Source organism: Oryctolagus cuniculus, chromosome 4, assembly GCF_051225735.1.
Source record: "Oryctolagus cuniculus isolate XC-2025 breed Fujian yellow rabbit chromosome 4, ASM5122573v1, whole genome shotgun sequence".
Classification (NCBI taxonomy): Eukaryota; Metazoa; Chordata; class Mammalia; order Lagomorpha; family Leporidae; genus Oryctolagus; species Oryctolagus cuniculus.
The window spans coordinates 8,990,029-9,134,207 of record NC_142870.1 but is presented as its reverse complement, the minus strand read 5'-3'; the positions used below and the strand labels follow the sequence as shown (position 1 = coordinate 9,134,207).

At 46.6% G+C, this 144,179-nt stretch overlaps 3 protein-coding genes and 1 long non-coding RNA gene across 15 annotated transcripts; 2 read left to right on the top strand and 2 right to left on the bottom strand.

Moving 5' to 3' along the window:
• Positions 1-43,294: 43,294 nt before the first annotated feature.
• SETD4 (SET domain containing 4) lies at positions 43,295-137,328 on the bottom strand. 12 transcript variants are annotated; one of them, XM_089331469.1, is made up of 14 exons: positions 137,075-137,324; positions 135,284-135,379; positions 122,841-122,985; positions 72,456-72,560; positions 63,725-63,820; positions 58,539-58,576; positions 57,359-57,447; positions 54,804-55,233; positions 53,263-53,437; positions 50,587-50,668; positions 49,652-49,732; positions 46,462-46,585; positions 44,416-44,615; positions 43,295-44,268 (listed from the first exon to the last, which is right to left on the bottom strand). In XM_089331469.1, exons 4-13 carry the CDS (start codon positions 72,526-72,528, stop codon positions 44,481-44,483), a joined length of 1,323 nt encoding a protein of 440 aa, XP_089187595.1. In that variant the 5' UTR covers positions 72,529-72,560; positions 122,841-122,985; positions 135,284-135,379; positions 137,075-137,324; the 3' UTR covers positions 43,295-44,268; positions 44,416-44,480. The 12 variants fall into 12 exon arrangements, with proteins under 12 accessions (XP_089187595.1, XP_089187591.1, XP_089187594.1 ...); XM_089331465.1 differs by lacking the exon at positions 122,841-122,985 and having other exon boundaries at positions 136,994-137,328; XM_089331468.1 differs by lacking the exon at positions 122,841-122,985 and having other exon boundaries at positions 137,075-137,316.
• On the top strand, positions 86,254-89,611 carry CBR1 (carbonyl reductase 1). Its single transcript, NM_001082749.1, is given in 3 exon segments — positions 86,254-86,663; positions 87,514-87,621; positions 88,850-89,611. Coding segments are annotated over 3 exon segments (834 nt in total). The 5' UTR covers positions 86,254-86,374; the 3' UTR covers positions 89,287-89,611.
• On the top strand, positions 112,874-117,906 carry LOC100344189 (carbonyl reductase [NADPH] 1). The gene is made up of 3 exons (XM_008274851.5): positions 112,874-113,268; positions 114,096-114,212; positions 116,184-117,906. The coding sequence occupies exons 1-3, from the start codon at positions 112,980-112,982 to the stop codon at positions 116,618-116,620; spliced, it is 843 nt and encodes a 280-aa protein (XP_008273073.3). The 5' UTR covers positions 112,874-112,979; the 3' UTR covers positions 116,621-117,906.
• Positions 124,606-126,530, bottom strand: LOC149126895 (uncharacterized). Its single transcript, XR_016233017.1, has 3 exons — positions 126,384-126,530; positions 126,146-126,262; positions 124,606-125,895 (listed from the first exon to the last, which is right to left on the bottom strand). It is a non-coding gene; the product is annotated as an uncharacterized LOC149126895 (long non-coding RNA).
• Positions 137,329-144,179: the final 6,851 nt, after the last annotated feature.

Sequence of the window (144,179 nt, the reverse complement as noted above, 5' to 3'; positions counted from 1 at the left end):
AGCCCCAGTGGCTGTAGCCATTCGAGCCAGTAGATGGCAGATCTCTTTCTTTCTCTCTCTCTGTCTCTCCCTCTCTGTCACTCTGACTTTCAAATAAATAAGACACATCTTTTGAAGAAATAAAATATAGGGCATCTACAGAAACAATTACCAGCAGAAAATACTAGCATGCTTCAAAAAGTTCATGGAAATAGGCAGGCACGGCAGCTCACTAGGCTAATCCTCCGCCTGCGGCACCAGCACACCGGGTTCTAGTCCCAGTCGGGGCGTCAGGTTCTGTCCCAGTTGCCCCTCTTCCAGGCCAGCTCTCTGCCGTGGCCCGGGAGTGCAGTGGAGGATGGCCCAAGTGCTTAGGCCCTGCACCCTCATGGGAGACCAGGAGGAAGCACCTGGCTCCTGGCTTTGGATCAGTGCAGTGCACTGGCTGTGGCGGCCATTTGGGCGGTGAACCAGTGGAAGGAGGATCTTTCTCTCTGTCTCTCTCTCTCTCTCACTGGCTAACTCTGCCTGTCAAAAAAAAAAAAAGTTCATGGAAATGGAATAAATAGATGTATATTTTAACATAAAATGTTTGACATGTATGCATAGGTTTTTCATGATATTCATTTTTCCATGAAATTTTTGAACTATGCTTGTTCACTACTGAACACTTCAAGAGACTACTTCACAGCATCCAGGTCCCAGGGGCGTCTGTCATCAGGGCCCGTGGAGGGAAGAAAGGCGGATCCACACTGAGGTTTTTGTGGTGAGCTGTGAGGGAGTCTCCCTAGGGTTTGCTGGTCCTATCTCACCAGCTACCTTATCCCAACATGGCTGTGGTTTAGTCTTCAAACAAGTTGAAAGATAAGCAAATACCCTTCCATCCAGGTTACATTTGCCTAGCCTCAGTGTCAAGTGTGTTCTGTGGATACCAGAGTGTAGTCAAAAGCCACAACTGACCCACACTCGACCGCAGAGCCCCTACGCCAAACACACCAGAACTGGGGCAGAGTTCCACGTTCAGAGGACAAAATCGAATTTCACTAAATGGTGATAAAGCCAGCCACTCAACCACTAGTCTTTTTTGAAGTGGGAAATGAGAGAATTAGGGAAATCAGATGGTAATTCAAACCATTTTATTAAGGTTTTATAACATCATAAGTGAGATGCTAACATCACCAAGGACGAATATCATACAGTGTCTTGAAAGATTAAATTTACACTGCCACCAGCCATGCATAGTTATTTAGATTTTTAACTTTAACTCATTAAAATGCCTCAGGAGACAGCAGAAGATGGCCCAGGCACTTGTGCCCCTGCCACACATGTGGGAGACCAGGTAGTGGCTAGCATACTGGACAGCACACATACAGAACATTTCTGTAACACAGAATGTCCTATTTTCTACCTCAATACTGAATACTAAGAAAGAGAGAAAGAAAGGGAACAAAAGGATTTTTTTGTAAAAAAGCTCAGAAACCTAAGGTTCTGTATGTTTTTTCCTTGGAACCTCTTGCAGGCTGAACTCAAGGTAATGAACACTTAGGTGACTTGTTATAAGCCTTTGGGGACATGGGCCAATGCGGCTACATGGAAGAGTACCAACAGTTCATGTGCCATGAGTAATTCTGTAATTGTCACAGATTTTTAAATAAACCAAGAGCAACTCTTTCAATAAAAGTGTGGTTGATGGTCTCACATTCATTGCTCCTGATTTCTGGTGGGATGGGTTATTTCATTTCATTTCATTTCATTTCATTTCATTTGAGAGAGAGAGAGAGAGATCTTCCATTCTTTGGTTCACCCCCCAGATGCCTACAACTACCAAGACTAAATCATGTGCAAGTCAGGAGGCAGAAACTCAATCTCCTATGTGGGTGGCAAGGATTCAAGTACTTGGGCCATCACCTGCTGCTCTCCAGGGTGCACATTAACAAGAAACTGGAATTGAAAGCAGGAGCAGGACTTGAACCCAGGGACTCCAATATGGGATACAGGTGTCCCAAGAAGCATCTTGACCACTGCATCACACTCCTATGCCTGCAGGATGGTTTCAGATCAGGAATACATCCCGCTTCCCACTCTAAGCAATTTTAGGGATAGGTTTATTTATTGGCCCTCCCCTCTCCATAAATGTTGATCAGAGGTTAAACAATTTTTGGAGGGGGGATTTTTTTTTTTGACAGGTAGAGTTAGACAGTGAGAGAGAGAGAAAGAAAGGTCTTCCTTCTGTTGGTTCATCCCCGAAATGGCTGCTACAGCTGGCGTGTTGTGCCAATCCAAAGCCAGGAGCCAGGTGCTTCCTCCTGGTCTCCCATGAGAGTGAAGGGTCCAAGCACTTGGGCCATCCTCCACTGCCCTCCCAGGCCACAGCAGAGAGCTGGACTGGAAGAGAAGCAACCAGGACAGAACCGGCACCCCAACCGGCACTAGAACCCAGGATGCTGGCACCGCAGGCAGAGGATTACCCTAGTGAGCCGCAGCGCCAGCCAAGAGGGGGGATTTTCTTAGCACAGATAACGGTCCCAGGATCACCCACTCTGGATGCTGGCTATGGAACAGAAAAGTTCGTCTTAGTCAAGATCCTTTGCCTAACAAGGAAGAGAAATCAGCCTGGGTGACCTTAAGCAGAAGAGGAAACTTACACAAAGGATGCTGGGGCCGTCGTGGAGCCCAGGACGAGCAGACTCCACGAGGGACAGAGACCTGCAAATGCCTGCCTCTCATCTCTGCTTCTCTTTGCCCAGCTGCTTAATTCCTTGAGCGTCTTTAGAACCTGATTCTGATTCACCTCCCACAGGGCCACCCCACAGCTCAGGGGAACGCACGTGGCCACTCCATGACTTCCGGATTTTCACATGCTCCTTAGTACTCAGAACTGCTGAGACCCAATTCCACGTGCCCAGCTTGTCTCCCAATGGCTCCAACAACCGTGGAGGAAGGGTGGGACCATGCTAGTGCAGGACTCCCAAAATCAAGCCCCTCTCCACCTACATGTATCCAGCTCCAGCTCCAGCTCCAAACCAATCGGGAGCACAGAACACCCATACCCTAATATTAAAGACCCCTCTACGGCCTGTGCACTTGCCCGGAGTAGCCCAATGCCACTGACACCTGACCATCCCAGGGTGGTAGTATTGAGTGCCACTGTCATTTTGGGCCTGTCTTGTACAAGAGAATCAACAATGCCTGTGAGAACACCAGGCTGGGTAGAAATTGAAATGTTACATGCCGAGGGGGATAAACCAGCACACAGGGCCAGGTGCAGATCAACATGCCTGGGGTTGACCCGAGGGGCCACCAAGTCGATTTAGCCTGCTCGTCTGTGTCTCAAGAGTCCCAGCCGCCACGGCCGGTCTCCTGCAGGAGACCCAGCAGCTGCTGCAGGCTGAGACCTCAGAGGTGCTGGCTCTCAGGCGAAGGAGCCAGGGGCTGAAGCAGGCTAAAGCAGCTCCGGCTGAACCTGGACGGAAGCGCCTGCGGAGGGAGGAGCAGTTCCAGGCCATAGGTTGCAGCAGCAAAGTGCAGAAGGAGGTCTAGGAGGAAACGGCCACCCCCAGACCTACTTCCAGCAGAACAAGGCTGACATCCTGCAAAACCCCTTGGCCTTTGTCTGTGACCTCCAGCCAGAAATCCATGGAAACTCCCACCTGCACGGGTAGAAGAGCGCTCCACCGATGGGCGCTTTCCCTGCTCCTGTGGCGCATGAAGCTGCCGCGAGGCTCACACTCTGCTCTCATGACAAGGCATTAACTTAGTTCTGTGTGTTACACGGGAGGACCCTTCCTCGTTAGCGTCTTTGTACAGACGTAGAACTTATCCAGGGGCGGGGTCGGCGCCGTGGCTCACTTGGCTAATCTCATATGGGCGCCGGGTTCTAGTCCCGGTTGCCCCTCTTCCAGTCCAGCTCTCTGCTGTGGCCCAGGAAGGCAATGGAGGATGGCCCAAGTGCTTGGGCTCCTGAACCCACATGGGAGACCAGGAAGAAGCACCTAGCTCCTGGCTTCGGGTTGGCGCAGTGCCTGCCATAGTGGCCATTGCGGGGTGAACCAATGGAAGCAAGACCTTTCTGTCTCTCTCTCTCACTGTCTATAACTCTACCTGTCAAATTAAAAAAAAGAACTTATCCAGGGGCTGGCACTGTGGCATAGCGGGTAAAGCCACCACCTGCAGTACTGGCATCCCATATGGGCACTGGTTCAAGTTCCAGCTGCTCCACTTGCAATCCAGTTCTCTGCTATGGCCTGGGAAAGCAGTAGAGGATGGCTCAAGTCTTGAGCCCCTGCACCCACGTGGGTGGTTCCTACCCACTGTGGGAAGACCCTAAGGAAGCTCCTGGCTCCTGGCTTCTGATCGGCACAGTTCCAACTGTTGGCCATCTAGGGAGTGAACCAGCAGATAGAAGACACCTCTCTCTCTCTCTGCCTCTGCCTCTCTGTAACTCTGCCTTTTAAATGAATAAATAAATCTTTTAAAAAAGAACTTATTCAAAGAGTCCATCCTTTTACTTTGTATTTCTTATGGAAATTTAGGAAGTATATGTTGTGTGTTTTCCTCTGCCTTTAAGTCCAAGCATCATGTCAGTGTTGACTTTTTTCTGTCTTGGATCTACTAGGAAAAAAAATGCAACTCTTTGAAGAAAGAAAGTGATTAAACCGTATTTCCCCTATGTTTTTTGAAGGTCAGGGGCTCCACCTGTGGAAAAGTAGGAAGTAGTTTCTTGTAGCGCGTGTGAGGCAGCAGCCATCCTTCCCACCTATTCTAAGGACTTCGCAATTGTCAAGGCTGCTTTCAGCGTCTTAATCAAAATTACAGGATGATTAAGAACTTATTACATGTTATTACTTGGTATAAGCATTGAAAAGTAAAGATCTTTTTAAAGATTTATTTATTTATTTGAACATCAGAGTTAAACAGAGAGAGGAGAGGCAGAGAGAGAGAGAGAGAGAGAGAGAGAGATAGGTCTTCCATCCACTGGTTCACTCCTCAGTTGGCCACAATGGCCAGAACTTGCTGATCTGAAGCCAGGAGCCAGGACCTTCTTCCAGGTCTCCCATGTGGGTGCAGGGGCCCAAAGACTTGGGCCATCTTCCACTGCTTTCCCAGGCCATAGCAGAGAGCTGGATTGGAAGTGGAGCAGCCGGGTCTTGAACAGGTGCCCATATGGGATGCCGGTGCTTCAGGCCAGGGTATTAACCCACTTTGCCACAGCGCCAGCCCCGAAAAGTAAAGATTTTGTTATGTGGAAAAAAAAACTTGCCTTGGGCCAAGGGGGAGCCACAATGCCTCCCTACACATTAGAAACCCTCGCCCAGCTGCATTGGTGAGTCAGTCAGTAGAACCTCCTTCCACCACGCTAGCTCCTTCGTGCCCAAGCCTGAACCCCCAAGAAACCTTGGCTGGTTGCCTCTAGTCAACTTCCTTTGCAAGGGAGTCAAAGAATGTTGGTGGGCCTCGATGGCATGCGGCCCCAGAGAACCGGGAGGGAGCAGTTCTGAGAGAGGAAGTCACCACCCTCAGGGCAATGATGTCAATCACAGGTGTGAGAAAAAATGCAAGGAATCAAAGAGCCACCTGAGTGGTGTAGTCCACACCCCCAAAATATCATCATGCAGGTGTCTCTAAAATCCGGAAACACAGCTGATAGTATTTCCCTCCTTAACAGACGGAGGGGACCTCCACAACAGGTATTTGTTCACCTGCAGCGCATACTTGAGGGCTACACTGAACACCCCACGCTTCCTCAGGACTAACGCTCATTACTGTGTGACCCAGAGACAACACAGGCTTTATAAGCAAATCAATGTTTCAGCAGATTCTGTCCAACAGACTTGAAAATCTGACATAAATTTATGCTTAAATGTATGAATCTGGGGGCCGGCGCTGAGGCATAGTAGGCGAAGCTTCCACCTGCAGCACCAGCATTCCACATGGGCACCGGTTCCAGTCCCAGCTGCTCCACTTCTGATCCAGCTCTCTGCTATGGCCTGGGAAGCAGTGGAAGATGGCCCAAGTGCTTGGGCCCCTGCAGCTGCGTGGGAGACCTGAAAGAAGCTCCTGGCTCCTGGCTTCAGATCAGCTCAGCTCCAGCCATTGCAGCAATCTGGGAAGTGAACCAGTGGGATGGAAGACTTCTCTCTCTGTCTCTCCCTCTCTGTCTGTAGCTCTACCTCTCAAATAAATAAATAAAACTTTTTAAAAAATTCATGAATCTGTGTGTTTTCTTTAAAATAAAATAGGCTAAATCAGAGGGACTGTAATCATTTTACATAGCTGAATTTAGTGTTCTGTAATACCCCTTATTTTAGAGCTATTCTAGTTAGTTGATTTAGTTCCTAATTGCCTTCTTACCATTTCTTCCGATATTGAATACTGACGTTATTTGAAACAAATGAAAATACGACAGTGAAACCAAATTATCATCTTGAGCTTCTTCCTGTGAAAAACTAAAACAATGAATGTTTACAGGTCACTCAGCACAGCTAGTTCTTTTTTGCAAATGTTGCTATTGCCTTATACTTTTAAAATAATTACCCAAATTTTTATATACAAAAAAGCATTTCCCTTATACTGCAGAAAACTCATTTGTTTGTGTTTGGATAGCCTGACCAGGAAGTTTTTCTTTCCCAGTAATTCCCAGAATAAATCAAAGAGCAAGTAGAACCGGGTCAGTGTTACTCATCATTTGCCCCAGAATGGCCATGAACCCAGCTGAAGATCCGAGCCTTTTCTGTTTGTTTTTTGGGCTTTTCCTTTAAAAGAAAAAATAAGATTTACTTATTTGGAAGGCACAGTGACAGAATGAGAGAGGGACACACAGAGGGAAGTAAAGAGACAGATGGAGACAGATCTTCCACCTGCTGGCTCACTCCCCACATGGCTGCAATGACCAGGTCTGGGCCAGGCCAAAGCCAGCAGCCAGGAACTCCCAGGTGGGTTGCAGGGGCCCATGTACTTTAGCCGTCTATTGCCCACTGCTTTTCTCAGCCACATTAACAGGGAGCTGGATGGGAAGCAGAGATGCCAGGACTTGAACCGGCACTCTTAGGTGGGATGTTGGCATGGTAGACGGTGGCTCAAACCGCTGCACCACAACACCAGCCCCTCTTTGGCTTTTCACATCTCATGCTCAGCCTTTTGACAGCCCAGCAATCCACTGCAATGTTTCTCCATCCATGGCTCATGAGGCAAAAGGGAAGCATTGTCCTTGGGGTAGGCACTGGACCTACTGATTAAGACGCCCACATCCCACAGCAGTCTCTGGGCTGGAGTTCTGGTTCTGCTCCTAACTCCAGATCCCCATAAATGTCCACCCTGGGAGGAACCAGATGATGGCTCAAGTCCTTGGGCCCCTGCCATCCAAGTGGGAGACCTGGATTACGTTCTCAGCTCCCAGCTTCAGCCAGTCCAGCCCCAGGCACTGGGGACATTGGGGAAGTAAACCAGCATCCGGGGCTGTCTGTCACTCTCTCTCTGTCTCTCTCTATCTCAGTTTGTATTTCTCTCTTTTTCCCTCTCTGCCTCTCAAATAAATAAATAATTTTTTTAAAAAAAATAGATTTCAGGGGCTGGTATGGCAGTATAGCAGGTTAAGCTACCACCTGCACCATCAGCATCCTGTATGGGCACTGGTTCAAGTCCTGTAGCTCCACTTCCAATCCAGCTTCCTGCTAATGGCCTGGGAAAGCAGCAGAGGATGGCCCAAGTACTTGGAACACTGCCACCCAGGTGGGAAACCTGGAAAAAACCCTACTGGCTCCTGGCTGTCAGATTGGTGTAGTGCTAGCTGTTAGAGCCATTAGGGGAGTGAAATAGCAAATGGAAGATTTCTCTGTCTCTCTCTCTCTCCCTTTTTCTCTGTAACTCTGCCTTTTAAATAAAAAAACAAATCTTTAAAAATAAAAATAGGGGCCAGCACCATGGCGCAGTAGATTAATTTGCTGCCTGCGGCGCCAACATCTCATATGGGCTCTGGTTTGAGTCACGGCTATTCCACTTGCAATCCAGCTCTCTGCTGTGGTCTGGGAAAGCAGTAGAAGATGGTCCAAGTCCTTGGGCCCCTGCACCCACATGGGAGACCTGGAAGAAACTCCTGCCTTCAGATCAGCCCAGCTCTGAACGTTACAGTCATTTGAGGAGTGATCCAGCGGGTAGAAGACCTCTTTCTCTCTCTCTCTCCCTCCCTCCCTCCCTCCCTCTCCCTCTAGCTCTCTCTGTAACTCTGTATTTCAAATAAATAAAATAAATCTTAAAAAAATGATACTAGAAGAAATAGAAAAGTCGAACGTTCCTATAAACATTTTAAAATGTAACCGCTAATTTAAAATCTAGATATCTGATAAATACATGAAGTTCATTACACCATTCTCTTTACTTTTTATTATGGAAATTTCAAGTATACGTGAAAGTAAAAAGTATTAATAACCTCCCACAAAGAAACGTTTGTGTAGTTGAGTTTTAGCAAACATTCAAGGAAGAGGGAATTCCAATCCCTGATAAATTTTCAGAGGCTAGCAAAAGAGCAAATAGTACAACTCATTTTTTATGCTAAAGTGATGTGTTTTTGATGCCAAAAACAGACAAGGCTGAGAAGAGGAGGAGATTTTAAACCTGAAAAGCTGTACTGGAAATGAGGTATGTCCGTGTCCCCCCCACACACACACACGCTTGCCATTCTCCCAGGAAACTGCTGGAGGAGCTGCTGAGCCCGGGGGCAGAAAGAACAGCAAGTGTGAAGAAGCCACCATAGGGTAGGAATAGAGGAGATGATGAGTGTCCCCGGGAGAGTGTCTACGGAGTTGAATGACAGGTTGGCCAGCAGGGCTAGACTCACCATCAGGACCTACAGAATAGAGGAGAGCAGTGATTCCAAATGGATCTTGGATGCTGGATGCTAGCCCAACTCATCCACATGACAGTGTGCACACTGGCTTAGAAAAGGACTACTCATAGAATGGCAGATGTCCTAAACAGCACTCTGGCCTCAGAATCAGCCCTTAAGGCATTCGGATCTGGCTGAAGAGCCCATGAGAGTATTTTAGGCGTGGAAAGCCAAGACACTCTGGAAAAAAAAAAAACTAAATGAAAGATCTCTGTGAGTGAGATCCCAGTGGAAAGAACAGGGCCATCAAAGAAGGAGGTACCTTTCTCTGAAGGGAGGAGAGAACTTCCACTTTGACTATGACCTTGTCTAAATAAGATCGAAGTCAGCAAACTCAAAAGGCTTCCATAGCCTTGGCAACTCATGACTAGAGCCTAGGGAGATTACTGACATCATAAACAAGAGTGTCAAATTGTTAAGTCAGCAACAGGAGTCACTGTGTACTTACTCCTCATGTGGGATCCGTCCTTAATGTGTTGTCCAATGTGAAGTAATGCTATAACTAGTACTGAAATAGTATTTTACACTTTGTGTTTCTGTGTGGGAGCAAACTGATGAAATCTTTACTTGGTATATACTAAATCGATCTTCTGTATATAAAGAGAATTAAAAATGAATCTTGATGTGAATGGAATGGGAGAGGGAGCGGGAGATGGAAGGGGTGCGAGTGGGAGGTAAATTATGGGGTGGAAGCCATTATAATCCATAAACTGTACTTTGGAAATTTATATTTACTAAATAAAAGTTAAAAAAAGAAAAGAAAAGGGAACTACGACGTACAGATGAAGACTGAGTCCTTAGGGGCCAGCACTCAGCACCTCTGAGGAGGGGGCTCCCTCCAGGGAGCAAAGATTGGGAAAGACCTTTCCCTGCCAGGGAAGCCCCAGGACAGCTGAAGAACAGGAGGCAGCAGACACTGCCCTGTCCACACTCCCACTCCCACCACTATCTTCTAACCACCAAACAAGTATCAGCAGCTAAAAGGAACTCAGAGCTCCAGGAGACATGGAGTTACAGAGAAAAGCCCAAACTGTAGGGCCAGCCCTACTGGCAGCTCCAAGGTAAAATCTACAGAGAACAACAAGGACTGGCCCTGCTGCTGTTACATGACAGCTCCTGGGACCAACACCACAGTGGGAAGGATGCAGTGCTAACTGGCACAGTCCTGGCTCATGCACCCCTTAGGTTAGCCAGGCCCCCACAGCCACTCATGGCTGTGGAGAAATGACAAGTCCCCAAAAGTGAAGAGATACTCTGATTGGAAGAAGGAGTGCAAAACAGAAGACAGCTGACAGAATCTTCAAGAAACTTCCAGACTGTTGACCTAAGGTCAAAAATAAAGGGCTTCAAAAAGCTGAACTCGTTTTAGAGCAGTGAAAAAGAAGACACAGGGAATCCACGAAAGCTGTGGAAAGGGGCATTGTGGAGGTTAAGGAGCAAATAACCAAGAGGAGCCATGCAGGAAATCAAGGTAAAAAGGAGCAAACCAACACCAACAAGGACAGCAGGCAGTGGCATGCTTAGCTCTGTAGCACCACTTCACTTAATCCGCCTAAACAACCCTGCACCGTAGATCATCACCCCCTGTAGGAACTGAGAAATCTGAGTTTCACGAGGCCAAAGGACCCACCTGAAATCACTCAGCTACTTACATGGCAGGATTGGAAATGCAACCTAGTTTTGACCTCAAGACCTCTCCTAGCCCCTCTCACATCTCTCTGATCCTCACCCCAGCCACCCTCAGCCCCCTCACCTCCCCTCCACTACTGCCCCCTCACCTGGCAGAGTTTTTATGTCAATCCCAAGGATTTGGGAACTGGTGCGAGCATTTCTGAAAACCCAGTAATAGCCGTACGAGGCCAGTGTATGAGAATCCCACCGTGCCTCCGAGTGTGACTGGAATGACGGGAGGAGAACCCGAGAATCGAGACGGTAAGAGGGGCCGGCGCTGCGGCTCAATAGGCTAATCCTCCACCTAGCGGCGCCAGCACACCGGGTTCTAGTCCCAGTCGGGGCGCCGGATTCTATCCCGGTTGCCCCTCTTCCAGGCCAGCTCTCTGCTGTGGCCAGGGAGTATAGTGGAGGATGGCCCAAGTGCTTAGGCCCTGCACCCCATGGGAGACCAGGAGAGGCACCTGGCTCCTGCCTTCGGATCAGTGCGGTGCGCTGGCTGCAGCGCACCAGCTGTGGCAGTCATTGGAGGGTGAATCAACGGCAAAAGAAAGACCTTTCTCTCTGTCTCTCTCTCTGACTATCCACTCTGCCTGTCAAAAAAAAAAAAAAAAAAAAGACAGTAAGAGGAAGGACTTCTCACATGTTAACCCAACAAGCTTCTCCGGGTGATGGGCAGACCTGTACCTTCTAGGTCCTCATCCCCAGAAATTTCAAACCTTTGGGTCTGGAGTGAGGCCCAAGTATTGCAGTTTACACAGAACAAGTTGATTCTGAGGTCACTGTTCAGAAACCCTGGTGATAGGGGGGTGTGATCAGAATGGGAGAAACATGACTTTCTCATCCAATGAGAACAGGAAAAGAGGAAGAATTAGTACGTCCAAGGCAACCACTGCCTCTGCTCCTGTGCTTTGAAAGACGAATGTAGGCTTTGTCCTAGGGAGAGAAAATTCTGGAAGAGCCGGGCAACTGGTGAAGGGAAGTGGGGAGGGGTGAGGTGCCTCCTACATCACTAAGTGGCAAAGTACCAAACCTAAGCTGAGTCTTAACATAATTATTAATTCTTGATCTAAGGTTATAAAAGAGTAAGGAATGAAAACAAGAGGAAAGAATGCACTAAGTCAATGTTATTGATTTACACTCTGAAAGAAATGCCAGAACTATTATTTAGATGTCAAAATAACTCCAAGAAGAGAACAAGGCTGTTTTGATCCTTGGAAACTAAATACCTGCTCTCCTTGTGAGCAGGCTTTCAGAGGCAGAGCCTCCATCACCCCCACCACGGTGCTCTGGGCAGCTCCGGTTTCCTCTTCAAAGGCGGCACCATGTTAAATTATACGCAATTTCAAAAAGAACAAGTCGCTGTCCTACTTTGAGTCCCCTTCTCTTAAAAGCATGTTTTGACTATGATTCATTTATAGCCCAGGGAGATTTGGGGGGCGGAGGAGGAAAAAGCCTTGAAACTAGAAATAACTTGGAATTCCGGTCGCTTCTTAGATATCAAGCAACGTTGTTTTGGGACTAGGACCAGACCTGCAGAGGCACAGGTAAAGGGACCAACCGCGAGACCCACAGGGTCCAGGGCAAAGCTTTAGCTGGAGATGGCACAGCATGGAGTGGCTTTAATGGGAGCTCAAGACAGGGCGATTGGCTAAGCCATTCATTCATTCCCCAGTTGGGGGCATGGTGGGAAGGCTGGGGACAGAGGTGGCTCCTGGGAAACGTGGTTGTGAGGTCAGAGAGTGGGCACTTGGGCAGCATCAGAGAGCACACAGCACCGTACTGAAGCCTTCTGGGAAATACGCCTTCCTCCTCCGGCTCACCAAACCCCACGCTCCCACAGCAGCGCCGACATTCTCCTCCGGCGTCCTTCCACCACACTGCCTAACTCCTTGTGTTTACTTCTTCCGATTTTCCCCCACGGTTTATTGCTTTTTAGAAAAGCATTTCTTTGTGTTTTTTTAAAGCCTTCTTCATGTAACTGAGGAATCTCTCTGTCTTTTATTTATGTAGCACTTGCTTACTAAACCAGCATAACTGTGAGGGCAATTCAAAAAACTCTTGGGGAAAAATAAATAAAATAAAATTCTTGGAACTATATTAGATAAAATGCCAAAAAAAGGAATCAAAAGATAATTTTTTATATCCATGCACAGTTTCTTCATAACATATCTTCCATGAACTTTTCTTTTTTTTTTAAGATTTTATTTATTTGAGAGGTAGAGTAACAGACAGTGAGAGGAAGAAACAGAGAGAAATGCCTTCCGTCCATTGGTTCACTCCCCAAATGGCCGCAACAGCTGGAGCTGTGCCGATCTGAAGCCAGGAGCCAGGTGCTTCTTCTGGGTCTCCCACGTGGGTATAGGGACCCAAGAACTTGAGCCATCTTCCACTGCTTCCCCAGGCCACAGCAGAGAGCTGGATTGGAAAAGGAGCAGCCGGGACTAGAACCAGTGTCCATATGGGATGGCGGCGCTGCAGGCAGAGAATTAACCTACTGCGCCACGGCGCCGTCCCCTCCATGAACTTTTCAAAGGGTCCTCATAGTTATTAAGGACAATTTCAGTGCCTACTCAGGTCAACCATGAGGGACCTGGATGCAGTTCTCAGCTCTAGGGCACTTGGGAAGTGAACTAGCAGATGGGAACTTACGCCTCTCTCTCTCTCTCTCTCTCTCTCTCTGCATATTTGTGTGTGTGTGTGTGTGTGTCTGCCTCTCAAGTAAATAAGTGGTTTAAAAAATGTTAAAGATCAAGTTGTCAGTAGATTTGGTTTCTCCTAAAGACTTTGCCCTTGGTCACCTCTCTGTGCACACGGGCCTGGCACCTCCTTTGTTTCCAGTCACATGAGTGAGGGCCCCCTTACAAACTCATGTGCCCTTAATTACTCCTTAAAGCACCCATCTCCAAACAGTCACATTGGAGATCTGGGGATTCAACATATGACTTTAGGGGAACACAATTCAGTGTAGAATAGAAGACATCCCCAAGACAACAGAATCAATTATTAAAACTTCGTGGTTTGGTGGAGGACTTTAAGGCATTACTTTTATAACTTGTCCCATAACACTATCAATAGCCAAATACCAGAGCTGGTGCTGTGGCATAGCAGGTAAAGCCACCGCCTGCAGTGCCAATATACCATATGGGTGCCAGTTCAAGTCCTGATTGCTCCACTTCCAATCCAGCTCTCTGCTATGGCCTGGGAAAGCAGTAGAAGATGGCCCAAGTCCTTGGGCTCCTGCACCCATGTGGGAGACCCAGAAGAAGCTCCTGGCTCCTGGCTTCAGATCGGCACAGCTCCAGCCGATGCGGCCATCTGGGGAGTGAACCAATGGATGGAAGACACCTCTCTCTCTCTTTCTCTCTCTCTCTCTCTCTGCCTCTTCTTCTCTTTGCAACTCTGCCTTTCAAATAAATAAATCTTTAGAAAATATATAACCAAATACCATGGGTTAAACCATTCCTCTGAAGTATATCAACTACGTATAATAAAAAGCTGTGCATTTGTGGTAATGGTTTAATTTCTAATACCTACCTTTCATGTAATTCAGAGGTACTTCCATTCAATTAGAAAGCCCTGGATTTTCCTTTTATATACAAGTGATAAAGCACGTCAAAATGCATATCTTTAAAACCACCTACATTTGGCTTCCCTTGGGGAAAAAAATGCAAATACAACATTTAATAAATAAGAGATAAGGGCTTTTTGTTCAATATCCTTATGATCTGAAAGATACCTTCTGCTAAATACAATAAAAATTATGATTTCTATAACAGGGAGACATAATCCAGTAGGTGCTTAATCCAAGATACACAAAATCTGTGCAAACCACCAGACATCACTGATTTATGGCCTCTAGCACTAAATTGTTCTTGGTCCATGGTTCTCACTGTTCTTCTGCATCAAGATGTGACTAATGTAAGGTGGCAACAGTTACTTGTAGATTGCAAAACAGCTAGAAGAGAGAATTTTGGATGTTCTCAACACAATCAAATGATAAATATTTGAGGTGATGGATATGCCAACTACCTGATCTGATCATTACACAGGGTATACATGTATTAAAATGTCACAGCATACCCCGTAACGAGGCACAATTATTATGTGTCAATTAAAAATAAAAATATATTTTAAAGTAAAGGTCCATGACTGTACAACTCCCTGAGGGCTGACAAATATCCACCCTACATCCATGATCACATAGCCTAGAGGCATCTGTGACATATGCTCATTTAAGGGAGAGGTAAGATCCTGGAAACCATTCAAAACTGTATTAAACTTTAGGCATGCATCCATCTCAGATAGATTTAAATTTAATTAATCTCAGGTAGATTAATTTAATTAATAGATTTAATTAACAATTACAGATTATTCTGAACTTCACAGTACCCAGCCTTTTGTGGAAGTTACAACATTTCAGTCAGCTACCCCACACCTGCCACCATCAAAGTGAAAATGTGCAAATGATTCCTCAGCCTAGCCAACACCACTGGCTCAGCCTTCTCATTTACCTTTTCCTTCCTTATCATCTTCTTACCGCCAGCCTTGGGTTACTGCCCTTTAATCCCTGTCTCTTTCTACGACAACACTTCATGCAATCAGTTCAACCTCCCCTTCGGAAGTTTTCTCTAAAGTTTTCTAATGCTGAAGAGTTAAGGTGAAGAAGATCTACTAATAATTCCTGACTAAGAGGGACAAAAAGAAAAGAAGAAAGTAGTGAGGGAAACCCCATAAGGAATAGCCCATAGTATAAATGTGTTTAGTAAAGATATTTGTAGATGTATGATGTATGTTACCATAGGGTGCCTGATTCGACATAAATATGGCTTCAAGAACATCAGAACCACTAACACGACTCCCGTGTGGGAACCACGACAAGTTCAAAGGCACTGAGGTGATGAAGAATTTCAGACAGGAGCTCCGCTATCCAATTTCTCTTCTGATTGCTGTTGCCGAGCGATTAACCTCCAAGCAAAATACAGGACTGTTAGCTACTGTTTCTTATTATTAGTTCCATGGCATTTCACTTTGGTAAGGAATATTTATAGCTAGTGGAATAAATCACAATATTCACATTAAATTCTCAAGCGGAAACCACTTGTGTACTTGGTTTCTTGATGAGGTTCGCCTTAATGCTTCTCCCAGCTTGTCTTAGCTTTAGACAATCTTATTTCTAACTCTTAAGAAAAGTTATCATTTTATAGGGAACTCTAATGATGTTAATCATCATCATTCATTCATTGAATAAATAGTCACTGGGTTTTGACCAGAAACCGTGCTGGACCCAGGCATGCACTGGGGGCCTACAGACAGAATCCTAGCCTGCAGAAAGATCTGGCCCCACTATAGTGTTTTAAAGGTAACAGTTAAGAGAGCATTGATGTGCTTTTTCTCTTTTGCCTTTCTTTTTGCTCCAACCTTGGAGACATTCCTCTCCCAGAGGAAGATGAGGAATACGGAAGGAATGCAAATAAATAGACAGAGGAGGTGTTCACCTTCATGAATCTAAAGGATGATTTTGCAGCAAGAACCACCCTTCTAGGTTGGGCTGTTGACCTGAGACAGGGTGCCCAAATTCCCTCCTCCTCCCCACATCATATCAAGGACCAGGCTTGGAGGACCACACCATGGGATGCTCATGAGGGAGGCCTGGACAGAACCTGCCCCTTTCTGGTCCTGAGTGAGCTGTGGTGAGAAAGGAACCCAGAGCCAGGAGGTGTAGACAAGCCAATGGATGTCCTGTTTTTCAAATGGGGACATCCATGACTGAGTTTCTGGCATTACCACCTGTGTCTTGCTCTTAAGGAGATGTCTGACTGCCTCATATATCAGACAGGGCAAAGACAGAGCACTAAATCTGGCAACACAAAAACTCTGGTCATTCCAAAGGAGGCCTTGCAGAGCCGTTGTCCTGGACCATTGAAGTTCCCACTTGGCACAGAAACTGAGCTGAGAGTCAGCAGGCCGAGTAACTTCCAGCCGCACAGGGAGAGACTAAGGCTCAGAGGTCTCCAGGGAGCAAATGCTGTCAAGGGAGAGATGGCAGAAATGTGCCAGAGATTGCCTGAGCCCAAAGAGCAGAGGACCATAGTCTCTTCCCTGCCATCTTGCTTCCCATGGCTTCAGTTATCTGCAGTCAACTGCAATCCAAAAATATTAAATGGGAAACTCCAGAAACAATTCATCAGTCTTAAATTGCACACCGTTTTAGGTAGCATGATAAAATCCTGTGACATCCTGCCCAGGACGTGAATCCTCTCTGTGCAGTGTATCCACACTGTATACCCTATCCGCCCACCAGTCACTCAGTGGCCACCTCTACTGGCAGATGGACTATCACAGTATCTGTAGTGCCTGTATGCAAATAACACTCATTTCACTGAACGGTGACCCAAAGCACAAGAGTGGTGATGATGGTATTACCAAATGAGGTAGGTCTGCTGCGCAAGGTGCACAAAAGCCTACCTGCATCACAAGTCTTTTGAGAAGAAAAAGGTTTATTTCTGGTCAGCAAAGAGGGAGGAGGTAATGACTTAGCCGGGCATCTGGGAGAAGTTCCATGGATCAGGAAGCAGAAAGCTGGTATGCGGAGACGCTAGCCAGGCAAGCTCTGGCGGGGGACCCAAGGGATCGGGCTGCCATAGGAGCATGGGCTTTTAGTTCTGGATTGCCTTGCTCTATGTTCTATGACTCGTCTGGTTGGCTCCAAAGGTTAGGCTTTCCTTCCTCTGCACACGCTGAGCTTGGATGTCTCACGCTACCCTGCCCGGTGTTCCCTCGACCCACGTGCAGCTGTGTCCTAAGCAGCTCTCCCAGGAGAGCAGGAACTCATATCCATTGTGAAAGCACAGGACGGGGAGCTTTCAGGAAAGGAATGGAGAAACGTGGCGACAGGGTTTGGGGATTCAGAGGAAGTGAAGGGGCAGCCCTGATACCACTAGGCATTCAGATATGCCCAAAGGGGGCCATAAAGCATTCTACTGAAGTAAAAGGTGAATAAGATATTTTGAGAGGGGGCCTGGCATTGGGGCATAGCAGGTTAAGCATCCACGTGCAACACCGGCATCCCATATGGACGCCCATTGGAGTCCCGGCTGCTGCACTTCCAATCCAGCTCCCTGCTATGCACCTGGGAAAGCAGCAGAAGATGGCCCAAGTGCTTGAACCCCTGAACCTGGTGGGAGACCCAGATGAAGTTCCTGGCTCCTGGCGTTGGCCTGGTCCAGCCCCAGCTGTTGCAGCAATTTGGGGAGTGAACCAGTGGATGGAAGCTCAATCTCTCTCTCTCGCTCTCTCTCTCTCTCTCTCTCTGCCTTTGAAATAAAAACTAAATCCTTAAAAAATATTTGAAAAAAGAGACAACATTCACCTAATTTTTATCACCGTCTATTGTTATAGTTGTGTTTTATTATCACTATTGATCTCTTACTGTGGCTAATTGATAAATTAAACTTTATCTCAGCTATGTATTTATAGGAAGCAAATATAACATCCTCAGGTTTCAGGCATCTGGGGTACTGAAATGTATCCCATCCATGCCATGAGGAGGGAGCACTGTACAGCTCACCAGGCAAGCACAGGGAACCAACACAGTGGGGAAGACAGGAGCACAGCCCCACACCAGATCCTGCAGCGCCCAAAACAGACAAAAGGCGAGGCTGTGTGGGCAGGCTTCTCCAGGCCATTGTCTAAAGGAGCTGTTAAAATTCAGTCGAGGCTTGGCCAGCACTGTGGCTTACTTGGCTAATCCTCTGCCTGTGGCACCGGCACCCTGGGTTCTAGTCCCAGTTGTGGCGCCGGGTACTAGTCACAGTTGCTCCTCTTTCAGTCCACCTCTCTGCTGTGGCCTGGGAAGGCAGTGGAGGATGGCCCAAGTGCTTGGGCCCTGCACCCGCATGGGAGACAGGGAGGAAGCACCTGGCTTCTGGCTTCGGATCCGTGCAGCGTCGGCTGTGGCGGCCATTAGGGGAGTGAACCAATAGGAGGAAGACCTTTCTTTCTGTCTCTCTCTCTCACCGTCTATAACTCTCTTTCTCTGTGTGTGTCTCTCTCTCTCACTGTCTAACTCTGCCTGTCAAAAAAAAAAAAAAAAATTCAATCGAGGCTCTTTGAGTTAAAGGGAATGAGATCAAGATTTAAACTAGATGGAACTACAAACTGCTTTTTTACCCAATAACCTGTAGAACGGGCCAGGGCAAGACCAGACCAGCTGCTGCCAGGATAAAGGGATGGCCTCGTCTCTGCAGTGTGGGTAAACTGAGGCGCCACTCAGCACTCAGCACGGGCTGAGCCCCCGCCGCGGCGTCCTCCCTGCAACAGCACTGTGGCGCAGGTGCACCTCCCACCCCACTCACAGGTGAGGACGTGAGGACCCAGGACGGAGGCCAGCTCTTGAAGGTCACAGAACCAGGGGAGCCCCCTCAAGAGCGCCACGTGCCTGCGGAGGACCCAGCCACGGGGAAGGCTCTGGCCGTCAGCAAGTCCACGACGTCCCGTGAAGATGGCCGGTGAGATTTTCGAACACCCAAGCACAGGTTTGCTACCAGCAGATGAAGCGTGCATTTTCTAAGCATGCTGTGCTGGCTGTGGCTGCGGGATCCCCCTCAAAACTAAAGGGGAGGGGGCGGGGAGGGCTGGGGGGAAGGGGTGCAGCAGCAGTTAAAGGCGAGATGAGAACAATGAAGAGGAAAGGAAAGTCAGGTCTGCTGAGAGCCGAGATTTTAGGAAAAGAGACGGAGAGGGTGATATTTCTCCCCGTGGTTCTGCATCCAGCTCTGAGGTTTGATTAAAGAAATGACCTTGAACAACAGCAGAGAATAATAAAAGACAATTTCCAGTAAATATGCCAGTTCAAATTAACGATTTGCCTTTTATTTTTAAACTGAATTCAGCAGAGATTTGTGCGCATTAGGTTACAATGATTAACATTTGAAATTTGACCTTGAAAAAATCTTTACATTGTAAATTCTTAATGATCAAAACAATGTTCTCAGTGATTAAAACGTATTAGTAATTAATTATTAAAAGAGAATAATTGCAAAGACACATTCCTAAAATCTCAAGGCTTTTAAACCATTTGCACAAATGACTTGACATTTTTTTAAATTTTGCAGGAAAAAAGTCCATCTGATTCTCATTTTCATTGCGACTACAACAACAAAAAGGGCAGCTCTCTCGGCCTCTTTCCTGCCGCTGTCTTGCAAGTCAGGTATGCATGCAATTCTGATCCATCCAAAGACAAAGAAAGAAAGCTGTTCTGTATAAATCTCTAACATTAAAAATAATCCCAAAGGCTTCTTAAGTGTTAAGAAAAAGTGAGCAGTTTCAAACCAGCAGATGTGTGTCTGTGTGTGTGTGTGTCCCTTTCTCTCTATAACTCTGTCTTTCAAACAAATGAAATAAATCCTTTTTCAAAAAGAAACAAGCAGGGGCTGGTGCCGTGATGTAGAAGGCTAAGTCTCCACCAGTAGTGCCAGCATCCCATATGGATGCTGGTTCAAGTCCCGGCGGCTCCTCCACTTCTAATCCAGCTCCCTGCTAAGGGCCTAGGAGAGCAGAGGAGGATGGCCCAAGTGCTCGGGCCCCTGTACCCATGTGGGAGACCCAGGAGAAGCTCCTGGCCCCTGGCTTCAGCATGGCCTAGCCCCAGCCCTTGTGGCCTTTTGGAGAGTAAATCAGAGGAGGGAAGACCTCTCTCTCTTCTAACTCTGCCTTTCAAATAAATAAATAAATAAGTGACACCAGATCTAGGTGCCTTGAACTTGAAGCAATCCTACCCTTTGCCCCTGACCTGCTGTGCTGTGGCTCTCCTTCATTTGGATGCTCTCATTAGAGCAGCTTTCTTGGCAACACAAGGGCTCCAGAGTATGTACAGGGACAACTGTGGCTTCCAGCGACCAACCTTGTCCCAGATTCAGGACGAGCCCCTTCCCTCCCGCTAATCAGCTTCCCAGAGCCAGCTGCCTGCAGGAAGATAAAAACACATCCCCTGAGCTCTCCCCGGCTTAGCCCCTCGTCCACGGTGCCGTGTCAGAAGTGACAGAGTCCAGAGGAGACATAAAAAGGCAGTTTGCAGGGGCATTTGAGCTAGTTAGCTCCAAAGTTTGTCAGATTTTCAAAATTTTCTTTTCCTTAATCATTAACACCTTGTTTTTCCACACACAGGGCTGCTATTTATGGTGCCTGTTTCAAGTTGCCACAAACCTAGCAGCTTAAAGGAACACACATTACACCATGGGTTCCAACAGGCCACTTCAGCTGGATTCTCTGCTCAGGGTCCCACAGGCCAAGCGCAACTAGTTAGCCAGAAGCAGCCTTATTCGGAGGCAGGAGCAGGGAACGTTCCACTTGCCAAGCTCCGTCAGGCTAGTGTGGCTGTGTGGCTGAGGGCCCTATTTCCTGGCCAGCTGTCAGCTGGGGCCCACTCTCAGCTCCTCACAGCCTCTGGCAAGCCCTGGACACAGATCTCTGCAACAGGCCTCCTGACATTTCAAATCTCTGTCTTCAGGGAGGGTCCAGTTACAGTCACCCACTTAGACCAGGCCCACCCTCGATCATATTTCTTTTGATTAAAACAAAGTATCGATTTGGAGCCCTAATTACACCTGCAAAACACCTCCCCCCTTATCCAATCACAGAGTATTCACAGCCCCGCCACCTTTAAGAAGACAGATTGTACAGGGCAGGAACCTGGGATAGCTCACATGTACCTTGCTCTCTTCCTCTGACAAGCCCTGAACAACACACAGTGAGACTGTGTCAGGTACAAGTCCCGGCCACCAAGTGTCGCTCAAGCCCTGGACATCCTTCACTTTAATCACCTACCCCCAAACTGAACCCCTCGAGGGTTAGTAAATTCCCAGGACAGCAGGAAGGGCCCCAGCGAGGCTGTATTCTGTATAAACTTGACGTTGTACAATCAGCCTTCCACATCCATGGCTCCTCACGCTCAACCAACTGCAGATCAAAAAATACCCAAAACAGGTGTGTCCATCCTGACCGTGTACAGGTTTGTCCTGTGAGGATTCCCTGAGCAATCCGGTCTAATAGTCACTTACATAGCATGTGCATTGTGTGGGGTATTAAAGGAACCTAAAGACGATATAAAGCATACAGGAGGATGTGTGTAGGTTACATGCAAATACTACCCCATTTTGTGTGAAACACTGAATACTTGAAGATTTACGTATCCCGAGGGGTCCTGGAACCAACCCCTACAGATGCTGCGGGACAGCTGCATTTGATTTGCTTTCCACAGACACCAGTGACTGCTGACTGTTGTACAAGCACAATTCCTGCTCTCTTAGCCTAACGACATAGTGGAGGGGGAGAAAGAAAACGCAGGGTGTTCCTGTAACAAAGGATACCGTCGATAACTACCAGCTAGGCACTTCCAGTTGCAAAGGACCAAAAACCCCAAAGAGGGGCTTAAACAATCATACGGATGTGCGTTCCTCACACAACAAGACAGAGAGGCTCCGGGGCTGACTACTCAGCAGCTCATAAAGAACAGTTCTTTCCTTCTCTCTGCTCTGCCATCCTCATACCCTTAGGATGGCTCCCCTCAGAGCCTCAAGGAGGCGGCCCCGGACCCAGGCATCCCGCAGAGGTGACAACACTCACAGCACAGAAGAGCTGCTCCTCTCATTTGTGTCTCCTGGCACTTTAGAATGGAGGTTGAGGACTGCTGAGTTGTGCTACACAATACAGCTGAAAGATACAAGGACTGCACAAGCTCTTCCAATAAAAAATAAGAGGAAACACTTCCAAACTCCTGCTATGAGGTCAGAATGACCCTGATTCCCAAACCAAACATATTACAAGAAAATAAAATGGACCAACACTCATTATGAAAAGCAGTTGGATACTTCTTACATTTAAAAAATAAAAACAATGTCATACAGTTGGACCCTTACCTCACACAAAACTCAATTCAAATGGATCAAAGTCCTAAATGTAAGAGCTAAAATTATAAAACTCTTAGAATGAAACGGGTGTAAATTGTGTGCCCTTTAATTAGGCAGTGGTTTATTTGATATGACACCAAATGCACAAGCAATAAGAAAGTAGGTGAGTTGTACTTCATCAAATGGAAAACTTTTGTATTTCGAAGGTCACTTTTAGGAATGTACAAAGACAACCCAGATAATGAGAAAAGTATTTGTAAATCATGTTCCTGTTATGGTCTAGCATTCAGAAAAATAAGGCATTCTTGCCATTCAATAATAAAAAAACAGGTAATCCAATTTTAGAATTAGCCAAGGACTTCAACAGACATTTCTCCACAGAATATACACAAATGGGTAATAGGCACCAGAAAATATGCTTAATATCACTGGCCATCAGGGAAATGAGGGGATGGTACTGCACATCCACCAGGACGGCCGTAAGAGAAAAAGACGACAATAAGCAAGTGCTGGTGGGGAGGAGAAGAGGTTGAAGGCTCACACGTTCCTGGTGAAATGCGTGGTGAAGACAGCTTGGCGATCCCTCAGAACCCCACTTCCAGTTATCTACCTAAGAGAACTGAAATATGTGTCCACACAAAAACCTGTGCAGAAATGTTCATGGCAGTACTATTCATGATAGCTATAAAGTGGAAGCAACCCAAAAGTCCCTCATTTCATAAATGAACAAGTACAATTGATACGCCCACATAATGGAACAGTGTTCCAAGCAGAAATGAATGAAGTACTGATACCAGCTGTAACCCAGATGCACTTTGAGAACATTATGTGAAGTGAACGAGTCTACTCACAAAAGGCCACATATTGTGTGATTCCATTTATGTGAAATGTCTAGAATAGGAAAATCCACAGAGACAGAAAGTAGATTAGTGGTTACCAGGGGCTGGCGGGGGAGGATGCCATGGTCATACTGCTAATGAGTAAGGTATTTGGGGGTTGGGATTAGGTCATAGCGATTGTTGTGCAACTCTGGGCATAGACTAAAACTTATGGAATTATATACTTTCAAGGAACGAATTTTAAGATACGTGGATTGTATCTCAACTTTCTTAGAATGTCCTGAGAGTACGGAACTTCCAGGAATGTTCTCAACAGAACGTGATAAGGATGAGAGACAGGAGGAGGGAGGGGGTGGGGGTCATGAGTAGCACAGGCTTCCGAGGGAAGGTTCTGTGGGCAACAACAGTCAGCTCCCGAGGGCCAGCGGGACTGGGAACACGAGGCTGCCTCAGGCACAATTTCGGTTGACGCTGCTCCATGTGACTGGGCTCCCCTCCCACCCCTCTTCTGAGATGCAGGATGCTCCAAGCTCAGAGCGCAGCAGGAGAAGAACAATGCAAGCTATTGGTGTGACTGACACGTCAGAGTGATCCTATGGAGTTCCCAGTACTTAGGGCGTATAGAAGTCTAGCGACATGGATGCATTTGTCCTGTGAGCAGGCCAGAAGTGACGGTGCTCCCCTCTGCTTCTCCAGCACAGGCGATGGAAGTTCTTTCCAACTCTCTGGTTGGTTGCTGGGACCTGAGGCTGGGTAATGGGGAGACGGCAGGAGGACTTGGCAGAGGCCAAGAAGAAGTAAGGAAAGGAGGCTCCCAGGGAACCTGGGAGGAGCAGAGAGCTTCCACAGGAATAAAGAGACCGGTAGGAAGGGAGAAGGAGGAGGCTGGGTATCCAGGGAGGAGAAGGACCCCGGGGAGAGATTGGGTGGCCCAAGAGTCCCAGGTTGGGTAGAAGTACATGTCTGAGACAGAGTCTTTCTGGGGGCAAAAGAATGAGAGAAACAAACTGTTGCTAGGCATCCCCATGAAGTACATAAGGGCACTTTGAAAAGTTCATGGAAATTAGAATTTAAAAATAAGTTTATTTTGGCAAAAAAAAAAATTAAAATCCAGGCATGTGTTGGGTCTTCAAAAATGCTCATGGAAAATGCATGGATCTTAAATGTTTTTTCCAACAACCAAATTAGATTTATCTTTTAACTCCATCTTTTCCATGAAAGTATCCTTTATTCCTTGTATATATTTCATATCCTTCAAAAGACTCATCAAGACTGAAACTCCTGCTGTGCTTCCTTAATGAAATACTGCTCTAGCGTAATTCATATTATGTCAAAGCCATGAAAACAAAACCTCTCGGGGGTATCCTATATCTAAGCTATCAGGATTGGCCTTGGTGAGTTTCAACTCAAAAGCCTTTTAGGAGAAAATTCTTTACTCACGGCTCTTCTGAAAGGTGAGCAAATTCATCTTGCTTCTTGCGCATGTCAGGTGGGCAAAATTATACAAAAACAGCTGAAATGAGTCCCAAATAGCCTTACATAGAAATGCAATCCACTACTTCTCAATCCTAAATGCATTTTGATTCCATTTGAACATTAAAATGTTGGCTATACAGAAGTCACTGTGCACTTACTCCCCATGTAGGACCCCTGACCTTAATGAGTTGTACTATGAGAATTAACTGCAAAATTTGCTCTCAAATAGTACTTTATACATTGGGGGGGGGGGTACAAAATATTGAAATCTTTACTTTTAAGATAAAGCTTGTCTTCTATATATAAAATTAATTAAAAATTAAAAATGAATCTTAATGAAGAATGAGATGGGAGAGGGAGTAGGAGGTGGGATGGAGTGGGGGTGGGAGGGTGGGTATGTGGGGAAGAACCGCTATATTCCTAAAGTTGTACCCATGAAATTTGCATTCATTAAATAAAAGCTAAAAAATAAATAAATAAAATAAAATATTGGCTATGATGCTCAGGCATCCTAAAAGTCTCAAGGTTCCCCCTCCTTTCACCCTTAACATTGATTTAAAGAGGATACAAGATATTTGGGATTTTTTTCTAGAATCAAAATATAGGGTTTATGCTGTTATAATTCTATTACATAAAAAACTGGGTGCTATAAGCATATCTCAAAAAGTTCATAGAAAACAGAATTAAAAGATAAGTTTTGGGGCAGTGTTGTGGCACAGTGGGTTAAACCACTGTTTGCAATGCCAGCATCCCATATCAGAGTGACAGCTTCAATTCCAGCTACTCCACTTCTGATCCAACTTCCTACTAATGGACCTAGGAAAGCAACAGAGGATGGCCCAAGTATTTGCACCTCTGCCACTCATGTGAGAGACCTGAATGAAGCTCCTGCCTACTGGCTTTGGCCTGGTCCAGCTTCTGCTGTTGTGGCCACTTGGGAAGTGAACCAACAGAATTTTTGGAGAACACTTCCTACATTATAATCATGGACTCAATAATAAGAATTCACAATTTCGTGTATAGGGACATCTCATATTTGACGAATGACTTCATTACTGTGTGTTGCTGATTACTTGTTTTCAAATACAAACACATTACAAATGCTGGAAACATCCATTAGTCAGTGTTTAGCAACATTTTAAGGATTGATTGAAGTGAGTGTTTGGGGAATGTAGAGGATCTGCTTGTGCTATGAACTCAACACTAAGGACATTCAATAGATTCTCTGAGAAGACAGCATTACGCCAAAGTTTTGGGTCATGTACTTTCTAGGATTTACTTTCTACAGGTTTACCAGTTAGCTCCTCACAGCTACCTAGTGGTCTCACAGAAAGAAATGGAAAGTGAAGGTGAGGAGAAGGGCACAAACTGAGGCTAGGGTTACAGTAGATCACAGTGTGCCCATACTTCGTCTTTGCTTTGGTCTCCATATTAACTTTTTAAATGGACTGTTAAATTATTCTATTTAATCACAGTGAATATTTTTAGTTTTGGAAGCCATAAAGTCTCTACTGCAATGCTCAACTCTGCTTTTGTAAAAACAAAGCAGTTAGGATTGGCATTTTGTCAAACCCAGTTCCAGCTTCTGACTCCAGCTTCCTACTAATACAGACCCTGAGCAGTAGGGTGGCTCAAGTAACTGGGTTCCTGCCATCCATGTGGGATGCCTGGATTGAGATCCCAGCTCCCAGCATTAGGCATTGAGATCCCAGCTCCCAGCCCCAAGGCATTGAGGACATTTGAGGAATGAACCAGTGCATAGGAATACTGTGTGTGCATGTGTCTGCTTGTGTGTGTGTGTGTCTAATTAATTAAAAGTTTTGAAAAGCAGCCACAGACAATTTATAAATGAATAAGTATGGCTATATTCCCCTAAAACTTGATTTACAGGAACAGGCATCAGGTCAGATTTGATCCATGAGTCATAGTTCCTTGGGTTTACACTATATCAGAATCAAAGGAGCCATGATTTATGTTGTACAACTTTTATAACTGCTGTCATGAATGATATTTCATATTTATCCTATTTCAGATGAATCATTTCTTTTGTATACTGCCAATTACAGTGCAGTGCTATGTCATAAATTAAGCAGAGTCACATGAAGGACGGATTAAGATGGCAGAGTAGGGAGGGAGCTTGCTGCTCTAGTCTAGGAGAAGAGAGTTTTTAAAAAGTGAAAAGAGTGCAGTCTCAGGGAAGAGCCAGGGAGAAAACAGCAGAGGAAACTCTACGCAAGTTGGAGGGACACAGTAGACTTACATGGAGGGCGTGGACTTGCATAACTCAGGACCCCAGCAGCCAAGAGCCAGCACTGGAGAGTGAGGTGAGACCAGACTGCAGCAGCCTAAGCCACTGGCAAAAAAGCTGCAGGAAGAGCATAGAGGGAACCTGGCTTGGAGCCCCACTGGGTATAGTGTACCTGCCAAGCTAGAGGAGAAAAAAAAAAAAAAAAAAACAAAGGAGGGGCACGTTTTCTCTCTCCCCCATCACACTGCAATAGCATCTTATAACAGGCTGATAGAGAGCATATATCATTTTGGACATATGCAACAGCTGTGCCAGCTTCTGTCTGTGCCCAGCATCGAGCCAAGTGGAGATTGCTGAATCTGATGGGGAGAACAGACAGGGGGCTGAGTGCTCTGGGCTGTGGGGGGCTTGTGTGCTGGGGCTGTGAAAACACTGAGGCTGTGTGGGAGGACTCAGGATGTGGTTGGGACTTTGGGCAGTCACTTTGGGAGGATTCATACACTCAGGGCTCCCTGGTTACCTGGTGACGGACACTGCGGGGGAATCTGAGCTTACACTAAGGACTGAACAGATCCTCTGTGTGGTCCTGGGGGGACAGTGGATGACTAATATACCCACTGGGGCTAGGACCCAGGCACTGGTCTGCTTTGAGGAGAGGATCTCAGCTGAGTCTACACCAACAGACAAGTACAAACCTCCTCTCTGATTAAAAAAATAATAAAAAAAATTAAAAACCTAGGTATGTCACCTCAGACACACCCTTCACCCTGGAGCACTGAACAGAGCTTCCTGGCCACACCCACCACACCCCTCTAGGTATTCCGTGAAAGCAGACACTCCACTAATCCACACAGACTTAGTCCAAAGATAAAGACCACCACAGCAAAAAAAAAAAAAAAAAAAAAAAAAAAAGGAGGAGGAGAAACCAACAAGTATCTCCACAAATGCCAAATAACAAACACACCAGTTCAAGAAACAAAAATAAGGAAGACAACATGACACTCCCAAAAGAACACAACACTTCAATACTAGATTGTGAAGATGACAAGACTGAAGAAATGCCAGAAATGGAATTCAAAACATTGATCATAGGATTACTTAGAAGTAATCAGAAGCAAATGCACCAACTAATGAGATACATACATGACATGAAAGAAAATTTCTCCCACAAAATTGAGATCTGAAAGAGAAATGAAAATGAAATCTTGGAAATGAAGAATTCAATAGAACAAATAAAAAATGCAGTGGAAAGCATTAACAACAGATTTGGTGAAGCAGAAGAAAGAATATCAGACTTAGAAGACAAAGCACAGGAAATTATACAGCCAGACCAATCACAAGAAGAAATTAGAAAACTGAAAACACACCCTGTTGGTAATCTGCAGGATGCTATTAAGCAACCCAACATATGGAATCTAGGAGTTGCTGAAGGTGAGAAAAGAGAGAAAGGATTAGAAGGCTTTTTTAGTGAAATAGTAACAGAAAATTTCCCTAATTTGGAGAAAGAAAGGGACATCCAAGTACAGGAAGTGCATAGAACTCCTAATAGACATGACCAGAAAAGATCTTCACCACAACATATTATAATCAGACTCTCCACAGTGAAACATAAAGAGAAGATTCTAAAATGTGTAGAAGAGAAACACCAGATTACTTTCAGAGGATCTCCAATTAGACTCACAGTGGACTTCTCATCAAAAACCCTAGGCTAGGAGAGAATGGTGAGATACATTCCAAGTCTTAAGAGAAAAGAATTGTCAACCCAGATTACTATATCCTGCAAAGCTCTCATTTATGAATGAAGGTGAAATAAAGACCTTCCATGACAAACACAATTTGAAAGAATTTGTCACCATCCGTCTAGCCCTGCAGAAGATGCTTCAGGGTGTGCTGCACACAGAAACACTGTCATCATTTCAGAAGAAGGTAAAGGAAGGAAATCTCCCAGTAAAAGTACAAAGGAAATCCAAAGTAAAAAATAGGAATATTTATGGAAAAATGGCAGAGCAAAGTCCTCAACAAAATTCTGAGCAATCAAATCCAACAACACATCAGAAAGATCATCCACCCAGACCAAGTGGGATTTATACCTGGTATGTAGGCGGATGGCTCAGCATTCACAAATCAATGTAATATATCATATTAACAAACTGAAGAACCAAAACCATATGATTATCTCAATAGAAGCAGAGAAAGCATTTGATAAAATACAACACCCGTTCGTGATGAAAATTCTGAGCAAATTGGGTATAGAAAGAACATTCCTCAATTCAATCAAGGCAATTTATGATAAACCCATGGCCAGTGTCCTATTGAATGGGGAAAAGATAGAAGCATTCCCATTGAGATCCAGACTCAGACAAGGATGCCCACTCTCACCGTTGCTATTCAAAATAGTCCTGGAAGTTTTAGCCAGAGCCATTAGGCAAGAAAAAGAAATTAAAGGGATTCAAATTGGGAAGGAGAAAGTCAAACTACCCCTGTTTGCAGATGACATGATTCTATATATAGGGGATCCAAAAGACTCCACCAAGAGACTATTGGAACTCATAGAAGAGATTTGTAAAGTAGCAGGATAGAAAATCAACACACAAAAATCAACAGCCTTTGTATACACAGATAATGTCATGGCTGAGAAAGAACTTCTAAGATCAATCTCATTCACAAAAGCTACAAAAAAAATCAAACACCTTGGAATAAATTTAATCAAGAATGTTAAAAATCTCTACAATGAAAATTACAAAACATTAAAGAAAGAAATAGAAGAAACAAAAAATGGAAAAAAGTTTCCATGTTCACGGATTGGAAGAAACAGTATCATCAAAATGTCCATTTTTCTGAAAGCAATTTACAGATTTAATGTGATATCCATCAAAATGCCAAAGACATTTATCTCAGATACAGAAAAAATGATGCTAAAATTCATATGGAAACACAGGAGACCTGGAATAGCTAAAGCAAGCTTATACAACAAAAACAAAAATGGAGGCATCACAATACTAGATTTCCAGACATACTACAAGGCAGTTGTAATCAAAACAGCCTGGTACTAGTACAAAAACAGATGGATATACCAATCAAACAGAATAGAAATGTCAGAAATCAATCCAAGCACTACAATCAACTTTTATTTGACCAAGGAGCTAAAACCAATCCCTGGAGCAAGGACACTCTCTTCAACAAATGGTGCTGGGACAACTGTATTTCCACATGCAAAAGTATGAAGCAAGAACCTTACCTTATACCTTACACAAAAATCCACTCAAAATGGATTAAAGATCTAAATCTATGACCTGACACCATCAAATTATTAGAGAACATTGGAGAAACCCTGAAAGACATTGGCACAGGCAAAGACTTCTTGGAAAAGACCCCAGAGGCACAGGCAGACAAAGCCAAAATTAACAAATGGCATTACATCAAATTGAGAAACTTTTGTACTGCAAAAGAAACATTCAGCAAAGTGAAGAGGCAACTGACACAGTGGGAGAAATTATTTGCAAACTGTGTAACTGATAAAGGATTAATAACCAGAATATATAAAGAGATCAAGAAACCACAATATCAAAACAAACAACCCACTTAAGAAATGGGCCAAGGACTTAAACAGACATTTTTCAAAAGATGAAATCCAAATGGCCAACAGACACATGAAAAAATGTTCAAGATCACTAGCTTTCAGGAAAACGCAAATCAAAACCACAATGAGGTTTCACCTCACCCCAGTTAGAATGGCTTTCATACAGAAATCAACTTAAAACAAATGCTGGTGAGGATGTGGGGGAAAAGGTACACTAATCCACTGTTGGTGGGATTGTAGACTAGTAAAACCACTATGGAAGACAGTATGGAGATACTTCAGAAATCTGAATATAGACCTACTATATGACCCAGCCATCCCACTGAAGGGAAATGTAATCAGCAAATGAAAGAGTTATCTGTACCCCCATGTTTATTGCAGTTCAATTCACAATAGCTAAGATATGGAATCAACCTAAATGCCTGTCAACTGACAACTGGATGAAGAAATTATGGGATACATACTCTGGAATACTACACAGTGATTAAAAAAAAGATCCGGTCATTTGCAAAAAAAATGGATGAATCTAGAACACATCATATTTAGTGAAATAAGCCAGACCCAAAGGGACAAATATCCTATGTTCTCCCTGATCTGTGATACCTGATAGAGCAGCTAAAAGGAAATCTGTGTAAATGAAACTGACACTTTGAGAAGCAATGACTTGAATAGCCCTTGTCTTGACTGATGAACAGGATTTTTTTTCTTCTTCAGACTATTTGTTAAGCTCTTTATTTAACATAGAGTTAAGTATATGTGTATAAAGTCCATTAAAAATAGATCTCAGTAAAAGATAAGAGCGGGAATAAGAGAGGGAGGAGGAAGTCTGTAATTATAAAGCTGTATAGTTCTGCAAACATTCCTACAGACTTACTTCTTAGGGTACAGTTTAAAAACTTGCCATGGGACCCCAAATCCCATTAAGCTGGGTGGTAAAAATACCATCTTAATTGTTAAAGTGATCACATAGATAGTATTAAATGTTAAAGGGATCATATAAATAATATCAACTGTCTGGTAATAATAATAGAATTAAAAAGGAGAGAACATTCCAACATGGAAAGCAGTCCACACAGCAGACTTATAGAATGACAATTGCTTTAAGTAATACTCTGTCCTCAGAATCAGCCCTTAAAGCATTATGGTCTGGCTGAAAAGCCTCTGAGAGAGCATTTCAGGCATGGAAAGCCAAGACACTGTGGAGAAAAAAAATGTCCAACATGAAGGATCCCTGTGAGTGAGACCTCAGCAGAAAGAAGGGGCCATCAAAGAAGGATGTACTTTTCTCTGAAGGAAGGAGAGAACTTGCACTTTGCTTATAGCCTTGTCTAAATACTGACAGAGATTGTGGATTCAAAAAGCTTCCATAGCTGTAGCAGCTCATGTCAAGAGCTTCGGGTGAGCTTCGGGTGATCACTGATGTGATACATAAGAGTGTTGTTAAATTAACAATAGGAGTCACTGTGCACTTACTCCCCATGCACGACCTCTGTCCTCAATCAGTTGTATTATGAAAATTAACTGTAAAACTTGTTCTCAGTTTTGTGTGTGTGTATGCATGTATATACAAATTGTTGAAATCTTTACTTAGTATAGAGTTGGTCTTCTGTGTACAAAGTTAATTGAAAATGAATCTTAATGGAGAATGGGACTGGGAACGGGAGAAGGAGGAAGAGGAGGGGTGGGAATGGGGGTGGGAGGGTGGGTGTGGTGGGAATAATCACTATATTCCTAAAGTTGTACTCATGAAAGTTGTACCCATTAAATAAAAGGTATCGTTGGGGAAAATAAATAAAGTGAATGTTAAAGGAGAAAAAAAAAAAAGAGTGATGCCACATTTTAATGGGAAAGATCCCCGTGACAGGGACACAAACAGGCACTCTCTTACCGCCTGCAGAGTAGAGAGCCCATGAAAATGCAGCCATTGGGAGAGAGAACAAGAGCTTCGTGGTGGGAGTTGCGACGTGGTTGTAAAACCCTCGGCTTCTCTCCCCAAGTCCTTCACTTCCTTTCTCTTTTCCTGTTTGCTGGATGGGTGCAGCAAGGTGGGTGTGCTTGTTGATGGGAAGCAAAGCTGGGCCCTGAGAGGTAGCAGGACAAGGCCCTCCATGTCCAAGGACGCCCTCTGGTGCGTCCCCACCATCCTCCCTGTGTCAATGACAGAGAGGCTACCTGCTAAGGAAGCCTTCAAAGCCCAGTGCTAGTATGTTCTCCCTCTCAGCAGACCAGTCCAGAAAACTCACCAGAGAGGACCAGTCGGGTATGGTCTGCTCTGCCTTCCTCTCAGTACCCCATCCCCACCCACACCCCAGAACACTAGAGTCTGACCTGTGACCTCACATGAATGACCCTCTCTGCTTTGTCCCTGGGGACCTCTCTTTCCAGAAAATTCAGTGGGGCTTCCAATTCCACTGCTGTGTATCACAGCCGAGCTCTGTTGGAAGAAAGCCCTAATCTTGCAACAAGAAAATAATCTCACACACTAAAATCAACCATAACTTCATCCCAGACAGCCATGTGGGGTACAGAATTTGTTGCAATAAGAATTTAACATCCCTGATAGAAAATCAAACGATTCTTCCCATACCTGAGAATGGATTGGGAGCCCCAAAATCATGTCACTTTGGATTTCCTGCCTTCCTTCCTTTCCCAGAGAAAGGGAGAGTTCCCATACGGTGGTTCACTCCTCAAATGCTGGGGCTGGGTCGGGCCAAGACCAGGAGCCAGGAACTCAATCCAAGTCTCCCATGTGGATGGCAGGGACCCAACTCATGGGCCCTCACTGCTGCCTGCCAGGTACGTTAGCAGAAAGCTGGAGTCAGGAGAGCTAGGGAGAGTCAACGCCAGGTACCCCGATGTGGGACATGGGCACCCTACCTGGTGTCTCCAGCGTCGCTGGTAAGCCTTCTGGGGCAAAAGCAGTCAGGGTAGTGTGAAGCAGAGATCTTTGACCCCCGATACGCAGGAAGCACAAGGTACACCGTTTGCGAGGTGTGCTTTAGTAGTTTCTGTTGCCTTCTTTTGAGCTTCACTCCTGCATGCAAGTTTAATATGAAAAATATCAGGGTGAACAAAGAATGTGTGGGTGCACCTGTGGGCCGGTGAATGAGAACACCACTACCCGCGCCTCTGAGCCACGCTGGCCAGTGCGGGGCATGTGCACCCCAGCTTTACGAAGCCTTTGCTTTCTCTAGCACGCGTGTATCACAGGAAGTGCACAGGCCCATGTTCTGCATCAGCAAGAATTATGCATATTTTGCCATTACAAAAACAAAAGCTTTCATTTAGAAAAAAATTGTTTTGCAAAAAGAGGGACTGGATATAATTTTCCAACCCCTGGTGCAGCATGTGCCCTAGCATTGACACACAGCTCTTGGTGTGTCTTACTCCTCTGGAATTATCCCAGCATAGGAGACACAAGGCTGGGAGGACTTCTCACGACCTCTCTACACTCGGTCATGGCACTCTGTCTCCTGCCCACGGGAACATATGTGTAGACATCGGGAACATGGAGGAAGTATGCATACAGTTACAGTGCGCGTCCAACCAGCCCCAAGCTACATCACGTACACTGTGTGCGGGACCGCAGGGGAGAAGAGGCGCTGCACGGAATGGTGTGAGGACCACTGGTGCAGAAGGCCCGGTCCCCACGACAGCACAGCCTCCATCCATGCCATTTCCACCCTCTTCCGGGCCTCACTCTTACCGAATGATTCTAGCTGGCTGGCTATAAGCCATCCTGCATCCACCGAGACTGCCTGCAGGAGAGGGCGCCGCCCTGCTGGCCACACTCTGACCCAGAAGCACAGAGGTCACGGAGGGACACGCGCACTGGGAGGCCCGAGGTCATAATTCAACGCATAACCACCCGGCAGCTGGTGCAAGTGTTTAGATAGCTCGAAAAATAAATCACACTCGTGTTTTTCAAATGACTCTTGGTGGACTGTGGTGACTTCTCGGGTGCAGGGGAAATTAGCTGTGAAGTGCTACTTCCTGCAGGATTTGCTTTTTTCCTTGCTAAATAGAAAGGGGGTAGGAGGCTAAAGAATGCAGGCGCGCGCCACCTCTGCAGAAACCATAAAAACCGAAAAGATCAAACGCAGGTCTCCTTTTGGCGTGGATGACTGCCTGGAGATTCTTCCTCGCGAGCTGCCTGCAGCGCTGGCCGGCGACTCCTGACATATGCCACTTGGGCCTGAGTGATGTTGCAAATGAAATAAAACAGGGGGAGGAAGAAACCCGGAGCATGATCAAAGGAATATTTTCTTTTTGGTCTGCTGAGAACTTACTGTAAGTTATGCATTCCCAAGGCAAGGCCCTGCTTCCTGCAGGCGGCAGCCGCCTTAGGAGCCTGAGTCCAGGGTGGCTTTTGTTTGACAGCCCTAGGAGGGAAGACACAACTCAGCTGTCACAGCCCATGAGAGGGAGTCTGCCCTCAACACACACACACACACACACACACACACAAAGAAAGCAAAAATTTATATAGACAAAGGACGGGACACCAGGCCCTGCCTGCCACCACTGGCCATAGTCTGCGCCAATGAGCGAGAACAATGCTGAGCCACTGGCTCGGCCACAGCGCTGCAGGCTGCCGCCCAGTGTGGTCCCCAGCATGTTGGAACCCAGTGGCAGGAGCAGCAGCACTGACTCGTGGAGGGCGGCCCCCCACCCCACCCCCTGCTCCAGGGACCCCACAGCTGCTCCGTCCCTGGAAATGCTCAGAACGCGCCACTGCGCCACCTGGCAGTGCGTGGCCCTGGGCCACGGGGACGCATCAGTGACTTCAGGGCCACACTCTGCACTGGGGTCCCACGCATGCGCGTGAGGCAGCCTGAGTTCCGCAGCCTGACTGCCCGCAGGCTCCGGGCAGCTCCTGTTCCACCACCTCACTTGAGAACAGCATTGCCCCAAAGTCAGAGGGTCTCATGAGTCCTCGGAGCAGGGCCCAGGACCCCCAACGAGACCCAAATCTGCGGGACTTGGGTAAAATGGGGTAGCCTTTGCCTAGAACCTAGGCGCCTTAAGCCCCCTCTGGGCTACTTCCAACGTCCAAGACCATGTGCGTGTATGCAAATAGTGGCTACACTGCCTCCCTTCGGGCAGTCAGCCCCGGCCTTCTGAATACAGAGACCGACGCATTCTTCCCTCGCTCAGTTTCTTCAACCTCGCTCAGTTTCTGCTGATGGCTGTATGCAGGTGCGCCACAGCCCTCGGCCTGAGCCACGCAGTCTGCCTGCTCACAACGGTGAATGATAGCAACAGAGTGCCTGGTTCTTCCTCTGAATACTCCAGCCGTCTCTGAATCCCACACCAGTCAGGCAACGCCCATCAAACAGCAACCTCTAGCTTTCTCTACTGACCCAAGTTGAGATCCACCTGCCAAAGACAAGACAAATTTCCAGTGCAGAGGAAGCCAGAAATATACATAAGTAGCAAGGAGGAGAGGTGGGGATTAGGAAGGGAAAGTAGCAGGAGCCTCCACTTTGCAAGGTGAATTCAGGAAAATAACAGAACAGATAACAGAGCCACTGAGAGAGTTCAGCAGACCAAAGAAATGGTTTCAGATGAGGCCACCGGTATAAACCCATAGCATGAAGTTTTGCTAGGGCAGCACCCGCCACCAGCCAGGTGGGGTCTGCAGTCTGTCGGCTGCCGGGGGACGAGGAGTGCAAGGGCACACAGAGGTTCCGTCACTTGTCTATGGCCGTACCACCTCGAACGCACCGGTCCCGTCTGATCTCGGAAGCTGAGCAGGGTCCGGCCTGGTTAACACTTGGATGGAGAGGTTTGGCCACTCTACCTTCGATAGCGCCCTGCTTATTAATCATTTCCAGTATTGTTAAGCTTGTGGGCTCTTGCCATGTATTCACAGAAGAATTCTAAATACTGGCTCAAATAGGCCAGACAACACGGTAAGTTTTTAAGGATTTTATTCAGTGAGAGAAATGTGCAGGAGAGTGAGGGCTTTATTTAGGAAGAAAGAGAAGTCTAGAAACTAAGCTGGGTCCATACCAAGCAGAGAGCAGGCCAGGAGCGAGCCACGTGGAACAAGCGTGCAGGCAGGAAAGCAGGGCGCCGGCGGCCCAAAAGCATGGGGCAACAAGGGCAATAATGGAGGGGCCCACACGTCCCAGGCCTTTATCCACTTTCAAAGGGGCGGGGTTACATAGCCTGATTGGCAGATGGGCGTACAGGTGGGGTTAGGTAGGGGCATGAGGTCACAGAGGGGCGTGGTGAAGGCGTGGTCTTCCAGCTCACAGATCTGACCGATTTTATTCTATCTGCCTGCCTTCATCACCTTGAAGCTCTGTCTTCAGATCCAACATGCATCCCTAATGGCTTCTGCCCAGCTCCCCACAAAATACACTTCCCTGTGATTCTAGAAACATCCGGCAGAAGAGGAGCCAGGGGCCTTCCCTTCCTTGTGTGGTGGTCAGTTTTAACACCTTGAGAATGACCCTTCCTCTCTCTGCCTGCCTATCAGGGTGACCGAGTCCACCTGCTACCACCCGTGCTGGGCATTGAAACCTGCCACCTGCAGGAGGAACGCTGTCCTTCTCAGAGGAAGTGCTGTTGGTTCACCGCTCCTGGGTCTTGGGCACAGGCAGGTAATTCCTGCCTCTTCTCACTTGCCCCTCCTCTGCCCAGACCTCTGAGCCCCCACCCCCACCTGGCCAGGCCCTGCCAGGGCAGCTGCTGTTTGAACTCATGTTAACCTAACTGCTTCTTGCCCAAGGAGCTCCTAGGGCCCCGAAGAGGAGATGAACGTCTGTATTTTACCCCAGGAGCAACACAGAGAGTGGCTTTGGCCAGGTTTGAATCCCAGGAATATTTGGGGAGAGACTCTTGCTGGAAGGAACCGCCATGCCCCAAGGCCTCAGCTCAGCGGTCCTCTTGCGCCATCTAGTGCACGAGGATGGAAGTGGCTCAAGCACAGCACAGACACCTGATAGCTGAACCCGAACGCTGGAGGCTGCAGGAGTGGCTTGAAAGGAGACTGGGGTTGAACTCTCTCCATCGGCCACCTGTTCTGGGCTGGGCATTCACAGTGTCTGCTGAACCAGATGACGGCGCTTTTGATCTTGGGGTTCATCTGCACTCAACACAGCTTAGTATAATTTAAAACATTATTCATTATTTATGCAAAGGATAGGAACTGACATTCTCTTCTGCCTCCCAACACTACTGTAACTGAAGGCCTTTGAAAGCAGAATGTTCTAGCTGGGAAGGGTTAAACTACTTTGCCGGGGCTGGAGTAGAAGATGGCCCAAGTCCTTGGGCCCCTGCACCCACATGGGAGACCCAGAGGAAGCTCCTGGCTCCTGGCTTCAGATCAGCACAGCTCCGGCCATTGCAGCCATCTGGGGAGTGAACCAGCAGATGGAAGACCTCTCTCTCTCTCCCTCTCTCTGTAACTCTTTCAAGTAAATAAATAAAATCTTAAAAAAAAAAAAAACTGCTTTGCCCCTACACCCCATAAGCTCAGAGAGGGAACTTTGGGGAACAGCAATTGCCCAACACCCTGGCACACCCAGGCCAATGAAACCAGACCCTCGGCAGAGAGCAGTGGGGAGAATGGGGTGGGTGTGGGGGACAGCCGACGTCGGAGTCTCTGATTTTCACGGGAGCAGTTTGGAGCCTCCCTCTGTAATCAGGACACAGACACAACCCCGGGATGATTACCAAGTATTGCAGCCTGGCCCGTGCCTTGTCGTCTCAGCCAAAGGCTGGGGAGAAAGAACTCGGGGACCCGAGCAGCTTCGGGGGCACCAGGAGAAAGCTTCCAAGCGCTAATTGTCAGAAGTGGGCAGAGCCCCACCAGGCCAACCAGGCAGCCCCTCCCTCTGGGTCCTCTGATAACACCTGCTGCCCTGCCCAGCTGCGGGTTGCCATGGTGACCGGCAGGGGGCTGCTGTTGGGGGCGTGGCCTATGCCGCCTTCTGGGCACACCCCCTTCCTCCCTGCAGCTCGGTGAGGGAGCAGAGTGCCCGGGTCCTTCACACACACAGTGAGGTCACTGAAGTTACTCTTGAGATTGCACAAACAAGAAAAATGAAATAAACTACTTCCAGGTGGTGAGCGCCATCCACCATCTACCCCAGACCGTCTGTCCTTGAAGGCAGCAACGGGGTCCCTGAGCAATCAGACTTGAAATCGGACTCCGCACATCTTGGTGTGTGACCCCAGCTACATGACGTGGAGCCGTCTTCCTCTCCAACAAAAGGTGTGTACGGCCTGCACGGTGGAAATCAGGGAGAAAGACGAACAGCAACACCCGGCACAGGGGGGCTCGGTGGCTGTGTCCCTCCCGGCCTGGGCTTGGGTTGAGGCCACCACATCCTCCCACCTCCCACGGCCCTGGTCAGCCCTGGTTCTTCCCGAGGTTGGGAGTTTCTCTGGGAGGGTGTCGGGGAGGAGAACGCGGGGGCGGGGGGACAAGTCCACAGAATGGGTGGAAAGTGTGAGTGCTGATCCTGGATCCCACGTTTACCCACCTACCTGAACTTCCGTCACCACATAGGGGGTCAAAGAACGTCATATATTTTTAGTTTCAGATTTATTTGCTTACTTGAGAGGCATCGTTACAGAAAGGGAGAGACAGAGAGAGAGGTCTTCCCATCCACTGGTTCACTCCCCAAATGGCTATGACAGCTGGAGCTGAGCCAATCCAAAGCCAAGGGCCAGGAGTTTCTTCCAAGTCTCCCACACAGGTGCAGGGTCCCAAGCACTTGGACCATCTTCTACTGCTTTCCCAGAGAGCTGGATCAGAAGTGTGCAGCCGGGACTCGAACCGGCGCCCATATGGGATGCTGGCGCCATAGGCAGATGCTTGAACGCCAGCCATGATGACATCGTCTTGAGAACCACTCTGGCCCCGGTCCTCTGATGCAGCCTCCGCGTCACACGATCTTTAACACAGAAGTCAAAAGCCAGCCCATCAACCCTGGGCATCCTCTTCTGGGACCCAGGACCCAGCATACAAACTCAGCATGGATGGAGATCACTGAGGGCTCATTTACCATCCGCATCCTGTGGCCTTTCAACCACAGATTCTGATTCTGAACACTGGTGAGCTCCGGCAACCTGGCCCATTTTGGTAACCATGATCACAACGAAGACTCCAACAGAGTGGCCCCACCCACACCCGTGGGCTCCGCACTTACCTGCGTACCCTCTGGGCACAGGACGGCCAGGCTCTGAGCTGTTGCCTTTCCAGGGGTTGTGGCTCTTCCATCAGCCCTCTCTGGGGATGGGAAGCCGGCTCTCTGGGCCCTACAACTGGCCCCTGCCCGTTGTTAACAAGCCCCCTTGCTCATAATAGTAGACTGCGGGTAAAGCCAAGAGGGAGTGCATTTCAAAGGCAGGGCTGTGTCAGCTGCCTCTCAGTGTTCCCTGGAGTCAGCCCATCCACCAGGCCTGAATGTGCCACGGTCCTGCTGGGGCAGCCTCTCACCACCGCCACCTTTGGAACAGGAACAGCAGAGCGTGGAGGGTGGCTGACGTCCAGATCCTAGCGCTGCCACCGGGCAGCCGCGGGGTCTGAGCAACGACCTGGCCTCTGTGGGCGCTTGTTTCCACCTTCACCAATCAGGAGACCGTGACCAAATCAAGGGCCACATGGATACAGGAGTGGGTGGAGGGAGTGTGCCTCACCCTTACGGCCACAGCGCCGCGAGTCTTCCCGGGAACAGTTGTCCCAGAAGCCGAGCCCTGCTGGAAGATGACCCCCACTCTGGTTAAGTCGTGCACAGACAGTGCAGGGCTCAGCCCATGTCAGTGTCAAGCAGAGGCTGCTGTAGAACAGTCCCCATTTCCACCCCAGACAGACCCCCCGCTCTGTCGCCAGCACCCTGTAATCCCCACAGCCCCACAGCCCTCAGCAACCACCACAGCCCGTCCCATCTCGACAGATGCGCCCGTTCCGGACACTGCATAGGCACGCTGCTCCCCGTGGCCTCCTGCCATGGGTTCTCACCATGCTTCCAGGTCCCGTGCACCACAGCGTCAGCACCTGGCCTTTCCTCTCCGTGGCTGGATCCCAGCCTGCTGTATGCGTGGGTTGGTCCCGTCGCCCACGGAGGGGTCCTGGGGCTCACTGGGACCAGTGCTGCGGTGAGCACACAGGAGGCAGCGGGCCACGGCGGCACACAGCTCCAGCTCGCTCGGGTGTTTGTATTCCAGGGAGCACAGTGCTGGGCGTTTATGCTTCTTTCCCCAGCAGAGGCGGCTCCGGTCTCCTCACACCCTGGGAAACACTGCTTAGCTACCCTTCGACTACAGCCACCCGGGCAGTGTGAGGCGCCACCCTCACCTTCCATTAACTTGCCTCTTGCTGTGGGCAGTTATTTTTTTTACTTAGTGAACTGTTAAAACCGTGTGGACTAGGGGGGCAGGGTATTGGCGCAGCAGGTGAAGCTGGCGATGCCAGCATCTCAAGCTGCTTGGTCCTGGCTGCTCCGCTTCTGATCCATCTCCCTGCTATCCTGCCTGGGAAGCAGAGAACGATGGCCCTGGAACTCAACTTCCTGGAGACTAAGAGGGAGTTCTGGGTTCCTGACTTCAGCCTGGCCCAGCCCTGGCTGTGGCAGACATTTGGAGAATGAGTCAGCAGACAGACGCCTCTCTGGAGCTCTCTGTATCTCTTCCTAATAAAACTACATGGGATAGACATAAGAAAATAACCTCTAGGGGCCGGCGCTGTGGCATAGCAGGTAAAGCATCGCCTGCAGTGCCAGCATCGCCAGTTCGAGTCCCGGCTGCTCCACTTCTGATTCAGCTCTCTGCTATGACCTAGGAAAGCAGAAGATGGCCCAAGTCCTTGGGCCCCTGCACCCACGTGGGAGACCCAAAGAAGCTCCTGGTTCCTGGCTTCATATCGGCTGAGCTCTGGCCATTGCGGCCTGGGGATTGAACCAGAGAATGCAAGAATCTCTCTCTCTGCCTCTGCCTCTCTAACTCTGCCTTTAAAAAAAGAAAGAAAATAAACTCTCACATCAAGGTTATAACAAAACCATGAAGATAAATGCCTATGAAGGTGAAGCAGCAAATGGCTGCGGAAACACACTGGTGACACAGGGCACACTGCTGTGAGGCCTGGGCACACTGGTGACATGGGGGACACTACTGTGAGGCCTGGGCACACTGGTGTGAAGTGTGGGCACACTGGTGACACAGGGCACACTGCTGTGAGGCCTGGGCACACTGGTGACATGGGGCACACTGCTGTGAGGCCTGGGCACACTGGTGTGAAGTGTGGGCACACTGCTGTGAGGCCTGGGCACACTGATGACATTGGGGACACTGCTGTGAGGCCTGGGCACACTGGTGACATGGGGCACACTACTGTGAGGCCTGGGCACACTGGTGTGAAGTGTGGGCACAGGTTTGTTACTGTCCTCCTCAGGGCCCAGTGACACTCTCAGGACACACCTGCCTCTGCACACCAAGGAGCAGACATCACTTCCCCACTCCCCACCTCCACGGCCGGCAAAGGGCAGTGTCAGCGTTGGGTGACAAAGCAATCGTCAGAGTCCCAGCTCCACTTCCTCAAGGTCACTGCCCACCTGCACCTCCATGCAGAAGCCTCTTCTGTTTTTAGCTGGAAAGATTAAAGAGGAACGCAGCCAATTCCCAGTGCCCGGGGCTAAGCAGGCGGTGGGAGGTTTAACACTCACAGACTCAGCAGCCAGACACAAAGCGGGGGAAGTGCTCAGGAACCTGGCTCGCCCACATCACAGCCAGAGAAAGCTAAAATGAGGAAAATCATGGCCAGGGGAGGCGGTGGCCACTGGAGACTAAGAAAACAGTGCCACTGGGTAAAGCTCACCCCACGCAGGCCCTCTCCATACAAGGAAATGCAGGTCTGCGGCCGTCATCGCAACACACCAGGGAGGCAGAGTGTGGCCACCAGCTGTGCCACCAGGAACCCCCGATTTCCTGCCGGGGAGATACAGACCCAAGAACTGTCTGCAAACAGAAAGTCTTAGACAACTAGTCACCAAATAAACACCCAGCAGTTCTAGACAATGAAATATTTTCATCTGTAAATGGTTCTGAGTAGTCACTTTATGTCACTGTGCATTTTTTGTAATCACCAGACAACTAATACACAATAATTTTTATGGGGACTCCCCTTTAGAATAAAGGAATTAATATATTTACATACATGCCCACAAACAGGGACAGGAGAAAGAAATTCTGGACTAGCACAGGCGTCAGTGCACAACCTTAGGGAACACAGTCACGAGACATGCTGCTTTGCAGGACAGTCAGGACAAAGACCATGCGGCTGGGAATGCCTACAATATTTACTAGTCGGTCCTCCCCAGAAGACGCCTGCCGCCCCTGGCAGAGCACACATATACCACACTAACAAAAACACAATAAAATCGGGGCAGGCATTTGGTGCAGCAGTCAAGACACCCATCGCGACACCTGCATCCCTTGTCACAGTGCACGGGTCCCCTCTGCTCTCCATACCAGCATCCTGCTAATGCCACCCAGGAATGCCTCAAGTCCTCAAGTCCCTGCCACCCACATGGGAGATCTAGACTGAGTTCTGGGCTCCTGGCTTGGCCTGGCCCAGTCCTGGGTGCTGTGGCATTTGGGGAGAGGATGGAAGATCTTTCTTCATCATTCGCTCTTTCAAACAAAATGAAAATAAACAATAAAATCAACACAAACCATTTATACAAACAAGGAGAGACGTTTAAGCCATGACAATGAAAACAGTTTATTTAGACTCTGTCACTAGACGCAAGGGGCCCTATTCACTGGGTTTTGTTGAGCGCCACACTGGGAAAGTTCTGGGAAGAAGGAACACTCAGCAGGGAAAACAGAAGGGCTCTGGGCAGCAGCAAGGTTTCCCCGGGGCATCCCCCACACAGGCCACCCCAACCTCTGCAAGTCTGGCTCCGTTAGCTCTGCAGGGGGCCCCCTCAGGTCACGGACAGTTATGGAGGGAGTGTCCCCTGAGTATCCACTGAGTCTACAGTGGATAAAAAACAAAATCAAGAGTAAGAACACAGGCCCCAGTCTGAGGGTAGCTTTGGGTCTGCTGACCTCCACCGAGCCCAGCCCCGCATGCAGCCAGGAAAGGCCTGTCCAGGACACCAGAAGTTAAGGTGGAAGATCTGTACGGCTGAGCCAGCCCTTCTCCCCAGTTCGTATTTCACAGGCCCTGCCTGGGGTGTGCCAAAGGCCAGGAGCAGGCTGAAGGGGGATTCCCGCCTCCTGGACCCCAGGCCCCCCAGGGCTCCTCCACGTGCAAGTCAGCATCCCACAGAGGGCAGGACTGGAAGCTGAGAGCCACACGGGCTGGGACTGGCCGCCCAAAACCACCCAGCGCCAACTTGCCCCTTCACCCAACGGGATCAGGGCACCCTGAGAGCACAGCTTCTTGCCCTCTGCCAGCTGCTAAGTCAAGTAAGAACAGTTCACGCAGTGCCAGACCACTCCACGTCCCGGTTGGCTCCTGGCTCCCTCGGTCTCCTCGCTTCCTGCAGCTCAGGACTTTCCTCGTGCATGCTCTGGGACTGCTGCTTACTCGGTAGAGTTCACAGGGCGTCCCTCAGCGGACCCAGCCGTCGTCACTCCCAGCCAGCAGCCCTGGCACCTGCTCCACCCCACAGGCATCCTCCCGTGTCCTGGGAGCGGCCACCACGCCATCCACAGAGACGCTCCTGAAGTTCAGTGTTTGAGGGAAAAGCACAAGGAAAAGGACTAAGTACCCAGGTGTTCAGTAGAAACCATTCATCACCTAAACATAATTCTATACAAATTAAATCTAATCCACCAAAGCTGTTTAAAAATGCTGAAGTCCGACCCACCACAGGAGATGACGGAGGGATCGCGTGGAGGTCAGGTAGCGGTTGTGTGCAGGAGGTGACGGAGGTCAGGTAGCGGTTGTGTGCGAAGTGCCCAGGACCTCGGCAGACACTCTGAGGATCTGGAGCTCTTCCATCCACAGCGTTTCCACCAGAGCGAGCTGGGGCAGCAAAGCCACGCTGTCATCCTTCATCTGGGAAATCTGCAAGGTTTGTGAACGTACGTGTTATTACAGTAACATACTGAAACGTCATATCTAGGTCACCCATGCATGCAGCACAGTCACATTATGAGCCACCTCCAAACCTTTCTCTTAATCACCCCAAACAGGAACTCTGTAGCCTCAATTAATACCCAGGCTGGGCAAGCTGCACTCGGCTCCGTCTCCACGACTGGCCTGTGCCAGCGAGGAAACCAGAGGTTCTGGGACCCTCTCACTGTACTGGTCCTTGTGTGTCTCACTGACTGACCTTGAGGACGTCCTCAAAGTTCATTAAAATCACCTTCTGACCACCACTCATGTGTACACACATGGACAATTTCTCCTTTACTTGGAACATTTATTAAACAAAAATAAAAGAGAAAACGTACTTGAAAATCTATTACCAAAAAGTCATGCAGTAATTTTTAATTATTAAGAGGTACAGGAACACCCATAAAACTACACAATTCTTAAGCAAAGAGCGAACACAGAGTACAGGCAAAGGTACGGAATCCACGGGCTCCATCGACAGGAGAGCGGGGAGGGATGCGTGTTATGGGGACAATGGAAGATGACTGAGCCAATGAAAGATGTGATCCTGCCGCTGGGGCCAGCGTGTCTGAACCCAGAGAACACCGTGCTTAGTGAAGAGACCCAGACATGGAAGCGCAATGCCACACTGAAACGCAAAAGCCAACCTCTGGAGCAGGACCAGATGGCAATTACTACAGGCTGCAGGGTGAGGATGCAAAATTTCAGTTGGACATAAAGAATAAAGTTGAGGTTGATTATTGCACAACATAGTGACTACAGTTAATAATAATGAATACTAGAAAATTACTAAAAGGGTGGATTTTAAGTGTTCTTACCACCAAAAAAGACAAAAAAATGGAGTGAAGTAGCCGGCGCTGCGGCTCACTAGGCTAATCCTCCGCCTAGCGGCGTCGGCACACTGGGTTCTAGTCCCGGTCAGGGCGCCGGATTCTGTCCCGGTTCCCCTCTTCCAGGCCAGCTCTCTGCTGTGGCCAGGGAGTGCAGTGGAGGATGGCCCAGGTGCTTGGGCCCTGCACCCCAAGGGAGACCAGGAAAAGCACCTGGCTCCTGGCTCCTGCCATTGGATCAGCGCGGTGCGCCGGCCGCAGCGCGCCGGCCGCGGCGGCCATTGGAGGGTGAACCAACGGCAAAAGGAAGACCTTTCTCTCTGTCTCTCTCTCTCACTGTCCACTCTGCCTGTCAAAAAATAAATAAATAAATAAATAAAAAATGGAGTGAGGTAATGCTATATTAGTTTCATTAAGCCACCCCATAATACATAGATATATATGGAACATCATGTTGTACATATATATATACACACACATAATTTTTCTTATCAAAAATGAAGAAAAGGGGGCAGGTATTTGACACAGCAATAATTCACTTCTTGGATGCCCGCATCCCACATCAGAGTGGTCTGAGAACTGGCCACTCTGCTTTCTGTCCAATTTCCTACTGATATGCAGGCTGAAAGGCAGTAGATGAGGCCTTGCAGTGCTTGGGCCCCTGCCACCCACATGGAGACCCGGATAGAGTTCCAGGCCCCTGGCTTCAGCCTGGCCCAGTCGCTGTCTCAGGCATTTGGGGAGGGCACCAGTAGATGGGAGATCTCTGTCTGTCTCTATCTCTCCCTGTCTCTCAAATAAAATGGAAAATAAATACATCATTTTAAAAAAGAAAATAGAGACTGCATCAAAAACATTCACTTTGAAACAGTACTCTTATAAATGTTCTATCACTAGTGAAAAACTAGTACCTTCTAAAGCAAAACAGGTCGTTAAAGAGAGAATATGACATTCAAGAAATTCACCTTCTGAAGCACAGAGCAGGTCTCCTCTATGAAGTCACAGCATATCTTCCGGGTTATGTCCAAACTTGTCTTCTCATTTGTATCTGAAATTACTTCCCCAAGAAGTACCTTTTTCCAGAATGTACTAGAAAAAGTTCCAGGAGAAAACCTCAGCAAGCACTCAGAAATAAAGAGAAGGTACACTTCAACAGAACACACAAACTCCTCCTGCTTCCCAGAGCACAAGGCTCATCCCACCGGACACGCCCTAAAATCACCCACAGCTCAGCTCCTGAGGGAAAGCGCACAGGAACGTAAGAAAGAAGAGGGGGCGGGAGCTGAAAACACGGGGACTGGGTGCTCTATGCGGACAGGCATAAATGTGTTCTTCTTTAAGGAAGCCACATCAACTCGCAGATTTCCTTCATTTATTTATTTGAAAGGCAAAGAGACAAAAAGGGACAGGCAGCAGAAAGGCCCCATCCAACAGTTCATTCCCCTAAATGCCTGCAGCAGCTACAGCTGGGTCAGGCTGGAGCCAGGCAGCAGGAACTCAATCCAGGTCTCCCACATGGGTGTTGGGGCCCAACTAGTTGAGCCAAGACCTGCTGCTTGCCAGGGTATGTATTAGCAGAAAGCTGGACTCTGGAGCAGAGGCAGCATCCAAAAGACAGGTCAAATACCTGCCACAGGGACTGAGTTTACCATCATCACTGCCTTGCGTCCAGCACAGACATGAGAGGAGTCAGGTCTACCAGCCCTGAAATAAAGCAGGAGAGGAAACAGCAAGGCAAGTGCACAGACAGGAGGTCAGAGGACTCAGAAGCGAAGGTGAGAAGCCTTCCTCCAGGCACGAGAGCCTTCACCAGAAACTGGCACATGGAACACTCCACACAGAGTGGTGCAATCTCTGTTTGGAAGGAAGTGTCTACAGCGAAGCCGTTCCCAGCTTTTAAGCTGCGCAGGTTTCTAGGACGTCGGGCTGGGCAGCAGGCAGGCTTAGTTTCCGTACAAAGGAGAGTGCAGGTGTGCGGGGGCAGGCAGAAGGGAGCCAAGGTAGCACGCAGGGCCACAGTGTGGCAGAGCCTCCCACTCCAGCCGCAGGAGGAAGCACCAGTCAGGGAAGAGAGGATGGACACAGAGAAGCTGGAGCAGCTAGAGAGGGAAGGAGAGACACCACTCCTACACCCAAGTGCGGAGTGCAGGAGCCGGAAGACACGCGGGGAAGGGTCTGGAAAGTCTCCTCCTTCCGAGAGGACGGCTGAGACAGGCGACAGACGGTTCTCAGGAAAGAAGAAAGTGCTCAGTGCCAGGCTCAGTGCGTAACTGGACCTTCACGAGTTCCGAGCAAGGAGAGCACTGTTTCCCCAGGAGGGGCTCAGAGAAACTGACTCAGGAAAGGTGGAGAAGGCACCCTAAGTGGCAGTTAATGAGGGGCCGAAACTGCCTGGCTCCGTTAGCTCTCCAGCGAGCACAGGTGCGGCAGAATCCCAGGCACAGGCTCGCTCTGCCGTGCTGCCCAGACAGCGGCCACGGAGGGAGGAGAGGCCCCAGGAAGACCTCTGGGAAGCAGCCACTTGCTGCCCTGCATCTGAGGCTCAAGTGCCTGAAACGACTCGGACTGTGCTGCAGGAAGAAGCTAAGGAAGCTCAAACGGGGACACACAAGGTAAAATTAAGTGTAAGGCCAACGAAGTGGGGAGGTAACACAAGGGTGCGAGGTGGACAGGAAAGACACAGCCAGGACTGAACTGGTGATGAATCGTGGGACTTCATCTCATCCATCTGGAAGGGCCATAGATTTGCCTCTGCATTTTCTGGTGACCAATGGAAGGCAATGGATCCGCTATAGAATTCACATTTCCTCTAAGATCAAAACATACCATCTGCTGACAATAAAACAATGACTTCTGGTGTTGAGGCCAGGGAGAAATCTGACTCCCAGAGGCCCTGCAGAAAAAGAGGTGAGTGACATCACAGTAACAGGCGTCACTGCATGGGCACCAAGCGCTTCCAGGCACTGTGTGCTGAGGGCCGTTTCCAGGCCCCATCTCCCCTAATGGGCATCCCCACCTTCAGGAAGTCCTCCCCAGCTCCTGTGCAGCAGTGAGATGGAGGCTGTTGTCAGAAATAAAGAAAATAAATATTGACAAGGGCTTGGCGAAGTTGGAACCTGCTAACACACACGGCTGCAGGGAGCATGACTGATGGCTTCAGGGAACATTCAGGAGTCTGACAGGCATGTGTGTCTACACTGGGAGCTCCCCTATCTGCTATCTCCATGGAAAAAACCATGGAGAATCTGTGTCTATCCTAGAGTAATGCCTGGTGGAGCTCTGCTTGTTCCCAGGAAAAGCCCACCCTTCAGAGACTCCTCTGACAGCACCAGTGCCCAAACTGTGAACAACAGGCATCAGGTCACAGGGAGGGAAGTATAAGAGACTAGAAATTTCTCTGTTTAAAAAAGATTCATTTGGTCAGCGCTGCGGCTCACTAGGCTAATCCTCCGCCTGCGGCACCGGCACCCTGGGTTCTAGTCCCGGTCGGGGTGCCAGATTCTGTCCCGGTTGCCCCTCTTCCAGGCCAGCTCTCTGCTCTGGCCAGGGAGTGCAGTGGAGGATGGCCCAAGTGCTTGGGCCCTGTACCCCATGGGAGACCAGGAGAAGCACCTGGCTTCTGCCATCGGATCAGCACGGTGCACCGGCCGCAACGGCCACTGGAGGGTGAACCAACAGAAAAGGAAGACCTTTCTCTCTGTCTCTCTCTCTCACTGTCCACTCTGCTTGTCAAAAAATAATAAAATAAAATAAAATAAAAAGATTCATTTATTTATTTGCATGGCAGAGTTAAAGTAAGAGAGGGAGAGACAGAAAGATCTTCCATCCACTGGTTCACGCACCAAATGCCAAAGCCAGGAGCCCGGAACTCCATCGTTGCTCACTGGGGGAATATATCCAAACAGACTGGAAAATTCTAACAATCATGTACTCTGATGCTGATTCTAAGTCCAGAATTCCAGGAATGGCTATAATTTAGAGGTAAAACATCCACTGTATGTGCAGGTTACATAACAAATAAGCAGTTCCAGCACACAATGGCATTCTTTTTTCTTCTCTAGTTGGTATCTGAATGTCTGAATGTCAGCTAAAAAAAACTCCAAAGTCATGTCCAGATTGTAGCCACAGCTTAAGACCAACACATGTGGAACTTACAATTTTTCAGGTTCCAGACATAACAACTTGAGAGCTGTGAGCAGCCTCCAGGATGGTCCATCCCAACCAAACGTCAGATTTCTAAAGTGGGAGAACAAATCATGACAGAGCCATCACCACAGGGCTTCCTGACTCCGCACAATGCTAGAGAGACAGACGGCCCTCTTTTTCAAATGAGCTGCTAACTATATGTAACCTGTTATCTTCATCAAAAAGGAAAAGATAAACCTGAAGATGTTTAGGAATAAATTCTAAATAACTGAAAATTCTCTATCCAGTGACTTTTTTTTTATTAAAGTAAAAAGCTATTTTCCAGTCAGTTTTACTAAGACGCTGAACACAGATGAAGGGGACACAGGAGAGGACATGCTACAGTTTATAACGTGAATGAGGAAATTCAGGAATTATCAATGGCAGCCATCCCAGCTACTTGTCCCAAACACTGTCACTGCATTATTTAAAACTTATATTTTACCCAAAAAATTTGAAAGGGAGACCCTCAAGACTTTCTTGATGTGGAATCACCGGCCACTGACCCACCCCAGGAGCCAGCACCAAGTTTACAGGAGTGGGCTCTCTGCCAGGCTGTCCCTGGCCTGCAGTAGCCCGGTGCTGTCCCTCCTGATCACACGGTAGACAGACACCCACTTGAGGACCCCACTCACTGCACAAGAGGCAGGGGCAGGGACTGTCTTTTCACAGTCATTTAATAGTTCAAGCTTGTATCGCAGGTCCGCAAACACATTTCTTTACAGAGTGTGCCATGGTCCGTGTGTGCCCCACTACACTGAGCACACTCACTGCCCGTGGCAAGTACTCAGTAAATACCCACCTCTCAGCTCATCCAGAGTCAGGAGGGGCCTCATACACACGGAAAACCAACTTTTCATGAAGATTTCTGAAGGAATGATTTTAAGAGACAGAGAAACACTTACTCTATAAAACCATGGTCCTTTAAAATGGCAACCTTTTTGTTCAGCTGTTTATCTGTTGGTGGAAGATATTTAACAAGTATTTCTACAATAAAGAAAAAAGAGTCAAATCAGACGGAGATTTAGGTGTAATTCAAAGTGTCTTCCCTTCCCTTCTCAGCACACTCTCATCCCTTTAGCAATCAAGACATAGACAGTTTTATCAATCCACACAAAGAGGTCTATTCTGCCATCCAATTCAAACGGATCATTATCCAGTCTTCAAAAAGCAGCAGCAATTCTCAGGCTAGAGGACAAAGCATCCACAACCTCCCACTCCCACTAAGCAAACCCATCAACAAAATCAGGTAACTGACACATTAGGGTAACTGCTGGGAAATCACATCAAAATTATTGGTTCTGTAAAACCATGAAGAGAGGTGAATCATATTGAGTTTTGAAGGCCAGAATTCAAAACTATTCACTGAAAGTAAATACACAAAAATTAGCAAAGCTATTTTGTTTGAATGATTTCTCTATCATTTTTAAAATGTAACTAAAATATATATTATTCAATATAATTTATTTGGCAAACTAAACTTTCACAGCCATCAGCATTAAAGTTATCAGGAATCTGAACTCTCAAAGCTATTTTTCTGAGACCCCAAAAGCTCTAGTTTTTGCCTTCTCTTTTCTTAAATTTTTAAAAATATTATTATTCTCCCTATAGGATACAGTAGTTCCTATTTCAATTCAAACTTACATTAAAACTACCTCAAATTATACACTAGTTTTTACTTTATTTAAAAAGCAGAGAGAGAGAGAGACCTTCTATCCACAATAGTTGGGGTTGGGCCAGCATGAAGGCAGGAGCCCACAACTCAAGCCAGGTCTCCCATGAGGAGCAGTGACCCAAGGACCTGAGCCATCACCTGCCGCCTTCCAGGAAGTACATCATTAGGAAGCTAGATCAGAAGTGAAACTGGGACTTGAACCTGGTACTTGATATGGGATGCAGGTATCCCAAGTAGCAGCTTTAACAGCAGTGCCACGATGCCCACCCCTCACCAATTCTTCATGGCCTAGAAAACTGACTCTCTGCTGCTTCTTCAGGAGAAAATCCAATTTTAATACTGTATTTGGAATCTTCAACTACAAAGTTAATGCGTAAATTATTTTAAAATAATATAAATAATGGCTAGTTAATCATACACACACACAAAAGGAATCAGTATCTAATGGCATTAAATTCCAAAAGCAAGAACTGCCTATTAGATGTTTCTCTGCAACTGGTAGTATCCTATACTTAGTAGGTACTTAACAATACTTTTTATTCATTACCCTCTAATTCTATTTTCTTTAGTAATAGGAAAAATATCGGGGCCAGCGCTGTGGTACAGTGGGTTAACGCCCTGGCCTGAAGCACAAACATCCCATATGGGCGCCGGTTCGAGACCCGGCTACTCCACTTCCAATCCAGCTCTCTGCTATGGCCTGGGAAAGCAGTGCAAAATGGCCCAAATACTTGGGCCCCTGCACCCATGTGGGAGACCCGGAAGAAGCTCCTGGCTTTGGATCAGCACAGCTCCAACTGTTGCAGCCAATTGGGGAGTGAACCATTGGATGAAAGACCTCTCTCTCTCTCTGCCTCTCCTCTCTCTGTGTAACTCTTTCAAATAAATAAATAAATCTTTAAAAAAAAAAAAAAAGAAAAATATCTCAGTACAAACATTTCCATTTCCTTTTATCTGTTAATATTATACTTATCTCCCTAGCAATTTTCCTTTTAGGAAATACATTAGGACCCAGTACAATAAAACTTTCCTTGGTTCTTCCAAAAAAAAAGTTTTTTTATTTGAAAGGCAGAGTGACAGAAAGGAAGAAAGAAAGATAGAAAGCTTCTACCTACTATTCACTCCCCAAATGCTTGCAACAGCAAGCTGAGAACCAGGAACTCGATCCAGGGCTCCCACATGAGGGGCAGAAACCCAATTACTTGAGTTATCATGCTGTCTCCCAGGGTCTGCATTAGCAGACAGCTGAAGTCAGGAGCCAGTCAGAGATCAAATCCAATATGGTACACGGGCATCATAACCACTAGGCAAGACACCTGTGTGCCCCAGTTCTACTCAGTATCACTCCAACTCTGTTGTTTTTACTCCAACACTGAAACTGCACAGTCGGTAAGAATAAGACTACACCTACCTACGACAAAATAATGTAACATTTTACATAAAAAAATGTAAGTTCCTAACGTTTTCCTATTTTTGTTAAAACTGAAAATAACCATATCTCCAGAGGGATAAAAAGTTACAACATCTTAACAGCAAGAACAAAGTTGAGGGGCCAGTGCTATAGCAGGTTAAAGCCCTAGCCTGAAGCGCCGGCATCCCATATAGCCACTGGTTCTAGTCCCGGCTGCTCCTCTTCTGATCCAGCTCTCTGCTATGGCCTGGAAAAGCAGTAGAAGATGGCCCAAGTCCTTGGGCCCCTGCACCCATGTGGGAGACCCAGAGGAAGCTCCTGGCTGCTGCCTTCAGATCGGCGCAGCTCCAGCAGTTGTGGCCATCTGGGGAGTGAACCAGTGGATGAAAGACCTCTCTCTCCGTCTCTACCTCTCTGTAACTCGTTCAAATAAACAAATAAAATCTTTAAAAAAAAAAAAAAAAAAAAAAAAAAAAGAACAAAGTTGATCCCAACCTCCTGAGACATAAACACAAGCATGAGGGTTACGGACGGAAACAAAGCCATACTCCAGGAGCAGCCGCTGGTTGTCATGAGGGCCGTAGCAGATGAAAACCTCTTCGTGTTTTCTAAACCTTGAAGCCGTTCTAATTTCATAACAACGAGTTTCCTCATTAAACGCTGCTTCTACCTAGGAAGGAAAATTGCTAAAGATTTTTTTTGAAGCATAAAACTAAATAATGGATTCAGTCACCATATTATGTCAGATGCAGCTAAACACTCATCTATGAATTTAACGACACGTGGGAAAAATGCCACTTCTGCCCTTGAGCCTGTCCACCCTCTGTGGTTGCCCATGCAAGTTCATTTTTTATAATCTTTCTCTTTTTTTTACATTCATTTGTTTATTTATTTATTTATTTTTATTTAGTAAATATAAATTTCAAAGTACACTTTATGGATTACAATGGCTTTCCCCCCCATAATTTACCTCCCACTCGCACCTCTCCCATCTCCCGCTCCCTCTCCCATTCCATTCACATCAAGATTCATTTTCAATTATCTTTATATACAGAAGATCAATTCAGTATATATTAAGTAAAGATTTCATCAGTTTGCCCCCACACAGAAACACAAAGTGTAAAATACTGTTTCAGTACTAGCTATAGCATTACTTCACACTGGACAACACATTAAGGACAGATCCCACATGAGAACTAAGTACACAGTGACTCCTGTTGTTGACTTAACAATTTGACACTCTTATTTATGGCGTCAGTAATCTCCCTAGGCTCTAGCCATATGAGTTCCCAAGGCTATGGAAGCCTTTTGAGTTCACCAACTTCGATCTTATTCCAACAGGGTCATAGTCAAAGTGGAAGTTCTCTCCTCCCTTCAGAGAAAGGTACCTCCTTCTTTGATGGCCCCGTAGTTTCCACTGGGATCTCACTCGCAGAGATCTTTCATTTAGGTCTTCTTCTTCTTCTTTTTTTTTTTTTTTTTTTCCAGAGTGTCTTGGCTTTCCACGCCTAAAATACTCTCATGGGCTCTTCAGCCAGATCCGAATGCCTTAAGGGCTGATTCTGAGGCCAGAGTGCTATTTAGGACATCTGCCATTCTATGGGTCTGCTGTGTATCTCACTTCCCATGATGGATCATTCTCTCCCTTTTTGATTTCTATCAGTTAGTATTAGCAGAGCAAAGACAACGTTTGACAGCTGTGCCATAAAGTTATCAATGAAACAGGATCGGACAGGAGAGTAAACAAGAGCTCAGCCCCATAGGCCAGGCAGGTGATGGGTGCTAGGAAAAGCAGCCCAGGGAAGAGAGTCCAGGACCCCACAGGCCAGGACAGTAGAGCAGAAAAATGGGAGAAAGGAAAAACCATGCCAGCAGTGACAATGGGCTGAGGTGAAAGAGAAGAACACTCCTGCCAGCAGCTTGACCTAACAGCTCACTCATCCCTTTGGCTTCTCTCACCATTCAAAGTCATGGGTTCTACATGTTGGAATCCTTCCTATCAAAACAGAGCCTGGGTCCACCTGTCAGCTTCTCACCTGGACATGTGGGCTGTGATTCAGCAGATCCAGGTACGGAGCAAGTGCGCAGGTGTCGGGCTCAGCAGACAGGCACTCCCGCGGCCTGCGCCTCAGGTACACAGCTCTGGTGTTGACAGTACACCAGGCCCACAAGAGGGCACTGTAGCTGAAGATGCTGTCAATGGGCTCCACAAACAGAGGCTGCAGGGAAGAGAAAAAGCCCCTGGAGGAAGCAAAGAACTCCCACAAACGGGCTCTCTGTTCCTCAGCCTTCATTTGTAAAGGTTTGGGCAGAAGATTCACCACTTCAGGATCCAAACAAACAGGGCAGGTGTAGGCCTTGGGCAAAATTTCCAGGTAAGGCTTCCAGGGAGACCGGTCCCCAGCATGCTTTTCTGAAACTAAAAATGTGCACAGAGCCAGCAGAGGAGACGGAGGAGGCTTCCACCTTTTAAAATTAAAAGTCAGATTCAAGGAATTACTTTTACTCAAAATACAGAATAAGCTAAGTGTTTGGTTTTGCAGCCACAGGGACTGTGTTCAAATTGTCAACACTCGATATACACTCGAGTATACTGAGGGCAGCCAAGAGAGCTCCTTCCTCCCCAAGGACTATCCCTCTCCCTAGTGCACCCTGCACACAACAGCACTGAACAAACCAAACTGATGAGCCAGCAATGCCAACTCAGAAACCCAACCTCCAGGTTTGTTTGCAAGCGATTCCTTGTTACAAAAGCCCCTTGGCTTCCAATTTAGCTTCAAGCTTTTGTCATAAGCACATCTGTTTCAGCTAGGCAAGCACAGTGGGGGGAAACTGATGCAAAGACGCTGGACCCTCACCATCCACTACAGTAACCACTGGGTACACAGGCAACTCCAGCTTCAATTTCAACGATTCAGAATTAAATATGTGCGGCCCTCAGTATCTGCAGGGAATTGGTTCCAGGACTCACATGGTTACTGAAAGCCACAGAGTGCAAGTCCCTCATAGAAAATGGCACACCTCCTATGCTCATCTCTCATGCACTCTGAATCATCTCTAGGTTATAACAACTATTACAATGTAAGTACTGTAAAACAGCTACCACACTGTACTGTTGAGGAATAATGACCAGAAAAACAAGTCTGTACATGCCGAATAGAGACAATAAGGACTTTTTTAAATCAAACATTTTCAATCTGCAGTTGGCTAAAGCCACAATATGGAACCTGTGGACACAGAGGGCTGCCTGTAACATTTAAAACTCAGTCCCTCAGTCAGACAAGGCACGTTCAAGTGCTCAACAGCCATCTGTGCAGACCACCATATTGGACAAAGTAGAGTAAAACACCTCTGTTGTTTCCCAATGTTCTAAGGGTGACACTAACCTGGATGACAAACTGAACATGCCTATTTTAGTCTTGTTAGTTACAAACGATCTACTCCCAAGCTTATCTACTCTATTATAAGTTAGATAATAGAGTACTTTAGCTTTACACAATTACCAATAGAGATCTCATACTGCATGAATGCTTTTTGAAAAAGTTTCCATCAATCTTTTGAATTCCAAATTCCCATTTTACCATATACTTAACTCAGAGTAAGTTAGAAAATGTTAATACCAAGAACACGCTTGCCTCTACTTAGGCCTATAAAGATATATTAGCTCCCTTCTGAAAATGTGGGGTGGGGGGAAGTCCAGAATTGCCAAACAGAACAATCTTTTGACAGTCCTAACTTAGAAATCCCTTCTGCCAAGGATCTCACTCGTTCTGTCCTCAGAGGTGCCCCAAAACAAAGGCCCAGAAACATGAGCCGGAACATGGGTCTCAACTCCCACATGGGCCCCCTCTCTCCTATTCCTACACAGAACTAATTCTCTCAGAATGCCAACAGCTCTTCATAATTGGAGAATTCAAACAAGCATAAGGAGGGTAAAAATAAAAGAGAGACTAGCATTTGTCAAGACCTATTATGATGCAGAACAGGCTACTATCAGCCAAGGGACTCAGCTGTGACTTACAAATACTATCCCAATAATTCTTCATTCTTAAGAAAGTGATGGATCAGATTCACACTCACACCCCACGCAGCCTATTAGGAATCTTAAAAATGCAATTTACAGAGGCACATCTTTGGCACAGTGGTTAAGAAAACACTTGGAACACCAGCATCCATCCCATATTAGAACACCTGGGTTACAGTCCTGGCTCCGCTCCCTATTCCAGCTTCCTGCTAACACACACCCTGGGAGGCAGCAGGTAGTGGCTCAAATACCTGGGTGCCTGCATCCACATGGGAGACCCAGACGGAGTTCCTAAGTCCTGGCTTCTGCGTGGCCCAGCCCTTCCCCTTCACCCTCACCCACCAACTTCTGTGGTCACATGGGGAGGGAGTCAGCAGATGGGACATCACTCTCTCTCGCTCTCGCTCTCTCTGGAGCAGAGTAAAGCCTCCAGATCATTTCAGGTATTCATCAGCTAGACAAGGAGCTGGGCCCTAATGAACTATGTGTCACATGACCCAGTTGCCAATGACAGAGACTGTCCAGGAGAATCGCTTACACCAGAGCAGCATTCAGGTGGTCACTTACTTAGTAATGTACGGCCCTAAGTAGCTTTCAATCACTGTGTCCGTGGTGAGCAGGCAACTCTCAGGCAACGAAATAATCATCTGTCCCTCCTTGCCAAGAAGAAAGTAAAGATTAGAACACGTGAGTTTTGGGAAGGACCTCAAAGTATGGGTTCATTATTATGAAAAATCTATGCATAGATTTGAAATTTTTTTGCACAAAATAAAGCATTTTTAATCCTATTTTTCCATGAACTTTTTGAAGCATTTTTGTATATATTTCACAATTTAAAAAAATTTTTAAATAAAAACAGCATAATAGAATTACAACATTAAAAGATACCATTCTTTAGGCTAAACACATGCACATAGCTGAGTTTAAATAAATTAAGGAATTAGAAATAAATAAAAATAATTTTAAAATAAAGGAAGAAATATATTTCTAGCTTGGCAGAAACTGTTCATTGGATGTCCTTTAAAATGGCACAGAGGGAACTAGTGGGGACCTTGCAGATCATCTACGTCATCGCCTCCTCATCTTCCAGGTCCGGAACAAAGGTTGAGAGGATCCTGAGTCCTGCTTCAGGTCAGAGAGAGAGCTGAAGGCAATCCTGGGACAGGGCCCATGTTCACAGCCACTCACAGGAGGGCCATGGCCCTGGCACACCTGCAGTATGATTTAATTTATAAAACTGCTGTGCAGACTGCTAGCGGTCTACCCCACGTGCCTTCTCTCCTCACCTCACCTGTTATCTTATCTGGACAGGGCAATGCCGGGGAAAGACCGTGAGGATCGCAGCCTGCTGGAGTCACTGTCCAATGAGATGGGGCTGGAATGCCCTCAGTGGGGGAAGCCTGCCTTCCTCACCCGCTTACTCCTGTCCACTGCTCAAGCTCTAACAGCCACGGCATGATGGGGTCAGGTGGAAGTGTGGGCTTAGATGGCCATGAGACCGCACCACCAGCTCAAGTCTGCTTCCTCCAGGCTAGTTTGTCTTGAGCAAAGCAAATTTCTGCACTGTTGAAGAACTGTGACTTTGGGTTTAGAGAAAACGTAATCCTTGTTGGCACTTACATTCAAACATATCCATTAGGCAAAAATGCTTATATGTCTAAAACATTTTTAATTCACTTGACCGGAACTATAAAAACAAAGCAAAATGACCTACAATGGGTTTCAGGGATAAAAGAGAAGTTCTCACCTGCAAGGACACTGTGCTCATCAGCCCTCTTCCTGTACCTAGGAAAGCAAAGGCAGATGAGGGTACATCCAATGATACCTTCAAGTCCTAGAGACCCCACTTTGAATTAAAGATGCAAATGAACTTCAGAATTACGCAACACTGAGGCTGGGCATCTCAGCCTTTGATTCCCAAGAGGAAGAAGGGATCGGGAAACTATTTTTAAAAATGGCCTGATCTCGGCCGGAGCTGCGGCTCACTAGGTTAATCCTCCGCCTGCGGCGCCTGCACACCGGGTTCTAGTCCCGGTCGGGTCGCCGGATTCTGTCCCGGTTGCCCCTCTTCCAGGCCAGCTCTCTGCTGTGGCCAGGGAATGCAGTGGAGGATGGCCCAGGTGCTTGGGCCCTGCACCCCATGGGAGACCAGGAGAAGCACCTGGCTCCTGGCTTCGGATCAGCGTGATGCGCCGGCAGCAGCGCACTGGCCGCAACAGCTATTGGAAGGTGAACCAACGGAAAAGGAAGACCTTTCTCTCTGTCTCTCTCTCTCTCTCTCTCACTGTCCACTCTGCCTGTCAAATAAATAAATAAATAATTTTTAAAAATGGCCTGACCTCCATGTGCATTTACAATCCTTGAAGGCAAAGCAAGCTTCAGAGTTGAGACCTAAAGACCACCATGGACTTCTTACTGATCTACACCTGGGCCTCCCACAGAAACCGTCCAGCTGGACTCTCTGCTCCAAGGTGTATCAATAAGGGAGGGAGCCTACTCCCAATGCCCACCCAACCTCCAAGGCTAGACCCCCCCAGGTCACTTCATCATCAGACTTGGCTTTCCCCAGTAGAGACCCTGAGACGCTTTTGACGTATAGACCAGTCAACCGCACTCAGGTTGGCAGAACCTATGAACCTTATCCTCCTTTCCCCAACCAAGTCACCCTCTAGAGGGGCTCTCCTGGACCTTGGGGAGCTGGCCTGAGTAGATCCAGAGCCAGCTGTAGCTGCAAGCCCAGGCTCTGACCAGAGCACAGTCACCATGGTGACTTCATTCTGCACTGTTAAAACTCCACCAACTTCCAGAAGCTCATCCCTCCATGCCCACGGCTCCCTTGCTGGACGACAGTCAGATGAACATTGCTCAGCTGATGGCTTTCCCAGCAGGCAAAAGTATTCTCTGACCCGAGGAGGCCTAAGGTGTTAATCTCTCCACATTCATAGTTCTTGACCTTTCTTCTCAGCTGGGAAGTACTCCATTTATATTTCTTTTTTTAAGATTCAGTAAGCAGGGCCGGCGCCGTGGCTCACTTGGTTAATCCTATGCCTGTGGTGCCAGCATCCCATATGGGTGCTGGGTTCTAGTCCTGGTTCCAGTCCAGCTCTCTGCTGTGGCCCGGGAAGGCAGTGGAGGATGGGCAAAGTGCTTGGGCCCGAGACAGAGAGAGAGAGAGAGAGAGAGAGAGAGAGAAACATGAGCGAGTGCTTCCATCCAATGGTTCACTCCCCAGATGGCCCCAATGGCCAGAGCTATGCCAATCCAAAGTCAGGAGCCAGGAGCTTCCTCTAGGTCTCCCATGGGGTTGCAGGGGCCCAAGGACTTGAGCTATCTTCTACTGCTTTCCTAGGCCACAGCAGAGACCTGGATCGGCACCCATATGGGATGCCAGCACTGCAGAGGCAGCTTTACCCACTATGCCTCAGCGCCAGCCCCTCCATTTATATTTCTATAATATATTGCTCAATATCAAAACACCTATCCCAGTAATCTGCACTTAGTGACATTTTCACAATGAATCCACTCGTCAAGGTGGAAGTGCCTGTCAGCAGTGAAGCTTAACTGCATGCCTCACTGGCTTAGAATCTCTGGATTATAAATCCAGAACGCTCAGAGCCAGCAAGTGGTGTGGTCGTCAAAGCAGACTCTGGAGCCAGTCCCCAGAATGTAAACCAGATAACAGCCCAAACAGAACACGGCTTGCAACTTAAGAGCCTCCTCATGCCCTTTCTGAAGCTAATACTAACTTCCCCACATTTTGTTACAAGATATTCCAAAAATGTTCCTTCCTATCACACACTGATTAAAATCTGAAAATGCACAAAGCACTTAGACAAAGTCTCCTGTTCCCAAAACTGTAAGCAGTGGGCTCAGATCACTGGCAAACCATCTGCCTTAGCACCTCCATGGCCAGGAGTCTGGGGCCAGGACAAACAATTCCCACTGTTAAAAATGAGAACCCTTGTCTTCAAACAAATAAAATAAATAAATAAATAAATAAATAATATTTTTTCTTAACTTTACTTCCCCAAATTACAGATAGATTATTTTCAAGGATTGTATCTAAACCACTTGCCAACTGCTTTTAAGCACATTAAACCTATCCATCTTAGGGCAGAGTGACACCCAGAAGGGAAGCAGGCCTTGGGAACCGCAAAGCCACTCCTGCCACTATTTTCTTTGATCACCTGGTGAAGACAGTATGATCTAAGGATGTGGCTTTTACTGACCATTTGACACACGGAAACACAGTTAAACACGCTGACAATTATGGTTCATGATCATACTGTAAGAGGCCTCAATAAAAAACAGTGCTGTGAAAAGTTGTCACTACCAGAATGGAGTCACTTCTGTCAAACTCTGACAAAATGGAGCCAGGGAAGGCCACGATGGGTGTGTCCTCACTCATAACCACCTAACAACAGGAGCTATCACAACAGACTTTGCCAAAGCACAACCTTGCCTAAAAATACAAGGCCTGCCCAGCAACTGTCCACTCAACTTTGGATGGACATCGACCTTGCTATGGGTCTTCATGGCTAACAATAATTATTTCAACAACTTGTGTGACCCTCTTCATACTACCTTTAAAAACCCTGTCTAGCCGGCGCCGCAGCTCACTAGACTAATCCTCCACCAGCGGCACCGGCATCCCGGGTTCTAGTCCCAGTTGGGGTGCCGGTTGTTCCTCTTCCAGTCCAGCTCTCTGCTGTGGCCCGGGAAGGCAGTGGAGGATGGCCCAAGTGCTTGGGCCCTGCACCCGCATGGGAGACCAGGAGGAAACACCTGGCTCCTGGCTTCGGATCAACACAGCACACCGGCTGTGTCTCTCTTTCTCTCTCTCTCTCTCTCTCTCTCTAACTCTGCCTGGCCAAAAAAAAAAAAACCCTGTCTCAGTGCGGGTGGGCACCGGTTCTAGTCCCGTCTGCTCCACTTCATATCCATCTCTCTGCTATGGCCTGGGAAAGCAGTTGAGTGTGGTCCACATCCTTGTGCCCCTGCACCTGCATGGGAAGACCCAAAAGAAGCTCCTGGCTCCTGGCTCCTGATCAGTGCAGCTCCGGCTGTTGCAGGCAATTGGGGAGTGAACCAGAGGATGGAAGACCTCTTTCTCTGTCTCTCCTTCTCCCTGTGTAATTCTGACATTCTGACTTTGAAATAAATAAACAAGTCTTAAAAAAAAAAAAAAAAAAAAAAAAACCTGTCTCCCTCTGCCTCCTAAACAGGCCCATAGCTCGCTACAGCACAGGAATCCCAAATCACAGTGCCTGCTATTCCTGATAAAGCTCTTTGTTTTGGGAGCCATTCTCTGTCATTGTTTGGGTTGACAGCCCAAATGCAGCTCTTGGGCCCCAAGGAAGCATGTGTGATTCATGAACTTACACATACTACCTCACTCAGCCAAGGGCAAATGAGCAGTCTTTTACCTTGGGGGACAAACAAGAAATTTTGCTCAAAGTTCAAATACCCAATGGGTGCCTGAATAACTATCCTAATGGCCAGCTGAGCAATTGGTGAAATATGCTTTAAATTTTCTGTAAGGCAACATTTCTGCAGCCTGCCCTGTGACACAGAGCATGAGGTCCCTAATCACGCAACTGTCTCTTTCCTACAGCTGGACCCCAAATATGTTTGAAGAACATTTTGTTCTACCCTGTGGGTGTCTCCAGCCCACCTAGGGGCAGAGCAGGGTGGCCCTGAACTCAGGCACATAGTCACTGCCAGCTAACCAAATCTAACCTCCAAACACAAGCTCTTTAATTTTCAGAAAAGAATGTTGGCCGGCGCCATGGCTCAATAGGCTAATCCTCCACCTGGGGTACCGGCACACCGGTTCTAGTCCCGGTCAGGGTGCCAGATTCTGTCCCGGTTGCCCCTCTTCCAGGCCAGCTCTCTGCTCTGGCCCGGGAGTGCAGTGGAGGATGGCCCAAGTGCTTGGGTCCTGCACCCCATGGGAGACCAGGAGAAGGACCTGGCTCCTGGCTTTGGATCAGCGCGCTGCGCCGGCCGCAGCACGATGGCCGCCGCAGCCATTAGAGGGTGAACCAACGGCAAAGGAAGACCTTTCTCTCTGTCTCTCTCTCTCACTGTCCACTCTGCCTGTCAAAAGAAAAAAAAAAAAAAAAGAATGTTCTCCTCATATGAGCTCAGATGACTGCAGGTGCCCGCAGCTCTGTCATGAACTGTCACAGAGAGTGTGCCTTGGCCAGTACTTGCCACAAACAAGAATAGGGACAGCACGTGCCGAGGGCTCTCTAACGTTCTCTCCTTTAGGGACACCCAGAGAACAAGCACTTCACCAGGCTGATTGCAAGTCTCCCACTCTTAGACATCTACCAACTATGGGTATTCACTGGAGCTGTGGGACAACCCCATCAGCCCACACAATGTGAAAAATCCACAAAACCGCCACCACAGAGATGTTGCTGAGTGGACGGATCACCATGTCACACCCTATCACAGATGTCTTTCCTGTGAGCATCCAACATAGCTACCTCCATCAGGTCTAGGCTCCAGGAACACCTGCCCTTCTGCTGAGGAGACAAACACTAAGAGATCTGGCCCAGCAACCACAACCAGCCTGCCAGCCGCTGGAAAGATGATCCCACTTGTGGCTCACCTCTGACAAGTGTGCAAGACTTTTAACTGTGTCTCTTACATGTCCTCCTTATTCCTGGCTTCATCTTACTTTTCTATCCTCATTCCCCTTTTTCCCTTTTTAATTTTATTTCAACATGTTGTCATTTCTATAATCCACCTGCATTTATTTTTACAAGGTGAAATACATGTATATAGGGAAGCTACAAGGTAACAAGCCCAACACACAGCAATCAATATGTTCACTGAGAAAACAAAGCCAACCTCTTAAGAATTATCTCTGCTTTTGGCACACCCTTCACATGAGGGGAAGGGGAGTTGAATCCCAGATCTTACCTGGGAAACGAGCAGGTGCTAAGTTTTTATCTTCAAACTTCTTGTCTTTCAGCCACTTCTGTAGATCTATAAATTCAGACTTGTAGCTCTCATTCACTAGTCAGGAAAGGACAGAACAAATGGGGATTAAATCACTGTACAATTAGATGCCCTTTTCAAAAGGCCACCCCTGATGAAGCCTACCTGACAGAGAAGAAAATCACCACATTTTCACAAAAAGCACAAACAGTGTGAACTAAAATAGTAAATAACAGAAGCACCTTAACAGATGCAGGGAAAACTGTTGGTAAAATCTAACAGAAAACCCTCAGCAAACCAAGGCGGAGAACTTCTTGAACCTGGTAAAGAATACCTAACAAAAGACAGGGGTGAGCCTTAGTCTAGCAGTATAGAGAGCATTCTTGGATCCAGCTCCTCACTCCAACTTCCTGCTAACTCGCACCCTGGTAGGCAGTGCTGATGGCTCAGGAAGCTGAGCTCCCACCATCCTCACGGGAGACACAGACTGAGTTCCCGATACTCAGACTCAGGCAGCGGTGTGGCCAACTTCAGCCACTGTGGACACTGGGGACAGAACTGGCAGATGGGAATGTGTGCTCCCACTCTCTCTTTGCCTCCCTGTCAGTATGTTTAACTGTGACACATCTAACTGTGGCAAACTAGTGCTTTCCCCCAGACACCTGGAACTACATAAGGATACCTGGGCCCCTGCATTTATTCAACATAGTACTCACAGTTTACCTAGTGCAATAAGGCAAAAAATAAACAAATAAAGGCATCCAGGGGCTGGTGCTGTGGTGTAGAGGGTTAAGCCAATGCCTGCATGGCCAGCATCTCATATGGGCACCAGTTTGAGTCCCAGCTGTTCCACTTCAAATGCAGCTCTCTGCTATGGCCTGGGAAAGCAATGGAAGATGGCCCGAGTGCTTGGGCCCCTGCACCAATGTAGGAGATCCGAATGAAGCTCCTGGCTTCAGTCTGGACCAGCCATGGCTATGTCAGCCATTTGGGGAGTGAACCAGTGGATGGAAGACTTCTCTCTCTCTGCCTCTGCCTCTGCCTCTCCCTCTCTGTAACTCTGCCTTTCAAATAAATAAAAAATCTTTATTTAAAAAAAAAATCATCCAAGTATCCAAGTAGAAAGAAAGTAAACCTGTCTTTGATCTCAGAAAACATACATACATATGTAGCCAAGCTGATGGAATACATAAGCAGCTAAGAAACTTGAAAAGAATTTAGCAAGGTCACAGGATACAAAATTGACACAGAAAAAAAATAGCATTTTTTTTGAACTAGCAAGAAATACAGCTTAAAATTTTTAAATATCATCATTTGTAATGTACTAATTATCTGATTTTGTTGGTGGATTTGCTTAGTAGGTATACACAACTTAAAATTTTTTAATTGTATCATGGGTAATATATTAATTACCTGATCTTGTTGGTGGATTTGTTCAGTAAGAGTATGAGTTTGTGGATGTTTTAGTTTCTAGCCTGGGAATTCTTACAGTTTTTCAGGGACTCAGCATTGATCTCACTGACTTGGACTTGCAGAACAGGCCTCTTTTGTGTCAGTTACATAAAACAGTTGTTTCATCTTCAATGTTAAAGGGGAAGGAAGTGCGTTGAGAAGCGAGGGCAAACTTTCACCTGAAATACACCCTAAATCTATGTGATTTTTTATTAAAGTAGAAACATTTGTATAGCACCTTCCGTCAACAGGTAAACAAATTAACAAAAAGGTTGGCATTTAAAAGGACCACAGCTTTAGAAACGTCTTTTTTCACTCTCAAAATCATCCCTTCATGAAAAAAAGTGACAGTAAGCATTTCCACTTCCTATCTGCATGAGACGCCTCCTGACTCTGTAGGAGCTGAAAGGTGAATATTCACTGAGCACTTGCCACACGCAATGAAACTGTGTTCAGTCTAGTGGGGCACACAGAACATGACACACTTTAAAAAATGTATTTGGGGACCAAAGAAACAAGCTTGAAATATTACTGTGCCAAAAGAGAGCTCCAGTCCCTAATGTACTGCTAGGTAGCTCCAGGTGAGCCTATCTACTGCATGGTCAAGAAAGACAACATTGAGCTACCAAAGGCCAGGGACAAGCTAGGGGAGAACCCAGTCCCCTAAGAGCCTGGTGTTGTCTCTTGGGGTGGGTAGGTGCCTTGGGTGACTCCACACCAAGGGGACCAGAGGGGTCTGGGACTCTCCTTTTCAAATTTTCTTTCATCAGCAAAATGCAGTGATAGTACATGGGACAACTAGCTGAGAGGGCTGCCATGGTTGGATCTCAAAAAAAATTATAAATTTCATTATTCCTACTATAAACTAGAGCACATCCCCTCTCCTGTGCCCTTCCATCCATATCCAGCTTTTTAATAAAATTGAATAGAAAATAGCTTTTTAACCAAAGGGATCACATAAACAAGAATAGTGTCTGCAAATACTAGCTGATAGAATCAAAAAGGGAGAGAACGATCCAACATGGGAAGTGAGATACACAGCAGACCCATAGAATGGCAGATGTCCTAAACAGCACTCTGGCCTCAGAATCAGCCCTTAAGGCACGCGGATCCAGCTGAAATGCCCATGAGAGTATTTCAGGCATGGAAAGCGAAGACACTCTGGCAAAAAAAAAAAAAAAAAAAAAAAAAAAAAAACAAACCCTAAATGAAAGATCTCTGTGAGTGAGATCCCAGTGGAAAGAATGCGTCATCAAAGAAGGAGGTACCGGCCGGCGCCGCAGCTCACTAGGCTAATCCTCCGCCTAGCGGTGCCGGCACACTGGGTTCTAGTCCCAGTCGGGGCGCCGGATTCTGTCCCAGTTGCCCCTCTTCCAGGCCAGCTCTCTTCTGTGGCCAGGGAGTGCAGTGGAGGATGGCCCAGGTGCTTGGGCCCTGTACCCCATGGGAGACCAGGAAAAGCACCTGGCTCCTGGCTCCTGCCATCGGATCAGCGCGGTGCGCCAGCCACAGCGCACCGGCCGCGGCGGCCATTGGAGGGTGAACCAACGGCAAAGGAAGACCTTTCTCTCTGTCTCTCTCTCTCTCTCACTGTCCACTCTGCCTGTCAAAAAAAAAAAAATTTTTAAAAAAATTTTAAAAAAAATAAGAAGAAAAAAAAAAAAAAAAAAAGAAGGAGGTACCTTTCTCTGAAGGGAGGAGAGAACTTCCACTTTGACCATGGCCTTGTCTAACTATGATCAGAGTTGGTGAACTCAGGGGGCTTCCATAGCCTTGGCAGCTCATGACAAGAGCCTAGGTTGATTACTGATGCCATAAACAAGAGTGTCAATTTGTTAAGTCAGCAACAGGAGTCACTGTGCACTTACTCCTCATGTAGGATCTTTGTCCTTAGTGTGCTGTACATTGAGATTTAATGCTATAACTAGTACTCAAACAGTATTTTTCACTTTATGTTTCTGTGTGGGAGCAAACTGTTGAAATCTTTACTTAATGTATGCTAAACTGATCTTCTGTATATAAAGAGAATCGAAAATGAATCATGATGTGAATGGAAGGGGAGAAGGAGTGGGAAAGGAGAGGGTTGCGGGTGGGAGGGACTTTATGGGGGGAAGCCATTGTAATCCATAAGCTGTACTTTGGAAATTTATAGTCATTAAATAAAAGTTAAAAAAAAAAAAAAAGAACATAGGGGAAAACCTATGTTTGACCGTGCTGGAAAAAAAAAAAAAAAAAAAAACAGCTTTTTACATTAAAACACACACACAAATACACTGTAAAGAGTGACTTTCTGGTTACTTAGATTTTATCCTTAAGCATCTGCGAGCTTATCTTTCTCTTTTGCCTTTCTGACCAAGATCTTTGGTTACATAATGGTTAGCAGTTCATTTTTAAAAACACAGCTGGCTCTTCGCCATTGGCGTGATGTCAAGAAGCACTGAAATGATGAATCTGTCACAATTCATTTTTGCACTTTAGTAATCTGACATTTGTTGGGATGGACTAGCCTGAGGTTGCTCACAGCTCTTAAGTTATGTCTGGAAGCAAAAAAAAAAAAAAAAAAAAAAAAAAAAACCTAAGTTCCACGTGTGTTGGTCTTAAGCTGTGGCTACAATGACTTTGCAGTTTTTTTTTTCCACTTGCAGCCAAACATCAACCAGAGAAGAAAAACACTCCCATTGTGTGTTGGAACTGCTTATTTGTTATGTAACCTGCACATGCAAGAAGTTTTACTTTTAAGTTTTAGCCACTCCTGGAATTCTGGTCTTAAAATCAGCATCAGAGTTCGTGGTTATCAGAATTCTCCAGGCTCTCCTAGGGTATTTCCCCCTGGTGACAGCATACCTGCTGTTCAGGGTAAATACGCTCTGAAGTGTGCTCACTCCTTCTGTCACTGGAGTCTCTCAGGGGTGGGCAATTCCTGGGAGCAAGTGCAGCTCCTCTCCGAGGCCACACCAGGCACTTCCTGGGACAAACACAGAAGCCTTGCTCTCTCTCTCTGTCTCTTTCTGTCTCCCCTTCTCTCTCTGTGTAACTCTTTCAAATAAATAAATCTTTTAAAAATAAATAAAAAAATAAATAAAATCTTAGTACACTAGTCCCTACCTGCCCACTGAGCCTCACTTCTTAGAAACCTGCATAGCATAAAGTGGAATTAGAAACCTGCATAGCATAAAGTGGAATTAGAAACCTGCATAGCATAAAGTGGAATGAGCTGCATCTTGGGAAATGTTTGGCTACAGAGGTTTCCTTCCATATATAAATGTACCACTTTGTGCAGTTTATCCCATGGTGCTGTTTTTTAGGAAAACCTGTCATCCTTAAAGGAAACCTCTCCCACCTTTGCTCCCCAGTCAGCTGTCCTGTATGCAGTAGACTTGCCATCCTGGTCCATCTCCTGCTCTATTTCCAGGGCTGGTGGACATGACTTTATTCATTTATGTTCCAGACACAAAACTGTGATGATAAAATTCAGTGCCTGGGGCAGGCTTCTGGCCCAGTATTTTAGCTGTTGGTTGGGGTACCTACAGCCTGTAACAGAGGGCCTGCTTTGGAATCTCACCTCCACTACTAACTCCAGACACCTGCCAATGTGCACCCTGATGGGCATCAGGCAGTGACTGGAGTAGTTGAATCCCTGTCACCCACATGGGAGAACCAGTTGAGTTCTCAGCTCCTAGCTTCTGCCTGGCTCAGCCCCAGCTATTATGGGCATCAGAGGAGTGAACCAGTGAATCAGAGATCTCTCTGTCCCTCGTCTCTCTCATCCTCCCTCTCCCCTTCTTCTTCCTCTCAAATAAATTAAAAAAAAATTACAGCGACATACTTAATGGTAAAAAACTGAGAGCTTTCCTCCTCCAATCAGGAACTAAAAACAACTATTGGGCCTCCCACTTTTAATCAACATTGTACCAGCAGTTTAGCTAGTGCAAGATGGTAAGAAAAATAAATAAAAAACATCCAATTGGAAAGGTAGCAAATCTGTCCTCATTCTCAGAAGACAAGAGCATCCATGTAGAAAATCTGGTGGAATTTATAAAACAAAAACTGAGTTTAGCAAGGTTGCAAGATACAAAATCAATATCCAAAAACAATGTATTTTTATATGCTAGCAAGAGATAATCAAAAGTTAAAATATTTTGTATAGTATCATTTATGTAACTCTAAAAATATATATTTCTTAAGTGATAAATCTAATAAAAGATGTATAAGACCTAAGAGACAAAAACTACAAAACATCACTGATAGGAATTAAAGGATATATAATACTTAAGACTGTAACTGACTGAGTGTTTATATCCCCGCAAAATTTATATGCTCAAGCCCTAACCTCAAAGTGATGGGTTCTGGAGATGGGCCTGTGGGAGATCATTATTGTTACAGGACAACATGAGGATGAGATTAGTGGTCTTGGAAGAAAGAGATTCCAACCCCCAGCACATGAGGACACAGTGAGAAGGCAAACTATCCAGAGGCCGGGAAGAGAGCCCTCACCAGGAACCAAATCAGCTGGCGCTTTGGTCTTGGACTTCCCAGCCTCTGCCTCCGTGAGAAGTAGATCTGTTCTGTTTAAGCCCCCCCACCTCTGGTATTCTGTTATGCCAGCCCAAGCTGACTAAGACCTACACTGAGGTAGATTCTGATCAACTTATACATACAGCGTAAGCTTTAGAGCTATCACTAAGGGAATAATTCGAAAAAATATGAAAAGACACTTAAGATATTAAAGCATTATATTAGAAAACATCCAATTAATGCAACAGAAAATAGTAAAGGAGAAACAGAGGAACAAAAAATTGTAAGACATATAGGAAACAAAAATACAAATGGCAGATGTAAATCCAAATTCAACTACATAAACAGTAACATTAAATGTGACTTGGTTAAGAAATCCATCAAAAAGCAGTTTTCCAGGCTGGATAAAATTTTTAAAAGAGCACACTATATCCTAGCTACAAGAGATACATTTTAGATTCAAAGATACAGAAATTGAAAGTAAAAGATGGAAAAAGATGTTTCATACAAACCACCAAAAGACAGCCAGAGCTGGCTTTAAAACTTTAAAACAAAACAAAAATGTTACTAGAGACAAAAAGAGACATTTTATGATAAAGAAGTCAATTCAGGCCGGCGCCATGGCTCACTAGGCTAATCCTCCACACCAGCACCCCGGGTTCTAGTCCTGGTCGGGGCGCCGGATTCTGTCCCAGTTGCTCCTCTTCCAGTCCAGCTCTCTGCTGTGGCCCAGGAAGGCAGTGGAGGATGGCCCAAGTGCTTCGGCCCTGCACCCGCATGGGAGAACAGGAGAAGCACTTGGCTCCTGGCTTTGGATCAGCACAGTGCGCCAACCAGCCGTGGTGGCCATTTGAGGGGTGAACCAACGGAAAAAGGAAGACCTTTCTGTCTCTCTCTCTCACTGTCTAACTCTGCCTGTCAAAAAAAAAAAAAAAAAAAAAAAAGGCAGTCAATTCATCAGGTAGATATATCAACTATAAACATATACAAACCTAACAACAGAATCCCAAAATACATGAAGCAAAACTGACAGAATTAAAGGGAGAAACAGACAATTCTACAGTAATTGGAGGCTTCAAGATCCTACTTTCAATAGTGGGCAGGACAACTGGGAAGAATATCAATAAGGAACTAGAAGACTCAAATAACAAGATCAACAACTTAGGACCAACACACATCTACAGAACATGCTACCCAACAGCAGAATGGACAAAAAGCACGTTCTAGGCAAAGGAGGATTATGAGGCATAGGAGAGGCAGAAACGTGTGCTTTGTGTCCAGGGAGCAACCGAGCTGACACACTTCTAAGTCATGCACTCGCCAAGCTAGAGCCCCCTCATAAAGAGCCCCAAATGTCAGGCAGAAGGCCTTCCAGGGTCATACAAAAGGGAATAAAGGTCCCAGACACTCCTAAAAGGGTAACCCGAAAACAGTCTCAGTTAAGTTAGACCGACAGCAACATATGGGAAAGCAAACAAAGGCAGTCAAATGGACAAAAGGGCAGCTGAAATCATCTCCACGCTCAAGTAGTAGAACTAGAGGGAAAGGGAGCCTGAGTGAGGCCAGGAGAAACTTAACAGGAAACTGGCTGTGGAGGTTAAAGGAGGTTAAGGTCAGTGATGGACAGCCATTTCAGGTTCTCGCTGCCCCTGCCTTCCAACAAGAGACCAGTTCAGTCTCACATCCTGCACTGTTCTCCACCTGACCCCCTGCATTCTTCCCCAGGTTTAGAAGCCAAACTTGAAGAACCAGAATGGAGAAGCTCATTTCCACCTACTGCCCCCCAGCCCCACCCCTATAACACCTAATATAAAAAGGCCCAGCCTGCTGGGGTCTAAGGCCCTCTGCCACATGTTGGGTCTAGGTACACACTGGCAGTTGGTCGACTTCTGCGAGTTTATTTTCTCTTAATAAATTCAGTCTGGCTGTGAGTTCGTATTCTGTCTCCTATCTCTTTTCTGTGTTCTTGGTCCTTATAGTCAGACTAGCTCAAGATGGTCCTGACGTGTTTGAGGTCCCCCAGAAGGAGTGTTACTAAGTTTTATACAAATACAAATTGCATTCACGTAGGACTTTCAGTTAGCCTAGCGCTCTCCCATGCAGTGTCTCATTCAGAGTGTGATGAATTTATACTCAAACACTGAGACTCTACCAGTAGCTTAAAGAAACAAAGACAGGGGGCCAGCACTGTGGTGCAGCAGGTTAACCCTCTGGCCTGAAGCACCAGCATCCCATATGGGCGCCGGTTCAAGACCTGGCTGCTCCACTCCAATCCAGCTCTCTGCTATAGCCTGGGAAAGCAGTAGAAGATGGCCCAAATGCTTGGGCCCCTGCACCTGCGTGGGAGACTCGAAGAAACTCCTGGCTTCAGATCAGCACAGCTCCAGCCATTGCGGCCATCTGGGGAGTAAACCATTGGATGAAAGACCTTTCATTTCTCTTTCTCTTTCTCTCTCTCTGCCTCTCCTCTCTCTGTATAACTCTGACTTGCAAATAAATAAATAAATCTTTAAAAAAAAAAAAACAAAGAAGCTTGGGAGTGATCCTCAGAAAAGACACTTGAAACAGTTAAATATATTTATACTCCTAGAGAGTTTAAAAGAATATAATGGCACCATATACAAGGAGTGTTTTTTAAGAAATATTCCCTTTGATCATTGTCCATGAATCTTTGAGAAATGCTATGACCGCATGGATACCAATCAACAAAGGCATTCTTTTTGCCATTAACACAAAAGAAACCCACCTCCTCTTGTCTGAGAACCTTTGGAGCGTTTTCGTCTTCTGATCCGACTTGTTCTCCCTCTTCCCTTCTGCATGTTCACACTGTAGCTTCTGCGTAGGCTCTGATCTAAAAAGAAAAGCGTCTTGATTTCCAGTTGTATGCTAACCACTGTTCTTATCACCTTTCAATGTTTCCATTTGGTGAGATGCCTCTAGAAGAGGTTTGTGCATAAGGGGTCCTGGCAGTAAACGGAACACCTATTATACAGGTCCCCCCCAAACAGGGGTTCTAAAAAACCCAGATTAGTCATGGAAATTCTCATCACTGACTTCAAAAATATGTGCTGGGTGACTTACATATCTCAATCCTAATCACCATTTACTAAAGTAACAAATTAACTAAGAATAAACAGTAGCCAGGAAGTCCCCATTACCTAGGAAGTCTTTGCCCAGAAATACCCTGTACGTGTGTGCGTGTATGTGTGTGTGTTCCCTTTTAATGTGAATTAAACAGTTTTCTCCTAAGATACCAGGATCCTGAAGTAAATAAATTAAACAGGTATTCACAGGTCCAGCACTGTGGCATAGTCAATAAAGCTGCCACCAACGCCACAACATCCTACATGGGTGCCATTTTGAATCCTGGCTGCTCCCCCAATCCAGCCGCCTGCTAATGTGCCTGGGAAAGCAGCAGAAGACCCCAAGTGCTTAGAGCCCTGCGCCCATGTGAGAGACCTAGAGGAAGCTCCTGGTTCCTGGCCTCCACCTGACCCAGCCCTGGTCATTGCGGCCATGTGGGAAGTGACCAGCATGGAAGCTCCCCCACCCCTTTTCTCACTCTGACTTTCAAATAAACAAATAAATCTTTAAAAAACAAAACAGACATTTGCAACAGACTAGGAAGAGACTGGGAGGTGAAAAGGCAGACAGCAGACAAACCAAAGAGATGACCTTAAAATCTAAAGCGGCAAATAAAGTTTCCACAGGCTACTTCCTGGGATGCATAAAAATGCAATCTAGTAAACACACCAGCATTTTACAAGCAATAGGGACTAACAGCAATTGATGCAGCCATTATCAAGAAGGTATAGGGGCCAGCGCTGTGGCACAGCAGGACGATAAAGCCGCCACCTGCAGTGCCAGCATGCCACATGGACACCAGTTTGAGTCCCGGCTGCTCCACTTCCCATCCAGTTCTCTGCTATGACCTGGGAAAGCAGCAGAAAATGGCCCAAGTTCTTGGGCCCCTGCATCCGCATGGGAGACCCGGAGGAAGCTCCTGCCTCCTGGCTTTGGATCAGCTCAGCTCAGCTCTAATCAGCTCAACTACTTGGGGAGTGAACCAGCAGGTGGAAGACCTTTCTCTCTGTCTCTGGCTCTACCTCTCTCTGTCACTCTGTCTTTCAAATAAGTAAGTCTTTAAAGAGAGAGAAGGTATATGCTAAGACGTGAAAATATCCAAGGTGCACTAAGTAAAAAAATTAATAAATAAAAAGTCGCAGAACATTATAAATGACCCCTTAAACACCTTGCATGTAATCATGTAACCAGACATTCTGAGCACGGATACTCAGAGCCGGGCTACGAGTCCTTGTCCTCCTCCAAGGGACGTAATGGGAACGCTGCATGCCGGGATGTGTGTTTTAACGACGTACCCGGTTTTCAATCCCAATACCTGGGAGACACGAACACGGAGCCCAGAGCCGCAGGGAAGATTACTGGGCCGCCCCTGCAGACGGGGACTCGGCCTTCCCCACGGAGAGCGGGTGACGCCCGGCGCCCACGAGGACCCCGGCCACGCGCGCGGGCTTCCCGCCAGCCCCGGACCCCAGATCGCGCCCTCGGGCGTCCTCCTCGCGACCCCCGGCCTCCCGGAAGCCCCACAGCCCCCGACTCCGGCGCACGTCAGGCGCCCGCACCCACCGCCAGCGCGCCGGGGCGGGACTCGCTAAATGCACGACTTCGAAGGGAGGCGACTGTACTGCGGCGCACAGAACACCGCCGGGACTGCCCAACCTGCCGTCTCACTCACATCTTTCTCCCACGCAAGAACTACAAACTGAGGGAACCTCGCAGCCGGCCGCACTCCCGTCACCTCGGCAACGGAAGCCCTTCCGGTTCCCCTCAGCGCGGGAAACGGCCTCAAACATGGCGTCGGCGGTGGGCGGGGCGGAGCGTCCCGCGGCGCAGGCGCAGTTCCCTCAGGCTCGCCGAGGCGGGACCGCGAGTCCTGTGGGCCTCGAGCCCTCGCTGGTACCCGGCCCCGCGTCCCGGGTTCCCTACGCCCTCCCCCGCGCCTTCCCGCCTGGCTGTTCATACAACATTCTGCAGCCCATGAAATTAAAATTGTTATGCCTCCTAATACAGCAGCCACGTTACAGTCAATGCATAAAGGGGTAATTGCAACTTATTTTTTTAATTGCAACTATTATTTTTTAATTTATTTCACAGAGTTAGGTAGTGAGAGAGACAGAGAGAATGGTCTTCCTTCCGTTGGTTCACCCCACAAATGGCTGCTACGGCCGGCGCTGCGCCGATCCGAAACCAAGAGCCAGGTGCTTCCTCCTGGGCTCCCATGTGGGTGCAGGGGCCCAGGAACTTGGGCCATCCTCCACTGCCCTCCCGGGCCACAGCAGAGAGCTGGCCTGGAAGAGGAGCGACCGGGACTAGAACCAGCGCCCATATGGGATGCCAACGCTGCAAGGTGGAGGATTGACCAAGTGAGCCACGGCACTAGCTCCCAAATTGCAACTATTATTTAAAGCATTATTATTTTAAAAACATATTTTGTGAAGTTACAGCTGCTATAGATGGTGATTCCTATGATGGGTCTGGGCAAAATAAGTTGAAATCTTCTAGAAAGATTTCCCGTTCTAGATGCCATTTAAGTGAGCTTTGGCCTGACCTGAGTCACTCTATTTTGCCTCTGATCTCTGATCACTCTGTTTGTCCTCTTTTTCTAATCAATTGCACAACTACTATGTACTCAAAAATTAGCCTTGTAAAAATGTTATTCATAAGGATTGTTTACATTAAGTACTAGGAAAATGGGTTCAGTGCCCCCTCAGAGATAAGCGTAACCTTGCTTGTTCTGGCTTCTGTAACGAATGCTTGGCTTTGGATTAACTCCCAACAGGATGTGGTTTTTGCCTTTATAAGCTTACCCTGAGCTCTGTAGGGGCTGCATGATTTGGAGAGCACATGCCCCCACCCCTCCCTCCTCCCTCCCTCCCCCCATCCCCTACTCCCCATCCAGTGCAGCCACCAGCTTTGATGACTTTGCTGACTCTCAGAAGTAGACTCCATAATTCAGCCACGAGACTTTGGCAGAATGTAACACCGTTAAAATCATTCCTGACTGATGGGAGGAAGTCAGAATATCAATATTAACAGGTATTTGGAAAAATGCTGACTTCAGCCCTCACACATAACTTTGAGGAACTGAATACTTTATTGAAGGAAGTAACAGCAGAAGTGGTAGATGGGCCAGCACTGTGGCATAGTGGGCAAACCTCTGCCTACAGTGCCGGCATCCCATATGGGCGCTGGTTCAAGTCCCAGCTGCTCCTCTTCCAATCCAGCTCTCTGCTATGGCCTGGGAAGGCAGTAGAAAATGGCTCTGCACCTGCATGGGAGACCTGGAAGAAGCTCCTGGTTCCTGGCTTCGGATTGGCCCAGGTCCAGTCATTTGGGGAGTGAACTAGCAGAGAGAAGACCTCTTTCTCTATCTCTCCCTCTCTCTGTAACTCTACCTCTCAAATAAATAAATAAAATCTTTAAAGAAGAAACTTGGAATTAAAATGGGAACCTGAAGATATGGCTGAATTGCTGCAATTCTATTGGATGAGAAGTTGCTTCTTACGGATGAACCACGAGAATGATGTCCTGACGTAGAATTACTCCTGCTGAAGATGCTGTGAACATTGCTAGAATGATTACACATGATTTAGACTATTACAGAAACTTAGTTGATAAAGCAATGGCAGAACTTGGGAAGACTGAGTCCAGTTCTAAGAGAAGTTCTGCACTGGGCGAAATGCTGTCAAGCAGCACTGGATGCTACAGGGAAATCTTATTGATGTCTTAAGAAGCTGCCACACCCACTCCAATCTTCAACAAGCACCACCTCGACCAATCAGAAGTCAACAACAAGGAGGCAGGACCCTCCACCAGCAAAACCTCATGACTGGCTGAAGGCTCAGATGAATCCTTTAGAGGTTTTGTTTTTTTTTTTATTTGTTTCATTGCCATAAAGTATTTTTATTTTTTAAGATTTATTTGTTTGAACCATAGAGTTAGAGAGACAGAGACAGAGAGAGATTTTCCATCTGCTAGTTCACTCCCCCAAATGGCCTCAGCAGCTGGGGCTGTGCTAGGCTGAAGTCAATAGCCAGGAGCTTCTTCCATGTTTCCCAAGTGGATGCAGGGGACCATGGACTTGCGCTATCTTCCGCTGCTTTCCCAGGTGCATTAGTAGGAGCTGGATCAAACGTGGAGCAGCTGGGACTTGAACTGGGGCCCATATGGGATGCTGGCATTGTAGGCCATGGTTTAATGAGCTGTGAAACAGTGCCCACCCCACAATAAAGTATTTTTTAAGTATGGTATAAACGTTGCTTTTTTTTTAGACATAATGCTATTTTACATACTTAAAAAACGATAGTGTAAATATAACTTTCATAGGCACTGGGAAAACAAAATTTCATGAGACTTGTTTTGTTGTGATAATCACTATTGTGATGGTCTGGAACTAAAATGCCTCCAATCTTAACAGATTGATAATTCAGAGAAGTCATTGAATATCAGTGCTCTTTCTTACTTTCCATATGACCATTCTTAGGGAGGTGGCTGTTCAAATCACCTTTCTGTTTTCACTTGTGGTCTTAAGATCATGGATGTAGCTCTAGGCATCCATTCTTATAAACTGTACTCAAGACAGGAATAAAGGGTGGCATCGTGGTCCAGTCCCAGCTACTCTACTTCCAATCCAGCTTCCTCCTAATGTATCCTGGGAGGCAGAAGTGGTGTACGTGCTTGGGCCCCTGCCAGCCGTTTGGGAGACCTGATGGAGTTTTGGGCTCGTGGCTTCAGCAAGAGCTGTTGTGGACATTTGGGGAGTGAACCAACAGATGGAAGATCTACTTCTCTCTATCTTTCTCTATCTTTATCTATTTATTGCTCTGCTTTTCAAGGAGATGAAAATAAATATTTTTAGAAAGGAAGAAAGGCATGATTGAAATGCGAGCATTGCTTTCAAGAAGGAGGAAAATGATGTATGTTCCGATTTTCCTCATGGGAATTGACAAAGATTCTCTTCTTGATCAAACACTAGCCAGACTCCTCCATGCCAACAGAAATGAAAAAAGAGCAGGCGTAGCCATCTTAATATCGGACAAAATAAACTTTAATACAAAAACTGTTAAGAGAGACAAATAGGGGCACTATATAATGATTAAGGGTTCAATTCAACAGGAAGATTTAACTATTATAAATGTATATGCACCTAATTACAGGGCACCGGTCTATTTAAAAGATATGTTAAGGGACTTAAAGGGAGATTTAGATTCCAATACAATAGTACTGGGGGACTTCAATACTCCATTCTCAGAAATAGACAGATCATCCGGACAGAGTTCAACAAGGAAACAGCAGATTTAATCGACACTATTGCCCAAATGGATCTAACAGATATATACAGAACTTTCAATCCTACATCTAAAGACTTCACATTCTTCTCAGCAGTGCATGGAACCTTCTCTAGGATTGATCACATACTGGGCCATAAAGCAAGTCTCAGCAAATTTAAAAGAATTAGAATCATACCATGCAGCTTCTCAGACCACAGCGGAATGAAGCTAGAAATTAGCAACTCAGGAAACCCCAGAAAGTATGCAAACACATGGAGACTGAACGACATGCTCCTGAATGAACAATGGGTCATTCAAGAAATCAAAAGAGAAATCAAAAACTTTCCGGAAGTAAATGAGGATAACAACACAACATATCAAAACTTATGTAATACAGCAAAAGCAGTATTGAGAGGCAAGTTTATAGCAATAGGTGCCTATATCAAGAAATTGGAAAGGTACCAAATAAATGAGCTTTCAGCGCATCTCAAGGACCTAGAAAAACTGCAGCAAACCAGACCCAAATCTAGTAGGAGAAGAGAAATAATTAAAATCAGAGAAGAAATCAACATTATTGAATCCAAAAAAAAAAAAATTACAAAAAATCAGCCAAACGAGGAGCTGGTTTTTTGAAAAAATAAACAAAATTGACACCCCATTGGCCCAACTAACTAAAAAAAGAAAAGACCCAAATCAATAAAATCAGAGATAAAAAGGAAACGTAACAACAGACACCACAGAAATAAAAAGAATCATCAGAAATTACTACAAGGACTTGTATGCCAGCAAACAGGAAAATCTATCAGAAATGGATAGATTCCTGGACACATGCAACTTACCTAAGTTGAACCAGGAAGACATAAAAAACCTAAATAGACCCATAACTGAAACAGAAATTGAAACAGTAATAAAGGCCCTCCCAACAAAGAAAAGCCCAGGACCAGATGGATTCACTGCTGAATTCTACCAGACATTTAAAGAAGAACTAATCCCATTTCTTCTCAAACTATTCAGAACAATCGAAAAAGAGGGAGTCCTCCCAAATTCTTTCTATGAAGCCAGCCTCACCTTAATTCCTAAGCCAGAGAAAGATGCAGCACTGAAAGAAAATTATAGACCAATATCCCTGATGAACATAGACGCAAAAATCCTCAATAAAATTCTCGCCAATAGAATACAACAACAACATCAGAAAAATCATCCACCCAGACCAAGTGGGATTTATCCCTGGTATGCAGGGATGGTTCAATGTGCACAAGACAATCAATGTGATACACCACATTAACAGACTGCAGAAGAAAAACCATATGATTATCACAATAGATGCAGAGAAGGCATTCGATAAAATTCAACACCCTTTCATGATGAAAACTCTAAGCAAATTGGGTATAGAAGGAACATTCCTCAATACAATCAAAGCAATTTATGAAAAACCCACAGCCAACATCCTATTGAATGGGGAAAAGTTGGAAGCATTTCCACTGAGATCTGGTACCAGACAGGGATGCCCACTCTCACCACTGCTATTTATTCTGGAAGTTTTAGTCAGAGCCATCAGACAAGAAAAAGAAATTAAAGGAATACAAATTGGGAAGGAAGAACTCAAACTATCCCTCTTTGCAGATGATATGATTCTTTACTTAGAGGATCCAAAGAACCCTACTAAGAGACTATTGGAACTCATAGAAGAGTTTGGCAAAGTAGCAGGGTATAAAATCAATGCACAAAAATCAACAACCTTTGTATACACAGGCAGTGCCACGGCTGAGAAAGAACTTCTAAGATCAATCCCATTCACAATAGCTACAAAAACAATCAAATACCTTGGAATAAACTTAACCAAGGACGTTAAAGATCTCTAAGATGAGAATTACAAAATCTTAAAGAAAGAAATAGAAGAGGATACCAAAAAATGGAAAAAACTTCCATGCTCATGGATTGGAAGAATCAATATCATCAAAATGTCCATTCTCCCAAAAGCAATTTATAGATTCAATGCAATTCCAATCAGGATACCAAAGACATTCTTCTCAGATCTAGAAAAAATGATGCTGAAATTCATATGGAGGCAAAAGAGACCTCGAATAGCTAAAGCAATCTTGTACAACAAAAACAAAGCCGGAGGCATCACAATACCAGATTTCAGGACATACTACAGGGCAGTTGTAATCAAAACAGCATGGTACTGGTACAGAAACAGATGGATAGACCAATGGAATAGAATAGAAACACCAGAAATCAACCCAAACATCTACAGCCAACTCATATTTGATCAAGGATCTAAAACCAATTCCTGGAGCAAGGACAGTCTATTCAATAAATGGTGCTTCTGGCCTCAGAATCAGCCCTAAAGGCACTCGGATCTGGCTGAAAAGCCCATGAGAGTATTTCAGGCATGGAAAGCCAAGGCACTCTGGCAAAAAGATCTCTGTGAGTGAGATCCCAGTGGAAAGAACAGGTCTTCAAAGAGGGAGGTGCCTTTCTCTGAAGGGAGGAGAGAACCTCCACTTTGACTATGACCTTGTCTAAACAAGATAAGAGTCGGAGAACTCAAGGGGCTTCCATAGCCTTGGAAACTCATGACTGGTGCATAGGGAGATTATTGATGCCATAAACAGGAGTGTCAATTTGTAAAGTCAACAACAGGAGTCACTGTGCACTTACTCCTCATGTAGGATCTCTGTCCTTAATGTGCTGTACACTGAGGCTTAATGCTATAACAAGTACTCAAACAGTATATTTCACTTTGTGTTTCTATGGGGGTGCAAACGATTGAAATCTTTACTTAATGTACACTAAACTGATCTTCTGTAAAAAAAAAAAAAAAGAAAGAAAGAAATTATCAATTCCCAACTTGACTCTCACTGGGATTAAACATGACAATAGGTCTGATCTGATTTCATCATCATTTAAAAAAAAATCATCTATTATTTTTCACTTTATGTTTCTGTGTGGGAACAAACTGTTGAAATCCTTACTTAAGGTATACTAAGCTGATCTTCTGTATATTAAGATAATCGAAAATGAATCTTGATGTGAATGGAAGGGGAGAGGGAGTGGGAAAGGGGAGGGTTCTGGGTGGGAGGGACGGTATGGGGGGGAAACCCATTGTAACCCATGAGTCGTACTTTGGAAATTTATATTCATTAAATAAAAGATTAAAAAAAATAAAAATAAATGGTGCTGGGAACACTGGATTTCCATGTGCAGAAGCATGAAGCAAGACCCCTACCTTACACCTTACACAAAAATCCACTCAACGTGGATTAAAGACCTCAATCTACAACCTGACACCATCAAGTTATTAGAGAACATTGGAGAAACCCTTCAAGATATTGGCACAGGCAAAGAGTTTCTGGAAAAGACCCGGGAGGCACAGGCAGTCAAAGCCAAAATCAAATATTGGGATTGCATCAAATTGAGAAGTTTCTGTACTGCAAAAGAAACAGTCAGGAAAGTGAGAGACAACCGACAGAATGGGAAAATATATTTGCAAACTATGCAACTGATAAAGTGTTAATAACCAGAATCTACAAAGAGATCAAGAAACTCCACAAAAACAAAACAAACAACCCACTTAAGAGATGGGCCAAGGACCTCAATAGACATTTTTCAAAAGAGGAAATCCAAATGGCCAACAGACACATGAAAAAATGTTCAAGATCACTAGCAATCAGGGATATGCAAATCAAAACCACAATGAGGTTTCACCTCACCCCAGTTAGAATGGCTCACATACAGAAATCTACCAACAACAGATGCTGGCGAGGATGTGGGGAAAAAGGGACACTAACCCACTGTTGGTGGGAATGCAAACTGGTCAAGCCACTATGGAAGTCAGTCTGGAGATTCCTCAGAAACCTGAATATAACCCTACCGTTCGACCCAGCCATCCCACTCCTTGGAATATACCCAAAGGAATTTAAATTGGCAAACAAAAAAGCGGTCTGCACCCTAATGTTTACTGCAGCACAATTCACAATAGCCAAGACCTGGAACCAACCTAAATGCCCATCAACGGTAGACTGGATAAAGAAATTATGGGACATGTACTCTTTAGAATACTATACAGCAGTCAAAAACAATGAAACCCGGTCATTTGCAACAAAATGGAGGAATCTGGAACACATCATGCTGAGTGAAATAAGCCAGTCCCAAAGGGACAAATACCATATGTTCTCCCTGATCGGTGACAACTGACTGAACACCAAAAAGGAAACCTGTTGAAGTGAAATGGACACTATGAGAAACAGTGACTTGATCAGCATAGCCCTGACTGTTAATGAACAACTTAATACATTATCCCTCTTAGTATATTTTTTGTCTGTTCTACTTAATATGACTGGTTTAATTCTGTAATTAATACACAGTTATTCTTAAGTGTTGAAATTTAACTGAAATGTGATCCCTGTTAACCATAATGGTAGGAATAAGAGAGGGAAGAGATGTACAATTTGGGACATGCTGAAGCTGACTTGCCCCAAATGGTAGAGTTAGAAACATAACAGGGGATTCCAATTCAATCCCATCAAGGTGGCATGTACCAATGCCATCTCACTAGTCCAAGTGATCAATTTCAGTTCACAATTGATAATAATGAAAGGACTAAGAGTCAAAGGGATCACATAAACAAGTCTAGTACCTGCTAATACTAACCGATAGAATAAATAAAGGGGAGAGTGATCCAACATGGGAAGTGAGATACACAGCAGACTCATAGAATGGCAGATGTCCTAAACAGCACTCTGGCCTCAGAATCAGCCCTAAAGCCATTTGGATCCGACTGAAAAGCCCATGAGAATATTTCAGGCATGGAAAGCCAAGACACTCTGGTAAAAAAAAAAAAAAAAAAAAAAAACAACTAAATGAAAGATCTCTGTGAGTGAGATCCCAGTGGAAAGAACAGGTCTTCAAAGAAGGAGGTACCTTTCTCTGAAGGGAGGAGAGAACCTCCACTTTGACTATGACCTTGTCTAAACAAGATAAGAGTCGGAGAACTCAAAAGGTTTCCATAGCCTTGGAAACTCATGACTGGAGCATAGAGAGATTACTGATGCCATAAACAGGAGTGTCAATTTGTAAAGTCAACAACAGGAGTCACTGTGCACTTACTCCTCATGTAGGATCTCTGTCCTTAATGCACTGTACATTCAGATTTAATGCTATAACTAGTACTCAAACAGTATATTTCACTTTGTGATTCTATGTGGGTGCAAACTGTTGAAATCTTTACTTAATGTATACTAAACTGATCTTCTGTATATATAGAAAATTGAAAATGAATCTTGATATGAATGGAAGGGGAGAGAGAGCGGGAAAGGGGAGGGTTGCGGGTGGGAGGGAAGTCATCGAGGGGCAAGGGGGATTCCAATGTAGTCCATAAGCTGTACTTTGGAAATCTATATTCATTAAATAAAAGTTTAAAAAAAAATGCAATCATCAGAAATGACAGATCCTCTTTCAGTCTTTTTAGTGGGACAGAATTTTCATTTTGCTAATTGTCAACTAACAGACATGGCCGTTAACCAGCATTTATATAAACCAGCCCTCTGTAATTTTTCTGTCCCTGATTGCTCAAGCCCCACCGTTCCCCCTTTCAGGTCTCTCATTCTCCCTTTAAAATCTACCCTCTGTCCTCTACAAATAAAAATTGAGTTCAGCTTCCACTAGGCCAGCTTATTATTGCAATAACACGTTGCTGATTAAAAGCTGTCCTGAACACTTTCACGGGTACATGGCTTGGTTCACCTTTGGCAGGACTGACTAAATTGTTTAGAATTACATAACTAGTAAGCATTTGGGCCGCGGTTTGAATCCAGGAGCCAAAGTCCATGCTGTACTGAGCACCTCAGATAAGCAAAAAGTGAAAGGAGAAAAGACAGTGTCAAGTGAAGTTCGTGAGCCAGGAAAGCCCCTGAGGCTTCACAATTCATAATTTAACAAAATCCTGTGCCAACATTTTCTATTTGAATCGACACCATGCACCAGTGCTCTTTAAGAAAAATAAAATAACTGCTCAAACCAGGTAAAGTGCATTAAAGGTGTGAAGGTTATTCCACAACAGATGTGATACGATTCTTTCTCCACACAGCTGCCAGGCTGGTCTCAGTACGCCGATGTCCACCACTAAGCAGTGTCAGGAACTCCCATCTTTACTCTTTGATTTTATTTTGATTTGCTTAGAACCCAGACAAGGTCCCAGGGATGGGGCCCCTCACAAACACACCACTAGAATTAAGATCCAAAATACAAAATCATTCACGTAGAGCTTAAGCGTGGGTTTAAATTCTCATGATTTTCAAGAACAAATTTTCAAAAAATATCTTCTAGTGAAATCTGTCAGTCACTTCCCCTATGATTCCTCCCCTATTCCCATGCTTATAAAGATCTTTACATACAGTAAAAATACAATTTTTATGGTTTCATTTGTAAATCAGCTTTCTTCTCTCACTTTACAAATTACTTGGTGTATGTTGTAATTTTTTTTCTGATCACCACTTCCTTTCTCTAGACCAATTTTAGAAAATTTATTTCTTTCCTCCACTAACTGTTAATGCCACCTATATCATATACTGAATTTTCATTAATGCCTAATATTTTTAGACTGCATTTTATGGAGCATGCTTCCCCCATTGAACGACTGTCCTAAAGTAAACACAGATCAGAGTGAAGATCCTACTTCACGTCCCTCCTAGAGTTTGTGATTTGAAATATCAGGAGGCTCCCAGGCCCAGAGTTCCCTGAACAGCCTGTTCTATCTTTGATGGCTATGAGCAAATTTAATCCATCCCACTTTCTTCTTCTAATAACTGCATACCCAGCTACAGAAGAAAGTAATTAATGGTGTGGAAAAAAGCCAGCCACGAACAGAGCAAACATTCACTGAGAGAAGGAAGCAATAATGTTCTTAATTACCCTGAATAGAAAAAAATCCATAAGGATACACGTTGTATAAGTTCATACGTGTAACATTTGAAACAACAAAATGGTAGAAAGGCTGAGCACATGCAAAGCCGTCAGAGGCGGGAACTGGGTCGGGGCTCCGGGAGAGTGCTTTAGTTCTACCAGAGCCACAGGGGCTCCTGGTGCGGGTGCCAAGGTCCGATCTGGACTGCAGTGGTGGAAACGCAAAACTGCACGGGATGAAACTGCGCTAGACCAAACACTCCTAAGACTAGGGAGCTCCGAATAGGATGGAGGATTATTTTGTTGTCAAATGGCTCACTGTGGTATTGTACTGCAGTTTTAAAAAAAAAATTGTGAACACAAAATGGAACTGGATAAAGCCTAAGAAATCCCTGGATTGTATTGTACAACTACATGTGAAGCTAAACTATCTTAATAACACTAACAGCCAGAAAGAAGAGCAAGGGCCTTTCCCAGTTTAAATTCTGCCAAGCCACTGATCAGAAACCTGCATTAAAATAGCAGCATTCGTAGAATCTGTCAGAAGCACCTTCCTCAGAACCTTCTTCAAGAATGGACACATCCTATATCTGCCCAGACCACAACAGTGGCCACGGTGGCACACGAACATTGCCCATCTAGAATGTGGCTATTGCAACGACATTTTTCATTGCATGAATGCCGCTCATTGAAGCTGACATTGAAACGGACACGTGTGCCTAGTGGCAACCAATGCGATGACACAGAAATTAAATTGACCTTCAAGTCACTTATCCCTTTGTTGGAAGCAGGGAGGACAATGCATTTCCCACCGCTGAGCCATTTATAAACCCCCGAGGATGTATCCATTTCTTCATTTTGAATGGGGATATAAAGGTGCACTCGCACACACTGAGTGTATAAAACAGGGCTGCGAGGCCCCCTCACACCTGTGCACCGCAGGACCCAGCCAGGTAAGGCGATGGCGCTCCAGGCGCGCGCAGACAGCACACTGCACGCTGCTTCCCTAAACGCGTCCCACTGCAAGAGGAAAACCTGGCCAAGCACTCTCAGGAGCTTAGCTTCCATGCGCTCAGGGAGGGACCCGACAGAAGCTGATCCCCTGTAATTTTCCTCCGAGTTTATTGCGTAACCCTACTCTCAAACATTCCCTTTCCCCCTGCAGGTTTCGCAAGGTCCACCGAGGTCGCTCCTGTTGTCCATCTCCTCGCGATGAGGAGGTATAAAAAAATCAAGCTTTTCTGAGGCTGGGCCTGCGCTGGCGCACTCGCTAAGCTCACTGCATTCAAGACTCCCGGCGCGCACCCAGCGGGCTCCAGACCTGCCTGGACTCCCGGACAACCTGCGTAGCACAGGCTCTGCTCCTGGGTTGTTCTCCACGCAGTGGTCCAGCGGTGACAGCCCAGCGATGCCGAGTGACCGCCGCGTGGCGCTGGTGACCGGCGCCAACAAGGGCGTCGGCTTCGCCATCACACGCGCCCTGTGCCGGCTCTTCTCAGGGGACGTGCTTCTCACGGCGCAGGACGAGGCGCAGGGCCAGGCCGCCGTGCAGCAGCTGCAGGCCGAGGGCCTGAGCCCGCGCTTCCACCAGCTGGACATCACGGACCTGCAGAGCATCCGCGCCCTGCGCGACTTCCTGCGCCGGGCGTACGGGGGCCTCAACGTGCTGGTCAACAACGCGGCCATCGCCTTCAAAAGTGAGGGCGGGGGCGCGCGGGGTGGGATGGCCCAGAACCTCCAGCCAGTGTGGGCCGCGCCTGTCGGAGGAGCCTGGGGTGGGCACTGGGCCTTTCAGGAGGCTGAATGGGGTGGGGGAGGCACAGAGTCCAGCCACAGAGACCTTTGTGTCCTTTGTGTTTCCTTGGCTGCAAGATTTTCTTTTTTCTTTTTTTTTTTTTTTTTTTTTTTTTTTTACAGGCAGAGTGGAGAGTAAGAGAGAGAGACAGAGAGAAAGATCTTCCTTTGCCCTTGGTTCACCCTCCAAGGGCCACCGCAGCCGGCGCACTGCGACCAGCGCACCGCGCTGATCCAAAGCCAGGAGCCAGGTGCTTCTCCTGGTCTCCTATGGGGTGCAGGGCCCAAGGACCTGGGCCATCCTCCACAGCACTCCCGGACCACAGCAGAGAGCTGGCCTGGAAGAGAGGCAACCAGGACAGAATCCGGCGCCCCGACCAGGACTAGAACCTGGGGTGCCAGCGCCGCAAGGCGGAGGATTAGCCTAGTGAGCCGTGGCGCCGGCCCTTGAAGATTTTCTTCACAGTTTCTAGGGGATTGGCGTCAGGGTGTGGGGCAGATTTTAAGCTGCTTCTGGAATAAGTAAATTGGAACTGGTTAAATCCAGAGCCCAGGCCAGCAGGCTTTGCCCAGCCTCTCCCAGTGCTGCCGTCTCATACAGAGGCCGAGGTCAAAGCAGGGATAGACGCTGGCGCGATGCTGTGACTGCACCCAGACACAACTCAGAAGTCACCCATGTCTCACGCCGTTCTACTAAATGGAGTGGTCCCCTGTGCTTGCAGTTAATTGACAGTGTTCTCTCTGCCCTAAAAGTGGAGGATACCACGCCCTTTCATATTCAAGCGGAAGTGACTATGAAGACAAACTTTGATGGTACCCGAGATGTCTGCACAGAGCTGCTGCCTCTCATGAGGCCCGGAGGTGAGCCTCCTGGGGACCCCACGCTGTGCCTTCAGGAGGGAGCTGGCCCTGCTGCCCGGGCTCTCAGCTCCATCCCTGCTGCCTGTCCTGCTCCAGCTGCACCAGCCTGCTGCCGCCCCTGCCAGGGGCTGTCCTGGGTCAGGACGTCGTCCCCGCTCCTGCACTGCCCCTGCGGTCTCTGCTCTTGGCAGACCTGGCGCCTTCTGACCCTGTAGTCCCTGGGAGACTCTTTATTTCCCCCATGCCCACTCATGTTGGAGGCCCTAAGGTGGACCCCTGTGCCCTCTCAGGCTAACAGAGGCTTCCTACAGCCATCCATCATCCCCCTAAACTCTGTCACCTGCCTAGGGTACTCCTGGAGTTCCTCCTTCCTCTCCTCCTCCTGATGCCCCTCCCCAGCTAACACATTTCCAGAGAACAGTCATCATCCTCCTGCGTCACCCTGGCCACCCACCAGGTCCTGGAGGTCACCCTGCACAGAGACCTCACAGTCACTACAGGTCCCAAGGTTGTGCCACTCACTCTCTCCCCGCCCATTGCTCCCAGCTGCAGAGCTGGCCTTCCCGTGGGCTTCTGCACAGCTGCAACCCCCCTAAGAGACGTCTCTTCTTGGGTCCTTTCCTTTCTTGGCTTCCTACACAGGCTCTGATGGCCACCCCTCTCAGAAGTCCTCCAGGAGCAAAGTACAGATCTCACCACGGTTCACAGGGATTCCATAATCTGACCCTGCCTAACTCCATGCTCATATTCCCTGCTATTCAGTGCACTCATTGTTCTTGATGTGCGCACGATCCTATTTCTTTGTTGTGAAGTGCTGCACTAATCCCAAGTAATGAGACAGGAGGTGAACTGTCACTCAGCACATCACACCAAGAAAGAATGGCAGCCACTTCTCAAAGGGTGGAAATGAGTGGTTTACAGTGAGGACGTGCACGTATAGTTTACTCTCAACTCCTATCTTGTTTTCCTGTCCTGTCCTCTTGAAAGGTTCTACTTCATCCAAGACTCTGGTTCTCTTTCCAATTCACCTGCTTCCTCTACTGATTGAATTCTTGAAGGTACAAATAGTTTCTTACGCACCGACTGCACCATCCATGCCTGCTGCTCTTAGAATGCACACTGGCCTTTGTTTCTCAAGAAGAAGTTTTCTGGTCTCAAATCCCAGCGCCTTTGGGCTCCAGCCGTCCTGTGCAAGCCTCTCCTGATAGTGATTTCTGGTGTATTTTAGGCAGAGTGGTGAACGTGTCCAGCATGACATGTCTCAGAGCCCTTAAATCCTGCAGCCCGGAGCTGCAGCAGAAGTTTCGCAGTGAGACCATCACGGAGGAGGAGCTGGTGGGGCTCATGAAGAAGTTCGTGGAAGACACGAAGAAGGGGGTGCACCAGACAGAAGGCTGGCCTGACACTGCCTATGGAGTGACCAAGATGGGCGTCACTGTCTTGTCCAGAATCCAGGCCAGGCACCTGAGTGAGCACAGGGGAGGGGACAAGATCCTCGTGAATGCTTGCTGCCCAGGGTGGGTGAGAACTGACATGGGGGGACCCAACGCCACCAAGAGCCCAGAAGAAGGAGCAGAGACCCCCGTGTACTTGGCCCTTTTGCCTCCAGATGCCGAGGGCCCTCATGGGCAGTTTGTCATGGACAAAAAAGTTGAACAGTGGTGAGCTCACCCCCAGCTCCACCCATGGCTCCTGTTTTCTAGCCTGTCCTGCTTAATATAAAGGATGTCTCACAGTCAACAGATTTTCCAACCAGGAGTGAGAAGAAAGGCAAACATCTCTATCAACTAACCTCTACTAATGTACCTGAGTTGGCTATTCCTGACTACTAATTCCATGAAGTCCTTTCCAATTTCCTGTATGATACAGGAAGAGAAAAATCGTAATTGCTGAAAAGATCCTTTCCAATTTCGTATGTGATACAGGAGAGAAAAATTGTAATTGCTGAAAAGAAACAATGAAAATCGATAGTTAAATAAATGGTTCTTTCAAAGAACACATGTAGATTGTTTATACGTTGAAACAGATCTTTCCCAAAGTAAAACCTTCAAAACATTGGGTCAGTAGAAGGATGGTAGAACTCAGGAGTCAGCTAACACAGAGAGAGTCCAGTAGTCAATGTCCTGGGATCTGTAGGTCACACACTCCGTCCCAGTTACTCAGATGGGCCATTAGCTATTGCCAAAACATGCACAACATGGAAACTGAAGCACAGCAGCGTGATTTTTTTTTTTGATAGGCAGAGTGGACAGTGAGAGAGAGACAGAAAGAAAGGTCTTCCTTTTGCCGTTGGTTCACCCTCCAATGGGCGCCATGGCTGGCACACCGCGCTGATCCGAATCCAGGAGCCAGGTGCTTCTCCTGGTCTCCCATGCGGGTGCAGGGGTCAAGGACTTGAGCCATCCTCCATTGCCTTCCCGGGCCACAGCAGAGAGCTGGACATGAAGAGGAGCGACCGGGACGGAATCCGGCGTCCCGACCGGGACTAGAACCCAGGGTGCCAGCGCCGCAGGCAGAGGATTAGCCTATTAAGCCACGGCGCCGGCCCAGGGTGATTTCATCTAGCTTCAGTTTTACCATCTCTAGAACATGGACAATACCATGAAGGGAAAGGCAGATGGTCTGCTCTCTTTTTTTTTAAGATTTATTTATTTATTTGAAAGAGTTACACAGAGAGGAGAGGCAGAGAGAGAGAGAGAGAGGTCTTCCATCTGCTGGTTCACTCCCCAATTGGCGGCAACGGCCAGAGCTGCACTGATCTGAAGCCAGGAGCCAGGAGCTTCCTCTCAGTCTCCCATGCAGATGCCAGGGCTCAAGGACTTGGGCCATCTTCTACTTTCCCAGGCCATCGGCAGGGAGCTGGATCAGAATTGGAGCAGCCCGGTTTCGAACCAGCGCCTATATGGGATGCGAGCACTGCAGGTTTAACCCAATGTCTTGGTTTCTTAAGCCTAAATCATTGTGAAAAACAGCCATGTCAGATGTCACTCATGTGACATGAGAGGGCATCTGTATGAAACACTCAGCCCTAAACTACTTAGAGATCAAGGAATTATTACTAAGTCTCCTGGACTTAAATGTGTTGTGTAGGGATGACATTCCTGAGGTCTGACACATTGCCTTGTCACAGCAGAGTACACAGAGATGAACATGTAAGTCAAGTTTGGAATTCTCACAGTTGCCAGGCCTCGGTCAGTTATGCATCTTTATTATACTATTCTTTTACATTTTTGTTTATTTAAAACTTACAAGGGGCTGGTGCCGTGGCGCACTAGGTTGATCCTCCACCTGAGGCGCCAGCATCCCATGTGGGCACCAGTTCTAGACCTAGCTGCTCCTTTTCCAGTCCAGGTCTCTGCTGTGGCCTGGGAAAGCAGTGGAGGATGGCCCAAGTGCTTGGGCCCCTATACCCACGTGGGAGACCAGGAAGAAGCACCTGGCTCCTAGCTTCAGATCGACACAGCTCCAGCTGTTGCAGCCATTTGAGGAGTGAAGCAGCAGATGGAAGACCTTTCTCTCATCTCTTCCTCTCACTATCTGTAACTCTACCTCTCAAATAAATAAATAAAATCTTAAAAAGAAACTTACAAAACATGGGGAAAATCTTGGTTCTCCCACCTTAGTGCATGATCTTGGATAAAATGACTCCATCTTGCTGTGTCTCAATTCTCTCTACTATTAAGTGGGGGATAGTAGGGTGGTATGCATGTATTAGTGTTGTAAACAGTGTCTAGCACATGGACTTGCAAGGTGTCTGCTCTCATTAGTACCAGTAATCTAGGCTGACGCCATCTCTGGTGGTGCTGGGAAGCACCTGTTCACCGCCAAGCATCCAGTGGGAGGCGGTGGGCATCAAGACATGTGCCGTCCATTCCCGCCCTTCCATACAGTCACTCCATGTGTGGGGACCCTACTCATGTTCTTCCTCCATTCACCAGTGAATTTCAGACTTAAAGAAATGAAAAGTAGTCCCCCTGCCCCACCCCAAACACAAATGCAGCCTGTATTTTAAAACTGAAGTTCACAAGTTTTGTCCTCTAAGAAGGCTCTCCCTTTCCTCCTAGTAATTTCATTTTTGTAAACAGAAACCAGAACAACAACTGTGTCTAGATCAAGGGTACTCCTGTAGTACTTCAAGTACTACTTTGGAAATGTATAAGGGAATTACAAAAACATTTTCCCCTCATAACCTTACAAGTAACACTTAGCCGCTTGAAGGGCTTTACGGAAGACTGTTCCAAATTCCAGTGACTTTGTTGGATGGTGGTTACTGCATCTGTCTTCCTTGTCTCAGGACAACACCATCAGCCAAGGGTCTGGAGACCTCTGCCAGCTTACCCTGAGGGCTGCTGTAATTACGGTCCTTGTGCTCTGCGAGCACACTGCTCACTGAGCATATGCAGCACTGCTTTGGACACACGGAGCTCCCATGACATTTTGTTACTTTCTGCCTCACCCGTTTAATCCACAGCCATAGCCGCAAGATCCCTAGTCCTCGGTCTGCAGAAAGATAACCTCCTGATTGCTTAACTTTTGTTCACCCGGTTCTGGAACCATCTATACCTCAAACAGAGGTATTCCAAAGTCCCATGGGAAGTCCAGGTTGGACACTGATTGTTGAATTAAAACAGCAAATTTTGGGGTGAATACTGCCAAGTAGATGGCCCTTACTAGCATCATGGCCCTTAAAACTTCTCATAGCCACGTACTGGGAATGTCTAGAAACATCAATGCGTCAAAAGTCAAGAAGCATCTCAGAAACTGGAAAAGAGACCTCAGGAAAGATCTGGCTGCATGGAGTAAGAAAATGACCTCTCATACTCAGGACAGGCTGTTGGTACCAGGAGACCTGGAATCGAACCCTGGAAGATTCTGCCATGAACTGATGCCTCCAGGTAGGACAAATTGTGACTGTTCTTGATCGGCATTGGTGAGGAATCTCTCCTGAAGCTATGGAGATGTTTCTGGTTCATGCTTCATCTGCTACCACCAAAATGCTGAGAAAACTAAGCAGGAGACAAGGACACAAGCTGGGGTTCAGGGGCCCTCAGAGCATTCCCATATGGACTTAATGTGATTGCTCCCTCTGGTACATTGCAAATATATTCTGGTCATGTTTTGCTGCTTCTTGAGATGGGTGCAGATTCTTCTTTGTCAAAGCAGCAGTTCCTGTACTAGCTAAAAGACCACTTTATGTTCCTTACTTGCGGAATTTCAACCCATCTTTCCTCTCACAGAAAAATTCAAAAATCACTGCAGTTGCAACTGAGTAACTGCAAAACTTTGCTGATTAAAGACTTTATTACTTGTACCTTTCGTAATCTTGAAGACACATCAATAGGGCAAAGGATATTTTGCAACTGAAGTTGTCAATGTACTCTAAGGGGCTGCTTGTGGCCTTAATGAACAAGACATCAGCTCCTTCGTGGGATAATCGACTCCCCATTTATGAGTTGATAACTGGACAGATTATGTGTCTTTGAATATCTCCTGCAATCTCAGACTATACCCTGTTCCCAAAAGTTAGCACTTAAGCTTGTCAGGGGACAATGCAGTGTTCTCAATCGTATCCTTCCAAGTACATGGCAGCCTTTTCTTGGCATCTCCCTAGTCACTGCCCATATGATCTGAAACTTGGAGAAGTCTGAAAGAGACATCGTGCGAAGGCAGCTTCCAAACCTGAAGAAAAGAACAGTTCTCACCGACCACCACATTACGGCCAAATTACAAAGGAGGCCTGCTTGGCATCACCTCACCCAGTGGGGAGAACACCAAGGTTCCATAGAATGGAAGCCAGCTGAACTGCAGAACTCCAACTGGGATTCCTGGGAATCCCCCAGGAGCAGACACTGTAGGAAGGAAACAGGTACCCTACCTCCTTCAGATCAACATGAAGTGGACAGCTGCCACCCTAGACAGTGCTTTAGATCTCAAATGCCTGAACAGCTGAATACCATACGTGTCATACATTGCTTCCTTATTTGCCTGGCTATTATTTCCTTTCTCCCTGGATAGCAAATAAATGCTTGCTGTCTTCCCTCTATGTCATCAGTTTGGGCCCCTCTCCTGACCACTGTCTGTACCCCAGTCACTCCAAGACCAAAACATAATTTAATCAACTGTTGGAATGACACTACATTCCTTCGAGCATCACAGTTTCCTACAGTACCAACTCCTTGTACCGAGTCAGGTGGTTTTCAAATAATAGGACTTAACTTCTGCATGATTTTACAGATGGCAGATAAGACTTCCTATCAAGTCATTCAAAGAATGGGACTTTTTCTCTCTCCATTAACATGAAATGTAAGTAGCTTCCAAAGCAAAGAGCACTTCAATCGAACTTTCTAGGAGAGCTTGGGAAGCAACAGGATGGCGTGGGACTGTTGAGCAGGTGGAGGACTAGTCTCTTGAACAGATGCCCTGAGGAAGATTTCTGCTTAAGCTCAAGCTCAGAGTCCTGTCCCTGGTCCCAAAAGAGGCTCAAAAGCCCTACATGCAGTTTTTTAAAGATGTATTTATATCTTTGAAAGGCAGAGTTACAGAGAGAGAGAAAAAGAGAGAGAGAGAGAGATCTTTCATCTGCTGATTCACTCTCCAAATGCCTTCAATAGCCATGACTGAGCCAAGCTGAAGCCAGGAGCCAGGAGCTTCTTCCAGGTCTCCCACGTGGGTGCAGGGGCCCAAGTGTTTGGACCATCCTCCACTGCTTTTTCCCAGGAGCATTAGCAGGGATTGGAAATGCAGCAGCCAGGACTCCAACTGGCGCCCATAAGGGATGCTGGCACTGCAGGCTGGGGGCTTTAACCCCCTGAGCCACAGCCCTGACCCCATCCCTATATGCTTTGATTCTGAAGCTGACAGATTCAGAGTACAATTAAGGCCAGAAGTCTCCCATGTCTAAGAAATTCACAGGGTTGGACAGAGACTGGCTGAGAACAGAATCATTCTCTTAACTTCTCAGTTCATAAATGTACCATCTTAGAGAAGGAATGTTGCACTCCCATCCCTACAGTCTCTTCTTTTTTTTTTTTCTTACTTGATATGTGTCTTTTTTGGTCACCACTCTTATTCAGTATAGTTCTGAAAGTTTTAGCCAGAATCTACAGTCTTTGTATGATCTTTGATCTTTTTTTAAAAAGATTTATTTACTTATTTGAAAGCCAGAGTTACAGAGAGAAAGAGAGGTGAGGCAGAGAGACGGGGGGGGGGGGGGTCTTCCATCTGCTGGTTCACTCCCCAGTTGGCTGCAACAGCCGAGTTGAGCTGATCCGAAGCATGGAGCCAGGAGCTTATTCCAGGTCTCCCACGTGGGTGCAGGGGCCCAAGCACTTGGGCCATCTTTGACTGCTTTCCCAGGCCATAGCAGAGAGCTGGATCAGAAGTGGAGCATCTGGGACTTGAACCAGTGCCCATATGGGATGCTGGCACTGCAGGCGGCGGCTTTACCTGCTATGCCACAGTCCTGGCTCCAGATCTTTGATCTTAAAGACGTATGCAAAACAAAGACTTCAGAAAATTTGGCAATCTTGTTGATACCCCCACGCTTGGTTCTGCAGGCTCTTACCATTGTGTTTGGGACTGTTTTCTTGGTATATATTGTACATACTTGATTCCTTGCATAAATGTAGACTACAAACTCAATGTCATCGTCGCCAGGCTCAAATGCATGGTTTAAAGATTAACGTGACCTTTAACTAGTTCTACAATCCTGCTGTGTTTTCTCAGATGACTTTTTGACCAAAACATGAATGTGTAATATCTATTGAAAATAGTGACCCCCATCTTAGCCAAGGTACTTAACCCAGTAATGTGAGTCAAAGATGTTGTCTAATAGGCATGGTTGAAGTGTGATTGGGAACTTAGGACTGAGAAAAATAAGAAAATATGGGTATAGCTTGCCATCCAGATAAACTAAGTGAAAAGTAAAAATGTGAAATACAGAGACAGAATGTTCAACACAAATAGCTAAGGCAACTGTTAGCTGGGTGGACTCGGTATTTTAGACAGATCAGCTCACAGATCAACTGTTCAAGTAGAAACCATCTCAGCAACTCTCCTACATGACTAACTAACACTGACCAACCCAAGAGCAGATATTAATTGCTAACTTCTGCCTACTAACCATCCAAACATAAGCCTCAATAGCTTAAGGCCCCAAGGCCATCCTTGGATAGAATTTATTCAACTAGGGTCATCCTTGGCATGGTAAGTCTCTAATAAACCTGTTTCTTTTTTTTGTAATCAGATTTTTCTTGTGTTATTACAGAAGGTCTTCCATAGCCCATTTTGTAATATTCAGGAAGCACTAAATCAGGCATTTTATGAGCTTCAACTTGATTTCTTTCTTTCATAGTTTACAGCCAATGATTCTGAGAAGGTGAATACAAGAATGAGAAAGTCATTTGCTCCAAAGTCTCTGCTTCTCTCAATCTCCAGAAAGATACTTCAATGTAATGCAAAGTCTAGAAGCAAACCACAGTGTGCCAGTGCTGGAGAGGGTGGTTGAAGGGAGCACCCACAGAGGAGATGCACCAGAGTCAACAAGGTCCTTGGCGGGAGGACAAGGCCCTATGGTTGTATGGGACCTGAACTGTAGATGGCTACTTCGTTTGTACTGCTGGCTCTGGTCCCATACTCAAGATCAGCATCCCTCAAGGTCTGTTGCCCTGTATGCACAAGCACTTCATGTTAGATTCCACTGGAGGGGTCAGCGCTGTGGTGCAGCAGGTTAATGCCCTGGCCTAAAGCGCCAGCATCCCATATGCACACCGGTTCGAGACCTGGCTGCACCACTTCCAATCCAGCTCTCTGCTATGGCCTGAGAAAACAACAGAAGATGGCCCAAGTCCTTGGGTCCCTGCATCCGCGTGGGAGACCCAGAAAAAACTCTAGGCTCTGAGCAACAAGAGAAACAAAATTCATGAATACATAGAATTTTGAAAACATGACTGAATGACAAATTGATCATTAAACAAGTGAAAAAGAAAATAAAAAATGTATACAATCAAATGGAATTGAAAATGCAACATGCTAAAATCAGTGCATACAATAAAGCAGTATTCAGATTGAATTTTATAGTATTAAGTGCGTAGATTTTAAAAATAGAAAGATTCCAGATTTAAAAAAAATTTTTTTTGACAGGCAGAGTTAGACAGTGAGAGAGAGACAGAGAGAAAGGTCTTCCTTTTCTGTTGGTTCACTCCCCTAATGGCTGCTATGGCCAGCTCTACGCCAATCCGAAGCCAGGAACCAGGTGCTTCCTCCTGGGCTCCCATGCGGGTGCAGGGCCCAACCACTTGGGCCATTCTCCACTGCCTTCCTGGGCCACAGCAGAGAGCTGGACTGGAAGAGGAGCAACCGGGACAGAATCCGGCACCCCAACCCGGACTAGAACCCGGGGTGCCGGTGCCACAGGTGGAGAATTAGCCAAGTGAGCTGTGGCGCCGGCCAGATTTTAAAAAATTTAACAGTGTATGTCAGGGACTTAGAAAAGCAACAACAAGCTAAACTCAAAATAAACAGGAAGCAAGAATTAATAAGGATCCAAGTAGCATGAAACAAAAATATAACAACAACAAAAAAAATCAAAAGAACAAAAATCAGATTTTCTGAAAAATTAAACAAAACAAACAAGAAGCCAAACCTGCCAACATCTTGATCTTGGACATCCTATCTTCTAGAACTGTAAGAAATATATTTCTATTGTTTATAAATTATCCAATCTCAGTTATTTTTTTAATACCAGCACAAAAAGGCTAAGACACATACAGATGAGAATTCATGATAAACCAACCAAGCATATATTACAGCAATTGAAATGACTCAATAGAAACATTAAGCTAAGATTCTGTAGTGGATTCAGCTACATCCTCCAAAACCTCACACCCCCTTTCAACTCAGTTGTGACTTTATGGAAAGAGGGTCCATGCAGGTGTAACTGGTTCACGTGAGGTCCTGCTGGGCTAGGGAGGGCAATACCTCCAATGACGAGTGTCCTTACAGGTAGGGAAGCAGACACACAGATGCTCCACAGAGAAGAGGCCACGTGCAGACACAGGCACAGCTGGAAACCATTTTTGACATTATTCCCCGGCTTCCTCAAGAGCAGTGTTTTACATTAAGTCTTTTTGACAAAAAGTCAGTTTTGAGATTTTCTCGTTGAGCTGTAGAACCTCAAAAGATGTAACTCTCATTTTGAAGAGATGTAAACTAATCAGGTTTATTTGGAATATTGGGTTGCATTTGTAGTGTTGTCAAATAACAGAGTGAGGCTGAATCTTCTTTAACTTTTATTGGTACTGATGTGGTATTGATGCGAATGTTCTGAATGATGTAACATTTATGTCTGATCATACTGGTGTGATGAATCTGTCATGGTTTTTATCCCAAAACTCATTATACACTGATAATAACTGCGTTTCCTAATCAATTCTCGAGCTGTTTTCAAAATTTCAATCCAGCTTCCTGCTAATGCACCTGGGAAAGAAGCTGGTGACAGCCCAAGTATCTGACCTGTGCCACTCACATGGAACTCCTGGAGGGAGTTCTTGACTCCTGGCTTTGGCCTTTCCCAATTCTGATCGTTGTGGCCATTTGGGGCATGAGCCAGCATCTCTCCAACTCTCCCTCTGACAATCTGCCTTTCAAAAAAAAAATAAACGAAACTTTAAATTGTTTTTTAAGATTTATTTTATTTATTTGAAACAGTGAGAGAGAGAGAGAAAGGTCTTCCATCCGCTGGTTCACTCCCCCAAATGACTGCAATGGCCAGAGCTGCACTGATCCAAAGCCAGGAGTCAGGAGCTGCTTCTGGGTCTCCCACATGGGTGCAGGGGCCTAAGGACTTGGGCCATCTTCTACTGCTTTCCCAGGCCATAGCAGAGAGCTGGATCAGAAGTGGAGTAGCGGGGACTCGAACCAGTGCCCACATGGGATGCCGGCACTGCAGGCCAGGGCTTTTTTTCTTTTTTTTTTAGAAAGCTTTTATTTAATAAATATAAATTTCTTAGGTACAGCTTTTGGATTACAGCAGTTCTTCCCCCGATACCTGCCCTTCCACTCCAGCTCTCGTCCCACCTCCCAGTCCCTCTCCCATCCCATCTTTTTTTTTAACTTTTATTTAATGAATATAAATTTCCAAAGTACAGCTTATGGATTACAATGCCCCCCCCATAACGTCCCTCTCACCCGCAACCCTCCCCTTTCCCATTCCCTCTCCCCTTCCATTCCCATCAAGATTCATTTTCGATTCTCTTTATATACAGAAGATCAGTTTAGCATACATTAAGTAAAGATTTCAAAAGTTTGCTCCCACACAGAAACATAAAGTGAAAAATACTGTTTGAGTACTAGTTATAGCATTAAATCTCAATGTACAGCACACTAAGGACAGAGATCCTACATGAGGAGTAAGTGCACAGTGACTCCTGTTGTTGACTTTACAAATTGACACTCTTGTTTATGGCATCAGTAATCACCCTAGGTTCTTGTCATGAGCTGCCAAGGCTATGGAAGCCCCCTGAATTCACCAACAAGGCCATGGTCAAAGTGGAAGTTCTCTCCTCCCTTCAGAGAAAGGTACCTCCTTCTTTGATGACCCATTCTTTCCACTGGGATCTCACTCACAGAGATCTTTCATTTAGGTTTTTTTTTTTCCCCAGAGTGTCTTGGCTTTCCATGCCTGAAATGCTCTCATGGGCTTTTCAGCCGGATCCGCATACCTTAAGGGCTGATTCTGAGGCCAGAGTGCTGTTTAGGACATCTGCCATTCTATGGGTCTGCTGTGTGTCTCACTTCCCATGTTGGATCGTTCTCTCCCTTTTTTATTCTATCAGCTAGTATTTGCAGACACTAGTCTTGTTTATGTGATCCCTTTGGTTCTTAGTCCTATCATTCAATTGTGAACAGAAATTGATCACTGGGACTAGTGAGATGGCATTGGTACGTGCCACCTTGATGGGATTGAATTGGAATTCCCTGGTATGTTTGTAACTCTACCGTTTGAGGTAAGTCAGCTTGAGCATGTCCCGAATTGCACATCTCTTCCCTCTCTTATTCCCACTCTCATATTTAACAGCAATCACTATTCAGTTAAGTTTCAGCACTTAAGAAGAATCGTGTATTGATTACAGTATTCAAGTAGAACAAACAAAAAAATACTAAGAGGGATAAAATATTAAGTTGTTCATCAACAGTCAGGGCAAGGGCTGATCAAGTCACCATTTCTCATAGTGTTCATTTCACTTTAACAGGTTTCCTTTTTGGTGCTCAGTTAGTTGTCACCTATCAGGGAGAACATACGGTATATGTCCCTTTGGGATTGGCTTATTTTACTCAGCATAATGTTTTCCAAATTCCTAACAGGGATCACTTTTCAGTTAAAATTTAAACACCTAAGAATAATTGTGTGTTAATTACAGAGTTCAACCAATGGTACTAGAACAAAAAAAATACTAAAATGGATAAAGTATTACATTGTACCTCAACCGTCAGGACAAGAGCTGATCAAGTCACTGTTTCTCATAGTGTCCATTAGACTTCAACAAGTTTCCCCTTTGGTGCTCAGTTAGTTGTCACCGATCAGGGAGAACATATAATATTTGTCCCTTTGGGACTGGCTTAATTCACTCAGCATAATGTTTTCCAGATTCCTCCATCTTGTTGCAAATGACTGGGTTTCGTTGTTTTTGACTGCTGTATAGTATTCTATAGAGTATATGTCCCATAATTTCTTTATCCAGTCTACTGATGATGGGCATTTGGGTTGGTTCCAGGTCTTAGCTATTGTGAATTGAGCTGCAATAAACATTAATGTGCAGACAGCTTGTTTATTTGCCAATTTCATTTCCTTTGGGTAAATTCCAAGTAGTGGGATGATGGCTGGGTTGAATGGTAGGGTTATATTCAGGTTTCTGAGGAATCTCCAAACTGACTTCCATAGTGGCTTGACCAGTTTGCATTCCCACCAACAGTGGGTTAGTGTCCCTTTTTCCCCACATCCTCTCCAGCATCTACTGTTTGCAGATTTCTGAATGTAAGCCATTCTAACCGGGGTGAGGTGAAACCTCATTGTGGTTTTGATTTGCATTTTCCTGATTGCTAGTGATCTTGAACATTTTTTCATGTGTCTGTTGGCCATTTGGATTTCCTCTTTTGAAAAATGTCTATTGAGGTCCTTGGCCCATCTCTTAAGTGGGTTGTTTGTTTTCATGTTGTGGAGTTTCTTGATTTCTTTGAAGATTCTGCTTATCAACCCTTTATCAGTTGCATAGTTTGCAAATATATTTTCCCAATATGTCAGTTGTCTCTTCACTTTCCTGACTGTTTCTTTTGCAGTACAGAAACTTCTCAATTTGATGCAATCCCAAACGTTAATTTTGGCTTTGACTGCCTGTGCTTCTGGAGTGTCTTCCAAGAAGTCATTCTCGGTACCTATATCTTGCAGGGTTTTTCCAATGCTCTCTAATAATTTGACGGTGTCAGGTCATAGATTTAAGTCTTTAATCCATGTTGAGTGAATTTTTGTGTAAGGTGAAAGGTAGGGGTCTTGCCTCATGATTCTGCACGTGGAAATCCAATTTTCCCAGCACCATTTATTGAATAGACTATCCTTACTCCAGGGATTGGTTTTGGATCCTTGATCAAATATGAGTTGGCTGTAGATGTTTGGGTTGATTTCTGGTGTTTCAATTCTGTTCCATTGGTCTATCCATCTGTTTCTGTACCAGTACCATGCTGTTTTGATTACAACTGCCCTGTAGTATGTCCTGAAATCTGGTATTGTGATGCCTCCGGCTTTGTTTTTGTTGTACAAGATTGCTTTAGCTATTCGAGGTCTCTTTTGCCTCCATATGAATTTCAGCATCATTTTTTCTAGATCTGAGAAGAATGTCTTTGGTATCTTGATTGGTATCGCATTCAATCTGTAAATTGCTTTTGGGAGAATGGACATTTTGATGATGTTGATTCTTCCAATCCATGAGCATGGAAGATTTTTCCATTTCTTGGTATCCTCTTCTATTTCTTTCTTTAAGGTTTTTAATTTTCATCATAGAGATCCTTAACATCCTTTGTTAAGTTTATTCCAAGGTATTTGATTGTTTTTGTAGCTATTGTGAATGGGATTGATCTTAGTAGTTCTTTCTCAGCCGTGGCATTGTCTGTGTATACAAAGGCTGTTGATTTTTGTGCATTGATTTTATACCCTGCTACTTTGCCAAAATCTTCTATGAGTTCCAATAGTCTCTTAGTAGAGTTCTTTGGGTCCCCTAAGTAAAGAATCATATTATCTGCAAAGAGGGATAGTTTGAGTTCTTCCTTCCCAATTTGTATCCCTGTAATTTCTTTTTCTTGCCTAATAGGTCTGGCTAGAACTTCCAGAACTATATTGAATAGCAGTGGTGAGAGTGGGCATCCCTGTCTGGTACCAGATCTCAGTGGAAATGCTTCCAACTTTTCCCCATTCAATAGGATGTTGGCTGTGGGTTTTTCATAAATTGCTTTGATTGTATTGAGGAATGTTCCTTCTATACCCAATTTGCTTAGAGTTTTCATCATGAAAGGGTGTTGTATTTTATCAAATGCTTTCTCGGCATCTATTGAGATAATCATATGGATTTTCTTCTGCAGTCAGTTAATGTGGTGGATCACATTGATTGTTTTGCGAATGTTGAACCATCCCTGCATACCAGGGATGAATCCCACTTGGTCTGGGTGGATGATCTTTCTGATGTGTTGTTGCATTCTATTGGCGAGAATTTTATTGAGGATTTTTGCATCTATGTTCACCAGGGATATTGGTCTGTAATTCTCTTTCAGTGCTGCATCTTTTTCCGGCTTAGGAATTAAGGTGAGGCTGGCTTCATAGAAAGAATTTGGGAGGACTCCCTCTTCTTCGATTGTTCTGAATAGTTTGAGAAGAAATGGGATTAGTTCTTCTTTAAATGTCTGGTAGAATTCAGCAGTGAATCCATCTGGTCCTGGGCTTTTCTTTGTTGGGAGGGCCTTTATTACTGTTTCAATTTCTGTCTCAGTTATGGGTCTGTTTAGGTTTTCTATGTCTTCCTGGTTCAATTTAGGTAGGTTGCATGTGTCCAGGAATCTATCCATTTCTGATAGGTTTCCCTGTTTGCTGGCATACAATTCCTTGTAGTGATTTCTGATGATTCTTTTTATTTCTGTGGTGTCTGTTGTTACGTTTCCTTTTTATCTCTGATTTTATTGATTTGGGTCTTTTCTTTTTTTAGTTAGTTGGGCCAATGGGGTGTCAATTTTGTTTATTTTTTCAAAAAACCAGCTCCTCGTTTGGCTGATTTTTTGTAATTTTTTTTTTGGATTCAATAATGTTGATTTCTTCTCTGATTTTAATTATTTCTCTTCTCCTTCTAGATTTGGGTCTGGTTTTCTGCAGATTTTCTAGATCCTTGAGATGAATTGAAAGCTCATCTATTTGGTGCCTTTACAATTTCTTGATATAGGCACCTATTGAAATAACTTTCCTCTTAAAACTGCTTTTGCTGCGTCCCATAAATTTTGGTATGTTGTGCTGTTATCCTCATTTACTTCCAGACAATTTTTGATTTCTCTTTTAATTTCTTCTATGACCCATTGTTCATTCAGGAGCATCTTGTTCAATCTCCATGTGTTTGCATATGCTCTAGGGATTCCTGAGTTACTAATTACCAACTTCATTCTTTTATGGTCTGAGAAGCTGCATGGTATGATTCTAATTCTTTTGAATTTGGTGGGACTGGCTTTATGGCTTAGTATGTGGTCAATCCTACAGAATGCTGAGAAGAATGTAAAATCTTTAGCTGTAGGATTGAAAGTTCTTTATATATCTGTTAGATCCATTTGGGCTATAGTGTCGTTTAAATCTACTGTCTCCTTGTTGATCTTCTGTCCTGTTGATCTATTTCTGAGAGTGGAGTATTGAAGTCCCCCAGTACTATTGTATTGGGGTCTAAGTCTCCCTTTAAGTCCCTTAACAAATCTTTTAAATCAACCGGTGCCCTGTAATTAGGTGCATATACATTGATAATTGTTATATCTTCCTGTTGAATTGACCCCTTAATCATTATATAGTGTCCCTCTTTGTTTCTCAACAGTTTTTGTGGTAAAGTTTATTTTGTCCGATATTAAGATGGCTACGCCCGCTCTTTTATCATTTCTGTTGACATGGTATATCTTTTTCCAGCCTTTCACTTTCAGTCTGTATGCATCCTTGTTGGAAAGATGTGTTTCTTGTAAGCAGCAAATAGATGGGTTTTGTTCCTTAACCCAATCAGCCAATCGATGTCTTTTAACGGGACAGTTCAGGCCATTAATGTTCAATGTGACTAATGATAAGTGGTAACTTTGCCCTGCCATTTGCCAAAGATAAGTTCTAATATATGCTTTGAATTCCCTGTGATCTTTTGCTGTGAGGTTTCCTTCCTTTACCTTCTTTCATATTGATGACCATGTTTCTGTGTGCAACACATCTTTAAGCATCTTTTGCAGGGCTGGATGAGTGGTGACAAATTCTTTCAATTTCTGTTTGCTATGAAAAGTCTTTATTTCACCTTCATTCACAAATGAGAGCTTTGCAGGATATAATATTCTGGGCTGCCAGTTTTTCTCTCTTAGTACCTGGGCTATATCTTGCCATTCCCTCCTAGCTTGTAGGGTTTCTGATGAGAAGTCAGCTGTGAGTCTGATTGGAGATCCTCTGAGAGTAATCTGACATTTCTCTCTTGCACATTTTAGGATATTTATGTTTCACTGTGGTGAGTTTAATTACAACGTGTCGTGGTGAGGATCTCTTTTGGTCGTGTTTATTAGGGGTTCTTTTTTGATTCAAAAGGGAAGTAATTCCACACAGCTGAACAAAGTTGGAGGTAGTTAGCAGGCAAATGATATACCCACAGGAGGCAGAGATCGGAAGCTCTTTCCCAAGGACCACACAGGGAATCTGTACTGCCCTCAGTGTGGGCCCAAACTCTCCTTCAGTCTCCCACTGGGTTGCCAAAGTTAGGGAATTGTACCATCTCTGGAGAGCACTCACGTGAATTCCGTGTGTTCTCTCTCCCACCATCTCTTTTTTCACAGTCTCAGTTCAGTAGCACCACAAATTCACTAGGTCCTAATCTCCTGTTAATTCACCACCACCACCACCCCCCAGAGTCAGGTTTTTCTCTCCCATCCCATTCTTCATTAAGATTCATTTTTAATTATCTTTATATACAGAAGATCAACTATATACTAAGTAAAGATGTCAATCGTTTGCACCCACATAGACACACAAAGTATAAAGTGTTGTTTGAAGACAGTACTCTTTAATTCTGAGGCCAGTATGCTGTTTAGGGCATTTGTCATTCTATGAGTCTGCCGTGTGCAGGCTACGGCATTAACCCACTGCGCTACAGCGCTGGACCAAAACTTTCCATTAAAAAGAAAAAGGCAAACCAAAAATTAACAGGAGGCAAGAAATAATAAGGATCAGAACAGAAATAAATGACATTCAAACAAAAAATCAACAAAATAAAGAGCTGGTTTTCGGCCGGCGCCATGGCTCACGCGTTGCGGCGCCGGCACACCGGGTTCTAGTCCCGGTCGGGGCGCCGGATTCTGTCCCGGTTGCCCCTCTTCCAGGCCAGCTCTCTGCTGTGGCCAGGGAGTGCAGTGGAGGATGGCCCAAGTGCTTGGGCCCTGCACCCCATGGGAGACCAGGAGAAGCACCTGGCTCCTGCCATCAGATCAGCACGGTGCGTCAGTCACAGCGTGCCGGCCACGGCGGCCATTGGAGGGTGAACCAATGGCAAAGGAAGACCTTTCTCTCTGTCTCTCTCTCTCACTGTCCATTCTGCCTTTCCAAAAAAAAAAAAAAAAAAAAAAAAAAAAAAAAAAAAAAAAAACACCTGATTTTCTCAAAAGCTAAACAGAAGAGATAAACAGAGATGAAACCTGCTCATTCCTTGGTCTTGAACATCCTACTCTCCAGAAGTGTGATAAATACACCTCTATTGCTTACACAGGTCCAGTCTCAGGTATTTGCTACAGTGGCTCAAACGTCCAAGACCTACACAGACAAAATCCATGATGAACAAGCCAGGACCAGGCACCTCTACCACGACTGAAGGAGGCAATGGAAACTTTGAGGAGAGGCTCTGCAGTGGATTCAGTCTTGCGTCCTCCAAGTTCACGTCCTCTTCCAGGCTCAGGTGTGACATGGGGGTAACGGGGCCTTTGTAGATGTAATAGATTCACTGAGGGCCTGCTGGGTTAGGGAGGGCCCCAAATCCCACCACGAGTGTCCTTACAGGAAGGGAAGAGGACACACAGATGCTGCAGAGAGAAGAGGCTGTGTGAGGACAGAGGCACAGCTTGGAGTTCTGCTGCCACGTTCAAGGCCCACCAGGGACAGACGCAGGCAGCAGCCACTGGAGGAGGCAAGGGAGGATTGGGTCAGAGCTTGGAGAGAGAGCAGTGCCCTGCCATCCCTGGACCTCGGGCTTGTGGCTTCCAGAACCCTGAGAGGATGGATCTCTGCTGTTTGAGACCTCCACCATGGGGCACTTGGATATGGCAGCCAGGGACTGATGCACCCGCCCTGGAGTGCAGCGACCACAAGTCCACAAGAGGGCAGTGTCGGGCAGCACACGCTGCTCCTGCAGATGCAAACTCAGGGCCTGAAGAATCAGTGAGGCCTTTGGGGAAAACTAAATAGTGTTTTAATGATTGGCACACAGGTATTAATTTTAACTTTAAAACTTCACAACCATTACCGTCTTGCACAATACCGACCTTCGCAACAGCCTGCCGTGGGGCCCCTTTGGAAGAACACCCTTGTCCTGCTGTCACCATGCACACAGGGAGGAGTCAATTTGCACAAAAACCCTGTTCCTCAACAATCTAGACAAGGGCTGTTCATATCTTCTACTTAATACACTAAAATGAAATAATCTTTGAGAACAAGTTTTACAGTTAACTCTCATAATACAACTCTATTTTTTAAAGCTTTTATTTAGTGAATGCATTTTTCATAGGTACAACTTTGGAAAGATAGTGGTTCTTTCCCCCATACCTACCTTCCCACCCTGACTCCTGTCGCACCTCCTACTCTCTCTCCCATCCCCCTCTTCATTATGGTTCATGTTTAGTTTAATTTTATATACAGAAGACCAACACTATATCAAGTACAAATTTCAACAGTTTGCACACACACCCCCCACACACACAACATATAGAGTACAGTTTGAGAACAAGTTTTACAGTTAATTCTCATAGTACAAATCATTAAGGATGGAGGTCCAACCCAGGGAGTAAGTGCACAGTGACTTCTATTGTTTCTTTAACAATTAACACTCTTATATATGATGTCAGAGGATACCAAGGCTATGGGAGACTTTTGTGAGGACAGACATCAGTTTTTGGACACACAGTTTTCTCCTCTCTTCAGAGAAAAGTACATCCTTCTTTGATGGCCCCTTCTTTCCACTGGGGTCTCACAGAGATCCTTTGTGTAGGATATTTTTTGTCATAGCATCTTGGCTTTCCATGCCTGAAATGCTCTCACAGGCCTTTCAGCCAGACCAGGAAGCCTTAAGGGTTGGTTCTGAGGTCAGAATGCTACTTACAGTGAATGTCATTCTAGGAGTCTGCTCTGTGGACTGCTTCCCATATTAGACATTCCTTCCTAATTCTGTCTATTATTTTTATGAGGCACTTGAAGCTATTTATATGATCACTTTTACACTTAAACCTAGCTTTATGTTGACTTTAGCATTTCATATGATCACTTTTACAATTAAGACGACATTTTTACCACCAGTTTTAGTGGGTTTGGAGTCCCATGACAAGTGTTTAGGCTGTACCATTAGAAGTAAATCTGTAGGACGCTATGCAGAACTACACAGCTTTACAGTTATAGACCACCTCCTCCCTCTCTGATTCCCCCTCTTATTTTTTGCTGGGATTTTTTTTCCAGTTGACATTATATACATATGATTAACTCTATGTTACATAGAGGTCAATGAATAGTACAAGAAAAAAAAGAAAAAGGAAACAAAGAAAAAAAGGAAATACAAGATAGAAGATAACAATAAAAAACTGTCCCTCGACTGTCAGGACGAGGGCTATTCAAATAATTCTCTCTAAAAGTATAATACAACTCTTTGAGGACAGAGTTCCTGCATGGGAAGTTGGTGCACAGTGACTCCTGTTGTTAATTTAACCATTAACACTCTTACATATGACGTCAGTGATCACCTGAGACTCTTGACATGAGCTGCCTAGCCTGTGGAAGTCTTTTTTTTTTTTAAGGGAAAGGTTTATTGTTGGGTGGGGGAAACCCAACAGGCTGGAGGGAGAGAACAAAGAAGGAGAGTGGGGTTGAGAGAGAGATCAGGAGAGAGAGCACGTGTGCAGGAGGCAGGTCCTGTTTTACTCTTGCAGGGAGTAGGGATGTGGGAGCAGTGAATCCCATTAGGTTTGGGGTGGAGCTGATGCATGTGGTTGGGCCATGGGGCTTAGGACCAAAGCTTACTGTGCAAGGTGACATGGGGCCAGAGTTTAAGATGGTGTCTGGGGCATGGGTGGCACCCTTTTGCTAACATTCTCCCCTTTTGTTTTTTATAGAGCAAGTGTTGTATAGGATTACCTCAGCCCCAAAAGTCCAGGAGGGGTGGAGGGAAGATAATCTTTATTTAGATCTACTTCAAGCTGACATGGGGCAGCGAGTTACTCTCCATTGCCATGGGGCGACATCTCAACCCATGATCTCTGGGTGGGGAGCGAGTATATCCCTGTAGCAGCATTTGTTGACCGCCTGGTTGGTGAAGACTTTGGTTTGTTCCATTATCACCTGTGAACACTTAAACAGACAAGATAGTATAAAAGCCAGGGTGAGTATAGCAGCCATTAGTCCCAGGAGTGGCGTTAACTAGGTAATGAGAGGACCTATAGAGGAGAGCAAATGAGGGGGGCCTCTGGAACTTAGTGAGGACTGTTTGATGGATGTGGTTTTACGTGGCCTGATTGGTTAACACAATAACAGCACTGGTAAGGCCCATCTGTCCCATAGTACCATGCCTTTTAGTGAGGTGATATGGCTTTGGACCTAGTGACCTCCCCTTGTAACTGTTAGAGGTGTTTTGGAGTTGTGACCCACAGCTGTTCCTGAGATCAGTACTGAGGAGAGAGAGGCTGCAAAGCTGATCCCCACCAAGGCTGGGAGAAAGGCCACGCATCTCCTATGGATAGAGGGTTTTGTCTGCAGAAAAATTCTGGACAATCATACAATATCAAGTTGGGGAGAGGACCATCGATACACCCAGGTCGGTAGTTAAGTCACTGATGTTAGAGGCTGTGATTACAAAGGAGTGAGGCCCCACGTGGGTTAGACAGGGTCTAGAGCAAAGGACAGAGTCATTATTAGAGGACTTAAGAAACCTGCTGTCTAAACCATGAATAAGTTTTCTGATTGAGAGGCAAATAGAAACTGACAGAGGGGGCCTGGTAATAATCAGGTGGGCTTTAAGGCTGTGCCAGTTATGAGGCCCAGACCTATTTATATCTCCACATGGGGTACATCCTAAGGGAGGTGTGAACCTCCTTAGGAAGGTACCCTGTTGACTTCCATTACCCAGCTGGCCTGGAAGGAGAGCTGGCCAGGTGAAGACAGGTGGCATCTCTAACAGGAAATTTGCAGTGCTGCCTGCAATGTTGCTGACCCTACTTGGCCGTCCCCTCCGCAGCGGTGGTTACTTTGGAAGCTGGCCAAGTGAAGGGTTTTTCAGCTTGGAGCCAACAAGACCTGGGCGTTTTTGCTTTAGGGCAGTTCTGTTTCTGGTGATCCAACTCTTGGCTGGCCGAGCTGCCAGGCCTCTTCATAAGCTGACTTGTGCTGCAGCCCTGGCTTTCCACATCAAAAGCCACTGCAGTGGACTGGCCTGTTGGGTCTCCCTGAGGGCAGATCACTGTACAGAGCAGCCCTTAGTAGGCCTGCACCTATCTTTACATTGCTTCTGATGCCTAGCTTTGCCTTCCTTCTGGTTTTTGTTAAAGCAGACCAGAGGATGCAAGTCAAGGGGTGCTCAGGTCCCATCTCCAGGTTTTGGTGGCCTAAATTAGAAGTCTGTAGTCACAGGCATGTTCTGATAGTGGTCTTTCTGTGAGGTAGACAATGCCCATGAGGAGAGCTATGTTCTCACTTTAGCATCAAACATGATGACCATCTTATATATAAAAGTTGAAGTCATTAGTAAAACTTTCTCTCCCTTCCTTTGGTATGAAAGGGGGGGTTTGCCTGTTTACTGTGCCCATGGTAAAGTAAATCTAGCCATGAAATCACAATTTAAGCTCTCATTTTGGCTATGCTGTCACTACAGAAAAATGATAGCCATCCCTTTTATAAAACCTAAAGATCAAACTGTACAACCTGGAGGGTTCTTCAGTGTAGAGTCAGGTTCCATCCTGAAGAGAATAGAGGAATGAGGGAGTAAGTAAGGCCCTCCTAATGAACTGCTGTGGGAGAAATCCCAGGAGGACACACACTGGATGATCCCTCTCTATGTCATATAGACTAATAGCTTTTGTTTTCCATCTGCTGATCTCCTTGATTTACATTTCAAAATAATGCTTTAGATATCTCCAAATTAAGAATTTTCCAAATAAGATAGCATCAAATTTCAACCTTAGTTATTTTTTTTAAAGATTTTTATTTATTTATTTATTTGAGAGGTAGAATTACAGACAGTGAGAGGAAGAGACAGAGAGAGAGGTCTTCCACCCATTGGTTCCTTCCCCAGAGGGCTGCAATGGCCAATCTAAGCCAGGAGCCAGGAGCTTCTTCCTGGGCTCTCATGCGGGTACAGGGGCCCAAGGACTTGGGTCATCTACTGCTTTCCCAGGCCACAGCAGAGAGCTGGACTGGAAGAGAGGTAGCTGGGACTAGAACCAGCACCCATAAGGAATGCCTGCACTGCAAGCAGAGGATTAACCTACTGCGCCACAGCGCAGGTCCCATCCTTAGTTACTTTCAAGAGTATAGAACTATTTTCATATGGACAACTTAAGAAAACATTAGCAAACCCAAATAGTTTTTCTATAGAATGTAAGGTGTTAAGAGTATCAATGTTTAGAGTTAGACACATTTATTTCATTTTCCCTTATCCTGAGAGAGAGAGAGAGAGAGACAGAGACAGAGACAGAGACAGAGACAGAGAGACAGAATCTTCATCCACCTGTTCACTCCACAACTTGCAACGGCTGGAGCTGCATCAATCTGAAGCCAGGAGCCAGGAGCTTCTTCAAATTCTCCCATGTGGGTGCAGGGGCCCAAACACTTGGGCCATCCTCTACTGCTTTCCCAGGCCATAACAGAGAGCTGGATTGAAAGTGGATCAGCGGGGATCAAACTGGTACCCACATGGGATGCTGGCAATGCAGGTGGCGGCTTTTACCAGCTGCGCCACAGCGCCAGCCCCCATGGCTCTGATCTTCACTGCAGTGATGGAAATGCAAAACTGCACGAGATGAACCTGTCCAGAACTCAACACACGGGCAAACACACACACAGAGCTGGGGGACTCTGGGTAGGGCTGCACTGTTCTACAGTGGTCTGAACTGTGATATTTTACTGTGCATATCACAAATTGTTACCAGTGATGGCAACTGGCAAAGTCTATGGAATCTCTGTGTTATTGCTCACAACTGCATGTGGATCTACAATTGTCCCAATAAAAATGTCCCTTGGAATGCAGCAAGGGTCTGTCCCGGGCTATTGACCTTCTGTTAACCCCTGGTTGGACCCTCCCTTACAGCAACCTATCCGGAATCCGTGTGAAGCCCCATGGTCCGTGAGAAATGTCCAGTGTCTGTACAGCCCAGACAGTGGCCACTGAGACACGAACACTGAGCACCTGAAACGTGACTATTGCAGCTAAGAACTGACTTTTTCATTGCATTCATTCAGTTTCCTATAACGGACATTGCAGTGGCCACTTGTGTGGGGGGGGCAACTACTGGATGACACGGAAATGAAAGCTGACCCTACAGCCTCCAGTCCCCCATCCTAAGCAGACCGCAGTGAGGAACATTCATTTCCTACCACTCAACCAATCAACCACATCTCCAAGGATGGAACCAACTCTTCATTCTGAAGGGTGGACAGAAATCCTGACACACTGTGAAATATTAGGCAGTGAAAGTCCTTCCCACCTGTACTCTGCAGTGTCGCTCCCCGTCTTCGTGGAGGAACAACACAGGACCCTGCATTGTTCTTCTGTCTGCTCGGCCCTCCCCGGGTTTGCTGCTGGTTCTTCCCGGGTTGGCTACTGTCCCTTCCACCTCCGTGGAAGGGCGGTTCCCCCTGCCACATTCCCCACTTCCGCGGGGGAGCGGCACACCGCCGGCCGGCTCTCTCGGGGGCTGCACAGGTGTTCCCCTTAGATGTTCCCCTTAGATGTTCCTGGTGCATGCCGTCTCTCTCCTCCTTTATAGTCCTCCTCTGCCAATCCTAACTCGGCTGCCCACACGCCGAGTACGCTGCTCTCCTCCAATCAGGAGCAGGATCAGCTCCTGGAGGTCATCACTCAGGTTGGCAAGAGGCAGCTGCGTAGAAGCTGTTTTCTCCTCTCCCAGTGCCATATTGTGGGAGAGCAGATGCATAGAATAAGTCTTAATTCCAGTAACTCAGTCCAGTCCGGGTTGCTCCCCACACTGCAGGACCCCCATCCAGGTGAGAAGACGGCCCAGCAGGTGTACAGACCCAGACGTGTGGCTTATTTGGCCAGTGTTTCCCAACCATATTGAAATGCTTCATTCTTTTCCCTGGTTAGGGGTGAAATCAACAGAAACTTGATCTTTTGTAATTTTTTTCCTCTCAATTTATTGTGCAATTCTAGTACCAAAGATGGCAGTTCCAGGAATACTCTCAAAACACCAGAGAGAATGTGCTTACAGGGGTCCCAATTCTACAAGGACAAGGAGGAATAGCTGAACAGCTGGGGGGATGGGGGAAGGGAAGGCTTTGGAGAAGCAGAGATAAAGCTCAGCTCAGATCAATAGCATGTCCAAGTTGAACAGATCTTTGATGCTAGGCAGGCCACTAGCAGCAATCACCAGCCTAGGGCTTCACTTGGCTGGTTTTGCAACACCCAGCCAAGAGGCCCTCTGGGAATCTCTGCACGCAAGGTCATTATGGAACTGGAAAGCCCTGCCCAGGGCGGGGCGGAGCCTGCCTCTTCATCTGCACACTTAGGCAGCTCTGGGCACAGCAGGTGCCTGTGTACACTCAGCACGCTCCAGACCCGCACACATGGTATAGTCTTGCAGCTCAGGCTGAGAGGTCTGCGGGTGTTGTGAGCTCCCACCCAGCCATGTCGTCCTGCAGCCGCGTGGCGCTGGTGACCGGCGCCAACAAGGGCGTCAGCTTCGCCATCGCGCGTGCCCTGTGCCAGCTCTTCTCCGGGGACGTGGTGCTCACAGCGCGGGACGAGGCGCGGGGCCGGGCAGCCGTGCAGCAGCTGCAGGCCGAGGGCCTGAGCCCGCGCTTCCACCAGCTGGACATCACGGACCTGCAGAGCATCCGCGCCCTGCGCGACTTCCTGCGCCGGGAGTACGGGGGCCTGGACGTGCTGGTCAACAACGCGGCCATCTACATGGAAAGTAAGGAGGCAGGGCGGGAGACCTCCCCAGAGCCTCCGGAGCAGTGGGGTGCGTCTACTAGACGATCCTGGGGTGCAGGATCAGCACCAGAGTCTAGAAAAGGGACCCCCAAGGAGCAGAAGGAGAGGCTGGGAGACTAAAGACTGGGAAGCTAGACCCTTGGGGAGTGGTGGGCTTTTCAAGACAAAGGGACCTTGGTGTTTCCCAGGCTTCAACACCAGGGGGCATTTCCAGGTCCTCTTCCATCTCTATGATTGAGATTTAGGCTATGCATTGATTTTTCAACTGATTTTGAAATAAGCAAGTTATTTTTTACTGGTGACAAGAGATGGCCCGTGGAGGTTGCCACTTTCAGGAATGGAGGATGTTATCCGATGACAGTGAGGTTGGCACAAAGCAGCAATGAGAGGCAGACTTCTCTCGGGGTGGCTGGGTTTCCCGTGCACTGCTTTAAGTCTACAGAATTCTAGCCAAGGGACAGGCTCTGTGGCAGATGCTGCTCAGAACAGCCACATCCAGTGTGGCAGCGCCAGTTCCAGTCCTGGCTACTCTGTTTCTCATCCAGCTTCCTGCTAACATGGCTGGGAGCTGCAGAGAACGTCTCAAGTGCTTGGGGCCCTGCAACCCTCAGGAGAGACCTGGGTAGCTTTCCTAGCTCCTAGTTTCTGCCTTGCCCAGCCTTGGCAGTGGTGGGCATTTGGGGAATAGAATAGGAGCTGAAAGATACTTTGCTTTCTCTCTCTCTCTTTCACTCTCTCTCTCTCTTTTACATTTCAAATAAATGGACATTAAACATTTTTTAAAAAATGATTCCCCGTATCTTTCAGACCCCAAAGTTGTGGACACCACGCCCTTTCATATTAAAGCGGAGGTGACTATGAACACAAACTTCCATGGCACCCGAGATGTCTGCACGGAGCTGCTGCCTCTCATGAGGCCCGGAGGTGAGTCTCCTGGGGACCCCACGCTGTGCCCTCAGGAGGGAGCTGGCCCTGTTGCCCGGGCTCTCAGCTCCATCCCTGCTGCCTGTCCTGCTCCAGCTGCACCAGCCTACTGCCGCCCCTGCCAGGGGCTGTCCTGGGTCAGGACGTCGTCCCGCTCCTGCACTGCCCCTGCAGTCTCTGCCATTGGCACACCTGGCGCCTTCTGACCCTGCATTCTTAGCTCACAGGTCTCCTGGGAGAGGCTCCTCATTTCTCCCATGCCCATCTCATGTCGGAGGCCCTGGGGGTGCCACCCTGGGCCCTCTCTGCTCCCTGAGTGACCTGAGTCAGCCTGGCAGGTCCTTCCTAGCAGTCACCCACTGTATCCCCCAGAGGACGTCTCCTCCTTAGACACCCTGAGCTGTCCTGCCTCTCCGTCACCTCCTGATGCCCGTAGCAGGCTAAAACACATTTCCAGAGGCTGCTCCTCCACCCCTGTCACCGTGGCCACCTACCTGATCCTGGCGGTCACCCTGTCCTGCCCCGTCCTCCACAGTTATTCCAGGGCTGGGACTGAGCTCTACCCCGACCCATGCATCCAGGTGCGCAACTACCCTCAGGTGGGGCTGTGGACAGGTGCAACCCTCCCCTGGGACCTCCCTTCTCCAGCACTTTCCTCTCTGGCATTCTGTCCACCTCTGACAGTCTCGCCCTCCCCAGAGTCCAGGCCCTGAGTGTGGCTTACAGGGGCCTCCTGTAAGTTAGCATGGCTAACTCCAGGCTCATGGTCACTGCCCTCCAGTGGGCTTTGTTCCCAACACAGCACATGGTCACTGTCTTTGTTGGGAAGTGCTGTAACACTCACCCCAGCCACTCTCCTTCCATCTACACCGAGAGGCACCAGCCGACACTTGCAGGAAGACTGGTATGCGAGGTGGAGAGTTGAGGACTTGCACATACAACTTACTCAACTCCTAACCTGTTTTCCTGACCTGTCCCTGGGGAAGGTCCTACTGCCTCCAAGACTCTGCTTCAGCAGGACCTCAAAGGACGGCTTTTCCAATGTCGCTGCCTCCTCTACGGATTCAGACTTGAAGGCAACAATGGAGCTCCTGCAGACTGGCGTGGTGTCGTAGCCAGTAAATCCTCCCCCTGCAAGCCAGAATCCCATATGCGTGCCTATTCGAGTCCCAGCTGCTCCACTTCTGATCCAGCTCCCTGCTGATGGCCTGGGAAAAGCAGCAGAAAATGGCCCAAGTACTTGGGCCCCAGCCACCCACATGGGAGACCCAGATGAAAGTCCTGGCTCCTGGTTTTGGCCTGGCTTAGCCCTGGCCATGGCAGCCATCTGGGGAGTGGAAGTGGAAAATCTTTATCTTTTTGTCTCTCCCCATCCCTATGGGAGTGGCCAAAGGTTGGAAGACCTTTCCCTCTTTCTGTCTCTCCTTCTCTCTCTATAACTTTGACTTTCAAATCAGTCTTTAAAAATCGGAGCTCCTTATGCCAGTACCACAAATCCTAGCCTGTTCCCCTTAGAATACACACTGCTGTGTGTCTCTCAAGAGAATGTTCTCTGGTCTCAAATCCCCATCAGCTTCGGTCTTCACCAGCCATGATGTGCACACCTTTTCACATAGTGATATTTTTAAATGATTTTATTTCTTTGTTTGAGAGGTAGAGTGATAGAGAGAGGTAGAAACAGAGAAAACCTCTTCCATCTACTGGTTCACGCTCAAATGGCTGCAATGGCCAGAGTGGACCGATCTGAACCCAGGAGCCAGTAGTCTCTTCCATGTCTCCCACATCAGTGCAGGGGCCCGAGCACTTAGCCCATCTTCCACTGTTTTCCCAGGCCCTAAACAGAGAGCTGGATAGGAGGAGAAGGTCGTGGGACATGAACCAGCACTCATAGGGATGCCGGTGCCACAGGCAGAGACAACCTACAGTGCCACAGCACTGGCCCCTCATATAGTGATTTCTGGTGTATTTTAGGCAGAGTGGTGAACGTGTCCAGCATGGAGAGTCTCAGAGCCCTTAAATCCTGCAGCCCGGAGCTGCAGCAGAAGTTTCGCAGTGAGACCATCACGGAAGAGGAGCTGGTGGGGCTCATGAAGAAGTTTGTGGGAGACGCGAAGAAGGGGGTGCACCAGATGGAAGGCTGGCCTGACACTGCCTACGGAGCAACCAAGATGAGCATCACTGTCTTGTCCAGAATCCAGGCCAGGAACCTGAGTGAGCAGAGGGGAGGGGACAAGATCCTCCTGAATGCTTGCTGCCCAGGGTGGGTGAGAACCGACATGGGGGGACCTGACGCCACCAAGAGCCCAGAAGAAGGAGCAGAGACCCCTGTGTACTTGGCCCTTTTGCCTCCAGATGCCGAGGGCCCTCATGGGCAGTTTGTCATGGACAAAACAGTTGAACAGTGGTGAGCTCACCCCCAGCTCCACCCATGCGTCCTGTTTTCTTGCCTGTCCTGTTTTAACCCAAAGGACTTTACACTGTCAGCCAATGTCCCAGCCACTGGGGAAATCCAAACATCGCTATCAACTAAGACCTGCAAATGTTCTACGACTTCTGTTGGCTACTCAGTGACTAGAGTGCTAATTCTGTGAATTCTCTTGAGATCCCTCTGTGATGGGTGAGAGAGGGTGCGACTGCTGAAAATAACAACTGGAAATCAAGGGTTGAATGAATGCTTCTTCAGAAAGGTCTATATGCAGATTGTTTATGTGCTGATGAAAATCCACCCCACATGCCAGGACAGGGGAGAGAGATTGGGCTCAAGTAGGAATTCAGGAAGCAACCTTGGGAACTGATACTCAAAGGTTGCCTGGAAGGAAGAGGGCTGACAAAGGGTAGGGTCAGTCTTTGCTAAAGTGACCTAGCAGGATTCTTTTGGAAAGCAGACTGGGGTGATCAGATGTCCCCTGTGGAGTGGTGTGGGGTGAGAAATGTGGTCAGGAGCCAGGGTGAGCTATCCTGGCCAGGGCTTGCAAGGACAGAGGCTGAAGCCCCAGGTCAGTCCTTGTTGAGCAGAGGCGTCAGAAGAGCTCCAGGAACATTTGGTCAAGGAGCGAGGCTTTGTCATGGCCCAGGCAGACACCAGCCAGGCCATGCTGTTGGTTCTTGAGGCTCCTGGGGCACTGCTCTCCTTGTTCCCATAAATGCTGAGTAAGTGCTTCCCCCAGGGGGAGGCCCTGAGTAATCACAGCTGGATTGAATGGAAGCTCAGGTCTAAGGCAGAATTGCCAGGCTGTGCAGTTTAAAGAAGGGTCTCTGCAGAAAGATCTCCGTGCAGTTCTCCAGGTGCATTACATGTTGGGCTGAGGGAGGTGGACACAGGTGTCTTGCATTCAATGGTGGATGTATCTGGATGAGGTGTGTGGGGTTCCAGCATAAAGTGGAGTTCTTAATCATGCAGGTCTGTGCCTACATCTGCTCTTTATGGGTTACTCATTAGCAGCTTCCTGCTGTGCACTGGGAAAGCAGTGGATGGTGGAACAAGTACTTGACTTCTGCCAGCTGTGTGGGAGACCCAGATGGCGTTCTTGGCTACGTTAGGTACAGCCCCAGGTACTGAGGACATTTGAGGAGTGAACCAGAGGATAGACGATCTCTTTCTCTCTCTTTCACACACACTCTCTCTCCCCCTCTCCCTCTCTTACTGTGACACTCAATACATTCAACTAAAGAAATAAATGGTTTAAATAGTAAAGTAGTGTTGAAGTTAACAGACTGTGCTTTGTCAGATGGCCTTTTCACAAAAACACAAAGCTCTACCACCTACTGAGACCAGGGAGCAGCGTCAGGGCCACAGAGACTTAGGTCAAAGGTGTCCTCACAGGCACAGTTGAAGCAGGACCCAAATCCTGTGCCTAAGAAACAGGAAAGTGAAGCAAATGTGGACACAACTGTCACATGCAAACCGGGAACATGAAATGCAAAGATCCCCTGTTTAAGCAGAAACAGCTCGAGCACCCGTTGTCCTGGAAGACGTCTACGTTTAGAAAGATGAGGTCATTTCAGCGACTATCACACAACTACTCTGGTCCAGCCCCAGAGGAGGTCTCAGTCACTCACCTCTGTCCTAAAATCACCTGCCTGCCAATTATGTGAGCGTGGGGTCAATGCTCACGACCACATGGCATCTTTTGGTCCCCCCCCCCGCACAGGAAGTTCCTACTGAGGTGATTGGTGTTTCCTGTAGTGATCTGATTTTTTGGCATTCCCCCAGGAGGTCTTGATGGCTCTTTGGAGAGCACTCAGGAGACATGGCCAGGCCTCTGGCAGGGCTGGTAGTAACAGGGCAATTGTGAGAGGCACAGAAGCAGATGGGCTCAAGGACTCCTGCAAGGAAGAGGAATCCCCCAAGTTGCCCACATCTGTGAGGACGGAAGCCAAGCATGGGGACAGCACCGTGGTGTGCAGCGAGCAAATCGGAAACTGACACAGAAGGTGCGTTCCTAGGAGACAGTCTCAAGGCTGCAGGACCAGCATCCTGCTTCGTTCACATTGCAGGGTGGAGGGACGAGTGGGCCGGCTGGGGGGGCAGACAGCAGACGTGGAGGGAAGGAGCCAGGACCAGGAGCTGCCACCACTGTGTCCCTACGGGGCCCCAAGGACACTCATGAGGCCCCTGGTACCTCCAGTGAGAACACAGACGAGTCCAAACACAACCCCCCAGTTTGAGCCCACAGTTCCTCTTCCTGTGCAAGAAATTAAAATGTTGGGGGAAGATAGAGAGGGAATTTTTAAAATGTGGGCCAAGCTGTTCTAATTGGCTTCAGAGAAGGACAACCCAGAATGGAAGGAGGCAGTAACAAGGGGTCTCACCTTCCTTTCCTTTCCCCTCCTCTCCCTCCCTTCCTCCCTCTCTCTCTCTCTCTCTCTCTCTCTCTCTCTCTTGTGTATCTCTATCTCTATCACTATCTCTATCTCCATTATATTTACTAAGATTCTGCCCATAGCTTTATGTAACAGACAACAGCATACCAGCCTGCCACTCAACTGGTTTATGCTTAAGTCTCTGTTCCAATAGGAAGCTGTTTAAAAAAGAAATGAAAAGCCTGCTGTGTACATGCTAACTATCTTGGCGGGTATGCCATGAAACATGGAACTGAACTTCAGAAAGCAAGCGTAAGGAGTTAATAAAGCTGATCCTTGAAACCTAAATAAAATTCGGACAGAGAATAAGTAACTAGCCCTGGTTACATGTGAAATTTTCCCGAGTGGTTAAAGCTTACCACCACAAAGCATGCATTGTGGAATCTTTAGCTCGCAAGGTCTGAAAGTGCCAGTGTCTATTTGAAATGCTTCTTCTCCAAAGCCCAGGTGAAGCCAGAGTTAATGCCCAGGGCGTCCATTTTAATGCTAAAACTATTCAGGTACTGTTGAGGGGGAGGTAAAGCCCAGGCTGCAGAGGGCCTGTTTCTCTGGCTCACTCAAAGCCACCCAGGACAGAGCCCCAGGACGAGCTCAGCAAAGGGCAGGAGTGCTGTCCGATGGCGATGGCGTCTCCATCTTTTGGCTAAGATCAAGCCTAGAGCGCTGTCCGCAGCTCTGAGTGCCCCAGGAAGCCGGCGACTGTGTCCCCAGAAAGAGGATGTGTGAGGACCCAAGTCACTGGTGTTGTGCTTGCTAGAGACAGCAACCCCACCCCATCCCCAACCCTAACAGCTCCTTGTCCAGGTCAATAAATGTATACAAGGGGCAAAATTAAACACACTTACCTACAGTGTAAGGATTTTAGAATATCAGTGTGTTACTGGGAAGCAAAGGGTCCTTGTCTTCATGCAAGAAAGAATTCAGGTGTGAGGCAGAGAGCAGTGGAAAGCAACATAGCAAGGTGCATCAGGGTAGGGACAGCTGTAAGAACAGATGGGCACCTCTCCAGACAGAACCTGAGAGAGTGCGTGGTTCACATTCAGACTGGGGTTTTTAAGGGGATGGGGGTTGCCTTCCCACCTTTTCCCTCTCCCCTCCTTCTCCTCCTGAACAAAGGACTTGTTGGATGTTAATACGAAAAATTCCTTTCTGAGTTTTTCCCCCTGAAGTCATCAGACAGGGGAAGCCTGGCTGGCACTGCCCTGCCTTAGAGGAAGGATGGTTATCAGGCCAGGTAGAAGGGGCAGGACCCTCTGGAAGGTCATCAGGATCCGGGCAGGACGTTTGAAGTGCAGATACTGGGCTGACTAGGAAGGTTATCGGGATGGCTTTGAGTTGCGGATGCTGGACCACTGTAGATGTCAATTCCTTAGGGCGTTGTCACACACACACATAAGCTCATTTCTGACTTCCTACCTAACAAATGGAATCCCTACTTTAAAAGATTTAACTCGGCTCATGTGACCTGGGTACAAGCTAGAGGATGGAGGGGTTGAAAGGTCATCACAAAACACACCCAACACCAGGGTAAGGAAAAGGTTTATTGTCGGGTCGGGGAAACCCTACAGGCTGCCTCCCCGTGCACAGAGAGAGCAGCAGCCTGTACTGGGAGAACAGTCTTCTACAGCTTTCCACTTGCAGGGACTTGGGAGGGGCAACTCCCGTTAGGGTGGGGGTGGAGCTGACGCTTGTGGTTGGGCCATTTGGTCACCTGACTCCTAGTAAGCCAGGCTGGGCTTACTGTGCAAGATGGAGTCTGGGACTTGAGATGGCACCTGAGAGAAGACAGCTTGGCAACATATCACACTGTAGCGTGTCGCTTGTTCATGCTCACGCTGGTGTGGTTGAATAGGGCCCGGGCTCCCTGCCTCTGCCCAGCTTCTCGAGGGAGCATTGAAGCACGTACATACAGGACAGATCAAAATTCAGAATTTAGAAGTTGTAGTTCTGATTCTATTGATAGCTTATTGCTTTCACGTATCATGAATATGGAAAATGGTAGGCTGGGACCATGGCAATTTAGAACGTTTTGACATCCTGGGAGCCTGCTGGCTGGAGACAGAATGCCCCTTCCAGAGTCGGTGAATTCCTGGAGATAGCAAATTCCTTTGCATGCACACACACTTGATACCTAAACCAACTAAGCAGGAGCTCATATTCCCGACCACCCACTTATCAAACCCCACTCAACCAGCCAGTGGTTCCCTTGCCCCAAATCACTCCAGGGCCAGGTACTGGACCTCTCAGGACCACCCTGATAGCCCAAAGCCCTCTGATAAAATTCTAAATCCTACACTTGCTCTACATCCCTTACCCCGCCTCACCTACTCTTTCCAGCAGAAACCACAAAACAGGCTCTGACTCGTGCCTTTTCCTGTCTCCCTTCTGCCTCCTGACACACCAGCGAGAGGATCAGAAGATCCACACAGAGGCACACATCCAGGAGGCAGTCTAAGATCTTGATCCTGATTCGGATCTGGCTAAAAGGTCCATGAGAGTCTCACAGGCATGGAAAGCCATGACACGGTGGCAAAAAACTATCTAAATGAAAGATCCTGGTGAACAAGACCCCAACAGAAGGAACAGGCCATCAAGGAGAGAGGCGCCTTTCTCTGAAGGGAGGAAGGAACCTCCACTGTGATATGGCCTTGACTAAACAAGTTCAGAGTCGGTGAACTCAAGGGGCTTCCATAGCCTAGACAGCTCATAGCAAGAGTCTCGGGTGATTGCTGACGTCATAAATAAGAGCGCCAATTGTTAAATCAACAACGGGAGTCACTGGGTACATGCTCCCCACGTAGGATCTCTGTCCTTAATGTGTTTTACTATGAAACTTAAAAGCAACACTACTAGTGGAACAATACCCTATACCTTGTGCGGTTGTGTGAGTGCAGCCTGTTGAAACCCTTGCTTAGTGTATACTAAGCTGATCTTCAGTATATGAAGGTGATTGAAAATGAAACTCGATGAAGCGCAGGATGGGAGAGGGGGTGGGAGAGGGGAGGGCCACGGAAGGGAGGGAGGTTGGGGGGGGAGCCACAACAATATAAAAGTTGCACTTTGTAAATTCACATTTATTAAATAAAAAAAATAACTATATAACAAACCAAAAAAGGAAAAAAAGAACTTAATACTTTACCCTTTTAGTATTTTTTATGTTCTACTTAAAACTATTGGTTGAACTCTGTAATTAATACACAATTACTCTTAGGTGTTTAATTAATGCTATAACTTGTACTCAAATAGTATTTTACACTTTGTGTTTCTGTGTGGGTGCAAACTGTTGAAATCTTTACTTAATATATGCTAAATTGATCTTCTGTATATAAAGATAATTGAAAATTAATCTTGATGTGAATGGAAGGGAAGAGGGAGTGGGAGAGGGGAGTGTTGTGGGTGGGAGGGAAGTTATGGGGAGGAAGCTATTGTAATCCATAAGCTGTACTTTGGAAATTTATGTTCATTAAATAAAATAAAATATAAATATAAAAAAAAAAGATCTCAAGTCTGCAAGAATCTACATCCGACCAGACACACCAGGTGGATTTTGAAGGTCACCTTTCTGAACCCAGCATAGGAAATCAAATCTGAAGTAAATGGGGACATGGGAGCTGTGACCTCAAGGGCTACTTCTCACAGCCAAGTTTTTCAAATGCTGGTTAGACTGACTTACTCTCCCGTGTCCTATTGACTGGTTGTGCAGCAGTGAATTATAATCCCGCAGTTTCACCTCTTCCTCCAGCACTAGTTTAGAATGCAACCCACCTCCCCACTGACGCTGCGGTGCTGCCTTGTGCTCAGTTTGGGGTTGCAGAGCAGGATCTCATGGCATTGGAGAATGGTGGGAATCTGTCACTTGAGCAAACTTCTCCATTCCTATGTTCATCATCTCAGAATCATTGGCTATGAACTGTAAGGAGAAACAGCAAGTTCAAGGGTACAAATGCCTCATAACTGCTTCCTGAGTATACTCCAATGAACTATCTAATACCTATGAGAACAACAAAAAATCTGATTATTAAAAAAATACAAGGGTCAGTGTTTTGTACAGCGGGTTAAGCTGCCTCCTGTGATGATAGCAGTGCCTCTGAGTACTGGTTCAAGTCCCAGCTGCTCCACTTCTGATCCAACTTCATGCTAATGCACTTGGGAAAGCAGAGAAGATGGCCAAACCTCTTGAGCCCCTGCCACCCCCATGGGAGACCCAGACAGAGTTTCAGGCCTCTGACGTCAGCCTGGCCCAGCCCTTGCCCTTGTGGCCAGTTGGGGGAGTGAACCAATGGGGGGAAGTGCTCTTTATATCTGTCTCTTCCACTTCTTCCATAACTCTGCATTTCATACAAATAAATCAATCTCTTAAAAAGGCATCAAAAATTGTATAGAGACTTGCTGGGCAAGGAGGCCATTGGTTGAATAAACTCTGTCCAACAGATGCCCGCATGGTCTTGACACTGAGTCTAATGCCCGCGTGGTGAGTAGGCAGGTGCTATCAGGCGGAATTTAGACTGAGATCCGTTCTCTAGCTGGTTAGTACTAGTCATGGGGGAGAGCTGCTGACACGCTCTGCAATGAACAGATCTCTGCAATCTTATCTTCCTAAATCATAGCAATCTTCCAAGACAGTTGTTGCTCCAACTGTTTGCATCTGAACACTCTATCTTGCTTTGTATGCGTTCTGTTTTCACTGTCGTTCACCTACGTGGCAAGATATCTCTGTATCTTCTTCAATCCCTGTTTTTCAGCCCCACGTTTTGGCCATACTTCAGCCTATGATCAGAGACGTCACTGACCTACAGCACAGTGCTGTTTATCTGTGGTCATGATGGCAGTCACTGGTCTCCGTGTGTGGCAGAGCCTCCTGTTTTTGTCAAATGGTCATTGGACAGACATAGCAATGTTTTAGCAATATTTAAAGATTAATCATTGAACCATGTTTTTATTGCTTATTTATTGATTTGAGAGAGAGAGAGAGAGAGATTGAGAAAGACAGAAATAGAGATAACTTTTATCCTCTGGTTCATTCCCCAAATGCCTGCAACAGCCAAGGCTCAGCCAGTCTTCCTCCTGTCTGATAACTTCAGCAGGGAAAACTCAGAAAGGAATTTTTAGTATTTACATCCAAAAAGTCCTTTGTTCCAGTAGGAGAAGAGGGGAAGGCAAGGCCCATCCCCTTAAAAACCCCTGGCCTCAACCGGACTGCGCACTCAGCCCTCTGCCTCTCTGCTGAGTCGCCCACCTGGCCTGCCCAGGTGTACTCTCCACTCAGCCAAGCAGCCTCGCTCTTCCCAAGTCTGAGCGACTGGGCACTCTCTCTCAGGTCCTGTCTGGAGAGGTGCCCATCCGTTCTTACAGATGTCCCTGCCCTTTAATAAACCTTGCTATTTTGCTTTCCACTACTCTCTGTCTCACACCTGAATTCTTTCTTGCGCGAAGACAAGGGCCCTGCCATTCTCAGGCAACAATGACTGTATCTGTTTAAAAATCTCAGTCTTCGTAAGTAATCCATGTATGATTATTAACAACAGATAAATTTATTTTTTTAAAGATTTATTATATTTATTTGAAAGACAGAGTTAAAGAGAGAGGCAGAGACCGAGAGAGATCTTCCATCCGTTGGCTCACTCCCCAGATGGCCACAATGGCCAAGGTACACTGATCTGAAGCCAGGTGCCTCTTCTGGGTCTCCCACATGGGTGCAGAGGCCCAAGGACTTGGGCCATCTTCTACTGCTTTCCCAGGCCACAGCAGAGAGCTGGATCAGAAGAGGAGCAGCCAGAACTAGAACCAGCCCCCATATGGAATGCCAGCGCTTCAGGCCAGGGCATTAACCTGCTAAGCCGCAGCACCGATCCCCAACAATAGATAAATTTAACCAACTTAAATGCTTCTAAGTATAAATAAAAAACGAATAAGTAGAGAACAGTAAAAATTCCAAGTATAAAATTATGTTTTTGATTGGTAAATATGTGAGATATGAGAGATATGTTTTAAATAAATAAACATTTGACCAGAACCCACATGGCTGCTGTAATACTAGGAAAAAAAAATAAGACAAATACTGAACAATTATAGAAATGTTGTAGAAAATGTATGAAACATGCATCTATGAGATTAATTTGGCTCAGATGAAAATAAAATCCCATATATAAGTTTCTGAAAACTGTGCCATTAACAATGTTCTAATGTTAACAAAAATTTGGCCCCCTACACTAAAGGAATCAGGTTTTCTTAAGATGCAGACATATTAATATGTATTACAAGATGCCTTGATCTTTAATTGTAAAATCTGTTCTCTAATCTTCTAAACTGCAGCTTCTGATTTCCACAGTGTCTGTGTACTTGGGACGCCCTTGACTCTCTGGGCAGCGCCTGTGAGCTGTTTCTCCTCCCTGGTTCTCACCCTGCTAGAAACGGACACTAAAAATGTTTGTCTTGGAACCTAGGAGAACAGGACCATTTCATTCTTTACCTCTGGTCTTTCCTGATGTCTTTACATTGTTCCAAACAGTGAGACAGTTTCTTACACTCATGCTTCTAGTCCAGGTCTTACCATGGCCTCTGTTGGTGAGGGACCAAAAGGGGGAAAAGATTTTGTATTTTGTTGCTGCAATTTACTCTGGTCTGTAACTCAGGTGAAATCACCCTGGCTGAATGGATGATGAGTGTTTCTCACAGGGGTCAGGGATCCTGTTTTTGACCAAGCGTTTGGAAACTTTGGATATTGTAGTCAGGCTTTCTCAATCAAAGTTTCAAATTAAGGTCTCTGAGCTTGGGATTTGCAGCTGGGCCCCCGGAAGTCTTCATGGATGCAGCTCTCACCCTACAGAGATCAAGCAGATGAGGCTCAGGTGGACTGCACAGAAAGTACTCTCAAGTTATAGAACAAACAAACGCCAAGTCGCATTGCTATAGGTGCGTTGCTGATACACTATTCTAGTGTTCTTGGACTTTCATACAGGCCTGCTGGTTCTGATTCGATGTCGTCAGGCATGACTGTGAGCTTAGTAATAACAAGGACCTGGGGGCTCTGGGACGCTTTCACAAGTGCCCCTCCCACCACAGGCCCCTACCTGAAGGACAGAAAGGTCGCAAAACTCTCCTGTGCTTTTGAACGGTTTGCCAAATTCTATCCAAGTTTTAATCATGATGCTTTCACATCTTTAGTCATCCACAGTTGTGGTTCTTCTCTGAAAACACAATCAAAGGAGACTACAAACAGATGTTTGTAAATACAGGTTGTCTGACTAAAGCTCAGTGAACACACTAACCTTTCCAAAAACTGGTAAGGACACTGATGGATTCACAGACCTGCTAATGGAGATCACGCAGGACAAGAAGCAGTTACAGGAGAGGCAGCAACGTGAACTTATTGTGTGTGTCTGTGTCTTCCATAAGCCATTGTTGGTTCTGCACGTAGAGACCTCTTCTTCTAGGTTAAAGATTTTCTTGTGATTCCTATGGTATACACTGCTTTGGTGAAATACAGTTTTGCAAACAAGAGGTAAAAACAATTCCCTTTCCCTCTGAGTCTACCCAAAATCCAAAAACTTTTGTAAGATTTTTCATGGCAATGTGTGGTTTACATGAGTTCAGTAAAAATCTGTTCTTGTATTAATAGGATATAATTAAAAACATTGACAAGTCCAAATATCACACTCGGAATGCCTGACTTCCTGGGTTCCCAGCCTTCCAGAGTTCAGTGAATAAAGAAAGCTGAAATTTCACAGTAAGCCATAAAACCTCAAAAGAGCAGGCATGTTAGTTTAAAAAAAAAAAAAAAAAAAAAAAAAAAAAAAAAAAAAAAAACCATGTCTTGCATTGACTGTTTAACTTTGAGAGTCTTCCAAATCTGAGGTTATTAAATGACAAAGGGGCTTCTGGTACTATACTTGGTGCAAACAGGCAATCAACAAACTACAATACACCTGCTGTTGGATGGAACTCTGTCCATTGTTCTGGGGACACAAACCTGGTCTGTTGTGCTCATGGTGGTCTGCTCTGTGTTCTCTCGTGAACTTTATGTCTATTGCCTGTCAAAAACTACAATTCCCTCTAGATAATGCTGGCTTAGAGATGATGGCTCTCTTATCACAAACTGATACGGTTAATTTTACCAAAGGACTCCAGGTAAAGGACGCCCAAGGTCCCCTTCTTCCAAAATGTCTACTGCTTAAAAATGTGACCAAAAGGATTTTTGGCACTGACTCTTGGCTGTCAATCATGTACCCTTGAGTAGGGGACAAAATCAGACCAACAACCAGGACAATTCTGTCCTGACAACAAGGGATAAACAAAACTAGCTACAGGAGGACTGATCAGTTTTGTTTAAAGACAGTAAGTGAGCAGAGGAGATAAAGGGTTAAGATGAAGTCACTAGTGTCACCCCTAAAATAAAACACGTAAGACTGATGTTACAGGAATTTGGGGTTGATTCTGTATCTCGTGCTGATGAAGAATTAGGATGAGGACACAAATGGGGAAGAGAAAAGCAAGTAAAGTAGATTTTACTGGGAGACAGAGACTCTTACATACCAGAGGGGTACTCCAGAGGGGGAGCCATCAAGGGCTGGATATTAGGAGCTTATATAGGAAGAGCTTATGAGTTAATCAATTCTTCTACATGCTTCTGATACATCAGGAGTCATTTTGTTTTTTTTATGATTTACTTATTGATTTGAATGTTATGAAGAGAGAGCTTCCATCTGGTCACAACAGACTGGGCTGGGCCAGGCCAATGCCAGAAGCGTCATCTGGGTCTCCCACATGGGTGCAGGGGCCCAAGGAACTGGGCCATCTCACTGCTTTCCTGGCACATTAGTTGGGATTGAGATTGGTAGTGGAGCAGCCAGAGCTTGTGAACTCGTGCCCAGATGGGCTTCTGGTGTTGCGGTGGCAGCTTACCTGACCGAGCCACAATTCTGGAACCTGCTGTGTTTTTCTGTGCCTTTTGTGTAGCAGTGATGGTTCCTGGCCAGCTAACAAACATTACCATGTCCACCCCTTGGAAGATGTGACTAATTAGAAACACGGTTGACCTGAACAGTGAAGGCAGGTTATACCTAGCTCATCAGTTGCTAAGCACTTGAGACATGTTGCTTAGTGGTGTGCTCTGTTATGAAGCCAGAGTCCAGTTTCTCATTGGGTTATCTATGAGTGTGGGACCCATCATGTTCCCTATCAGTCTTTTCATTTTCAATGGGCAATGTCTTCTGTTTAATCAGTGAATGGCAGCTTTCACAGGAACACCTGATTCCTTATTCCCACAGGGGTTCTTCCTAACTGCCTGTTAACCCTTCTAACTCCTGACACCAAGAGGTTGCAAAAAAGGACATTCATGATTGTTTGATAATGGCAATCACAAAACTCTGCCAGGGACACAACTCTACAGAAGCCATCATTGGAAAAAAAGAAACAATTAGTAGATACGACATCTATTGCCCTAACAGCCTATTCTTCCTGGTGTGTTTATGTTATTGTTTTATCCCAGATGAAAATAAGGATTGATAAAATTCAGAGATAGTCCACCAGGCTCCAACTATCTTTGGATCTTCAAAAACCGCTACTCTCAAGGAGAAAAACTGTTTTTCAAATTTATTCACCTGGATGCCACCTTAAATGAGATCTGTTTTTTAAGGATATCTGTTATACATATGAACACTTCTAGTAAAGTAGTAAGACTACTTAGGGCTTAAATTCATTATATATTTTTATACACAAACTTTATGAACACACAACTCAACCAACAGGCAAACAAATGCCTTTGACCCGCTCTCCTCAAGAAGAAAACAAATACACATCAAAGTTTTCATTCCTAAAGCTCTCTCTTCAGGTCCACCCTGAACAGGATGTACAACAGGAAGGGAACCACCTGATTATGACCCACGATGGAAATGCTCTCCCTCCCTTCAAAATGAGGCAGGAAACCATATTTGGCCAAGGGTGCCAGTAGCCAGGGTGGTACAGTAACATCCTATAGGAAGTTGGAATGCAGAGGGGCAGCCAGCCCACTATTACTGGACCTAAAGTTGTTCTTCTACCTAATGTACAGAGAAAAACCTCAGAAAATCACTGAGTTGTTTACCATATCTTTCTTTTTTTATGATACTCTTTATTTGAAAGTCAGAGTTACACAGAGAGAGAAGCAGAAGTAGAGAGAGAGAGAGAGAAAGAGATCCTCCATCTACTGGTTCACGCCCCAATTTGCCATGATGGCTAGTGCCTCGCTGATCCGAAGCCAGGAGCCAGGAGCTACTTCCAAGTCTTCCCATTTGGGTGCAGGGCCCAAGGACTTGGGCCATGTTCTATCTCTTTCCCAGGCCACAGCAGAGAGCTGGATCAGAAGAGGAACAGCCAGGTCTTGAACTGGTACCCATATGGGATGCTGGCCCTGCAGGCAGAGGTTTTACCTGCTATGCCACAATGCAGGCCCCATCATATCTTTCAACACATCACTCCACTTGGGCATATACATAGATGGCTCTTGCTACCCATTCTGCTTCCTGCTAGTGAGCAAAGGTTTGTTATGGACAGAGCCAAAAAAAAAAACACCAACCCCTCAATGATGAGACCCCAGGCCCACTCTCAATCATGCAGCTTCCAGCCCAACCCTACAGCCTCGTTGGGCCCCTACTGTAGATGGAGACATTGACAGAATCAGTAACCATAGGAGATGCTTCCTGGCTGGCCTTGGACATGGGGATCATTTGGTCACCAGAAGGATAATTAGGCAAATGCCAGGCTGTCCCTCAGATAATCTAAAGGTGAAGCTCCAGGCTGTGTCCACTCTGAGTCCTGCCACTCTCCTGCCTATCCATGAAAATGCGTTCATTCATCTGGACTGTCTGCAAATATTTGAGACTGTTTCTCCAGCAAAATGGACCTGTTGGAGCAGCCCCTGCCAAAACGACTAGGCCCTCTTCTCCTAATGGAGCCAGGGTATTGGTAATGGGCAATGGAGGGCTGGGTGAGCAGCCACCCAGGACAGCAGCCCGGACGGCTGAGCTGCTCACTCTGACAAGAGCTCTCCAGCTCCCAAAAGGAAAGAAGGTCAATATTGGCACAGACACCAGACAAGGTAAATATTGGCACAGACACCAGACGTGTCTCCAGTTGCGCAGGCTCTTGGTGCTATCTGGAAGGAAAGGGGGCTCCTGACAACAGGGATAAGGATGCTAAGTACGCAGCTGAGATGCTGACCCTGTGGAGGCAGTGGCAGAGCCAGAACAGGTGACTACAAGCCATTGTCCTAGTCACCAGTTGGTGGACACTTAACGTTTCTGCAGGAAACCAGGCTGCCCTTCTGGCTGCCAATGCCACAGCTCAAGGGAAGGCTTTCTCAGCAGGCAAAAGTATTATCTGACCCGAGGAGGCCTAAAGTGTTAATCTCTCCACATTCATAGTTCTTGACCTTTCTTCTCAGCTGGGAGGACTGTAATTCAGCAAAGTCCATCCCCGCAGGACAGCTGGGGAACTCCTGCTTCAAGTCTGCAACTAGGGTTCCTCCCAGTTGGATACCATGATTCCTAACTCATCTCCCCATCCAGGAACCTTGGCGGGAACTTCAAAATGGCATGGAACAACAGAATTAAAAGATAAGTTTACTTTGATGTAAAAGCAAATTTAGAAAAATCATGCTAGATTTTTTAATAACACACACTTTCCATGAACTTTTTGAAAATTCCATCAGATACACAGATTTCAAAATTTTTTACTACACCCACCTTTTATTTTTTTCCCTGTACTTTTTGAAATACTCTTATTCTATCTGCTAAATGACATGGTTCTAGCTTGTTTTTAGTATTTATGTATTTATTTGAATGGTAGGGTCACAGAGAGAGGGAAAGACAGATCTTCCACCTCCTGGTTCACTCCCCGATTGGCTGTAGAGCAGTGGCTGGGCCAGGCTGAAGCCAGCAGCTTCATCTGGGTCTCCCATGGAGGCTGTAGGGGCCAAAGCACTTGGAGCAGCTTCCACTGCTTTCCCAGGTACATTAGCAGGGGAGCCGGATCAGAAGTAGAGCAGCCAGGACTCATCCAGCACCAATATGGGATGCTAGTGCTGCCCCTGCCCCACACCTCCAACTCCAGGGTTCTGTTTTAAAGCCCTTATTTATTTTGCATATACTCTAGTGGAGTTAATCATCCTGGTGGGCCAGAAACCTTCTTGAATCAGTTACTAAAGGAAGGATTTTTTTTTTTTCTAGGAGGTCATCTTTCAAAATATTCATACACTAATCTAAGTAAAAATTTCTCTCCAAATATTTATTTTGTGTGTGTGCATGAATGCAACGTGGCATGAGGAATAAATCTGGAAAGTACTCCATTTATATTTCTTTTTTTAAGATTTAGTAAGCAGGGCCGGTGCTGTGGCTCACTTGGTTAATCCTATGCCTGTGGCGCTGGCATCCCATATGGGTGCCGGGTTCTAGTCCTGGTTGATCCTCTTCCAGTCCAGCTCTCTGCTGTGGCCCAGGAAGGCAGTGGAGGATGGTCCAAGTGCTTGGGCACCTGCACCCACATGGGAGACCAGGAGGAAACACCTGCCTCCTGGCTTCAGAACGGCATGGCTCCAGCCATGGCGGCCATTTGGGGGTGAACCAACAGAAGGAAGACCTTTCTGTCTCTCTCACTGTCTAACTCTATCTGTCAAATTAAAAAAAAATAAAAAAGGATTCAGTTAGGGTCCAGCGCCATGGCTCACTTGGTTAGTCCTCCACCTGCATCGCCGGCATCCCATATGGGCACTGGGTTCTAGTCCCAGTTGCTCCTCTTCCAGTCCAGTTCTCTGCTGTGGCCCGGGAGGGCAGTGGAGGATGGCCAAAGTGCTTGGGCTCGAGACAGAGAGAGAGAGAGAGAGAGAGAGAAACACGAGCAAGTGCTTCCATCCAATGGTTCACTCCCCAGATGGCCCCAATGGCCAGAGCTATGCCGATCCAAAGTCAGGAGCCAGGAGATTCCTCCAGGTCTCCCATGGGGTTGCAGGGGCCCAAGGACTTGAGCTATCTTCTACTGCTTTCCTAGGCCACAGCAGAGACCTGGATCGGCACCCATATGGGATGCCAGCACTGCAGAGGCAGCTTTACCCACTATGCCTCAGCGCCAGCCCCTCCATTTATATTTCTATAATATATTGCTCAATATCAAAACACCTATCCCAGTAATCTGCACTTAGTGACATTTTCACAATGAATCCACTCGTCAAGGTGGAAGTGCCTGTCAGCAGTGAAGCTTAACTGCATGCCTCACTGGCTTAGAATCTCTGGATTATAAATCCAGCTGGAACGCTCAGAGCCAGCAAGTGGTGTGGTCGTCAAAGCAGACTCTGGAGCCAGTCCCCAGAATGTAAACCAGATAACAGCCCAAACAGAACACGGCTTGCAACTTAAGAGCCTCCTCATGCCCTTTCTGAAGCTAATACTAACTTCCCCACATTTTGTTACAAGATATTCCAAAAATGTTCCTTCTTATCACACACTGATTAAAATCTGAAAATGCACAAAGCACTTAGACAAAGTCTCCTGTTCCCAAAACTGTAAGCATGGGCTCAGATCACTGGCAAACCATCTGCCTTAGCACCTCCATGGCCAGGAGTCTGGGGCCACGACAAACAATTCCCACTGTCAAAAATGAGAACCCTTGCTTCAAACAAATAAAATAAATAAATAAATAAATAAATAATATTTTTTCTTAACTTTACTTCCCCAAATTACAGATAGATTATTTTCAAGGATTGTATCTAAACCACTTGCCAACTGCTTTTAAGCACATTAAACCTATCCATCTTAGGGCAGAGTGACACCCAGAAGGGAAGCAGGCCTTGGGAACCGCAAAGCCACTCCTGCCACTATTTTCTTTGATCACCTGGTGAAGACAGTATGATCTAAGGATGTGGCTTTTACTGACCATTTGACACATGGAAACACAGTTAAACATGCTGACAATTATGGTTCATGATCATACTGTAAGAGGCCTCAATGAAAAACAGTGCTGTGAAAAGTTGTCACTACCAAAATGGAGTCACTTCTGTCAAACTCTGACAAAATGGAACCAGGGAAGGCCACGATGGGTGTGTCCTCACTCATAACCACCTAACAACAGGAGCTATCACAACAGACTTTGCCAAAGCACAACCTTGCCTAAAAATACAAGGCCTGCCCAGCAATTGTCCACTCAACTTTGGATGGACATCGACCTTGCTATGGGTCTTCACGGCCAACAATAATTATTTCAACAACTTGTGTGACCCTCTTCATTCTACCTTTAAAAATCCTCTCTAGCCAGCGCCACGGCTCACTAGACTAATCCTCCGCCTGTGGCGTCGGCACCCCGGGTTCTAGTCCTGGTTGGGGTGCCGGTTGTTCCTCTTCCAGTCCAGCTTTCTGCTGTGGCCCGGGAAGGCAGTGGAGGATGTCCCAAGTGCTTGGGCCCTGCACCCGCATGGGAGACCAGGAGGAAACACCTGGCTCCTGGCTTCAGATCGACACAGCATGCCGGCTGTGTGTCTCTCTCTCTCTCTCTAACTCTACCTGGGAAAAAAAAAAAAAAAAAAACCCTGTCTCAGGGCGGGTGGGCACCGGTTCAAGTCCCGTCTGCTCCACTTCCAATCCAGCTCTCTGCTATGGCCTGGGAAAGCAGTAGAATGTGGTCCACATCCTTGTGCCCCTGCACCTGCATGGGAAGACCCAGAAGAAGCTCCTGGCTCCTGGCTCCCGATCAGTGCAGCTCCGGCTGTAGCAGGCAATTGCGGAGTGAACCAGAGGATGGAAGACCTCTGACTCTCCTTCTCCCTGTGTAATTCTGATTTTGAAATAAATAAACAAGTCTTTAAAAAAAAAAAAAAAAAAAAAAAAAAACCCTGTCTCCCTCTGCCTCCTAAACAGGCCCATAGCTCACTACTGGCACAGGAATCCCATATCACAGTGCCTGTTATTCCTGATAAAGCTCTTTGTTTTGGGAGCCATTCTCTGCCATTGTTTGGGTTGACAGCCCAAATGCATCTCTTGAGCCCCAAGGAAGCATGTGTGATTCACGAGGAATGAACTTACACATACTACCTCACTCAGCCAAGGGCAAATGTGCAGTCTTTTACCTTGGGGGACAAACAAGAATTTTGCTCAAAGTTAAAATACCCAATGCGTACCTGAAAAACCATCCTAATGGCCAGCGGAACAATTGGTGACATATGCTTTAAATTTTCTGTAAGGCAACATTTCTGCAGCCTGCCCTGTGACACAGAGCATGAGGTCCCTAGTCGCGCAACTGTCTCTATCCTACAGCTGGACCCCAAATATGTTTGAAGAACATTTTGTTCTACCCTGTGGGTGTCTCCAGCCCACCTAGGGGCAGAGCAGGGTGGCCCTGAATGCAGGCACATAGTCATTGCCAGCTACCCAACTTGCGTGAGGGAATGTTCCAGAAGAAAATGTTAATCTAACCTCCAAACACAAGCTCTTTAATTTTCAGAAAAGAATGTTCTCCTCACTGAGCTCAGGTGACTGCAGGTGCCTACAGCTCTCTCATGAACTGCCACAGAGAGTGTGCCTTGGCCAGTACTTGCCACAAACCAGAATAGGGACAGCACGTGCCGAGGGCTCTCCAACGTTCTCTCCTTTAGGGACACCCAGAGAACAAGCACTTCACCAGGCTGATTGCAAGTCTCCCACTCTTAGACATCTACCAACTATGGGCATTCACTGGAGCTGTGGGACAACCCCATCAGCCCACACAATGTGAAAAATCCACAAAACCGCCACCACAGAGATGTTGCTGAGTGGACGGATCACCATGTCACACCCTATCACAGATGTCTTTCCTGTGAGCATCCAACATAGCTACCTCCATCAGGTCTAGGCTCCAGGAACACCTGCCCTTCTGCTGAGGAGACAAACACTAAGAGATCTGGCCCAGCAACCACAACCAGCTTGCCAGCCGCTGGAAAGATGATCCCACTTGTGGCTCACCTCTGACAAGTGTGCAAGACTTTTAACTGTGTCTCTTACATGTCCTCCTTATTCCTGGCTTCAACTTACTTTTCTATCCTCATTCCCCTTTTTCCCATTTTAATTTTATTTCAACATGTTGTCATTTCTATAATCCACCTGCATTTATTTTTACAAGGTGAAATACATGTATATAGGGAAGGAAGAATCACCTCTGCTTTTGGCACACCCTTCACATGAGGGGAAGGGGAGTTGAATCCCAGATCTTACCTGGGAAACGAGCAGGTGCTAAGTTTTTATCTTCAAACTTCCTGTCTTTCAGCCACTTCTGTAGATCTATAAATTCAGACTTGTAGCTCTCATTCACTAGTCAGGAAAGGACAGAACAAATGGGGATTAAATCCCTGTACAATTAGATGCCCTTTTCAAAAGGCCACCCCTGATGAAGCCTACCTGACAGAGAAGAAAATCACCACATTTTCACAAAAAGCACAAACAGTGTGAACTAAAATAGTAAATAACAGAAGCACCTCAACAGACACAGGGAAAACTGTTGGTAAAATCTAACAGAAAACCCTCAGCAAACCAAGGCGGAGAACTTCTTGAACCTGGTAAAGAATACCTAACAAAAGACAGGGGTGAGCCTTAGTCTAGCAGTATAGAGAGCATTCTTGGATCCAGCTCCTCACTCCAACTTCCTGCTAACTCGCACCCTGGTAGGCAGTGCTGATGGCTTAGGAAGCTGAGCTCCCACCATCCTCACGGGAGACACAGACTGAGTTCCCGATACTCAGCCTCAGGCTGCGGTGTGGCCAACTTCAGCCACTGTGGACACTGGGGACAGAACTGGCAGATGGGAATGTGTGCTCCCACTCTCTCTTTGCCTCCCTGTCAGTATATTTAACTGTGACACATCTAACTGTGGCAAACTCAGTGCTTTCCCCCAGACACCTGGAACTACATAAGGATACCTGGGCCCCTGCATTTATTCAACATAGTACTCACAGTTTACCTAGTGCAATAAGGCAAAAAATAAACAAATAAAAGGCATCCAGGGGCTGGTGCTGTGGTGTAGAGGGTTAAGCCAATGCCTGTAGTGCCAGCATCTCATATGGGCACCAGTTCAAGTCCCAGCTGCTCCACTTCAAATGCAGCTCTCTGCTATGGCCTGGGAAAGCAGTGGAAGATGGCCTGAGTGCTTGGACCCCTGCACCCATGCAGGAAATCCAAATGAAGCTCCTGGCTCCTGCCTTCAGTCTGGACCAGCCCTGGCCATGGCAGCCATTTGGGGAGTGAACCATTGATGGACGGCTTCTCTCTCTCTGCCTCTCCCTCTCTGTAACTCTGCCTTTCAAATAAATAAAAACTCTTTATCTAGAACATTCTCTAGGACTTTCAGATCCACACCAAATTGGCTTACAGGGCCGGTGCTGTGGTGTAGCGGGTAGAGCCGCCACCTGCAGTGCCAACATCCCATATGGGTGCCATTTCCAGTCCCGGCTACTCCACTTCGGACCAGCTCCCTGCTGTGGCCTGGGAAAGCAGTAGAAGATGGCCCAAGTCCTTGGGCCCTGCACCCACGTGGGAGACCAAGGGGAGGCTCCTGATCGGCGCAGCTCCATCCGTTGTGGCCATTTGGGGAGTGAACCAGTGGATGAAAGACCTCTCTGCCTCTCCTCCTCTCTCTGTGTAACGTGTAACTCTGACTTTCAAGTAAATAAATAAATCTTTAAAAAAATCTTTATTTAAAAAAAAAGCATCCCAGTATCCAAGTGGAAAGAAAGCAAACCTGTCTTTGATCAGAAAACATACATACTTATGCAGCCAAACTGATGGAATACTTAAGCAGCTACCAAACTTGAAAGAATACAGCAAGGTCACAGGATACAAAACTGACACAGAAAAAAATAGCATTTTTCTAACTAGCAAGAAATACAACTTAAAATTTTTAAATAGCACCATTTGTAATATATGAATTACCTGGTTTTTGTGGGTGGTTTTGCTCAGTAGGTACACAAAACATAAAATTTGTTAATAGTATCCTGGGTAAAAATTAATTACCTGATCTTGTTGGTGGATTCGTTCAGTAAGAGTCGGAAATCTGCGGATGTTTTAGCCTCTAGCCCAGCGCGCCGGGGCGGGACTCGCTAAATGCACGACTTGGAAGGGAGGCGACTGTACTGCGGCGCACAGAACACCGCCGGGACTGCCCAACCTGCCGTCTCACTCACATCTTTCTCCCACGCAAGAACTACAAACTGAGGGAACCTCGCAGCCGGCCGCACTCCCGTCACCTCGGCAACGGAAGCCCTTCCGGTTCCCCTCAGCGCCGGAAATGGCCTCAAACATGGCGTCGGCGGTGGGCGGGGCGGAGCGTCCCGAGGCGCAGGCGCAGTTCCCTCAGGCTCGCCGAGGCGGGTCCGCGAGTCCTGTGGGCCGCGAGTCCTCGCTGGTTCCCGGCCCCGCGTCCCGGGTTCCCTACGCCCTCCCCCGCGCCTTCCCGCCTGGCGGGACCGGCCAGGACCAGGCCCGCTCCACCTCGCCGTTTCTGCCTCCTCCCGGAGCCGGCCTTACGGGACGCTGAATTTCTCTGTTTCCGACAAAATTCAGCTTCCGCCCTCCCTCCCCGCCGCGCTCGGGGCTGTGCTTGCGGACTCGATTCCGAAGAGTGAGCTTTGAAGGGGTCGCAGGAGCCTGGCCAGCACGGCCAGGGCACCGCGGGCACCGCGAACCGCCTTGATGGCCCGGGTTCGCCCCGGAGCCCCGGTGCTTCCACGAGAAAGCAAACCGCGCGACACCTGCCCAGCGTTCCTAAAACACGCTTTTCCGTCGCTAAATAAAGAATCTACAGGCTTGTCGTAAACCAGAGGAAACTGGAGACGCAACACCTAAACGCAATGTATTCCTAGAGGAGAAAGTGGGGGAGCAGGGCACCCTAAATAAAAGACGGAGCTTAGCTGACGCTGCCCTGAGTGTCCACAGCTCCCTTGTAACAAATGCAGCATAGCAAGAAGATGAGGCTAACAGGGGAACTGGGGGCGAAAGGCGCTACATTCGCAACTTTTCAGTAAAACTATTGTGACATTCAAGTTTTTAAAGGTCTGCTGGTTAAGACGCCTGCATAGTAAGGTGCCAACACCTCCGAGTTGCCAGGGCTGATAACTGGCTCCGGTGCCCAAGTCCAGGTTCCCGCCCATGGCTTAAGGGGCTGCCTCCCTGCCTCCCAAGTGCCTGACCTGGATGAGTTCCAGGTGCTGGTTCTACTGGACTCCACACCTTTGTGGGCATTTGGGGGAGTGAACCGCTGGATAGAAATTGCTGTGGCTCACTCTCTCCCCAACAAATAAATAAATACAAATTAAATAAAAAGGCAGTCCTAGAAATAGATGCTTTCAAACTTGGAGATGTTAAAAAGTAACTGTTGGGCACCAAAAAATATGTGGTGCCCAGATGGTTAGATCCCCACAGAGACCCCCAGAGCGTCGATCACACCAAACTGCAAAAGCAAGGTTTATTCGGGAGTACAAGCCGCAACAGGGACCCATCTGAACAACCAACACAGCGGAGGAAGGAGTGAGGCCCCCGTGTTTGTTAGGGAGAGTTTTTAAAGGAAAAAAGGGCTACATCAGCAGGAAAAAACAGTTACATACAGCACTGAAGCTTTGGGCACAGGGAGTTACTTGTTCAGCAATCTCTACTGTGCTGTCCTTGGTCTGCCGAGCTAGCTGTCCCTGGTGAGCTTTGATACCTCTGGAATGCCTGAATGCCTGCTTTTACAAGGACCCGGGTCTGCTATGGGAAACGGAGGCTGCCTTTTTTATTGTTTTAAAAATGGAGTCACTTTCGTTCTTCATAACATTTTGGGCATGTTAAAATTTTTCAGACTTTGAGCAGAAATCGTGAATTGGGCAGCTTCAAACCAAAAGTAGCTTGGGTATCCTCCAAAAAGACACTAAGGGAAGCTTTTCATAGGGTGAATACAGAAACAGAACAGAGAAATTATTTTCAGCAAAAGAAAGTGTGAACCAAGTATTCCCTTGGGAAGCACAAGACCAGCTGTGTTTGGCTGAGTTGAAGTCTCACCTTCTTTTCAATTCTAGTTAGTTTTTAGTTTATTTACATAGGAACCTTGTTTAGTTTATTTATATGGGCTCTTATCGTTTACCACATCACACTTTGTAATTGCTTTGAAGTTACTTCATTTCTACAAATTGAAGACTTGTGGCAACCCTGCATCAAGTGTCCAGGAGCACCATTCTCCCATCAGCAGGGGTTCACTTTAGGTCTCTATCACATGTGATAATCCCACAATATTCTAAAGCTTTTCATTATTTTATCATGCTGATCTGTGATCTCTGCTCTGATGTTAGTATTTGTTGCAATTGTTTTGTGATATCATGCAACCTGGCAACCTTAATCAATGAATGTTATATGTATTTTTTAAGATTTTCTTTATTAATTTGAGAGGTAGAGTTACAGACAGTGAAAGAGAGAGACAGAGAGAAAGGCTTTCCATCCACTGGTTCAGTCCCCAAATGGCTGCAACAGTCAGAGTTGTGCCGATCCAAAGCCAGGAGCCAGAATCTTCTTCCGGACTCCCACATGGGTGCAGGGGCCCAAGAACTTGAGCCATCTTCCACTGCTTTCCCAGGCCATTAGCAGAGAGCTGGGTCGGAAGTGGAACAGCCGGGACTCGAACTGGCACCCATATGGGATGCCGGCGCCGCAGATGGAGGATTAACCTATTGCGCCACAGCACCGGCCCCTGTATGTATTTTTTTTTTTTTTGACAGGCAGAGTGGACAGTGAGAGAGAGAGACAGAGAGAAAGGTCTTCCTTTGCCGTTGGTTCACCCTCCAATGGCCGCCGCGGCCGCCCGGTGCACCGCGCTGATCCGATGGCAGGAGCCAGGTGCCTCTCCTGGTCTCCCATGGGGTGCAGGGCCCAAGCACTTGGGCCATCCTCCACTGCACTCCCGGGCCACAACAGAGAGCTGGCCTGGAAGAGGGGCAACCAGGACAGAATCCGGCACCCTGACCGGACTAGAACCCGGTGTGCCTGCGCCACAAGGCGGAGGATTAGCCTAGTGAGCCGGAGCGCCAGCCTCCTGTATGTATTCTAACTGCTGTCCTGATCAACTAGCTACTCACCCATCTCTTTCCCTCTCTTTGGGCATCCCTACTCCCTGAGACACAATGACATTAGGTCAGTTAATAACCCCCCAATTAACTCTGAGTGTTCAGGTGAAGAAAGCAGTCATACATCTCTCACGTTAAATCAACAGCTGAGTGAAGAAGACCTGACAAAAGATGACACAGATCAAAACTCGGGCTCTTGGGGACCTGCACTGTGGCTTAGTAGGCTAAGCCTCAACCTACAGCGCTGGCATCCCTTATGGGTGCCGATTCCTGTCCTGGCTGCTCCTCTTCTGATCCAGCTCTCTGCTTATGGCATGGAAAAGCAGCCTAAGGTGGCTCAAGTGCTTGGGCCCCTGCACCTGCCTGGGAGACCTGGAGGAGGCTCCTGGCTCCTGGTTTCAGATCAACCCAGCTCCAGCCACCATGGTCATTTGGGGAGTGAATCAACAGATGGAAGACCTTTCTCTGCCTCTCCCTCTCTGTGTAATTCTACCTGTCAAATAAAATAAAATAAAATAAATAAATTAAATTAAATTAAAATAAAATAAAAAAAAAACCTCTTGCACTGAAAAGTTAGCCAAGGTTCGAATGCAAAGGAAGGAAATTAAATGCAGTTTTCCAGTGAACACACAAATGGATGATAAGAAGGCAAAACAGCCTCACTGCTGGTGTGGAGAAAGATGAGTGGTCCGGATAGAAGATCAGCCCCACCACAGCATTCTGTTAAAGCAAAGCCTAAGCCAGAGCAAAGCCTTAACTGTGCTCAAGTCTATGCAGGATAAGAGAGATGAGACAACTGCAGAAGAAACGTTTGAAGCTAGCAGAGGTTTTGTGATGAGGCTGAAGGAAAGAAGCAATCGCTGTGACCTAAAAGTACAAAATGCAGCAGCAGGTGCCGGCATGGAAACTGCAGCCAGCCACCCAGAAGAGCTAGCTAAGATCACCCGTGAAGGTGGCTACACCAAAGAACAGAGTTTGGGTGCAGAACTAAGCAGCCTTATATTGGAAGATGCCATCTGGGACCTGCACAGCTCGAGAGGAAAAGTCAACACCGGACAACTGCTTCCAGAACTTCCAGGGAGAGGCTGGCTCGCTTGTGTGGGGCTGAGGTCAGTGGCCAAAGGTAATGCTCATTTACCACTCCGGAAAGTTCTAGGGTTTTAAAGAATTATACTAAATCTATTCTGCCCATGTTCTATAGATGAAACAACAAAGCCTACATGGCAAGATATCTGTTTACAACGTGGTTTATTGAATATTGTTTTTAAAGATTTATTTACTCATTTGAAAGGCAACGTTACAGAGAGGCAGAGGAGGGGAGAGAAAGAGGTGCTTCATCCACTGGTTCACTCCCCAAATGGCTGCAATGACTGGAGCTGGGATGATCTGAAGCCAGGAGCCAGGAGCTTCTTCTAGGTCTCCCACATGGGTGCAGGGTCTCAAGGATTCGGGCCATCTTATACTGCTTTCCTAGGCACATTAGTGACAAAGGCAGGCAGATGGGCTCAAATTGATTCAATCTGTAAGCTGGAGACCACACCTTCATCCTGCCCCCTTTGGTGATCTTATGCCCCTACCTGCTCTCACCTGTACACCCACCTGCCAATCAGACTATGTAAACACTCCCCTTTTTAAGTGAATAAAAGGCCTGGAGCATGGTGGGCCCCTCCCTTATTGTCCCCTGCCTTTACCCATGCAGCCTCTTGGCCACCTCTCTGCCTTTGCTTTCCTGCCCATGCTAAGCTCCCTGTGGCTGCTTATAACCATAGGCCTCGCTCCGCGTGGCTCCCAGCACTCTCTCTGCCTGGTGTGGACCCAGCTTGTGCTTCCAGACTTCCTTCTCCCCTAAACAAAGCCCTCACTTTCCTGTGCATTCCTTTCACTGAATAAATGTTGAAAAAAAGTTACCATGTCACCTGGTTTATTTTAAGCTGATATTCAGAATTCTTCTCTGAATAGATAGCAAGAACCCACCAAAATCATTAATCTCTAAAAATTATTAATAAGGCCAGCTGATATCATTAGCAGGGAGCTGCTAGGACTTGAACTGGCACCTCATGGGATGCCAGCACTGCGGGCAGTTTATTTATGTTCTACACCACACTGCCAGCCCCTTTACTGAACATTTTGAGCCCACTGTTGAGAACTACTGCTTAGGAAAAAAAAAATCCTTTCAAAACACTACTACTAATTGGCAATGGATGGGGCCGGTGCCGTGGCTCACTTGGTTAATCCTCCGCCTGGGGCTCCGGCATCCCCTGTGGGCACTGGTTCTAGTCCTGGTTGCTCCTCTTCCAGTCCAGCTCTCTGCTGTGGCCCGGGAAGGCAGTGGAGGAAGGCCCAAGTGCCTGGGCTCCTGAACCCACATGGGAGCCCAGGAAGGGGTGCCTGGCTCCTGGCTTCGGATCAGCGCAGCACCAGCCATGGCGGCCATTTGGGGAGTGAACCAATGGAAGGAAGCCCTTTCTCTCTGTCTCTCTCTCTCACTGTCTATAACTCTACCTGTCAAATAATAATAAAAAAAATGGCAATGGACCTGGTCATTCAAGAGCTCTGGTTAATGTTGTTTTCGTGCTGTTCATACGACATTCTGCAGCCCATGAAATTCATATTGTTATGTCTGCTAATACAGCAGCCACGTTACAGTCAATGCATTAAGGGGTAATTGCAACTTTTTTTTAAATTGCAACTATTATTTTTTTTTAATTTATTTGACAGACAGAGTTAGATAGTGAGAGAGACAGAGAGAATGGTCTTCCTTCCGTTGATTCACCCCCCAAAAGGCTGCTATGGCCGGTGCTGTGCCAATCCAAAGCCAGGAGCCAGGTGCTTCCTCCTGGGCTCCCATGCAAGGTGGAGGATTAACCAAGTGAGCCACGGCACTAGCTCCCAAATTGCAACTATTATTTAAAGTATTATCATTTTCAAAACATATTTTGTAAAGTTACAGCTGCTATAGATGGTGATTCCTATGATGGGTCTGGGCAAAATAAGTTGAATTCTAGAAAGATTTCCCGTTCTAGATGCCATTTAAGTGAGCTTTGGCCTGACCTGAGTCACTCTATTTTGCCTCTGATCTCTAATCACTCTGTTTGTCCTCTTTTTCTAATCAATTGCACAACTACTATGTACTCAAAAATTAGCCTTGTAAAAATGTTATTCATAAGGATTGTTTACATTAAGTGCTAGGAAAATGGGTTCAGTGCGCCCTCAGAGATAAGCGTAACCTTGCTTGTTCTGGCTTCTGTAACGAATGCTTGGCTTTGGATTAACTCCCAACAGGATGTGGTTTTTGCCTTTATAAGCTTACCCTGAGCTCTTTAGGGGCTGCATGATTTGGAGAGCACATGCCCCCACCCCATCCCTCCTCCCTCCCTCCCCCCATCCCCTACTCCCCATCCAGTGCAGCCACCAGCTTTGATGACTTTGCTGATCTCAGAAGTAGACTCCATAATTCAGCCACGAGACTTTGGCAGAATGTAACACCGTTAAAATCATTCCTGACTGATGGGAGGAAGTCAGAATATCAATATTAACAGGTATTTGGAAAAATGCTGATTTCAGCCCTCACACATAACTTTGAGGAACTGAATACTTTATTGAAGGAAGTAACAGCAGAAGTGGTAGATGGGCCAGCACTGTGGCATAGTGGGCAAACCTCTGCCTACAGTGCCGGCATCCCATATGGGCGCTGGTTCAAGTCCCAGCTGCTCCCCTTCCAATCCAGCTCTCTGTTATGGCCTGGGAAGGCAGTAGAAAATGGCTCTGCACCTGCATGGGAGACCTGGAAGAAGCTCCTGGCTCCTGGCTTCGGATTGGCCCAGGTCCAGCCATTTGGGGAGTGAACTAGCAGAGAGAAGACCTCTTTCTCTATCTCTCCCTCTCTCTGTAACTCTACCTCTCAAATAAATAAATAAAATCTTTAAAGAAGAAACTTGGAATTAAAATGGGAACCTGAAGATATGGCTGAATTGCTGCAATTCTATTGGATGAGAAGTTGCTTCTTACGGATGAACCACGAGAATGAT

Excerpts from the sequence above, each read along its gene's own strand:
- LOC100344189 (XM_008274851.5), top strand. The coding sequence starts at position 112,980 with ATGTCGTCCTGCAGCCGCGTGGCGCTGGTGACCGGCGCCAACAAGGGC. Across the intron at positions 113,269-114,095 it reads CGCGGCCATCTACATGGAAA|ACCCCAAAGTTGTGGACACC; the intron begins GTAAGGAGGCAG and ends CGTATCTTTCAG. Across the intron at positions 114,213-116,183 it reads GCCTCTCATGAGGCCCGGAG|GCAGAGTGGTGAACGTGTCC; the intron begins GTGAGTCTCCTG and ends GGTGTATTTTAG.
- SETD4 (XM_089331465.1), bottom strand. The coding sequence starts at position 137,036 with ATGTTTTGTGTACCTACTGAGCAAAACCACCCACAAAAACCAG. Across the intron at positions 63,821-72,455 it reads AGGTTCTCAGACAAGAGGAG|TGAATGAGAGCTACAAGTCT; the intron begins GTGGGTTTCTTT and ends TTTCCTGACTAG. Across the intron at positions 50,669-53,262 it reads TTGTGTTTATGTCTCAGGAG|AAATACTTGTTAAATATCTT; the intron begins GTTGGGATCAAC and ends TCTTTATTGTAG.